This window comes from Ptiloglossa arizonensis, chromosome 6 (assembly GCF_051014685.1).
Source record: "Ptiloglossa arizonensis isolate GNS036 chromosome 6, iyPtiAriz1_principal, whole genome shotgun sequence".
NCBI lineage: Eukaryota > Metazoa > Arthropoda > Insecta > Hymenoptera > Colletidae > Ptiloglossa > Ptiloglossa arizonensis.
Window position 1 is genome coordinate 229,633 of NC_135053.1, and position 144,179 is coordinate 373,811.

The following is a 144,179-nucleotide window of genomic DNA, read 5'->3' on the forward strand; positions in this document are numbered from 1 at the left end:
CTTAGATGTATCGGAAAACGAAGAACGAAGAACGAAGAGGACTGATGTATTGCATCCTCCGCGGGACTGTTAATTCTAAGTATAGACTAAGTTATTTTTAAGGTTACCATGTACGATTATCTGTGATCTGCCGAGCAATTATCCAATCTTTAGCTTCTTTTTGCTCGCTTGCTCGTATCTCAGTCCGGCCACCTCTGCTTGTTGCATAAGCAAGTGACCGGCCGTGGAGGTGGACCGAACGCTCGATCGCCGTCTCTTCTGGTGCGTCCGCTTTGAGAGAGAATATGCTGCGAACACAGGGGCAGGTGTTCGCACCGGTCCCTGCGGAAGCCCTTGTGCCACAAGACCATCTCTTCGTCATCCTCCGTAAGTCAGGTCCCCGCTTTGCGTGGTTGCTGACGCGGAGTTGGGAGAAACGGGGCACTCTATATGAGTGGACGGCGTCGTGCATTTCCTCTTTAATCGGGCCCACTGAGGGGAAACGGGACCGACCTAGTAGGAGCAACTCCACGGTTCGTGTCGCGTATTTCCCAATTTCGCCTAATTTTTCCATAATGTAATTGCTCGGCAGAATTAAACGAGGAGATCAAAGGAACATTGATTGCTTTGGACATCTCTGCAGTTAGAATAAGTTAGTTTTAAGGCTGTGATCTGCCAAGCAATTATCCAATCTTTAGCTTAATTTTGCTCGCTTCCTCATTCCTCGGTCCGGTCACCACTGCTTCTTGTACAAGCAAGTGGCCGGCCGTGTAAGTAGTCCGAACGGTCTATCGCCGTCTCTTCCGGTGTGTCCGCTTCCAGAGGGGGCATGTTGCGAGCACAGGAGCAGGCATTTTTGCCGGTCCCTGCGAAAGTCTCCAAAATAAGACCCTCTCGTCGTAAAGATGGAGAAACGGGGCACTCCTCTAGGTGAGTGGTAGGCGTCGTTCGTTTTCTCTGGAATCGGAACCACGGAGGGGAAACGGGATAGACCTAGTAATACCAACTGCACGGTTCGTGTCGCGTCTTTCCCAATTTTGCCTAATTTTTCCATAATGTAATTGCTTGGCAGAACTAAACGAGGAGATCGAAGGAACATTGATTCCTTCCATCTCTTTGGTTTAGTATCTTCGTTTGTATCGCGTGTCGAGGGAGATCGATGGAACTTTGATTCCATCTATCTCTCTCCGGGTCTCCGCTCGCAGCAACCTCCACGTGGTGAGACCTGGTAATCGGTATTACTCGCGACGAACAATAATTATTCGTCGTGGGTAGTACCGAGCTAATCGGCTGCGAATTTAGAATAGTAATTTTTACGGTACAGTAGAGTACTTTACGGTACAGTACTTTCTACAAGTAGAGTACTTTAAAGAACAACATTTTTGTAATGAGTATGAAAGTGCGAATATGTTAATGGATCGAAGAAAAGCGATTGTATTTCCGATGAATTGATGTATTGAAATAAAATCAATTTCACTGACAACAGAAACTTTATTTTTGTCCATTATTTGTTTCCATTTCTTTAACCCGATCCTATCAAACTGGTAAAACAACTTAAAACTATATGTCCTCGACTATCATGTTCTCCTGATACAAAGAAAATCGGGATCCATGATTCAGAAATTTGTTCGAAAGTCCTACAAATTTCCGATTCGCGGAAATTCTTGGAATTTGACGTCAATTCGAAGAATCCGCGAAATCGTGCCACTTCCTCGCATATCGTATACTGACACCAAGAGTCCCAAAATCAAACATTTTCTAACATTTATGCCTGAATTTCAACCTTTGGTATCAGGAAAATACCAAAAATTTCGATTCTTCATGTATTAATCAAATGTTAAATTGATATATCTCATAGACAATTATTACTTTCCATGTTTTAAAACTTTAACAAACATCTCTTTACTTTGAAGTTCGATCAAAATCAATTGCTAGAGGCAAATCAATCATTTTTAATGCATAAATAAGATGCACATTGTTCGATCAATATAGGGAACATGCGTAAATGTTAATAACAATCACTGAAATGAACAAACATTCACTGAAACCGTTCGCCTTCGCAGACTTCGCAATATCTTGACATTTATTTATCATAATTATTAACAACCGTCGTTGGACCGTAGATTAAACAATTTTTGACAATGTTTCGGTATAAAAAGCCATCAATTTCTTGAAATATTTGGTTAGATCGAACAAATTCGATCGGAGAAGCCGTGGGATAAAATAAATGAATATTTCTCTACATATCGGAATTATAGTTTGTATGTATGCAAATATATTCTGAATCCGCAATTACAAATCCCTGTAACGTGGTAATTACATGGGTTGCCATCTATTGGAGAAAGGGTTAAACTACACTTAAGGGGTGAAAACACCTGGCGGAGAAACGCTCAAGTTTGTCGAGGAATTGTTCTGACTTTCATCAATAGATGGCTCCACAAGCATTATCTACCGACATTACAGATGAGTATCCCCTTTCGAATGCCATTGCCTACCGTGCGATAAAATAAATGAATATTTCTCTACATATCGAAATTATTGTTTGTATGGATGCAAATATTTTCTGAACGCGCAATTCCAAACATTTGTGGCGCGGTAAATATATGGGTTGTTCTCTATTGGAGAACAGGTTTGTTAATTTTCGCGATTTCTGTTAACATTTATGCATGTTCCCAATATTAATCGAACAGTGTGTATCTTATTTATGCATTATAAATAATTATACTTATAGAAATTGATTTTGATCGAGATTCAATGTAAAAACTTGTTTAGTAAAGTTTAAAAGCATGAAAAGTAATAATTGTGCATTAGTCCAATAATTTAACATTTATTTAATTTTCATACTTTACACAGTACGCGTACAAGTTATATTTTATTCTCAAAAGTGCTGAAATTCGATTAATCGCTTTTCTATATAGAAAAATCGTCGTGATAAACACTTGTGAGTTGATAATCGATACGTGAAGCCTTGATTTCGAGGTATTAAAGATTTTTAAATGTATAAAGGAAGGCTAGAATATACCGTGGAAGGTTTAATTTTGCATTTATTCGAAAGATGAAACATACAAAAGTTTGTACAAAAGTATTTATTTATTTTATCGCACGGTAGGGAATATCATGCAAATGAAAATACTTATCTCTAATGTCGGTAAATTGTACTTGTCGCGCCATCTATTTGTGGAAATTAGAACAATTCCTCGACAAACTTGAGCGTTTCTCCGCCAGGTGTTTTCACCCCTTAAGTGTAGTTTAACCCTTTCTCCAATAGATGGCAACCCATGTAATTACCACGATACAGGGATTTGTAATTGCGGGTTCAGAATATATTTGCATACATACAAACTATAATTCCGATATGTAGAGAAATATTCATTTATTTTATCGCACGGTTTCTTCGATTGTATTTGTTCGATCTAACCAAATACTTCAAGAAATTGATGGCTTTATAGCCATTATTTATACCGGAACATTGTGAAAAATTGTTTAATCTACGGTCCAACGACGGTTGTTAATAATTATGATAAATAAACGTCAAGATATTGCGAAATCTGCGAAGGCGAACGGTTTCGGTGAATGTTTGTTCATTTCCGCCATTGTTACTAACATTTATGTATGTTCCCAATATTAATCGAACAATGTGCATCCTATTTATGCATTGAAAATGATTAAGTACCTCATAGAAATTAATTTGGATCGAGATTCAAAGTAAAACGTGTTTCGTAAAGTTTTATAGCAGGGAAAGTAACAATTGTTTATTAAATACATTAATTTAACATTTGCTTAATTCTTATAATTTACACAATACGCGTAGTAGTTGCATTTTTTATTTAAAAGCGCTGAAATTCAATTAATCGCTTTTCTAGATACAACAATCATAGCGATGAACGCTTGTGAATCGATCATCGATACGTGTAGCCTTGAGAATGTCAATTTGATCTCAACGAAAAATTCCATCACTAGCAATGAATATTTCGATGAAATGATATTTTAAGCCTTTATTTATACTAGGGCATTGTTAATAATTATTGAAACTATGGTACTACGACAATTGTTAATAATTATGATAAATAAACGTCAAGATATTGCAAAACCTGCGAAGGCGAATAGTTTCGGTGAATGTTTATTCATTTCCGCGAGTTTTACTAACATTCATGCATGTTCCCAATATTAATCGAACAATGTTCATCTTATTGATGCATTACAAATGATTAAGAACTTATAGAAATTAATTTTGATCGAGCTTCGAAGTAAAGAGATGATTCTTAAAGTTTTAAAATAAAAAGTGAAGTAATTTATTACTATAATTTGATTTAAAAAATCAATTCTTTTGTCAGACATCTAATGATTTGATTTAATTAAATATTATATGAGTAGGTTAAAATTTAATTTTGGTTGTTAATTCAATTAATAAAGTTTGAATAATTAGTTCTTTCCACAACAATTGGCATAAATCTGTGATTAGCTCCGCAGATTTCAGAAAATTGTCCGAAAAATACTCCAGGTCGATTAGTAATTAAATTTATTTGGTTAATTCGCCCTGGTACTGAGTCTATTTTTAAGCCTAAAGACGGAACAGTTCAAGAGTGAATTACGTCGTTTGATGTTGTTAATATTCGAATTAGTGTATTAGATGGAATAATTATTCGATTATCTACGTCTAGGAGACGAAAAATGTAAATATTATTTAAATCTTTATCTATATAGGAGTCAAAATTTAAATTATTAAATTCTGGGTATTCATAGGATCAATATCATTGGTGCCCAATTGATTTGATTGTTAAGTATACGGGTATTCATAGTTCATCAATAAAATATAGGGTTTTTAAAGAAGGAAGTGCAATTACTCCTAAAATTATTATTGGGAGTAAAGTTCATACAATTTCAATATGATGATTTTTAAGTAAAAATCGATTGATAAATTTATTAGTAAAAATATCTAATATAATTATTAGAGTTATTGAAGAGATTATAATTATTATAATTATGGTGAAGTTGTAAAAAAGATTTAAATTATCGGCATATGGCGAATTGGGGTCTTGGAAATTAATTATTTTTCAATGGGACATTTTTAATAAAAATATTAAATTTTATAAATGAATCTTAAATTCATGCACTAATCTGCCATATTAAGATTTGTTTTTAATAATTAGAGGAATAGAGAGGAATGAGTGGTCTTTTGGGGAAAAGTTTTGGGGTCATTCTAGTGATGATTGATTAAATTTAAATATAGCTAGACGTTTAGTTATAAATCTCTCCAATATAATAAACAAGAGTAAAATTATTCTTTTGAATGAAATTATTGAGCCGATAGATGATAATAAATTTTCACAGTAGTAGGAATCCGGGTAATCTGAATAACGTCGAGGTATTCCTATCATTCCTAAAAAATGCTGAAGGAAAAAAGTTATATTTACCCCAATAAATATTATATAAAATTGAGTTTTAAGATAAAATTGATTTAGGGTAAATCCTGTGAATAAAGGGAATCAATGAATTAATGAAGCAATAATAGAAAATACTGCTCCTATTGACAGTACATAGTGGAAATGAGAGACAACATAGTATGTACCATGTAGTATAATATCAATAGATGAGTTTGATAATATAATTCCTGTTAATCCTCCTATAGTAAACAAAAAAATAAAGCCAAATTATCAAATAATAGAAGGATTAATAATAAGTTTTGACCCGTAGTACGTAGCTAGTCATCTAAATACTTTGATTCCTGTGGGAATTGAAATGATTATAGTTGCCGAAGTGTAATAAGCGCGTGTGTCTACATCTAAGCCTACTGTGAATATGTGATGTGCTCACAAAATAAATCCTAGAAATCCAATTCCGAGTATTGCATAAACTATCCCTAGGTTCCCAAAAGTTTCCTTTTTCCCTCTTTCATTGAAAATGATATGGGAGATTAATCCAAACCCGGGTAAAATTAAAATATAGACTTCAGGATGCTCAAAAAATCAAAATAAATGTTGAAATAAAATTGGGTCCCCTCCCCCAGTAGGATCAAAGAAGGAAGATTTATTGCTTTTCAATCTCTTTCTCTTAGGTAGGTACATCAAAGAAAAAAGAACAAAGAACAAGGAACAAAGAATAAAGAATAAAGAATAAAGAAGACTCTCATCCCAGCCACCGAGGGATTTTTAATTTAGTTGTAAGCTTAGACTAAGTTAGTTTTAAGACCACCATGTACGGATATCTGTACTCTGCCAAGCAATTATCCAATCTTTAGCTTATTTTTGCTCGCTTCTTCGTTTCACAATCCGGTCACCTCTGCTTGTTGCATAAGCAAGTGACCGGCCGTGTAAGTGGTCCGAACGGTCAGTCGCCGTCTCTTCCAGTGTGTCCGCTTCCAGAGAGAACATGCTGCGAACACAGGGGCAGGTATTTATGCCTGTCCCTGCGGAAGCCCATGATCCAGAATAAAAACCTCTCTTCGTCAATCTTCGTAAGTCAGGTCACACGCTCTGCGTGTGCTCCTGGCGCGAAGTTGAGAGAAACGGGGCACTCCTCTAGAGGAGTGGAGGGCGTCGCGCATTTCCTCTTCAATCGGGCCCACTGAGGGGAAACGGAACTGACGTCATTTCCAAAAATCACCGGAATAAGAATACCTTCACGAGTATCATGTCCTCCCGTTACCAAAGCCAAAAATTGACGAAAAATTTTAGTAGAAGTTTAGAAATTCGTTCCAAAATCCCGCAAAATCTGAATTCGCGGAAATTCTTGGAATTTTACGACATTTCCAAAAAACCCCGAATAAGAATACCTTCTCGGGTATCATGTTCTCCTGTTAGCAAAGCCCAAAATCAACGACAGATCTAGCAAAATTTCGGAAATTAATTTGAAAATCCCGCAGAATCTCAATTTGCAGATATTCCTAGAATTTGACGTCATTTCTAGGAATCCGTGAAATCGTGGCACTTCCTGGCATATCGTATACTCCTGACAACAAGAGTCCCGACATTGAACATTTTCTACAATTTATGTCTGAATTTCATCCTTTGGTATGAGGAGAACACTGTCGCCAAGGAAGTATGCATTTCGATTTTTCAAGTACTAATCAAATGTTACATCGATATATCTAATAGATAATTATTACTTTCCATATTTTAAAACTTTAAGAAACACCTCTTTACTTCGGAGCTCGATCAAAATTAATTTCTATAAGTTTCTTAATCATTTGTGATGCATAAATAATATGCACATTGTTCAATTAATATTGGGAGCACATATAAATGTTACTAACAATCGCGGAAATGGACAAACATTCACCGAAACCGTTCGCCTTCGCAAATTTAGCAATATCTTGACGTTTATTTATCATAATTATTAACAAGCGTCGTGGGACCGTAGATTAAACAATTATTAACATTGTTTTAGCATAAATAATGGCTTAAAAGTCATCACTTTCTGGAAATATTTGTTAGATCGAACAAAGACAATCGAAGTAACCGTGTGATAAAATAAATGAATATTTCTCTACATATCGAAATTATAGTTTGTATATATGCAAATATATATTCTGAACGCTCAGTGACACACATATGTCACACGGCAATGGGTGGTTCGGTTGGGTATATGTAGTTCCTGGAATTATCATTCTTAATCGAAAAGGTCGCTTCAATGATATTCTACGAAGTTGGTGTTTTTATTTCTCAAGGTAGGTATATGCTAGGTTTCATTTGTACTTCTGATTATTAATACAATAATTTTCGTCATATTTTGGTTTAATTCTTGGATCCAGGAGCGTTTTGATTTTATTCCAGGTCAAATCGATAACGTTGGAAGTGATTCGGAAATGGTAAAGGCCCTTGCGAGTCCCTGATTCGTACCACGTGAAAAGTATTACTTACGATTATCTTATATCTCGTCAGTGATACCAACTCATAATTGTACTTTAATCACTATGATTGTGCTTCCTGCTATTTTCGGATATTATAAATATACATTATTTATTGTTATAGTAATACGTATCTGTAATATTGTAATTATTATGTTTTATGTACTACAGCGTAATTTACGTAATCTTTTATAGAGAATGTTGCGTGTTTTATTACGCAGAGAATCGTGATCCGTGCTGTGGCGCCATCTTAGAAATCATTTGAACTGTTTGTCTCGACAAAACCTTGTGGGTAAGTATTAAGCATATGCTTTCTTTTTAAGTCGATAAAAAAAAAGTGTTACTCACGGAATAAACTCAAACTCGTGAAAATAATTAATATTTTTATCGCGAGAAGAAGCGATTTTGTTTAGATATCGAAAATTGAAAATTTCGATGCTTTAATAAAATAACGTTCGTACGATTATACCGCGATGCGCTTTGTTAATTCTGCGAAGCACGACTCGATGCAATGAAACTCGTCGTTTTCTCAATTTAGATCTATTTGAAATTCGCAAGAACGTTATCTATCTGTTGTTGCAATTTGTACTTGCTACGATTTGTTGTACAAAAAGGAAATACGTGCAGGTTGTTTAGGAGCAAGATGTTATCCTTTAATGAGAATATTTGAACTAGATGTTTAATCGATTTTCATCCGAGTATTCCTTATGCAATTTACAAATTAATTAATAAATTGAAACGTTGAAACGTTCGAAACAAAGTACAAGAAAGATTAATAGTAATTAAGAAATAACAATGTGTACGTACAGATAGGTAATATAAAAAGACCAAGGAAAGAAATATAAATGTAACGGTGTTTGGGCATTTAGAAATTTAGCGCTATTATAAATAGATTCACTAAAATATTTATCCATCGAGGATCTGATATTTCATATTCGCTGTCAGAACAGACTTCTATTATTCAATCAGCGTTCGAAATAAAGTCGGAAAAATAATCAAAATATCCGAATGTGCTAATTCGACGAAATGTATATTTTCTTCTAAGATCAGGATCCACATTTAGATCACGTAGAAATATTTACGACTCGAGCTAGTGGCTCCAGTAATATGATGCACGTGTTCATAGCAATTGAAAATTAACCAACCATTGGTTTATTATTGATTCATTATACGATTTCGGTAACTTATCGATGGAAATTTGACTGGTTTCGAATTAGAATTTTTGGTATTTATAATTAATTCGGAAGATTTCACAAAATCTCGCGAATAGTCGATAACTTTTCGATTATTGATGGTCATGCAGAACGGCGTAATTCCGTTACGGATGGACGGAAGGGCGATGATTTTGTCCCTCGAGTTCCGACTGTGATTATTTTTCTCTTTTTCCTTCCTGTTGGATAACTTGGCACCACTTCCCATTCGTTTCTGCTATCTATTCAATTTTCGCCAAGTTGGCGAACTCGTTGCCAAGAAAACCGACGAAACGTTTTGTCTTTTCTCGAGCTTCGGCGGTGCAAAGTGGAAAACACGGATAGGGACGACAGGGGCCGCGAAAAAATAATTTAGTGGGATCCTCTTTACCCGGTGACGACGGAAGATCGGGAGAAGTAAAAAGCGGTACCAAGAACATTTCCATGACGGAGGTAAAATTTTGAGGAAATATTCACAAAAATCGTTTGTCCTATGCTTCAAAAATTTGAATGCTTTTGTAATATCAACAACGGTAATTTCTACTTACCGAGTTGATCATTCAGATTATCGACTATGCTTAGGAATCGTTGGAAAGAAATTAACAAGAATCGAAGTAAATCTTGATTTCTTGCTACGTGTCAAAATTAAAATTTTCTTTAGGCAAATAATCTGTTTATTTGTTAATCTCCGTTGATTAAATTATAGAGTTCTTCTAGTCATTTGCATTAAAAAATATATAATTTTAGATTTCCCAATGGTTAGAGAAATTCTTCTTTGAGAGTTTCTTCAAGTTGGGACTCTTTGTGTCATTCTTTCAAAATCTGAAGGTATTAGCAGAAGGTAGAAGCAGTGGTTCTTGTAAGCAGAAATTAACGTCATCGATAATTGTCAAAAGAAATCCCACATATTGTGCACTTTTTGGTTTTTCATTTCTGACGAATAATGTGAATATGATCAAATGAAAAGATATTCACAGATACACAGTGACTTGCGATCAATTTTGAAGAAAAAGTATTTTATGAATCGAAAGTGGTAAAATAGTCTGAGTTGTTTGTTATAATTTGAAAATACTTTTTCAATACTAGAGAAATGCGTAAAAATTATATTAAAGAAATAGAAAAAAATACAAAATAGTATATCTTTCAAAAGCTTAATTTGTTTCTGATCTTTTGCCCCAAGAGTCAAATCAATATCTTTTTTCAGGTAAAATTTACAGTTTTTGAAATACGTACATCGCTAAATCCGTACATTGAATCCCTTCCCCCATTCCCTAAAGGTCCGCAAAAAAGGTTTGCGAGGAATCGATGACTTGTGTCTCTAGAAATATGCAAAACTTTCAAAAAATTCATTTCGGGTAATTGTTTATGAAAAATAAATACGCTCCTTTCTACATCTTTCGCATTGATTAACATAAAAATCAAAAGCTCGTCTTATCTACTTTATATGGTATAACTACTGTGCGTCGTTAAGAAACTACCAGATTCTATAATATCGCAAAATAAAGTATAAAAGGACTAGTAAATACGAGTAATGTATCTTTTCCGGTCGTAATGTGTCTGTGAGACCTATGTGGTTTAATTAAAAATTCCAATATACCATAAATAAAGGAACGAGTGTACATCGTGTAAACGAATCGTTTTCAGGATTTGAAAGCCCCCATTGGACCCAAGTGCGTTTATAATTTTTTAGCCGGACCACACCGGGGAATTTGAATCGTGGCGGAACTTCATCTATCGGCGCGATTTATCGAAAATTTTGCACGGTAGCGATGTTAATCGGTAATTCGCGACTCGTCGTGGAAGTCTGAAAGGAGTCAAGGAAGCGTGTGGAGTCATGAATTTCGACTCAGGATGGATAGGAGAAACGCGGACGTGGTAAGACGGCGAACAAGCGGAGCGATATGGCGGGAACGGAGGAACGAAATAGATAGCGTCCCTGGGGAGAGAGAAATCCAGTTCCAAGCAAACTGTCTTGCTAGTAGTCCGAAGATAGTTTCGGATTCAGATTCCCAAGAGTTAGGCCAAACCGCCTTTCCAACCGAAACGTTCTCTGTTTCCGCGGAGTCGGTTCTACGCTGATTCTGGAATGAGATCTTCCAAACGCCTCGCGATGACTTTGGCTTTTCCATGGAAGTAATTAAACGAATGGGATGAATTTCTTGTATTCGGGACACGTGTCGGTATCAATTGTGCAATCGAACAATAAGCTGGGAATTTCTGTCCCAATGATGTACGAGCGACGAACGATTTAAGTGATCGTTCCGTCACCTGTGTTCATCTGTGGAAGATTTTTCGGTTCAAAATTACTTTTTAATGGGATATGTGGTGTTTTTTGTTTTTCAAAGCAAGAATCATATACAAAGTGTCGCCAACGATTTTCAAAGGTGTTGTCTACGTACTTTAATTTACATTTATTCTGTAGCTTACAAACTTCTACTTTTCACTCGCTCCTATTCTTTGTCTACTTTATCTATTTTTTGTATCTACTTCGTCCATTTCTTTGTTTACTTTGTCTACTTCTTTGTCTACTTTGTCTATTTCTTTGTCTACTTTGTCTATTTCTTTGTTTACTTTGTCTATTTCTTTGTTTACTTCGTCTATTTCTTTGTTTACTTCGTCTATTTCTTTGTTTACTTCGTCTATTTCTTTATCTACTTCGTCTATTTCTTTATCTACTTCGTCTATTTCTTTATCTACTTGGTCTATTTCTTTATCTACTTCGTCTATTTCTTTGTCTACTTCGTCTATTTCTTTATCTACTTCGTCTATTTCTTTATCTACTTCGTCTACTTCGTCTATTTCTTTATCTACTTCGTCTACTTCGTCTACTTCGTTTACTTCGTCTACTTCGTCTACTTCGTCTACTTCGTCAACTTCGTCTACTTCGTCTACTTCGTCAACTTTGTCTACTTCGTCTACTTTGTCTACTTTGTCTACTTTGTCTACTTTGTCTACTTCGTCTACTTTGTCTACGTTGTCTACTTTGTGTACTTCTTTGTCTACTTTGTTTACTTGTAAGAGACGGTCGATGTGGATTTATAGCACGTTTGTATCAACCGTAGTTATTTTTTTCTAATTAGAGACGAATAAAATAAGGAAGAATGTTTTCGAAGACCTTTGGCATTCGTATGAACTATCATTGCAATAAAATTACAATTTTTTCCCCTTATGCGTAATTGAATAATAATAAAGTTACAATTCTTCCCGTTATACGTAATTGAATACAATTGTTACAATGCTTGTCAAGGAAAAATATGCTTCAAATGTGCAACGAATAAAATTTCATTTACTCTTTATCGGAGAGAGGGAGAAAATTTATTTAACTTTTTTGGGTAAAATTTAATTTTCTCTCTTAGATTTATTCGATCTACTTTAATGAATTTTTACAAGTAACTAATGTATAGTAAAGAAGTGAAAAATCTACGAGAGGTGACCATCGTTGATCATCGTTTTAGCTCAAAATTGAATCGGGTTTTGAGATAAGAATATAAAACTAAAATTTAAAGTTTCATTGAAATTCGTATAGTCGTTTAGATTAGAGATGATGAATTTTATTGAAAAAATCAATTTTTCGAATCGATTTTTTTATGTGCTTCTACATGTAAAGACAAAATCCATTGAAAAAAGTTTTTCGAACTAAAAAGAGAAAGTCGCGCGTCTGATTGAAATCGATCGAATTTTATGTTGAAAAGATCGGCCAACGAAAGATCGATCTACCGATGCGAAAAAATCAATCTTTTAAAAAATCGATTCAAAATCCCCATCTCCGTTCAAACAAAATGTTTTTTTCAATATTCGAATCTAGATCGGGGAGCTTTGAACACGTCTTACTGCGAAAACATTTTTTTTCAATTACAAAACATTTCTTCTTTACAAGTGGGAGATTGGAAACGATTTCGAAAACTGTCCGAACTGAGCCGAAGAAATTAGTTCCAATTTTCAAACGGAATGGTAATTCTTAATTTTGACAACTTTTAGAGTAGTATGTCGTGGAAAGATCCAGGCTGTTCATTAACGAATACGACTCGCTAGGCTACGAATCGACTTCTCTATTAGAAAAGCGAGAAGAGCAGACTGGTCTTCGTGCATATTGCAAAGAAATGTCTCAAAATTACTTTCAAGCGCGGAGTTAATGCGCTGAGATCAGATTTTAAATATTCTACTTTGGTGGAGAACTTCGTGCATCATTGAAACGCTGGCGAATGCCAAACGCGATCTGTGAACTAGACGACCTTTACGATATGCAAAAACGTCGAACATTTGCGCCGTCGTCGTTTAAGTAACAGCCTTGCTTTGGTAACTTGTTGCAACTGTTTACTTCATTCGAGGAGATCTAGCTACGTGTACGAAACATTTGGATTGTCTATGTAGAATAAACGAACAATACTAGACGGATCGACGAAATCTCTTTCGCAGTTCGTTAAATTGATTATGGTAGAAAGATTATGGTAAAATTATGGTAGAAAGTACATCTACTTGTTTATAATAAAACACTTACGGGCATACGGTATTCGATTACGGAGTACAGAAACAAAAACATCCCATTACCAAAGTGCAAGCCACGCAAACGTGCTTCGAACAACAGTAAACGCATCATGGAGATGAACTACGTCAAGATTTACAAATTCTCACCGCAAAGAGAGAATATTTAACAGAAACACATCAAGAACAACAAACCATCCAGCTAGTTAAGACTCTGTACATCTACAGCAATATTGACAAATTGAAGAAGGAATACCTGCAAAATCTAGCTACGTGAGTTCGAAATGAATATAATAGGTTGCTCGATAAGTTTTGTCGTTCGATAAGAAATGAAACTATTAGGTTCGTTGTTCGATTTTTCTAAAGATGATACTACTGTTCGATGAAAATGTGTGAAGTTTCGTGTAGATCTGTCGACTCGTTCGTATATTTACAGTTGTTCAAACGTTGAAGTGTCATAGTATTTTTTTACAATAGAAGAAACGTTGAAACTTATTAAACAACTTAGTAGTTTTGTAATAGTGTTACTCCAATGAGATTAGCAACCATAGTACGTTACCCTTAACGTTTAAATCAACCCGTTCAAAGTCCTTCGGGACAAATTGTAAGGAACTTCTGAACTTAGAAAAAAAACAAAAACTTATTTATAATTCAAGTTAATCATATTTAACATAGCAACGCGAGGAAAACATACTTTACATTTACCTTCTCGAGTTTGCTTATGCAATGTTTTGTAAGTACAGAATACGGAGTTTATTTTTCTTGGCAGTCTTGTGTCTTTCCACACTTTTCAGATAACAAATCCTATTTTTGTACTATATTCTGCACAAGTCTATGTAATTTTAAGTCCGAATATACTAATTGTATGAAATAATGAAATAACGTCAAGTTCTTATTTAATATTTTTTGAAACGTTGACAGATTTTTATAACAAATAAGTTGAAGAAGTACCACTATTAAATACACTATTGTGAATCATTATTAATTTCGGAAACAGATTTTTTAATGTGGAACGAATGTAATAACCAAGTAACAATTGAACGTGTTGAGTCCTTCATTGTATCAAGTGCTCCAAATCTTGAGCTAAATATCTGTCTAAAGCATTAAACTATAGTTAATAATAACCTACATATATGTATGTGCAATCCATGAGACATTAAGCACATACTTTAAAAGGAAAGAACAGAAGAATGCAACAGGAAATGAAACAAAAGACTTTGGGCTAATAAAAACGGACAAATTTTCACGTAGTATTATGTAAATACGTGTCATGAACCGTTAATATGAATTTGAATATTATTTTCGGAATCTTTGATTTATTTAGAAAATCGCATTTTCTTAAAATTTATTTTCTCGTGATTCACGATTAAAGATTTCCGCCACAATTAATTTTTTTCCAAAAGTTTTAAGTTCAATATAAATTTCACAAAATTGCGCACTATATATCCTCAACGATGAATATTTAATATATTTATATATTCACTAAGCAACGGTATATTTCAACCTTCGCATTGAAAGACTTTAAATAAACAATATAAATACAGTCTTTGCACATTAATCGATTTTTGTTGTAATCTATATATATATATATATATATATATATATATATATATATATAGAGAGAGAGAGAGAGAGAGAGAGAGAGAGAGAGAGAGAGAGAGAGAAAGAAGTTGGTATCAAAGTCAGATAAACATAGGTAATAAATTTTTATAACGTAAAAATCAAGCGAAACTTATTAAAATTTTACCATATTTATCACTTATCAAATCACCCTAGTAAACAGTTATATTTGAGTAATTTGAAACATTACGTTCGTACGTAAATCGTATTTTAAACGTATTTTATCTCCGGAGCTTTGAAGATTAATTAAAATTTTTCATTAACGAGTTCAAATACGGAAGAATGATGTAATCTTTCGCAAGTGAACGGAACATTACTGAAAAGTGATAATCAGTGCGACGGAAGAACGAAGAGAACAGAAAGGAACGATTTCAACAAACAGGAGTTCGATTAAACGAATGACAGAGAAAAGAAATGGGAAAAACCAATCTACAAAGCGTTTCGTTCGAGCTTCCTCGAGCATTTTCAGTTCGAGATCAAAGAGTCCAGTTGCTGTACGCGCGCAAATGTCAATCGGTTCCGGTTGAATGGCTATACTTTTGATCGTTAAATCGATCAGATGATATCCACGACTATTGTATGTAGAGACGTATTATTGAAAACGTGAAACGATATTACGTATTACAAATGATGCTGACTCTTCATTTCTATAGGTTTAGCCTTTGAACGATGGCAGTTTCGAGCAGCTTCTATAACTGTTCAATCTGTGCTTTTTATTCGAAAACATGTATGTATATACCATATATAATCGTACTCTTCCTTTAACTATTTATAGTATTAAAATACTCGAAATGGATAAATCCGTATCGGAACAATATTATTATATTTAAATGAATCTACACTTTTTCTATTGTACACGCAGAACAAATAATTATGTAATATTGGCACAAGTATTACACTATATCTACTTATACAAAAAATAAATAAATCTTTTATATTTTTTCTAGTTTTGCACACACTACTTCTATGCTGAAAATCATGAAAACGTACATCAGTTTATTCTACATATTATGCAATAAGATTTATTTATGTATCTTTCGCAAAGAATAATAGTTTATTTCCACTGCCTGCTCTCTTTTAATCTTTAATCTCTCCAACCTGGATAAAGGACAATGGTATTATTCAACAACACGGTGAAAGAAAAAATGTGAACATATCTTTCGTACAAAATTATTTAACTGACTAAAAGTAGACGTCCATTCCTTTAGCGAAGTAAAAAAAAACCTTTTTTTTGGGTCAAATTGACCCAAAATTCAACTTTTCTTTGCTGGATATATTCTTCAAGTAGTATCGATAAAAATCGGTAAATTTCATATAAGCCGTATATTTGGATAAAAAATTATTTAATGTCAAAATTCGATTTTTGATAATATTTGATAGTATTACTCGAGTAGTGCATGAAGATTAATTTAAAATCGCGACTGTACATTTTCAAAATGCAGCACGATCATTGTACCAGCTATTTACATTGAGTTTTTATTTTTCTTTTTACTTATTTTTCATTTACAAATTTTGTAAATGGTCTGCGGTAAAAATTTAGGAGAAAAGAAGTATTACTAACTTCGAGTATCCATGGTTTCACAATTATATACTACCAATCTTTAAATGTCATTTGATCGTAAAATTTACATATTTTTTTCGTGGGGATATAGATATGGAAAATATTTTGTTCGATTAATAAATGAATGAAAACAACGTATAATGATCTACTTGCGACGTTTATTCAATCGAACAATCACTCGGACAAATGTTTGAAATATAATTTCGGATTATAATTAAAATTTGTGTTTTTATTCAACTAAAAATGGATAAAAATTATTTTAATCTTATTCGTTACTTGAAATTTGCACTTACGTGGATAAGAATTTTGTCCCTCGCTGGTATAGAATAGGATTTCATGAAAGTTATATCAACCTAGTCAAAATGTCTGACTCGATACGACTTGAAATTCCTTTGAGGATCGAACCTTTTTTTACTTGTCTATACCTGCTATTCGTTGGTCTTTTACTATCCTTTAATTTGATTACATCCGGTCGCAAAAGATTTGAATGTGAGTGAAAATAACGGATAATGAACCGACGAAGGTTTTTTCACGAAGTATCACTGTCTTTTACGGGACGCTCTGTACAAAGTAGGCATATTTACACTCTTGTCAATCTTTTGATTATAATTTAGAATGTATCCTAAGATACTTTTAATATCTCGGTTATTTTCGAATCCGTGAAATAGCTCCGCGAAAAATCTGAGCCATGCAGCGTTAAAACACAATTTTCCATATAATTCGTCAAATGGAATCGTTAAACGAATTTATTCGCGTGAAATTTAACGCGCCGGTGTTAGTATAATATATTTCTTACGTCGATCACAATATGGAATTATCTTTCGCTATGTACAGTAAGAGAATTTTACGAACCGTCTATGCCTAAAGGAATCTAAAAATGAGAATTAATAGCAACTGAAAATCTAATATCATCTAATAATATTCAGATTCGATGATCTGATGTTCTCAATTACATACATTATGATAGAGAAAAAGAAATTATCTAATTTTTTTCATACAATTTATATCGTGGTTTTGCAATAACGTATCTAGGTTACGGTAACGTAAGTATTCGAGTTAACGTTCCAATTTGGTTAAATTAGCAAGGTATTGACGTTTCGAGAGAATAATGATCCCCAGCAAGTATTAAGGTCATGTTGAGGGTAAGTACTTACAAGAGAAAAAAGAATCGTGCAGCCACCACACTCACCGTATCTCAATTTCATTAAACTTTTATGGAACGAGTTAGATCGAAAAGCCAGGTATATGCATTTCATAAACCGAAATGAAAGCGAGTGAGAAATACGCGAAACCGAATGAGATTAACACGGTGCGAGCAGTCCGAGAAGGTGGAGAAAACTTTGTGATAACCTGGCAGAGTGTGTTGTGCATTTATTTGTTTTGCAAATAATTGAAATAGTGTGCAACGTAACAAAGTGTAAAAAGTATTTTCACGTTTTGGAAATTCCAAAATATTTTTCCCGACACATTGTGTACGATACAGAAACAACTAACATCTCAATTTTGATTATTAAAAATATAACACGTTTGTACGTAACAGAGAATCTTGTATGCAACAAGATCGATCGTGTGTACAACTTCGAATAATGAAAAAGAATTATTCTTCAATAGAATATTTAAACACATTAGAAGTACAATAATTCCATAACAAATAAAGAAGCAATAAGAAGAGAAAACGACGTAGACGAATTTCTCAAGTTTCTACCACAAATAACATGCACAAAACGATGCAAAGTATATACAGAATGCTTTGTTTTATTTTCTTTATAATAATGGATGAAAATTGAACACGTATGGAGACTAAAGGAGATCGAGAGGTTCATTAGGAAGAATCTGTAGTCAAAGTTTTAATTAAAAGAGGATTATTCGCAGAAAAATAAACCTCGTTAAATAATTGAACTTTTCTTCTGTACTTCTACTCTTCTATCTTCAACCGAACAGAAAATACAACTTGTCCCACTTGCGCAACATCTCGTGGAACAAGTATTTTACCTTACCAGTTGATCTATTATTACACAAGGGGAAAGTAGATAATTGTACTGGTCTCCACATACTAAAGGTAGAATGTTATACGCTATTTGTGGCCATTTAAGGGGGGAATTTTGTAAGGTCCAACTGGTTTCAGCCCAAGGAATAAAGTTCCCCGCTGTTTGCAACGCTTGAAATGATTTAACGAAGTCAAGACCGATTAGAAAGAACTTTCCACGGTGCCAGGAGGCCGGATATCAAAAAACTTTCGGTAGAATATCTTTATCTTAGAGGGTGTTTTTTTTAAAAAAGTTCACAAGTTGTAATTAGCTAGAGCTTTATGGCCAGGCCTGCTTTACCCCACGAGTGCACTCGCACTCGATAGAGAACTGTGAATTTAAGTAACCTGTTTTCACAGTATAATCTTTTCCAAGACTTACCCTAGATTCATTTAAACTAGTTTCGATCTTGAATTCTCGATGAATATTCTATTGATTCTATTACGTGCCTCATCATTTATTTCGCGGATTACTTCCATAACAGTATTATCGAAATTCAACGAACTTTGTAACATTCATTTCGGTTTCCACATTATTAATGTATAATATACGCCGGGGTCTGTTGCAATCGTTTACAAGTTTCGTTGTGGTGCAATGGACGACTTTTATTATTAAAAGATCAATTTAGGAATTTTAATTATATAATTTCTAAAGTCTCAATTTCCTGATATGTATTGTTTGATATTTCTCTTCAATATTAAATTATTTTCTTCATTGCCTTCGTTACAGTAAAATTATACAGTACTCGCAATTATACCTAAAAAGGAATAATTATTTACCATTACTTTCACAACTTCAGTTACTTTTCGAAGATTTTCAATCTCCCGACTTACATTCTCTTTGCTGTGGTTTCACAAACATTGTTTATGTTTCGTCAAAGATTTCTTTCCGATCACTCATAAGTGCGGTCATCACCTATTTTTGTATTCATTGAAATACAAACGGAAATATTAAAGTATTTTAAATATTGACGTCGAGAACGTTCACAATATTATTGTTTTTGTTCGTGCGTCAATACGTAAATATTGAATAGAAAAAGTAGAATAATTGACGTTTATCGTATATATTTGCTTCACTTCATGAAGCTATAATATATAGTAATATTCCTGATGTCGAATTAGCTCGCATGACGACTCTGTCGTTATACGAGTTGAACGTGTTATTTTTTTGCAATTATTCACCCACTAATGACTTTTAAATGACACATGGTCGGTAGTAAATGATATCTTACTGCTAATAGCGATAACGTCGCCACTCTGTGACACCATTCGACCAAACACCATTCAAATTCAATCAACAAAATTATCATGACGAAACATCACATCCTATGTACATGCGAACGTAAATGCGTTTTCGACATTGTTTACATCGCGGTTGTGCGGCAGCGGTCGCCTGATAATGTCTCAATTACTACACAATTCGCGCATAATCGGCGATTATAGGTTTAATATTCCGTTCAATTATAGAGGAATAATCACAGTTCCCTGATGATTAACTATGACGCAAAGCGAACGAAAATGAATAATATTGACAATTTCGATGGCTAATTACGAATGACTTTATTTCAACCAAGTGAAATTTTGAACATATTTTTCACCAGGCCAGTCCTTAATGACAAGAAAACGACTTAAAAGTACAATAATTACAGATAATCATTTTATTGTATTAATAGGAGTATTTAGACACGAATTTAATATATTTCATTTTACAGATACAAATTCAGAGAAGAATATAAAAGAACATTTTTCAGTTTATGAAAAATGCTATCTAAATTAGCAGTGTGTATGCATATCTATTCCAAAGTTCAAGAACTTACTCTGAATCTTTAACAATTTACACTTTGAGTCATTGCATAAATATATAGTTTAGTGATGGAACATTAAGATTGTACAGAGTGCTTTAAAACAATAAGACGAGCTAAAACGTACGAATTACTCGTGTAATAAATAGTCGAAAAGTTTCTTGCCATTTTACAATTTAACCCTTCTTTTTCGTTTTATAAACACTTAAGCTTTTGTGCCATTTTACGTCATTATTTGTATTTCTCGTGTGTATCTATTTGTAATATCACACGGAGGAAAATGAGACTTCAGTTTCAAGTTTATAATAATACAAAAATTGGAATGTTTTTGGAATATTTTTTAGATAAGATTCCCTTATAGCTGAAGCAATTGTATACACATATGTTTTAGTTTTTCAAGAATTTTAGGTCAAGATCTTACAACTGATATTATTTGAATCCTTCCGGTGTAAGCTTTGTCTTTGTGATTGTAAAAGGTGTAAAATACATTAAAACTATTTTATAATAATAAAAACCTATCGTAACCGATATCAATTTAGAACGAAGAAAGAAAATAATAAGATAAAGTTTTATCTGCACATGCAAATTTCATAACTTTGTTTATTGTCACATTTCGCCTATCTAAAATTGTGCAATTTTTCATCGAGGAATGATATTATAGCGAAGAATGATTTTCCTTCCTAATCTTTTAAAAAGGAAAAATTGTTTGAGAAATTTTTAAAAAAATTAAAAATTTAAAGATCAAAAATAATACATAATTTTATTCAATAATATGAATATTTCATTACAAATTAAAATGCAAGTTTATTTTTCTTTCATTTGTATTTGTTAGACATTTCAGAATCGTTCTCTCAATTATTATTTTAATTACGCAACTATTACAAGTACGTCCAATTCAACGATAACAACGTAGTGGAAAATGTAATGCGTGAAAATATAAACACATTTACGTTACGTACACATACCATACTAAATCTCGCTTATTGCAACACATATTGACGTTTGTAGTTCCAGCACGATGTTCCAGCATGTTTACTTTTTGTAAACGAATTAATGAATTATTAACTGAGCGATTATTAATATTATTACTATTGTCAAGCGAAGAACTACCTGCACAAATTTATTGTGCCATCAACAAATGAATAATGCAAATTTATCGTATATACATAAAATTATATTTTACTGTTTACGAAAAATTTTGTAAAGCGTAGATTATCATACCTATGCATTTCATACTATCTTCCAGATGGCTGATCTATTATTAAATCACTTTTAAACGATTATCATTAAATAATTATAACGCTTAATTTAGAATTAGACAATATTCACTTAAAGTGAAATTTATTAATTTTCTCCCTGCCGTAGTGTACTGAAATACATCAATAATGAAGTCAGTTTTATACTTATCGTACAATATTATTGTATAATATTATTAAGCAATGAGATTTAGTACATATTATAGAGTATTAAATATTTCTTATGAGATTATAATAGCAATTGTATAAATGTTCATAATTTGTTTCAATAAAGATATCATTTGTCAGTTTAACGACAATTGTATACATGGTTACAATTTGTTTTAACAAAGATGTCATTTGTCAGTTTAACGACATTTGTATACATGTTTACAATTTGTTTTAACAAGGATGTCATTTGTCAGTTTAACGACAATTGTGTAAATGTTCATAATTTGTTTCAACGAAGATGTCATTTGTCAGTTGAACGCTACAGATTAATATACTTATAATTCCTTAGAAAGTCGAGTCAAAAGAATGATTAACTGTGTATTGTAAATCATACAAAATGTTAATAATAAGAGTTAGAAGGAACGTAAAATTTGCCGTGTGAGAAATGACTGTTACATCGAATCTCCAATTTCTCACCGCACTGTGTGTAAACACACCCAAAAATTGTATTCATCGACGGAATGAACAATTTCCTTTTTAATTAAATTCGTAGATATTTCCACATCATGCCACCCGTTATGAATATCTTCAGGAAATTACATTTTCATGCGGATCAAGCTGTAATTGAAAGCGTGTAAAGCTGTACAGGAAATCAGATGCAATTACTCGAAGATTTGCTCCGAATCCATTACCTTCTGTTTACATTTCACTTAAGTAAAGTATTTCTTGAAGCGCTCTATAGGATGAAACGTTCCCACGAAACTGGGCCACGTCTCGCAACGGGAAAGCTTCATTCGTTCTCTGTCGTTCGTTTCATTTTCCACTTTGTCGTTCTTTCGTTCAGGGGTCCTCTTCTGAAATAAAGAAACAGACAGAGAAAACGAGGATGAGTCAATCCATGTCGGATCATTCCACAATCGATTACTGGAAAAATATTTTGTTACTCACTTTCGTACCAAGCTCCAAAAGTGTCAAACTGAAAGGAATTATTTTACAATATTTATAAATTTTTGTGCTTTTTTTAAATTAAAATGATAATTTTGAATATGGGTTTTTTTTAATTTATTTATCTTTTGGATCAATATTCTACAAATACTTGTGTTTGACGCCTTTTTTTGGTATAATTAGTAATATATGGTACAACTATATATATATATATATATAAAATATAAAATTATATCATATGTGTATTCGATTGGACATCTGTTCTGCACCATAATCGTATACAATGTGTTCAATGAAATGATTTAACTTATTAATATTGCTTTATAATGTTTATTCTATGAATAATGTACATGTCTGGTAAGTTTGAAAAAATGTTTCAATTTGATTACCAAGATTTTTTAAAATTTAGCGGGCATTATTTCCACTTTATGTTAGAAAAATTGAGAAACTTTATGTCAAAAATAAAATCTTCAACTTGGAGTGGCAGCTACTCTGTTATTTGCGAGAATCAACGATTGTACGACAACAACGCTATCGTAGATCATAACTTCGGAATTACTTTTTCCAACAGGCGGAAACTTGACCAACCACAAAACGCAGACAGTCAATTTCGACGACAAATAACTTCAAACAAGAGTAATGTTTTGTAATATTTCTGTGTCGTTCAATATGTATGGAATTCGAGGTAAAGGATATAAAAGCTTTGAGCAATCTTAGAATAAGTATCTTTTTACAGTACGAGTTATATGTCTGGCATTATTGGCGCTAGTGATCTTGTTTTTATTGACGGTGTAGTAGATACACGTGTAAATTTAAATTTTTTAAAGAATAATTTAAATAGAGGTATAACGAATATGAAGTTTGGTGATAATAATCTCAAACGCAAGCTGTTTTTGTACAATTGTTAAAAATTTTGTACATCTTTCGTTTCAATGTTCAGACACGAATCCAACAGAAAACTTGTGTCAAATTAGAAAAACAACAATAACTTCAAGGAAAATATGAAAATAATGATTAAAAGAGGAATAGTGTAATACTAGAATAAAATGTAAACATTCTTCAACGTTTGAAAAAGTTATTCGTCGAAAAGGATACCCGACGAAATATTAAAATACTATTTCTTCGTCTAATTAGAAATTAGTGTATTAATCAGAAGTTTTAGAAAATGTTTGATTATAAAAAGAACGGTAAAATCAGACAATGTTTCGTTTAAAATTTATTTTATAAGAAATAATTAAACAAGTAAACATTAAAGTTTCTTTAACTAGACTCTGTACTTTAATGTTATACGTACCTTGTTTATTTTAATTTCAAATTATTTAAATTATTTTTCGAAGTGTCCAAATATTTTTGTTACTCACTGTACGATGGATTCACCCCATGGTCGGAGTATGTTTTCTAGCTCTCCAATTTGGAAACGGTCCAAGGTCATATAAGCGTCCTTGAATCAGGATCAATTTCCCAGATAAACACGTATATCGTCCTAGAAGAATAAACGGTGTGAAACAAGCAAGCAAAACGTCAAAAGGACGCCAGGAGCCGGTCGCCGCGACGCCGGCTTGACGGCGTCGAATGACGTGCGTTGGTGACGTACTATGTAAACCTTGTGAGCGAGAATATGGAGACAGAGGGTAAGGATAACTATTCGTTTCAACGTATTACTTCCTTTGGTAGTTCTTTCAGAAATTTCATTTTCAATTACTTATTTTTCTCGTGGTACTCCTATTTGTGATATCGAAACTTAATTTTAGAATTTTTCAATTAACCAGATATTCTGGCCTACATAAATATCCTCGATATGATTCTTGCAAGATAAAAATGGAAACCAACGGAAATAGAAACTATCGAGGATTTTTACAGACGTGTCGTGTTTCAACTAATGGCAACAAAAAAATGTCAAATAATTATCTTTAACATTGCACGTGTTAAAATTACCATGCACTTCGCATTTCGAAATTTAGAATATTAATTTCTTTATTCCAATCGATCGATTGGATATACGATGTGGGACACAGTGATACAGAATAAAGTTTAACAGAATGGCGAACCTTTGAAAGTGTTATAGATTTTTCTGGTTACTTGGGTTTCAGTTTTGTGTATATTCAGTTCTTACGTGGAATAATTTTCAAATTTTCAAGGAAAATATGGACTTAATATAAGGCAAGGGTAGGTAAACTTTTGGCATTGTGAGGCCGCATGTTACTTCATGGATTTCTCATAAGGGTGCACATTTTGCGCAGAGTCAATTTTGTCACGATTATAAAAAGATATCTACGTAAATACGAATTATTGTTTTATAGAAAAACCATAAACAAGCGAACGACTTTTTAGTCTACGTTCTTTTCCGCATTTTACTCGCACACCAAACAAAACAAGACAAAACGCCAACCAATGAAAGATGAATAGATCGATAAGAACAATTAACTTTTTGACATTGTGCTTTAAAAATAACAATTTTTTGATGTCGAGGAATTAAAATAAACGCCATACGGGAGCGAATAATTTATAAACGAAGAAGATACAGAATGGACGAAATATGCGAAAAGACCATATGTTTCCTAATTCTGATCTAAGGCATAAAAATTTACACATTTCTTTTTTTCTTAGAGTATATTGGCAAATCTATTTGTGATGGTAACTTGCAGGGTCACCCATTTAGGAAAATCACACGAACTATCTAAATTCGTTACACCTATACATAATACGATACAAGGTGTTCTCGAAATTGTTGTACAGTTATTAAGTGGCAATTGCTCGCATAAAATTGAGTTAAAAGTGGAGAATAAAGTTTTTTCATACGGAGTTCCATTTTCTAGAAAATCGAATTTGAAAATTCGTTAGGTGCGCCTGTATTTCACACAGTTTGCTCCATGTACTTGGTCTGGCTCGCAACCTCTACTGTTGCTTATATTTGCAACCAATATCAATAAAAATATGGTATAATTTTAACGAATAGTGAACCATTATTTTCAATTAACTGATTCATTTTAGTAATTTATAAGTTTTTATAGTTTTATCCTTGATGTGAGCACATGTTTGCTCGACGAATCAATGAAACGTGAATATGTTCGATTTTTTAATTTCTTTGGATGCCTAAAATATATTATCTTTTAACTGATCACGGTATTGATTATTTTAGGCATAAACTATTCCTTTCGCGCGACTTCACAAATGAATCCAACGAATTTTCAAACTCGATTTTCTCGAAAATGTAGCCCTGTATAAATGAAAAGCTTTATTCTACATCTTTGATGAAATTTCAAACGAGGAATCACCCTCCTGCCGGCTGTATTATGTTAATATATAATGTTAATCGCATAATTAACCACGATAGTCGACTTGATACTAATTTCTATGAAAATTTGCAACAAGTTCGTGACAATCTTACAATTTTATGTGTTCGTGACCACGGTCTGTACATTTTTTTTTGTACATACATCCAATAGTACAAAGAAACAGTAGGGAACTTTAATATTTTTCGTTAATGTTAATTTACAGACGGAGATACGAAGAGTAAGTAAATAAGAAAAATCTAGGTAATTGCAGAAAAATGAAACCGGAATTATACAGGAACTTTGTACAGGAACTTTTTACGTACGTCCAATAATATGTGGAGATACTAAATTAACAATGTTTATCGGTAATACTTGACTCGAAATACAATAACAGTTAGCACCGCTATGAATTAATCGAAGAAAATGATCGTTCGAATGTAATCACAGTTCGAATAAGTTGAAGGCCCAGATTGGAAGAATGATAATAATGTCAAAAGGATGCAAAAATAACTAAATTTGACCGGGCGAAAAAATATGTTCCACCTAAGCTAACTTAATTAAATTTCATTCAACTGAAAAAGAATAGGAAGAGAAAAGAATGGAAAGCACTAGGATCTCTTTGATTTGGATTAATTACAAAGAATGGCAATATTAATGGGCATTTTGTGATTTTTCATTATCATTTTTATCCATGCAGGAATTTTTGCACAATAGTGCCAACTATACTCATTGTTTGCCTATTTGTTATACAAGTGCTATTTGACGTAATATATTACACAACTGTCGAAAATGAAATGAAACAATTTTTATATTTGGAAGAAAATCAACTGACTGCTCGAATTTACTTCTCTAACTATAAATAACATTTATTACGCTACTTTTATATTATTCTAGCTGGTTCTGTTTGAAAAAAATGTCAAGTTTGCGAGAAGAGACGAGAGATGGAGCTACAGGATACGATATCGTGGGGATAACTTCTCAGTGGCCTTCGCAGATAACTAATTATGTTCCGACTGCACTGCTTAACGTGTATCTTGAGCTTGTACCGAATTGTATCTCGTAACTTCTGCCTAGTATACCTTACATTGCAACTATTAACCACCTTTCTGTCTATAGGCTGCACGATTGTTTTGCGTGGAAACGTTGCAAGAATCCTAGTGTCGTAACGTAAATTATTAGTTATTATTCGTGACATAGAATTACGCCTTCGTCTTTCGCTTTAATTTTTTCTTTAGTTGAAACAATTACTCCGAATCGCGTGTTTTACAAATTTTCCTCATTCGGAGGACAACCTAGGTAGTCGCAAACTTGGTTCCGGACAAACAGATTATACAAATTAAACGAAAATCTGTGTCCGTGATATTTTTCTGTAACCATTTCATTCTTTCTAATACAGAGCGATAAAGTGGGATACAGAAGAAACGATGTACTGATAGCAATTTCGTAAAGAACGGAATAAGTTTGGTTAGCGGAGGCAACAAGAGAAAGTCGTTAAAGAAAGAAAATAACTGTACCAAAGTGAGATTTAACTGCGGGATGCAGAGAACACGGATACGTAAGTCGGGTACTTTAAAGTCTAGCATTTTCTACGAGGCTGCGAGGGTAGGAGAAAAATTCTAAGAACGAATGTTCGAGTAGAGGATCCTGACGATCGACGATGGAAAGAAAAGAAGCTATTAATGGCGAGAACTGACGACTCGATGTTTCAATCCGCCACCGTGCAGGATAAGGTGTAGCGTTAACTTAAAGAGAAGTAAACAAGGGTGCAAGTAGAGTTGGACGTTAATACAACGTAATAATTCCGAATGAATTATCAAGTACCGTCGCGTATCTAAATTGTCTGGTCACAAATTTTCTGTATTCTAGACCCCATTAATAATCATTAAAAACTTGGCCAGCCTCAACTTTTAAACTACTGGGCGATAGCGCAAGCGTGTACGTCGCTTGAAAATAATGATAATTAACGTTACCTCGCGAGATTAGTGCAACGGTGTATAATTAAATAAAATATTCAGCGTTTAGTGCAACACTCGGCTCGATAATATCGAGCCGTTTTAGTACGTAGAACGCTCGACGTATAACGAAACATTGTGCCATTAAACGTCTGGCTTTTATTATTCCGGCGCCAGTAAAGCAACGATTTACGCGGCATTCGGGGAAATGGAGCAACGAGAAAAGCAGACGTAAGTTCCAACCAAGTCTTTGTGTTCGTTCTTCCCCATTTTTCTCTGGCGCCAATTCCAACGAGACGTGACGCTTCCTAATCGAAGAAGCCTTGATCTTCTGCAACCTCGAGACACCGTTTCCATTATGTTATTGGTATAGGTAACCGAAGATTTTCATCATATTAACGTACACCGTTGGTTAAAAGTTTGATACATTCTTTGGTCTTCGGAGAAACTAACAGAGACACTAGAAATTTTCGGATAATGGAATTTTTATTAAAATTTTTATTCAAGTTGAATCGACGGTTACAATAGCAATCGAAATAAAATGATAATATAGATAAACGATTTTCTGACAAATTCACGACGGTTAGATTCTGTATAATTTGTTCGATATACCTACGAATTTTATGCTTTAAACAACCTGAGCCTTTTTTCTAATACTATTTTTCTAATATTATTTCACAAATGCCAAACAGTGATATTTTCAATAGCTGTAAACGTAGTTTTTCCGATACTGTGCAGCATTCTCGATTGTATCGATCGTCATTGTATCACTTCGGTGTCAAAAGTTCTCGATCTCGTTTACAAAAAAAGTTTCTTGAATAAAAGTTACACAAATTAATAATGTAAGATTAAGATTGCGCAGTTATTACCATCATCTTACAAAATGTCCACTTCGATAAATTAACCTTGAACTGGTGCCGTGACTTTTTATGGATACAAATTGCATTGTACAATCAAAACTTGTATCGGTACGAAAGGTGCTAAAACATTAATGTCTTTTAATTTAAAACAATAAAACACGTGGACATGTTGATGATAGAACAATTTAAAATCTCCGATCGGTATCTGTAGCAAACGCACAAGTGTATATTTCAGTAGGAGAGAGCTCGTAACGTTATTTGATCATTAATTTTAATAATCTTTGGAAAACTGAGACGGGTACGTTGCGTAATGAACGCCAGTGTATCTTGAAATATAACATAAGAGAACAATTTTGACGCTATCAGTAATAATTTCCAAGAATGAAACTCGCACGATGTGTATTAAAAGATAACATTGAATAGAAAGCCGAATTTCGAGCCGAAAATTATAACAAACAAATGAATCGCTACCGGAAAACGTAATAATTTTGTTCGATCGTGACACGTAAAAGAGGAAACGCAGGGCGTTACATAAAATTAGTTTCAAATAACTAATTCGTTCTGTAATCGCCAAATATTTATTTAACGGATGGAATAGTTTCGTTGCCTTGTTTTAATTATTCAATTTGGTTACGCGCATCAATTACAGTTATAACGGTCATAGGGCCCGGATAATAACTTTATTATTTCACTGATTCGTACAGCCCTCTGATTTTATTACGGGAGCACTTGTTAATTACGCTACAGCTACGTTAATTTGTAACGTCTACGTTAGCCAGAGTGTACATTTACATATGCAATCAATTCACCGCAGTAATATCGTGGAGTACCTATTTCGTCATGGTAGGTCTGTAGTTCTTGCCGGGAAGGAAAATAACCAAATTGCAACAAAGCGTAGACTTGTACTGATTGTTAAAAGAACGAATTTCAGGTTAAACGATATTTCAATTAATATTGAATTGTAATAAATTTGCATACGTGTCTGCGTGAGTTATTAACTGAACGTTACCATTTGCATTTCAAATATCTACCCGCAAAGTTTAGGAAATTGATTATGCATCTTGTTTTAAAAAGAAGACTTTTCAATTTCAATCAGAAGAATTTCAATTAAATCGGAGGATCCATTGTATAATTTTTGAAACGAATGATAAATCTTATGGATTACGTTCATATGTTCTTATTGAAATGGATATAGATAAATAAATAAATTTCTTCGTTAAATTCGAATCTTATCGAATTAAATAATACATTTAAACTCTCTTTTATTCGGTAACTACATTAGCATTTTTCTTCCTTCAATTAGAAGAAATTACAATAACAATTGAAGAACTAAAAGTTTTTACAAACTGAACATCAGTTTGCTTATTATATTTGTTATAAATGTTGTATAAATAAATGAATATTTTAATAACAAATAAATAAATAATATCATTCAAAACAATGTTATAAATTCACAAATTGTTTACAAAATTAAAAAGGTTACATCCGAATAAGGGGTCAAATATGTGTACTATACTTCTACTTCGGACATATTAAAGGGCAAGAATTGAAAATCACGTTTCTGTGTAATTTCTCCTATTTTATTGCATGCAAAATTTAAAAAAAGCAGAAGGACCTTAAAATTACGAGAACACGTATTAGGGAACTTTTTGGAAATTTTTAACTGAAAATCCAAGTTATAAAAAATAGAAAGATTCAAAAAATCTACGAACTACGATTGCACTCAATTTTTGTTAATTTTTTCATTTTGAAGTGCTGTAGTTAAAAAATTTAAAATTCTACTTTTTTGTCACTTTTTGCGTATCATAGTAAATGATACGCATTTAGTCGCATTTTCGTACAACATTTATCAAATGGGTGTTTCGTGCAATCTTCAATACATTTACATCCAGAAAAACAGTATATTAATTAAGTAAACTTAATGTTATAAATACATAATCGAAAATTACCTTGTGCGCGTTACACACTAGAGTATTACAGTTTTTTAAATGGCGTTAATGACGCATCCGTAAAGTGTTCAACTATTGAACTGTTACAAAAGTAGATACCACGTGTAGTCGAGGAATTTCATGATATCATAGGACAAAAGTACTAATTTCGTCATAACCAATTAAACAATAATTTGTATGGCAAAATGATGTGCTTTCTAAATAATACATTCGTAGAACGCACAAATTTGGACAGAAGATTTGGGAATAAATAGTTGTTGTCTCGAAAAAGCACTGAGTAATCGTTATTAGTACAAGTTGAAAATTAATATTAGAATAAATGAAAGTTTAATTATATTTATACAACTTTTACATAGGTACAAAACTTTCTGCTTTTCTAGAGAAAGAACTCGAAACTCTGTTTACTGATCCCTATCAATTCACTCAAACGATATCATATTTAATAGAACTAATCTATGAAGATAAGAATATTTCATCTTCGTTGCCTTATCGAGATTAATAATGTTATTAAGTTTCAAATAAAATATCGCTATATCAATAGCAAAATAAATGCAGTATCTGCCAGGTAAAGTCTTATAAGCTGTTTTCTTAATACTATAAAAATATCGACTTTTCTTTTGCTGTAGTTAAATGGAATCAAGGAACTAATCTTTTAGTACACAACCAATTCTTTCAGGATATGCGCTGGATGAAAAAAGGAGGTTTTAAAAATATTTTTTTAAAATGGAAGGTGGTTCTATTTTTTTTTCTATTAAGATGGCTTTGGTAAATTGAATAACATTTACTCGAATCATTTCTTTTTATTGTACACAGTTACAAAGTTATGACAAAGAATCTGAAGGAAAATTTTGGAAAAACAAAAAGAAGGTGAAAATGCAGACACTTTATTGATCTTATAATGAGCCATAAATTCTTTGTAGCATTTCTACAAATATTTGTTGATATTTGTGGAGAATTTTTTGTTTGGGTCCACTTCGTTCAATTTAACGGTTTGGATAATGAAACATTTTTCATTATCTTTGGTTCTTTTATTTCTTCAACTTGGATTTTCAATTTAAAAAAGTTCTCTAATATGTACCTTTACGAAAGCTACCTCTAATTTTGCAAAATTTCATATGTAATAAAATAGAAATTTAACAAAAACATGATTTTCAATTTTTGTCCTTTGTAACACCAAAAGGTATTAGATCGAATTAAAGTTTAAAGGAACTTGATACAAATTAATCTTTCTTTACAAACTGTTGAATAACTTGTCGCAATATACCTTACACGTTTTTCAAATTTGATTTTTCAAACACAACCCACCAATTGTTAAACGATATAAATTATTAACGCTTAACACTGATCGAGTACGTATGGTACCAATCACATTCAAGACAGTGTAGTATGATTAGGACGTATGTTACAACACTCACGTGTTGTCTTTTATTAGAAGTCATTTCATTGTAAAAACTTAACTATCGTTAAGTGTCAGATAAGATGTTTCTTTGGTGAATATATCAAGTGAGGTGATTCCACAGCGAATGAGCAGCGTCAGAATCATACGATGGTTTACGTAAGAGGTGATCAGTAACTATAGTGGGGAGTCAAGCGAAACATGCGTTCATTGGTTCATTCACGTCGTGTCGAAGAAATTCCTATTGTACGACGTGCAGTTGATATTTTTGGAAACGATTTAACAGTGCAAACAGATAATAAATTAATTTTCTTTTACTTTAAGAAACAGCCAAGAAATAACATCGTTTCTTCGGATAAAGACATTTTACAATTAAAAATTGAATTATCATTATGTGCAAAACTGAATTTTGTATCTCTCTGAGAATTAATATGTTATTCTTATAGAATTGAATTCTGTACAAATAATCTCTGTAGAAAAATAATACGGAAAGTGGTAAGTGAAAATCAATCGAAATTGAAAATTAATGTGTATTTATTAAGTACAGTCGAGTAAGGTTTGATTTTCAATTCTTGTTGCAATTCTGATTGCATTCATCTTGTTTTCATACCTGATTAAAATACAATTTTCCTACATGACATGGCGAAATACAAATATAAAATACAGTAGCGAGAAATAATACATCTTTAATTAGATAATCGTGATTTTGTAGCAACAGGTAGTGCGATAGCAATCGTTTTTCCATTCCTCGTTTAATAAAATAAATTTTAAGCATTTAACTATTCGTCACGCGTTTTTCTACCTTGTTAGTCTTAAATTTGTCTATAAATTTTATACAAACATAGTCGTTTAGAGTCTGCATACCAACTATATTAACAAAATATATAAACAGTCAATGAATTTTCAAGAGACATTTTTTCAAAGATGAACTTTTTTATAGATTCGAACACAAACATGAAAATAGCTGACATACTCTTACTTTTTATGTTAAACAAGTCTATTAATTTGTGACGATTAGTGTACGTCTACACGAAACTTTACAAATGTTCATCAAACAGTAGTACCATCTTTAGAAAAATAAAACGACGAACCTAATAGCTCCATTTTTTATTGAACGATAAAATTTATAGAGCAACCTATTATTGATATTTCTATGATAATTATTCTCTTCGATCATACGTTTCGAATTCTAAGCTGTTTCTATACAGAATGTTCTCGTTAAGTTGCCCTATATTCTTTCATATACGTGTATGATTCTTTTCATAATTTATTGACATTTTCAACTTGCGTTTAGAAAACTTTTTAACCCATGTTATAAAGAAAGAGTATTGAACAAAATTTTGGAAAATGTTGAAGGAAATTTTTTAGAAATATTACAGACGTACATTTATTAATGCAGGTGGCAACGTTGAAGGATAAGGAATCACGGGAGAGTGTACAGTTGACCGACACCTTTCAATTGTTATGACGTCAATCATTCTAATTTATGACATATTCCACGAAATAAGATTGAATAGCAGGTTGTTACATTTTCTGAAAATCCGCTAAGAGATTATCAATAAAAAGTTATATAATATCATTTAAAAAAAGTAATTTGGTTTTGAAATCTTCCTCGCTATTTCATCAACGAAAAAAATCATTAATACTACATAATATGCCCCTACTGTATTTTCTAATTCTTTTGTTAGTTTGATATTATTATTTTGCTTTCTATCATTCCTCTCAAATGTTTCTAATTAGAATTTTAATTTCAAATTTACAGATTATATAATTATGTTTATTTCGAAGGTGATTTAAATATGTGGCAAATCGTCAATAGATATAGTTTGTTTAAGAATGATAAATTTCTGGAGACAAGAGATGTCAATTCAATTTCTATGTTTTTAGCGATCGAGAAAGAAGAAGGAATGTCATATGTCCGCTCTCCTTTATTTAATTTCATTTAACGTTGTCTGAATTCCTGCACACTTCGTAAAGGTTTTTCCATTGTAGCTCGTAAAATGCAATGAAATGTCGTGTTTGCAAATCTAACACAGAGATCAATCACGTTGATTTAAATCAATCGATTCGAATTTGGTATGTACGTTTCATTATATTCCCTTTGTTGGCTCCCTCGAATGTTCTATCTTACCATTTAATTGAACGCTTGCAACAGTAAGTATTTATTACCTACTCGATGATGCGTACCCTTGATTAAGTTTACATGATGTGCAAATAAATTTGGTACAATATTTATAGTTCTATAATTTTAAACAAGACTTGAAATGTCATTCTTGGAATAAAATTTATATTTTATATATAAAGTTGAACATTACAAAGATAGTGGAATTTATGATTTACGATTTTATCAATTTATTTTAGAAGTTATCGAGTAGCTTTTAACTATAATCTCTTTTGAAACAATTATCGGAATATTTTGTAAGAGTGAAAGTTACACAAATGTGTATTGATGAGTGTTTCCCAAAAACTCCTTAGAATCATAGTATTACAGCTTTTTATGCATTTGTTAATATTTTATCAACGATGAACATGTTTAACGAGCACATTTTCTGGTCTGCAGAGATTCTACTGAAAATTTAAACTTATAATTAAGGTTAATTGCATAAAATGTTACATTAATTTATTTGTTGTTTTGTTATTTTTATTTCATTGTTTGTGTAGTCTACAAATTTCAATATATACGAATTCCTCTATCAATATTATTTTTAGAGTAATTTTCAAGATAATTATTTTTGCAATAAACACTCTTTATTAGTAAATTGTGGTACATAATGTAGAGTAAAAGTGGTTTTGGATTAAATGTAAAGTAAAATAAGGAGGATTATTTTAAGATCTGTACGACAATACTCATTTATATCAAAACTAAAATATATCGTAACAGTTAAAAATAAAATTGGAATAATAACGCCAAATATTTTGTAAAAGATAAAAAGTTTTCACTCGTATTAAAAAAATTGCTTTATATTAATTTACTATTAATATATACGATCAAAATTATTTCGTTTGTATCTCAGCATTTATTAGTAACAATAACAATATAATTATTAATAATTTTATATACAAGTAATATAAATAATACATCATTTTATTTTCAACGAAATTTGCTAAAAATTCATGTATATTAAAATTAATTAAAAATTCGCAATATCAATATATTATAATTATAATGTTCGGTTACGATTAGAATGCTCGATCAATTTCATTGAATGAATGGCCAAAGAGATGTACTAAAGTGGTGTGGAATTTAAAAGGAGAAAATTCAAAAAGATATTCGCTGACTGATTTCTGCACTGAGTACGCTTGGTGAAGCTTCTAAGCTTCAGACATTTCTACATTTCTATGTGTATTTTACGATTGTATAATCTACAAACGATTGTTTTTGTAATATAGATTCCTAGAATTCGTGTGCGAGTATTAATGATAATGCAGCCAAAAAATTAAATAGTTTCAAGTATTTGAGCTGCTACTTAGGTGTGCTAATACTTAAACATAATTGTTCGTGTATCGTGTAATACAGTTGTTTTATTAAAATTGCTAAATCCGCTGTTTCCTTCAATTTTACAATTTTGAATAATTTAAGGATTCCAGAAGAATTTTCTATTTTCGTAATACATGCATTATAACGTATTAACTTTGCAGAATTTTCGAATCCATCTCTTTTTAAGACAACATTTCGTTTCGAAGTGTATCAAAATTAGGCAATCATAAAAGTGATATAAAAGAACACATATATGAATCTTAGCTAATTTTTAATTATTGTAAATCTTTTAAATATTGAAAAGGAAAAATGAAATTCTGCTCCATCGTTCTAGCAACTATTACTACAAACTTTCGTTATTAGCGATTAATTACTATAATATGATAATAAATGCTGATAACTTCTCGTTACATTTACGTATATCATGTAAATTTTGTTCATTTCCCAGATAATAAATTAGACAATTGAGACGAGTTGTATATAATGTTTGACTTGAACATATTTGTTTAAAGAAAATCAAATTACTCGAAAAAAGATGTCCATTTCTATTTAAAAAAGGAGTACATTTCCAGCTATAAAAAATAAGAGATCGTAGAAATAACACTACTTTCTACCCCAGTGTGTCCCATCTGCTTAATATCAGTACTGTCAACATCATTATCGTCTCGAGTTCTCATTTCGATACATACTTACAATTTGCACCAGCTAATGTTTCTAAAAATTGCAGCAACCCTTTCGAATTTTAGGGTTCAAACATTTCTCGCGAATGAAGAGTTCCTCTTATCACGAACGGAGCAAATTTACATCAGATTACAAAATTTTACAAGTTTAATTTTCGCGTCGATTCACCACACTTTACCGTGGCAGCTTTTTGATGCAAAACCTCGTCGTTCGTGCATTCTTGTTTGTTTTATTTAATTCTTTATTAGCATGGACGGTACACGTGCGTCGCAAATACCAATATTTTGGGGTTCGTTTGAGGTTCGTAAACTTTACGCTTTCTCGACAATATATCGTTCGATGAAAATTATGTCTTTAATCTGGACCACCCTTTCGACAACTTCCCTATCCGCTGGTGTAACATTTTACGACAGTTAGGGAAAAAATGGGTTCGGCGTTCCTTTTTTTTGCTGAGAGAGCGTGGAATAAAACGACGAACGTAATCTTATGAAATTTTTATCGATCTTAAAAATATTTCCAGAATTAGAAGACGTTTGCCAAAGCACATTCTTCTAGTAGGAAAAAGGTGTCGAACGTTTCATTGTTCTAAATGTCTGAAAGTGTTACGACTGCAAAAAGGAGAGTTGTCCAAAGAGTGGTTCTTAAAGTTTGGATTGCAAGAAAGGAGAGAACACGTAAAAGTTGCAGAAATGTATTTTTCAAGGACAATCAAAAGTTGTAGTAAGAAGAAAAGGATTGAAAATCTCCACCTGTGAAGAATTAGAAATGAAATTCTAGTCAACGTATATTTATTTATATTTTCATAGAAATCAATGGGAGTAGTCCTATAATACATATAATACAAGTATAAAATACTTGTTCATATTTCAGAGAGTGAATCTACACACTAAGTTGAGTAAAGGATGATCTATGAACGTATGTCCTGTATACCTTAGTTTTCGAGTTATGGATGACCGAAGAAAGTGTTCAAAGTGTCACTTTCGTTCTTCGATATTTTTATTTTGAATCCGTTTAAAATCTATCGTGTATTCAATGAAAGCCAACAATGTACTGTGCTGAATTGAGAAATTGACCTCTACAGGAAATTGAGAATTGTTTAGTGTCAGAATTTTCCGTTCCTCCTTGAGTTTGTTCAAGGTACTGAGTTGAAAATATAGAATAAAATTTTATCACAAGGTCTATTTTCGACAAAATTGAATTTGAAAATTCGTTACGTACGCGTGCAATTAGTGTTAGTTTAAACAGCTTTACTGCTATTTACATTTGTAAATAATATCGGTTAAGATATAATATAATTTTAAAGAAATTATTTCTTTCAGCGAGCCGTAAGTTTCAATAATCGATTTATTTTAGTTGTTTATAAATGATAAAAATGTCCTTAATGTTGCAAGTACATTCTTGTTCGACGAATTAATAAAATATGAATTGAAAGCAACGTATGTAATTTTTGAACTTCTTCGAATACTTGAAAAGTATCATCTTTTAATTGGTTGCAATTTTGATTGTTCAAGGCATAAATTATTTCTTTCGCATGACTTTACGAATAAAAATCTAAAGGAGTAAGATTTTGTAATATCGGGTGTCACGTAATAATTGTGCTGCTAATTTCATACACTTCTTGCATTCCTGAGTGCTGTGCTCTGTTATATTGAAAAATTAAGTTTAAGACAGAAATAGCTAATCTTCCAAGAAACTAGGTAAATCATCGAGTAACAAATGCAAGTACAATGCTCCTATTAAATTATCCGGGAGAAAATACGGTACGATGATTGCCTATTATCCCAGTTCGTACGTTGAGACTCCATTGTTCTTGAAAGTGAGTTTCCCTAATAACGCTAGAATTATTTAATGACCATGAACGCGAATTGTGTACGTTAAAAACATGTGCCTAATAAATTTTTAAACTCGACTCAATGTCAGTTATATGTGAGAAATCATCACCCTTTGCCGATTGTAGGTATCATGATTTTACGAACATCCTGTATAAGAACAAACGCAAGGGCAAGGCAAAGGCAAGGCAAGGGCAAGGCAAGGGGGCAAGGCAAGGGCAAGGCAAGGGGGCAAGGCAAGGGCAAGGCAAGGGGGCAAGGCAAGGGCAAGGCAAGGGGGCAAGGCAAGGGCAAGGCAAGGGCAAGGCAAGGCAAGGGCAAGGCAAGGGCAGTTAACTAGTTTCGAAAGTAATACATCGATTTTCACAAGATGGTGTTTATAAATCTTGCAAGTGTGATTAATTTGCTACAGACTGTAACACATTTCTCGAATTTAGCGCCGACTCCAGTGAATTATAAAGAAGGTGTTCCAAATTTTATTCTATATTTTCAACAGAGTACCTTAAACAGACTCGAGTGGGAGCGGAAAATTCTGACACTAAACAATTTTCAATTTCCTATAGAGGTAAATTTCTCAATTCAGCACAGTACATTGTATGATATACTAGAAGGAATCATGATAAGAAGCATCGAAGACGAATCATTTTCGGCCGAAGAAGATAACAGTTTAGAATTTCGAGAACCAAGAAAACTAAGAGTAGAAATTTTAGTTATTAGGTTGTTCGATAAGTTTTGTCGTTCGTTCCATTGTAAAAAAATACTATGACATTGCAACTTTGAAAAACTGTAAATATACGAATGAGTCGACAGATCTACTTCACACATGTTTACCAAACAGTAGTACCATTTTTAGAAAAATAAAATAATGAAACTAATAGCTCCATTTCTTATCGAATGACAAAACTTATCGAACAACCTGTTACATTATCTTACGATATTACGCGTACGGAATTTATAGAAGAAAGGAGTTCTGTGTTCCAGAAGAAAAAGGTAAGACCGATTTTGAGTACAAAGGAAAGCAGAATATTGGAAAAATGGACAAAGTAAGCACAAATTTCTTAACCTGGTTCGAAATCATTTTCGAAGCGTTTCGTTTTCAACATACGAAAAATGTATGTACTAGCTGGTGACACGTGAGGAGATAAATTGTTGTATATTGTATTACGTTCTTTCAAAGTTCATCGATGGTATTGACAGAGGATCAAGAATCCATGATATTGGTCTTCGAAGATGGACATTAAAAGCGAAAGAAAATATCGATTGGTCAATATTTAAAGCAGGATGGTGGGAAATATTTAATTTGAAAAATGTATACGGCATTGTTTCGCACGAAATGACAAAATTCATAGCCTGTAAAGACAAAGTGCTTAAACTTAATTACATGTGGCAATCGATAATTTCATTGCAATTGCAAAACCAAATATTAATAATTATCGAGTGGAAAATACGAGTATATTCAACTCCGACGAAAGTGATTTCAATGTAGAGTTATATTTCGATCGAACATTAATTGTAAAAGTATGAGTAGAAATAACGATTGCTGTCATACAAGTTGTATTTTCGACCATTCGAATTTGTACAAATCAACCTACTGTATCTGTAGACGAATAACTATTTCGTTTTAAGAGTACAAGAAAATTTATTCAGGCCATCTAAAGTTTCTGATTCTGCTTCGAAGTCTGTCAAATTTACCGCCGATCGTTATAAAATTTAGTTTACGCAAATATATTTACCACATGTGGAACCTTGAAGCGCATTGTTATTAAATTCTTGACGCAGATATATGCAAATATTTTACAACTTGTTTCTCTAGAAAGAGAAGTGAATTATAAAGTTACGATCTTTGATGCATAATCAGCTTTTTTGCCTAAATTCAAAAATATTTTTAAAATTGAATATTTAAACGAGAGTCCGTTTCATTATGAAAATTTAGAAGAGAGATCATTAGAAAAATTTAGTTTTATAAAAAAGGATATGGAAATTTATCGGTTCTATGTATCTAGAAAATTTGCAAGTCAAGTTTACCAAGTCTTAGTTATAATTTGAAAATTTCGTATCTGCGAGCTACCACAAATACAAGTGTCGTAGCAAATCTATACAAAAGTCTTTAATTTAAAAAATAGCGACAAAGTAACATCTCCATCGTAAATTCAATTAGTTTACAAATTTCTAGTAACATTGTTTAAAATAACTTTATTTTAAATTCTATGTATCGTGTATTCTTTTACAGCCAATGAAAATTCACTGTGAACAAAGTACAGAATAAAATACGAAAAGCAGCAAACGGAAGTGAAACTGCTGCGGAAGTCCAGAGATTGTACGAAGAAGTCTCGACCTCTAATTGTTAACCACAACGACGCGAGTAGGTACGGACAATCAAATAACTACGTAACCATTCTTGAATATCCCCTTTAAAGCTAGCTTCGTGCAGTTTAGGAATTGGAATTTTGCAACCGACTGTAACGAAGGCATCCCATCTGTACTGGAATATTATTTTCGTGTATCGCGTAACGCAATTCGAGAAATCATGGATTCGCGGTCTGAAAGCAGAAATTAATCTGCCAGCTAAGTTACGATTTGCTCGAATTATTTCTCGAAATTATTCCGTTCCCCGTGGACCAAACTCGTGGTTAAGCTCCGCCTCGGTCACCGGCTTGATGTAATCAAATTGGACATTTGCATAATGCAAATTCGACCAACTAGAAAAACACCGAGCGTTGAAATTTCATGGGAACGCGAACGTATGAGCGAAGTAGATTCATCGTCTATCCGCGAACGTGTCTGCGTTCAATGGAAGAAACACGTAGGACGTCCGATCTAACCGTGACGATCAAAGAGGAAAAGATCCTCTTTGGAGAGGTTTGTCGGAATAAAGAATTGACCGTCTCCATTGGATTCGCGTTTTGAGCTCTACGTTGACAATGTAACGGTTTAGGTTGTTGATTCGAGTACTCTTGGCACTGTTTATTTGTCTGTGTGTTCGCGCATATACGTCCATGCGTTTCAGAGAAATTATTTTCAGTAAATCTGAACGGTCAGTGACTTCACGGAAGAGGAAGTAATCCCGCCGGGCGTTTAATAATTTCCGAGGAGCTTTCAGCACGTAAAATGCTGTTATATGTCGGATAGGTGAATGGTATGGGGGCTGATCGATTTAATTCACGATATTTTGAATAATAATTAGTTTCCATATTTTCTATTATTATTTACAAGTATTTTTCCACATTATGTACCGTGGGGAACCGAGCAGTTTACTCCGTGGAATGAAGTGCGAATTGTATTGTGTCAGATGTTTTAATTGATCGTCGAAGACCTATGATTGAACGAAAATTTTTCAATATTAGATTCCCTTTAATCCAAGAGTCTTTTTTCCATTTACCAGCTATACAAGTTTCTTATTATTTGAAACTTCGGCAAGTTTCGTTTGGGTTGCTGGTTAATCATTAGAATTCTAATAAGACGTTTTCTACGTTTGTAGGAATATTTTATAATTATTTAACCATTAAATGGAAATTGCATAATGCTAATGTCTCGTGTACGCATACAACACGCTCGGTCGTGTGATTCTATAAGCCGCGTTCGCCGGAGGGTTAATCTTGTTCCAGTAATTCTGGATTCCTGGTCGCTTTTCCAATTTCTTGTTAGGAATAATGGTACTAATTATGGTTGTTGTTAAACGAGGAATACATAAAATAAGTATTCGGTGCGTGAAAAAATTTGTGGAAACATATTGTATTTTAAGCAGATAGATATTAATAAACTTCATCAAATAAGTAAGTGTTCGGTGTGTGAAAAATTTGTGGAAATGTATTGTATTTCATGCAGATAGATATTAAGAAATTTCATTATTTATTTCGACTTTAATTTACTAATGAGTAAGCATGTTTCAAGTTTTTCAATTTCGTAAGAATATTTCTTCCTGTGTTTCTACGGCTAGAATTTATTTATTTTTCTTTTTTAAAATCAAATCCATTCTTTTGAACACCCTGCACGAGTAACTGTTGTGTACACATATACGTTGTTACGTGTTCTATCTAAGTCAGTGGCAACGCACTCGAGCTTCTGTGATAAATGTAATTTACTTTCAGGGGAAATTCTCTTGTCACATCATCGTTGGAAGTCTCTATTTATCGTATCGGATCAAATTACTTACTGGTCATTTTGATTTGTTTGCTAGCTCTCCAATAAGTGTTTTAAAAATTATGTTGCTATGTTTGGAAATGCGTCCTTGATCATTCTTCGGATTTCTTAGAATTGTCTGGTCCTGGCGACACAAATGTAATGTAATAATAATTGAGAGAAAGAATGAAGATTGGAAAAAAGTGGAATGTATGTAGCAATCTACCTAATGATGATAGTCAAATACTAGAATTTAGCAATATTGAAGCTATTAGCAATATTAAAAGCTCCACTAATAGAGTAGGGCAAAGTAGGGTAAAGTAGAACGAGTGAGTCGAGTGGAACACCAATATCTTAGGTAAGTAAGAACTGGGAATCGAATCTGTATCATATGATAGGAAATTAAACGATCGTCAAACTATTTCGTTACTAATTATAGTCCAGTGTGGACGTTTTCTTGAGAGTATTAAAGTGCGGAATGTTTGTACCTTAAAAGTTTTAATGTAAGGGTGGTGTGATAATTATCTTTTTCAACTTGTTTATTAAGGAATCATTACGGTTCTTATACTGCAATTGTTCGTAATGACGAACTCTGTACCCCGAGTTGCAGTAAAAATATTAAATTGTTTGTAAAAGTATCTCATGTGTGGGTTAAAGTGGAACACCTATATGTAAATAAAAATCAGTGTTTTTGTTAAATACGGCAGGCACCGTCAAATATTAATATAAAAATTTTTGAGAACATGACAATGAGCGGTACTTATTTTGTTAATTGCAAGGATTAGGTCCATGAAGGCTGCACTAGCGCAGAAAAAGAGGATGAGATCTCTAGATTTGATTTAAATTAATACTTCCCTTATTACACTTTTCGTTATACATATTATTCACATTATTATTTTATACAAATTTTCATAATTTCTTTTCTTTTCTATATTATTATTATATACAAATTTGAATTTTCACTGTAAAAAAATAAAGATTTTATATTTTGCAAACTATGAGACCCTGCCGTGAGAGAAAAATTACAAAAAGTTTAATATTCTTGAAGTAGCTCGATAAACTTCTTTCGATTTATGATTCCAAAGAATCAATTTTTTTTCACTTATTCAATTAACAGTAATCTTCGCAGTTCTTCGAAATATCCGAATTAGTTCCATAAAAAAAATTACTTCTTTCGAATTTTGAGTATCTCTACATATACAAAATTAACCAGAAGTGTTCTTCCTGAATGCTCGTGACAAGAGTTAAATATTACATTATAAGAAACACGAAACAACTTGCCTTTGTATATTATGAAGATATTGTCGTGACGTGCGGTGCGCAAATAATAGTTGCTTTGGAGCAACTCGGTGAAAGATGTTTTCCGATATCGCTCCACTTCACATTGTGAAATTAATTGCAACTGAATGTTGAATTAAATCAGTCGAATTTGAATATGAATAACTTTAATACAAATAGATTGGTAATAGGTTGGAATGTTATACAAATTGACAGCGGTATTGGTCGATACGTTGTTGTTGGTCAAATCTTCTAGTTTCAAGTCTCTATGCTCTTTATAGAACACTGTAGTGACCAATGGGCGCACTAATTAGCTATTACCATTTTTCTCGTACGAAAAATGCTTACTTTATGAGTCTCTCCTAGCTCGTGCAAGTTTGACTCCTGTTACTTGAATTACCTCGCCCAATATATTTCGGGTCGGCATTGTTTAAAGATTTTTGGAATCTACTAAAGTGCGTTATTGAAGCTATCAAAGTAATCGCACATTTCGGCTCTGAACACCTCACTGCCTCTAAAGACCTTATTTTCTATTGTTACGTCGTAACAGATATTGAAAATAAGAACCAGGGATATTTTTTCAAGAAATTAACAACTTGTTTAAATATTTACTTCAAATATAAATTATTTATCTGTAAATCACCTCAATAGATTTTACAGTTAATGCGTCCCTTTTGCAAAATTATAATTTTTTTGTTTATTATTGAATATTAATCATTTAAGTTTTTATGTGGTCGATATCCATCGACCAGTGTTAGATGTTATTTGAATAAATGCCTTTTTGTGATAAAAGTTTTCTTTTTTACTTTCAATTAACATTTACTTCAAAACACAGAAGTTAGTTATCTATTCATAATTAGCAACAATAAATAATAATTATTTATTTTTTTGTTGACCACGATATTAAATTACAATGCTTAAAAAAATATGCCACAACATAAAGAAATTATTCTTTTATGTGGCTATAATGAAATATTTATCGAGGTTCCATCTACTTGTTTCGGGTAATTTAATTAAAGAAAACGCAGTCTTTAAAAAGAAATTAAATAATTTAATTTAATAACGTACATATAAATAGCAAGAGAAAGTTTGTTACAGTTTTACTGCTCCACTTTCAATTTTTTCTATATGATATTATTCAGGATTATATAGTACTATTAGTTTCTGATATTATTTGTTTGTATGCATTCAATAAATATACTAAAGATCACATTTTATTTTATTATATTTCACTTTCTTTCGCAGGAAAATATTTATTTTTGAATCATTTATTACTTTAGAAAATAATGAACTAAATTTCTCATTTTCGAACTATTTCCCTCGCCTATTTTCAAAGTGATATAAAACAATTTTAATTGTTCCATCCATCAATTTCTAATATAATGAAATTTTATTTAACGAATACTGTATGCTAAATAATATTTTCATTACAAATAAAAGTGACTTACAAACTATGACTTAGAGATTTATTGTTGAATTCTTATCCACGACTTATTATTTATTTGTTATTCGCAATTTATATTTATAGTTATATATAAATTAAAATATTTATTCGATAATAGAGTGAATCACTCATTGTTCGTAAACATTGAAAGAAACGGATTCAATTTTTTTATCTTATAAGAATTTACTCAATATTGTATCGATGTAATGTTCCATGTAACATATTCTGACAGTGTGATCAAAAGCCAGCATCGCACGACAATCAGACGTGAGACGGTATTCCGTCTAAATCCGCTAATTATCTGTACCTATTGTCCATTGACAATGAAACTCAGTTCTTAATTAAATTCCATTTGCAGAAGTACATAAGGTTTCGTTCGCGTTGTTCGGCGAAGGCTTTCAGTTAATGATCATGCACGTTGCTTCAACGAAAGCCGTAATGATACCGGCGCCTGCGTGGTTCGGTAAAACAACGTAATAGAGAAAACATTGAAGGTGTAGCGAAAGAGAAAGAAGCAGCTCGTGCCCCACCAACAAGTCGGTGGCGTGAGCGACCCGCGCATGCGCACTCGGCGCACGCCTTTAAAGTTTCGTACCGCCAAAACGCATTCCCATGAGTCAGTCGTGCCCAGCCGGTCGCGTAGTACGGATTGTAAAGGACGAGTATATCGATTGGTCGTGAGTTAACCGTTTACTGTGCAGACAAACGTGCGTGTGACGCGTTCATTGCTTTCTACACTCCTTTCGAGGAGACACGGTTACTTTGGATTGACTAACGTTCGTGTTGAAAGAACAGCCGATTACTAGTGCACGAATTCATTTCGCACTGCGATTTGTCTAGTGAAGAGAATCTGTGAAAGATTTCGAGGGACTTTAGAAATGAGAAATCTTATGGAGAAACAGCTGTCCTGGCTTGCTCTGCTTATGACTGCATTCTACTCTTGTGAGTAATTTTACTTTGTTTTAATACCCTTATGTCTTTCATAGTTCGTCGTTTTCCATGTGGATATCGAAGCATCAAATTTACTCGATTCTTGATTCGATAAATTTGAATTTAATAAAACGAAGTACTTTTTATTTGGAATTATAACGATATTGGAAGTGATGGAAATACAAATTCCTCAAAATGAAAGTAATATTTAGAGGTTAGATTGATGCTTTCAAATGCATAGATGGAAATACTAGACGAACGGCAGTAGGAGCATCAGTGTTCTATTTTTAGTTATTTTTGGTTTATTCTTGGCATGTTTCGCAATAATGTTTTTAATATTTAAGTGTTAGATCTCGTGAGATAACCTCGAGAGTTTTCTTGACCGCGTAAATTTGCTTTTCTCTGGCGTCTCAGTGATTAACTGACCTATCATTATTCATTTGACCTTGTTTTCATTCAATCAGTTGTATCTCGTGCCTAACTTTGTAATACGTAAACAATCCGGTTTAGGATTTTCAACATCGTACGATTATCGTATACGTTAACTATTTCAAAATATGTATTACGTTTGCGACTCACGACTTACGACTCCTCCTACGCTGTGTTACTGTTTTAAATGTATCACGACCACTGTGAAATATCAACAAACAAGAATCGTTGCAAATAACGCGACCAGTGTTATTTTTGATCCCGTGTTTTATTGGTCAATTAAACGGAATATGGGTGTAATTCTAATCGGTTCTGTGCCATATGTTGCTATGTGCAGTTATGATGTGCATTCATTTATTAGCGTCATTTGTCCTGTAAAACGTTGAAAAAAATTGATTTCATAACGTAATAGATTGTCGTTATCGCAGATAAATAATTGATTGCGTTGCGAAATTCTAGAATAGTCGTTTGAGAACAAGAGCGTGCGATGGGTAGATTTTCTTGCGATGCGATACTAAAATAGCGCGATGCTTACCACGTGGGTGAGTCTCTCCGTTACATCGTACGAGATGACGTCGCGGCCGCTGATTGGCTAGCCGGATGGGCGTGCGCCTGGCCTTACCTTACCAACGTATAGCGATGGGACTGACCCGAGGCTTGGAATGTTCGAACAATTCGACTGCCAAGCGTTTTTCGCAGAATAAAACGGACAAAACTGTCGCACGTTAGTGACAGTTACTTGAGAAAACGTTATTGAACTTGCAATGTGAAATTTAAAACTTTTTTGCAGAATCGTGAATTTATAATGTAGATTGTAATATAATTTTTCCAACGAAATAACAAAATTTTAGTTCATAATCGCAAACTTTTAGAACTAAATTCTAAAAGTTTTGGAAAAATATGCGTGCTTATCAAATAATTCGTTTTTATTTTTTGTTTTTAAATATACAAATTAATTTTTTTATACGAAATATTAAAATGTAGTTGAAACATACGCATACAAAGTACATCGACAATAACATATGTGTAACTTAGACATATTAAACATGAAGAATGTAATAAATTCAAATACTGTAAATACTATCAATATAATATTTATTTTATGGCTAATCATTCAAGATTATGCACTATGAATATTTGTTCATAGCTAGTTCATATTAATATTTAAATGTACAAATAGTTTAAATGCCATTACAGTACTTCCTATTCGACATCAGTGTCGTTGAACACACATTCTTCTAACATACGAGTAATTTTCGTATAAATTAATTTCATGTTCAGATTGAACTAATGACGTCAGCTTTCGTACGAATAAATTAATTTTCAAAATAACGACGCCAGCTATCGAAGGTACTTTTACATTGTGAGAGAATAAATTAAGTAATATGATCTCCATGTATTAACTCCATCCGGTACTTCGAATTGATACAGATAGCCTACTTGGAAGTAGAAAATATAAATCGGACCACAAAAGATTAACCGCAACGATCTGCTCTAATCGGACTCGGTCCCGTCACTATTGGCTTAGACGAGCTCGCGTACGAAATAGCGCGTCAAGGATATCTTGAATCGGCGACGAAGAGGGTCGCATTCAGGCTTCAAAAACATTCACGGGTTCTTTTTCTCTGTCGGCCGTTCCCTCACGAGGAGAGCCGGTTTCTTGCGGCGCATTCCACCGGGTTTAAGTTCTCCTTTCGTAACCGGCTGCGTCTGTACGCGCGCAGCCAAGATAGACGGACGTCCGGTCATCAGTCTCTTTCTCCTTCCGCAGGGACTCGCTATTTGTGGAATGCGAAATGGCATCACGCGATTTTCAGACTCGTTTCTCCCGTCACACTTGCTTTTCCATGATACGATTACCCCGATGATGACGTTCACTGTGCGTTTTTACCGCATTCTTTAAAAAAGGTATAGTCGAATTACCATAGAAATGTTTGCAATTCCTAATCCGTTGGCTGCTAGACCGAAAAGTTTCCTGCGAGATCAGAATTTTGGTTTACGAACAATCGAAAACCATTTATTTTCTATCGAGATTTATTTTCTCTACAGCGAAAAATCGAGTTACCTGTGTATTTGTGTGTAACGTGGTGCCAATGTGTGTAAGCGGGTGTGCGTGTTCTACCTGTATATGGAAAAATGAGGCGTATTTGCAATTTCGTAATATGAAAACTATTTTAAGGTATTACTTTGAAAAATCAAATTATATACTTTTTTTTTTCACAGTAAAATATCTTATAGTTAGCTATTACAAATACATATCGTTGTTTTGAGTAGATGTAACAGAATTTTGGTGATACATATTATTAATTAATTACATCAAGTTTAGGTAGATTACTCTCTCCTAAATCAGGAAAATATTAATCAGTTAACATTCTATCTAAAATATTAATCACGGACATTTAAAATGATCAGACGTACTGATTTAAAATTTACCCTGGATATTGTACCGATTCAGTAAACTTAAATTAAATGTAAATGCATGGCAAAATTATCCATTACTTGTACAGTCAATTTAATAATAAGACCTTTGCGAGAATCATTGTAGCGGATAATTACTGCGTCGATCAAATTTTCGTTTTCTATTTTTACTCGAATCAATGTTAATTTGAAAAAAAAATGGAAGTATTGATCGTCATAGTCTCGTTTCTGTGTGCATAGGTCAAATGTACACATATACTTGAATCACGTTCTTTATGTAGAATATTTTGCGTAATTCACTGGTTCTACGAGTTCGAGCACGAGTCGTTTAACTTGTAACTGGTAAGACACTCTTTATAAAAAATAGTATCCTGGTGTATACTTCGAAAGATTTCTTTGAAAGCACTGTATAATTCTATTCATTCTACAGTGAACTTTGAAGATCAAAGAAAGCGTTAACCAATTAAAAAAGAACGAACATTCGAGACTCTGTATATTCGTACAACTGCTTCAAACTACTTTTTACAATCTTCTTATTTCGATTGTACTATTTTCAGTTTTCTCGGATTCGTTACACTTTTCACGTTTTCAATGCACCGATTCAATTCGTCTACCTCGAGAAACTATTTCTCTCCCGATACATTACTGAATTATTTTCTGTCTTTCTTGAAAGAGAACTATATAAAAAGTAGTCAAATATCGTTAACAAGAATAACCAGAATTCTTTTGACCATAGCAGGACAAGGATTAAGCGAACTGCGTAGATGTAATCATGTTGAGAGGTTCTCTGGTAAACCGTTCATCACGTAAGACATTGGGATAGGTCAGCGCACCTGGACGAGTCTTCCGTGTTTTATCCGACCACTGATGTCCGACTTTATCTTTACTTTGAATCTCCGAAGCTTTCGAGCTGTTGAAATTTCGGATCTTCTCGATTATATCTATAAATAAAGATGAACGAAGGTCGTTTATTTGTTACTTCAGAAATGATCCTCACGGTCTAGGCGGGCATGCCGTACATTCTTTTCTTTATTTCCAGCGACTTTTCGTTTACGATCGACCGATTCGCAATCAACGCGCATCGAGTATTCCCCTGCGAATATGGAAAACAATAAAGTCGAAACTGCGCGCAGTATTCGATCTCTTGATTTCGATGTGCACCAATTGTGTATCGCTGTTTCTGTATTCCGATTTCCGTTTCCCTCTTTTTTTTTTTCGACTGATCAGAAATTTTGATTCCTATGGCTGGATAAACCCTCCGAGGACTTTGGTCTGGAGTTTCAATGTTATTTATACAGCGAACAATTTTGTTGAATTTTGAATTACGGCAGATGGAAAGGAAAGTAACGTTTTATCTAATTAATTTAACACTCTCGTAAATCTAAATGTCCCATTGGTGAACCCCTGAGAGTGCATGAAATTCAATCGTTTAAAGTCTGACCCGCTAGACGGGCGTTAAAATTACCCACATAATTCTTTCAGAACGTCGTATCTAAATGGTTATAATAGTCGTTTACTTTGAACTTTAGTAGTCTATCTTCCGAGTAATATTGAACTTTGAATCAACCCCAAAAAATGATCAAAAAATTGAGAACTTTTTTATAAGCTGTTCTCTCCGATTATTTTCCACTTTATACCTTCGTTAGAAGTTAATCCAGAATTGACGTCATATTAACGGAGTTAGGTTGCAGAACAACTATATCCGCTAAGTCTCATCTTTTCATCTTGTGTTCGCAGAATGCTACGTTTATATACTTTATTCTGCTTTTGTTGTTCCGTGTCAATAGAGTGGATAAACTCGTTAAAAGGAAGTAAAGTGTACGGTTACGTCTGTTTTCTCTATCTAGGTCAAATTGTTACGTAACTATTGTTTTCGTCCCACCGATTCAGGATTTAAACTATCTAGGTATCCTTTATCTCGATTATATTGGCCGATTGATATCGTCGATAAATAATATTTATTTATTTCTATTCAGATTTTTTAACGCAAAAATTGTTCATTGGTAGACTGTTCTCATACGATGTTTCCACGTTTTACAGCAGGTCGTGACGAATCCTAGCTACATATTTCATCCGAACACAGATTTTGTAATTGACTCGGAATTTCGAATGTAACTCGAGCACTTCGAAGGAAAATTGCGCGACCAGGATAGTATTGGCACGCGAAAAGCAGGGTCGCTCGTTGCCGCAGGGTCATGCTTCTGTTTCGTCGACGATATCGTTGACGAGAGCCAAGAACGACGAGGAGACTTGTTCAGATGTTGGTCATTTTACTTATGAGTGACGGTAACTTATATTTCTTGCGAAGGACATAACAACTAGACAATGATTTTGCAGATCCTCGAAAGTCAGACAACGTGTTTCATTGGAGTAAAAGTTTTGGAATTCTATCTGACCGAAGTGGTTGAGAAAAATTGAACATTTCTCTTTGATTACTTTATTGTTTTATCGTTTAAGATTCTTTTTCTAGATAAGTAATTCGTTTTATTCGATGAGTTATTGTTTGCTGTTGAGGGTGGATTCTAGAAAGTGTTGGAGACAAGTTACTTTCATCTGTATTACTATCGATAGTGAGAAAATTTGTTTATATCGCAGAGACGCTATATATGATAAATAGTACGGCAGTAATAATAGTAACAACAATAGCAATTACGATTTTTGTTACATCTTATAGAAAACGTATAATATACAAAATGAAGGTGCACTCAATTCTAATCTACAATTGTACAGAGAGACAAAAGATGAAAAAAAAAATAGAAATAATTACAATAATAAGAAACGAATAAATATACAAAGAGGAAAAGGAAAAAAGAAAAGTGTGTCAGAAATAAGAACATAAATCTGTGAACTGAAGATTCACGAACAGATGTGTTTACAGAAAGTTAGATTAAAATATAAAGAGGAATAATTCCGGATGAAGGTTTCAGCCGTGTGTTTAAAGGGAAGAATAGTGAGTAGTGAGCAAGGTATGCACAGGTAAGAGATTGAAATATCAAGGTGCAGCATATTGAGAAGGAACCAGAGAATTTGGTAGAATGAAAGTCAGGAATGGACAGAAGGTATTCGACTCGCGTCCTGTAGGAGCTGATGGCATGAAATTCAGAGTTAAGGTGTATTTTGTTGCATAGATACAAAAGTCCGTCAGAGTGTTGGACTTTATAATGTAATAAGATTTCACTAATCTAACGAGGTCTCTCGTTGTCTGACTTACAAGCAAGTTAGGTATACATTGTGCTGGTTTGCTGGTTTTTAAGTACTGCTGCAATTACAGCTACAAACATTTCGAGAGAAAAAGTAATTAAAGTCAAAGTAGAACGTAAAGTTCAAAAAAATTTGTATTCGAATGCACGTGATAAATTTTATACCAATGTACGGTGTTGGAATTTTCTTACGTTCTCCATCAATGAAATTCGCGCATTCGAATAATCGTTGATTACATTTACACGTGGTTAACGATACAAATGATTTTTTTGTAAAATTTGATGTCTCAAGCTTGCCACGTTTAATGAATTTAAGTATGTAAAGCTCAGAGTATTACATTGATATCTAGAGAGAGAAAAAGATAGATCAAATCGCAATTTTTATAATATACACGAGATGAAATAGTGCCAAATATTTTCAATGTTAATTATGTAAAGGCAATTTTGGTACTGTGACGATAGGAATAACATTTCATTTTATTTCATAGAACGTTTTTTTTTTTTTTTGAAATTTCCATTCAAATACTGCTGACATACTCATCTGTGACAACGGTCGTTGACTGTGTCAATTTTTTGAAGATTCGATTCTATAACGAGACATTATTTTTCACGAACGGATTGCAATTTGCTCGATCAAAGGTCAACCGGTGCGCGGTTCCAGTGCACGCACGAGAGCGTTATCATCTTCATTATTGTAGTCGTTAAATACATGCTGGCGCGTTTCGAAGTATTCGGCTGACGCGGAACTGACAACGCACGATGACAGCGTTATTGTCGTCGTTTTGTCTACCGCGGCGAAGATAACAGACGTCGGCTGCACGCCGGACATTATCGCTGACCTGCACGGCGAGACTCGTGACCGACATTACAGCGTTCGATTAATGAGGTCATCGATTTTGATTATATTTGATTATTTAATAAGGTGACGATGTTTCCACAATTTAAAAATATACCGGTACCGATGCATCCGTGTACGTTTAATTTTTAAATTATTTAAATTATATGCAACACGGTGGTAATTTCGAAGAGGTTAATTCTTCTATCAAGTTTTTAATTTACAAGCTTTTGTGCTCTATAGTAATAACCGGATAACTGAAATAATTCGACTCGGAATAATTGAAATGAAAACATCTTTATTGTTTAAACTCCAGCGAGCAACAGCTGCGAAAATAAAAACGAGATAATCGAACTTGACGAAACGATAACGCTTGCATTATAATGTAGTGGTTACTAAATGCATCTTCGAATTATTTTTGAAAAGTTTACATCTACGTATAATTAAAATTAATCCGAATAAGGTCTCGTTTTCATCGAAAAAATACACTAATCCATCTAACACTCTCATAAGGATAACAGTGATAAATAAAAACGTTTTTAGTTTGCGTTAGTGGTTGTTATATTCGTATACGTGCGGTTATCGTTTCGAAATTCGGCCATTGAGGGCATGTAACAAGAGATGACTACTGATGTATTTTATTCACTCTCCTTATTTGATAATTCGTACATGGTTGGATCTCAGCTCGAGATTCAAATGGTCGATTCCTAAAAGCTCAAAATTTACTTACTCTAGATAAATGAAATCCAGTGGATTCAATTTTGCTTCAGTTATTTGGCCAATACTAGGGTATCGTATCTTATTTATGCTCCTTGTTGGGCAGTATAGACGAATCTTTGTCCAAATTAAAAAAACGGTTCCTTTCCTGAATAATTGTATCAATTAAATGTATACGGATTGCTAAATTTTGATTTTCGATTCTACTTATTTTCAGAATCGGTCACTTTGTACATACAAAGGAATGATTTTTAAACAGCTAGTTGCTAAGTTTTTATACGATTCGTTAAACAAACATATTTCCTCTTCTCGTAAAGATTGCAAGACAGTTGCAATTCATTATGAACGGTACTACATAATTTTATCGAGATAGTTTTTTTTTTAATTAATAAACCAATTCTTGTTAGCTTTTTGTTAATCGTAGAGTACAGTTTGAGATTCGTAATAGGCTCATTGAAGCGCGTTGGAGAGTATAATTTTAATCTTTAATTAAACGTAATCGCACATGTAAATATGTTCTCTTACGTCAATGTTGTTACTATTGATCTGCAGTTACTCATTCGATTCCTTAATAGGATGCTTGGTTTTATGATTTCGTGTCAATTTTTGTTAACGAGCACGAACAAAATTGTAAACGGTACAGTTAAATGAAAGTAAAATTATAATTATGAATCATAGACCTGTTATAAATTTTTGTTTGGTGTGTGTTCTCGATAGACGCTTTTCCAGTTTGGTATTTTTATTTCGATAACAAATATCAGGCACATTTTGCGATTATTATACACGACTGTGTTTTAAACTAAATATTTTCATTAATGCGGTTCTCGGTATCAACGATTGCACGTTTTCAATTCGATCGACAGCAATTCCATCTGTTCATTGTTTTATGCTCATTAACATGGCGCTGGCAAGACAATCAAGAGCTCCGTTGTTTACGGGCAGCATTTCCTCGATTGTTATATTTCAAGTTGTTTTCCGCAGCGCGTTTATTGACTTGTGCTTTTCATTCGTTTCGCGAGCGATAAATTAAACACTCGATTTCGTTGACTCTATATCATTTTTCAAACAGCACCGATGCAGAGATTGGACCAATTTATGAAAGATCCATTTGTTTATAATATAAAATTTCATCGGATGGTGTAATTTCTTTGTGTAAATACGATAGTTCTATTTGCCATCGGTAACGATGTTCCACAAATGAATTGCTTACGTACTTCATCCTGGTTGATCTTTCGATGAAACAACCGTTTTAAAGGGAGAATAAACGATTTATGATGGATAACAGTATTATCTTACACGTAACCATATTTCCATTCATTTCGTAATTAGCGTTGTGTTTGTTTTTTCGTTGAAAAAGTTATTACGTTTTATTGTTTAGTTCTTGGCCGATAAAAAAAATCAGATACAACAGACATTGTTTCCTATAAATTGGAGAGTTATATCATGATCGTTAAATATTTTAATAAACGATGTTCAAGTTCGGTTTACTGTTGTTCGCGAGAGATCATGTTCGACTCATAATTTCACCTTTCAAGAATTTAGTTACTTCTCAACTAGCTTCAAACGGTTACATATTTAAATAACATTTCGCAAGGAATTTTACAATTTTAAAATGAAAAAATGTTCATTATGGTATTGAAAGAACGTATGGTTATTAATAAATTTTAGTTCTTTTAACCTTCGAAGAAAGAAATCTCCCGTACATTGTAACAATTAGAATTTATGAGCTGTTGGTGCAATAATGCAATTTATGAATGGTACTATGTAAGTACCTTAACATGCAGTTCATTTTGTCGTTGCTTTTTCTTTTTTAAAATATGTCACGTCACGTAGCTACAGGAAGTATTAAGGATTGTCGTCGTTATAGATAGTAATGAAACTACTCATTCTTTTAAAATTGCTGTAATAAATTATGTTGAGCGTTTATCGTAGTAATTTTATGATAAATAATATTAATAAATATTATAATTTTTTTCTCATTCTATTTAGATTTTTGTAATTTTTAATTCGCGAGTGAGTTTGTACCTGTGAATACTACAAAGTGACGTCCAGAGGGCCGTTGTACGACATGTTACGATCCCAGACGGACCATTACGAGGTCATTAACAGATTTCATTAACCTAATGCACTTTCGTGTCCTCATCGGCGGTGTTGTTTGACTTGTAATTGAGCATGCAACGTTCGCTTGTAACCACGTGTATTATTATTGCGCTATCGGCACACATCGTTCCGGTCGCTTTAAAATAAAGGGACGTATCACTTTATAATTAAAAAGAAATTTATCCTATTTCTTGAATCATCCACAAAAAGTGTATTTTAATTTAGCGATGGAATATCAAGAACCTTCGAAAAATACAAAACATTTTTATCGTGATTTCATAAAATATATATAATTTTTCTATTATTAAATTATAAGCGATGGAATATCAAGAACCTTCGAAAAATACAAAACATTTTTATCGTGATTTCATAAAATATATATAACTTTTCTATTATTAAATTATAATAGATACGATTGGATGCTCTTGCATTTCTTCACGAAGTTATAAACACGAGTTCCGTACATTAGGGACACTTTTTAACCAAAGAACTTCGAGTATATAAATAGTTAAACGGAAGGGCACTTTAACGGTAATTGAGCATACATTTTGTTGAGGAAGATCTTTTAGAAGTGAAGATTATATTTCTGATTACAGAGTGATGTATCGTTTTAATTTGTAGCGTGTGCCAGGGTTTCTGATACTAAAAGAGATGAATTGCTCCATAATTTGCATTTTAAGTAATTTCCAGTTTTCCCCCTGTTTGTTGGTCTTATTGTATATCTCGTAAGTTCTCTGTAAGTTTGTCTCTTTTTCATAGATAAACGAGTTCAGAGTGGTTCGAATTATTGTCTTCCTGATAAAATAGATAACAGTTCATACGTAACACGAATGACGTATCTCGAGTAATCGTCTGTATTAAGATTGCTTCACTCGGACGATAACGGTCATTCATTGCCGCGCGTAGGATTTCATTGCACTGAAACATTTTCATACTGTTCTCATAGTTAACACCTCGCGAATAAGCTAATCAACCACCTAATTTTTTGCTCTCGTTAACTAAATAAGTCATTACAATTGTCACATGTTAAGTTTGAAACGAGCAACTTAGTATTCGAAGATACTGTTGCTTAAGTCAACCGTTAATAAGATGCATACTAGTTGAGTAATCAGCGTGTTCAACGCACTTGATAAAAGAAATCGTTCAAATACAAATGTCATAAAGTTATCGTAAAAAATGATTAATAAAATTGTATTAAAATCTCTTCACTGTTTTATCTTATAATTTGAATTACATAAGAGATAAAAGAATACTTCCGATGATACATAATTCGTTACGTGTGCTCTGTAATAGCAGTAAGTTCCATTATAGTCGGAACTATCAGTTTATTTGACATTGTTTTTTATGCCCAACTGATACATACATCGAGAAAATAGCCTAGGCAGGGTAATAAAAGATGACAAAGTAAAGATTTGAGACTATCGTTTTTTTAAAGATTTACAGAATTTTTTTCGTCAAAAGAAATTTGGTACACGGTCCGTTTTAATTAAAATATAAAAGTAAATTTTTCTACACATCGTGTAATTACAGTGAAAGGTACATAATATTGTTTACGAAATTCTACTACCTTCCATTGATTTTAAATTGAAAAGTCTATGAGTTTGACAAATTTAGTAAAAAATTGTAAAATTCTATTAAAATTTTTTTATTTGTTTCGTTAAATCTTTGTATATGTTTCGGTTAATTGAAATCATTTGTAGCGATTTCAATTCAAAATAATAATACTATCAACGTTTCACGTAATTGAGTAAATTAACAGAATGGACAGCAAATTCGATGATAATAAGGTTTCATTAATCTAATTAAATGACACGTTGCTTGTTTTACACAGTAACATGCGATTAACATGTTTGCGATACTACTGCAATTATTATATCTCATGTTTTGGGAAAATTCATAACAAAAAGTAAAAGATGTTCTGTATGTTATGTAGGCTAATCTTATATTTTAGGAACATAGATTGGTGTTACAGTTCTTTGTTAATGTAATTATGAGGAAGCTTGATAAATATTAGTTAAATGTACGTGGGGCTACTTTTATAAATAGTCTGTTGTAAAACTGAATCTCAACATTGCTTTCAGATTTTGTATCAATGTCTACAGTCTTTGTTAATGATTTCTTTGGTGATATTATAATTTGTAATAATTTTAAAACTGTCTAATTTTAAGAAATGGTAATGTTAAATTACATTTGCAAGATTTTTTATTTTACAGGCATATACGTTGAACATGTTTTTATTCGTGCAGTATTGGTTTCAATTGTAATAATTCCTTTCGATTCAAACGCTTTTTTAAATCAGTTAAAATTAAGTAATCAGGAAGCATCTTTGATAATAATAAAATAATCTATTTAAATATAAAACGTGAATGTTTCGGCTGAACATTCGCTCTTGTATGTTCTGTTTACTTACGTGTTCATAACCCACTTACATCTGTTACGATCAGTATTAATTCAGTAACATCTTGATATTTATTGCACAAGTGATTCTGACGAAGTCAATGTTTGAATAAATTCTTACGTCTACTGATTACAGGACTGAACATGATTCGTCGAAGAAAACGCATGATTCGCACATTGCACGGTGGCGTGTCTAGTTATCGGTCTAGCGGTATCATTAACAAGCTATCGCGATTCCCTTCTCGTATGCCTTATCGTCCACGATCGGAAACTATGCAAGATCAAACGAACCAGTAACGAAGACGACGAGGAGGACAGCGTCGGCTAGAAAGTTTCATTAACCCGATACACTTTCACGGTGTTATCGTCTGGGCCACAGTGTGGCCACCATCGTAGGTGGCGAACGCACAGTGCGCTAACACGTTTCCTCTCGTCTCGTTCTCCTTTCGTCTCCCTCCAGCCAATGCGTGCGCCGCGAAGTTGCGTGCGACTGTATCCAGTTAACGTATAGTTGGTGGGAACAAATATAGTGAGGTAGACGAGGTATCTTGAGAGGTTTGTTAAGCGATACCCTTTTGCTGCGCGCAAGCCGCCAAATACGTTTTTCCCTACTGAAAACTTGCCTGTTGGTTCTATGTAATGGATCTGGGTTAGACTCGCGTTTAGGTTTCATCGCGGGAACTTTGTTCTTCCTATTTTTAAAAAAAAGTTTTGTATTACAAAAACGATACTGTTTTACCGGAGGTTTAAAATAAAGACACAGAAAGGGACAGAAATAGGATCGGGGAACAGGCACGTAATATCAGAATATACGTACTTTCCATTGTTTGTTAGACTTTAGAAAAACTATTTCCAAAAGATGCGTTGATTTACGGTGTAATATTCGCAAGAACAATATTAACTCGCGTCGTGGACATTGTATCGTAACATCTGTAGACTCGATGCCAACATCTTGACACTGTCTTTGAGCGACCAGGTCCTCTTGATTCTAGGACACCTGGAGTTTTTATCGATATCGCGTATTTTGCTACTCTAATTTATGGCTTAGTTTGCGTTCTTTAATTATCAAATTTTGCTCAATTCGTGCAATGAATTTGCGCAACTATTTTATCGGAATTATTATTTCTAGGTAACAATCGATTTTAGTAAATACTACTACGTGATGACGGGATGCATAAATTTCAAATTAATCTTGAAAAACTTTTTCTTTTTACGTAGCATTAGTCAGGTGGACCAGATATTTTATCGTGCGTTCATCTGTGTTCTATTTTATCCATACTTTTAATTATCATGGATGAATACATGGGAATATTTTTTACAAGCGGTATTATTTTTCTTCCATAGATAGTAAAAGAGTTCGAGGTTTCGACTAATCCTAGAAACGAAACTCCGTGTAAGTTGCCCTAGGTTTAAGGTGTCGGCGGCCAACAGGGGTGAGTCCCGAACAGTTGACACCTTCTCGCTCAAGGACATCATCGTTTTCGCTTTCTATAATTTTTTTTGTGTCCTCGCTATATATTTTTTTCACCAAGTATACGCACCGACGCAGCGATACGTGTACATAGAGGGGAGGGAGAGAGTGAAGGGTGGTGGGGGAGGGGTGATTGTCGCGGGGAAAGGGAACAGATCTTATTTATAACGAGACGGGACCATCGTACGATGCCGGCACGACCAATCGCAAGGCATCTCGTGGTCTGGCCTTGCGAACCGCTTGCCGCCGTGCACGTACACACTCGTGCAACGGCGATTCAACGACGCCACGAAAGTGTCCTGGCTCTTCTATAGCCTGTTAACGCGAGCGCGTGTGCTCGCGCATGTTTGGCAGACCTTGTCGGGATTGCTCAGTTTTTTTTTCGCGGGAGTTTAGAGACCGGGAGTGGGAGGATGTTTCAGGATTCCGTGGGAACGTTTGATCGCACCGACCTGAAAAACACAAATCTCGGTGTACGTACCAAAGTTGCCACGAGCGTTTATCAATGGTATATTGGTAAATAATTCTACGATTTAAATGGAAATAAGAGCATCGATTCTCGTTTCGGCTCAATATAGGAAGTATCTTCATTTCAGTGGTTACCGATTTTTTCGATTAAAAGTTGATGCATTCCAATTGAGATTTACGATTAAACTTTGATAGGCGTTAACGATCATTCAGGGAGAAATTCTCATTTCACGATATACACGTGATAGAAACACCATGTTGGAGAAGTATCCCTATTACTGTACTTTACTAAATCAAGGATATGGTTCTTCTTTTTTTCTCGCTTTGTATTGTACGTAGTATTATTTTTGTAGCGATCGAAAGCGATTACAAAGCAAGATAATACTAAGCTTAATATCATAAAGTTTGCTTTTTAGTACTTTCTGTAAGTAATTGTGAATCTTTTTCCTTTCTTATCCATTTCCTTTACTTATACAGTGTTCGAATATTAAGGTACTCAGTTACGGGATATTTTGTTCTAAATACATACTGTATGCATATTGTTCATAGTCGAATCTTCCAGGATGAAGTTACGTGAAAGTGGTTAAATTCGTGGAATAATTTTACACGGTTCTTTTTTAAGAAGCTTTAAAATACAGCGTGGAAGTTAAGTTCTAAATTAAAAGTTGCCGAAGAACTCGTATGGAAACAGCTGTGCACTCTAAAATGTGGTTCGAAAGATGTAAATTTAGTCGCATGATTCTCTTATAGATGTACGTATAAATTGCTTTCAGAACATAATTGTGTAGCGCGTTATATAATATAAGTATATACTCCGTATATTCTATAGTTCTATAACTTGATGCTTTTTTATATAGTAATTATAAAAAAGCTCTTTCGTGAGTTAAAAGTCAAGGAAAAACAGAATTTGCAGCGTAATGTACAGTGATTCGGTGATTTACAATTTTGGCATTGAAACGAACTATATCACAGAGATTATAGGATAGATAAAATCGAAGATCTGAGTTATGACATAGTTTAGGAAGTTATATTTCAGGGTATGGTTCGGAATCATTTTAGTGTACAGCAAGGTTCAATTGGAATAGAACGACCTATTTAGAAATACTGTTATATTATTATAGTAAATGAAACGTTCGATGAAAGACACAATTAATTTGAAATTAAACTTCGACCAAAATTGGACACTTGCTTTCTTTAGTCATGCGTAGCCTATTAGTTGTGTACTAGTAGTTTTAGAATGACAGATGCAAAGTTAAGTGGTTCATAAGGCTCATAAATGGAAATAATAAATTTTAATAAACACACGTCGTATAAATACTATTCTTTAATTGATAAATTTATGTAGTTGCTAACTAATGTATTACACAATTACTAACGGATACTATGCTATGAGTTAATTCTATTTTCTTTCTCAATAACAATGCGGGAAAAATGGAAAAATATTTTATCAAGCCCGTGTAGAAATAAACAAATTGGTAGCTCGAATGTCGTTTCTAAATAAAAAGAGCCGAGATATCGTTTCCTTATGAGAAAAACTGTTTTTATGTGTGAAACGATCTATTTTTCAACATATATATGCATTTGAACATATATACTTTATAATTCCTTGTCGCCTCTACTTAAAATAATAGTTATATTTTCATCCTTCCATGTGCCCCCTTCAAAATTGTCAACTTATCTAGGAAACAAATGTTTAGAAACGTAGTCTAAACAAGAATCTTTATCTTAATCGTTTCGACCTCAATTTAGATTTTTTTCAGTACAAACATAGTTAACATAAACCTAAAATACATTGAAAGTGGTCTGAATAAGATTAAACAGGAACAAGAAGAACGATAAGTAGGATCAAATATGAAAATATTAACTTTGATTAAATTATTAAAATTTAACAAGTTCGATAGGATAAAATATTGAAATGTTAATTGTAGAAAAAATTAAAGAATTAGAATTAAATAGAAAATGCTACTTTTAAATATTTATTTCAGTTTTACAAGTAATATAAATATCATATATCGTGTATCAAATATTTGTTGAAATGATAAAAATAGGCGAAATATCCCGCGACGATAAAGTTGGATAAATACCTCCTATAGAACGTTAACAGTCACGTTTCAATTGCTAACTACGTCATTATGTATTTTCGTCTTTTTCCAGACTAATAACTCTGAATTACCGAATTATTTCATCAAAATTTCACGAAATATAGAAAACACAGCCACTAACGCATTTGCCCGCTCTTGATTGCTAGGGACATTTTGCATTAATTATGCTTTTCTCAGCATAAAATCACATTTCCAAATATGCTTGAAATTACAGTTCCGGAAGATTTGTGTCACGAAATGCATACACGCAGAAAACGAAGCGAAACTGTGCCACTTCTGTGCTACAGATTCCCAGCTAAAATGAATTCTCGGCATGGTAATTGAAACAGATGAAATTTAATTAAGGTCGTGATCCCTGATCATTCTAATTCAACATCTTGATAATTACGTGCTGGATAAATTGGAAAATATTCGAGTTCGGTTCTCATTAAGAATACGATCGTCTACTTGGGTACTTATTAGGACAATGTCAATAATTATCCAGCAATGGTCGAATAATTTCATCGGGGTTTAGTTTTTGTGAAATGAAATTTTCAGTGTGATGCGTTTGAGGAAATAATTAGTGTTTCAACTACGATAACTCGTTACTATTTACTGACACCGTTTGCGGATATGACATTTACGTATGGATTGTTTTTGTTTCTATCCAGAGATTCATTGAAGAAATACTAATTTAGTACATCTTACTTTATTTTCCACTGTATGCAATAATAAACTAATATTAACAATATTCGAGGTATATTCAAAGAATAAAATTTCCTTTTTACTGATCGTTAGATTCTTCAAAAATTTGAAAATTTTACATTCATTTTTTTTTGTTTAGATATTATTACTTTTACCGATAGGGTAAAATATGAAGGAAATTCTTATAATTTGGAAAATAATTGTTTAAATCTTTTGCACGAAGTTAACAAAGAAGTATTCAAAACGACGAATTAAACATTAAATACGCCATGTAGATAAATACTGTTCTTTTAAAATTGGTTACTTTTATGTGGAATTCACCTAGTTTACAATCCGAGTATTATATACTAAATTCTATTCTCAACTTTGATTATTTTTTATAATATTTTCATTAATCCTTTTTTTTCAAAGTCATTCCGATTTCTCCTTTTCGTTGTGATATCTATTAATTTTTTTCAACATATCTGCCAGTTTTAACTGATAAACTTTCATTAATTAGTGATACGCTGGCCTTCATGATAATTGAGTCGTATTCGGTTTCTATATTTGTCGATCACTGTCACTCAATCGGTAGAGTAAAATAAAAACTACCCACATCGTGTTCTTCGAATTGTGTAATACGATTGTCTTGTAACAATCGCCTACCTAGAATTTTAGGTTCTCAACTTTCGGTCTGTCGTTAAATTTAATTATTAACACTCCACTGATAATTTTGGCATTCTTCTCGCAGTTTACAAGTTTTCAGTCACATATTTAGCTTTATAGTATCTATATTTCAGCACTTTAACAATTTTACAGCATATGACGCATTTTGTTGGTGACATCCGAGACATTGAAGTTATACTGATCAATAATAGTATATCTTTCAAAAATTAAAATAATGTTAAACAATTATTTGTTTGCTCATTTTTTCTTCTAACGCTCAATTCGTGCATAAACTTCACGTTACGAACCTTATTTTTTGCAGTTGTACCGAAGCGTGGAAAATTCATTTTCTCGATAAATCTGTTTCACAGTATTCATTATTCTTTCCTCTTTTTTTTCTTCTGCAAATGTGTCGTGTTACAAGTTAACCGAGTCGAGCGAGAATAAACGAACAAGAAACAGTGTGGCGCGACAGTAACTCGAAACTCAAATTCGTCTCCACGTCTGGAGGTTCGAAATCGGTCAAACGGCACTCAGCGTCAGCTCTCTGAGCATTAAATCAACTGACGAAACCTCAACCAATGTGTTCTCTAAAATCCCCTTCGCGCAGCGGAATAATTAGTCGGTACTTTCACGGGATGCGGAGTCGTGTCAATGGAGAACGGGACGGATAATTCTCGGCCAGTGTTCTATCCTGCGCCCACACAAATCCGGGAAGACGGTCGAACAAACTTAACGAGCGCAACTTTCCTTCGTTGGCATATTTCCCTACCCGGGGTAGCAGAATCCGGGCACAGCGGACCCTTTATCGCGGGAATTGCCGGAATTGCAGGAATTTCGCTAATTGGTCGAATTCTACGCGTCCGGACAAATTTCCCTGCATTTTGCTGCGCTCACATTGCTACCGAGTGAAATTTTTCCCCCAGACGAAAAATACGAGAGGATGTGGTTCCCGGCCAATTACGAGTACTCGTCTAACGTTCGTCAAACCGAATAAATTACTAAATGGTAACGTGTTCGCGACGTGTTTGCGGTGTTATGTAACTCGTCGTACAATTCCCGACGCGATGAGACGAGGAACATATTGTTGTTACAGAGGCGTTTCAAGTCGCGTAAATTGCGATGTTACTACCCGGTACTCGGAATCGATGACTTAACCGATTTATCGAGGAGTTATGTTATTCCATGCTGAATAGTACATCTTTTGTAGTAAGATGTTTGGGTAGGTTGCAGCTTTAGCGATATTTAAACGTATCTCGAAGGATTCGTCAATAGTTTTGAAGTTGCTGACTGTACAGCTATTTGAACGATAGTGCTCTTTAATAAAAAATTGTAACCATTGAACTAGCAATCGGATGAGAATGAGCATTCGAGCGGTTTCAAGAAGAACGTGTGACGAATTTATTTATTTTTCATTTGTTGAACATTTTCAAGGATATTTGAAGTGTAACATTGTTCTTTTTTTAACAGAAACTTATAAATATTCTTTTATTTATAGATTCTTATCGTACGTGAAAAAAAGTATGGAACATTTTTATCGGATCTATTGTTTCGAATATTTATGTTTTAGGTAAGTGACATTTTGCAATCTCTTGTATAGTAAGAAAGTTATGTAAAAATGTGTAACTTTTATTGATTTGTTATCATTTAGTCATAAAAAGTTGTAAAGAAGTTTCGTTTGTATGATTTAATTTTTCATCTTTTACTTTCCAAGTAGTAAAACAAAATTCATTATCTTATTAAATATCCTTTGAAGACAGAATCTCGTAAAAAAATGTTCCATGCAAAAGTTTTTTCTTTATTTTTGCCGAGTGTAATAATCTATATTTAAAATATAGATTTCTATGTAAAAAAAGTTACCTTTTAAATAATCTTGAAAGCATTCGACGAATAAAATAATAAATAAAATAGTTATATTTTCCTCGTGAAACTAAAACATTTCTGTATTTAACATTTTTTCCGAAAATGTGTCGTTTTTGGGATACTCAAACTTTTCAAATGGACCAAATTGAGAACTAAGTTTTCAAACAAACATCCTTTATAATAAACGAAAATGTTAAACGCAATCCATAATCACCCAATCACAGAACGAGTCACTGTGCATTTTGAATCGGTCGCTAATAATTTGGCATGCAATGACCCAATTAGCAACGCTATGCAGAGAGTGCGTAGAGCAGTTTGCTAATTTTAGCAGCACGCGGTAAAATAAACGTCAAACTTACCGGAGATGCTTTCTAAAATTATTCGTTTCTAAATTATTTATTATCCAACATTTTCTGCGATTTATTTAAAGTATGTCGTACTTGTTGAAAAGTTTCATATCTTTTTCTTGTTTTTCAAACACAACGATGTACTCGCTGCTTCAGTTATTTGAATGTATCAACTGGCGCATCGTATACCATACTCGTTAAGTGGTCTCGTAAACAAGAGTTCAATGACTCATAGTTCGGAAATTAATGATTTTTGAGTTCATCTTTCTTTAGATCTTATTCGTATGACATAGAAACGTATTTCTGCCATGAAAACTATTAATAAATTGAATTAACATTTTGCAAAAATAAAAGATCCGATATAACTAACTTCTATTCTTGATTGTGAACTAAAGAAAATCGTTAAAGTTTTATGTAATATTATGTATTATACGAATAATTACCGTTTGCGTAAAAATGCAATCGTTCGTGTAGTTCGAGGGGTGTTATCAGACTGCACAGTACTTTATCAAATTTCGAAGATTGTTGTTACTTTTGTGAGAAAGTTTATAGAAATATATTTAAATAGAATAAGCTTGGAATACGTTTAGATTACTGTACTTCTGATAAAATATATTAGAATCGATCGTGATTTACACGTCAATTTTACAGGCCTAAGTAATCGATAAATTGTACTCTTCGATAAATTATACTTCAAGTAAGATATCGATGGTTTTGTAGTTAATTTAAGTACTATGTTCCTATACTCGTTACATTGTTCAGCTGTTGTCATGCACCGTGGGCCAAAATTCGCGGTACAAATAGAGCTAGAGAGATTCTTTGGCTCAAAATAAGATGAAAATATAGACTAACAAAATTACACGGGAAGCCATTACTTTTCGAGGAAAATGCATTTGAAATACGCGTACATCTAACCAGTGACTGGTGTTACGTATTCCACTGCAGACGTTCAAAGTGTCTTCCGCACACGTTAAGAATTCATTAATAGGTAAGTATCGATAGTAAACTATCGTTAATTTCTACCAATCACAGTAATCGTCTGCTGTGAAATTCGTAATGTCAATCATCGGTTAGGTGCACGTGTACCAGATCGATTTTCAAATTTATTTATTTCGAAAACGAAGCCTTTGATATAATTTTCATTATTCGCAATTTTCGTCTTATTTTCAGTCATAGAACCTTCTTGGTCTTATTTGTATCACAAATGTTGGCCCATAGGGTATATTGATGGGGTGAAGAAGTTTAATTTGGTCGAAAAAAGTACAGTTTATAATTCTCTCCTATATTTTTGGTTTATTGCATCGATGCAAATAATTATCGTTTTGAGAACCTTTTTCGGGGAAGGAAAGAAAGCGATTTATTTTACCATTTACCGGAGCAGGAAATGATTCGGTGTTTTGCACTTTTATGTTTTCCGAATCGTAAAGTTTAGCTTTTACTACCTTCCAGTCTGGATTAAATACAGCTTTAGCGTTAATTTAATTCCGAGTCGCATCTACATGGCCGAATGGGGTCGCATATATTTGTGTTAATGTATATGTGTATACAGTGAGAGGTACTAACCGTAAATATTTCCTTGGACATTATTATAACAACATTATTCGTAATTATATCGTGTTTGTACGTTCGATTTGCAAATTCCTTTGGAAATTATAATCACGTATTTTTCATATTTACCACTATTTTCAACGTATTTTTCTTATCTTTACTTTATACCGTTAGTAATTATTTTAATTGTTTCGTGTACGTTTTTGTACCTTTTTTTTTTTTAATTAAACTCTAGAAATAATGTGCCTTTGGTGTTAGCACGTTACGTGCCTGTGCACGTGCAATCTATATCTACATATTTTTTGGAGCGCGATGTTAAATTCAGCCGCGTGCAAACAAAATACTTCGTTGTTTCAAAGGGCTGCGATTCTGTTCCTATCTTTGAAAGAGATATTCAGAGAAGTGCGTTTCAGGCTCGAAAAAAATACACGGAAATGCTCGTAATCGATAAACAACAGGCAGGAAGAGCACTTTGTTATAATAATGTGGACATTATTAATAATTTATAACGGTATCGCTGAGAGTATACGGGATGTAAATTTGTAAATAGAAAGAGGGTGGGGATTTGTAGAAAAATGCTACTGTAAAATTTACTTGTGATAGAAGACGCATGTATATATACATTACCACGAACCCTTTTTTTTTTTGAGAAAGAAAGTAACGAAACTGAAATTAAAGGTCGAACAATATTCATGGCATAGTAAATGTTTGCAGAAATGAAGTTATCACGTGTCAGTTACTCGTTAATTTCTATAATAATGTTTAATCAACTTATGGAGAATATATTAATAATCATTTGCTGCAGTGACTGTTGGTTTGCAATGATCAGTTCAACATCGAGTTACTTGCATTCGAAGAAAACTTGAAAATTAAAAGTACAGGTGAAAAGGGACGCAGAAAAATATAGACAGAATTCAATGCTATCGTAATCCCTGCTATAAATGGCGCGTAAAGAATTTGAAACGTATTACGAATTGTGCGATGTGAAGTTACTAAAAGGAGTAAAATTTTTCGAATAAAACGAGCAAATGCAACTCTCACGTGTTCAGGTTTAATTGTGATCACAGTAGCTCCGTTTACGGTTGCCTTTAAAGGATGACTACTCCATTGTTGCGAGCAATTCGTGCCAATTCGAAGTTCTGTGTGCGCTGGAGTAGTGTGTGTCGCGCGAAATTACAGTCGTTGGTTTATCCGGTTTGTCTTTGACGCGTAATACATACTAATTGTAAGCTGAACCCGAGATAGCTAGATCGTTCATGCTCCGTCGACCACGATCGATACAAGAGTATATGAAACATCGAAAATTGTCTTTTCGGCGAGATCGAAGATTGCGTTGTTTTTCACGCGTAGTGCTTACTCCGCTTGAAAATGATCCGAAACATTTGTTATCAGGTAGCGTTCAACAAACGTGTATTCTCCTTTTTGGAAATTGATTTTCTACTGTTATAATTCTCTCGAACCTTTCGAACGATCCTCTTTGTTTCGTCATAGTAAAGTCATTAATCAATATGCACTCCCTACCTGTTGTTTATCGGTTCCGAGCATTTCCGTGCATTTTTTCGAGCTTGAAACGCACTTCTTTGAACATCTCTTTTAAAAATAGAAATAGAATCATGGCTCTTTGAAACAACGAAGTGTTTTGTTTCTTGAAAATATATTTAAAAGTGTTTTCTCTAGACTTTACTATCCTGCTTTTATTTTACTATTTATTATTTTAGTCGTTAAGTTTACCTCGCAATTACGCTATCCGAATTAACTTCAGCGCGGACGAGTAAATGATCAAACATACGTATAATGTTTGTATTGTTATTCAATTGGGAACAATATTTGTAGTAACATACAATTCAATTATTTCTCGTGTTTGAAGTCATGTAAGTGACGTTAGACACATTTCTCTCACTCTGACTCTCTTCAAGATCGTATACAAAACACCTATACCACATACCACGCTACACTACACATACTACATCATCATAAAATAAACTTAAAACTAAAGTTAACGATAATTCCATACGTACTCGCCACACTCGTCATTTTATACCAAAAATTATTCACTTTTACATCTAAATATAATATATCACGTTCTGTGTTAACCACTACTGCAATCAGTCCTCGTTAATGACACGTCCCGTGCAAGAGATCGAGAGGATTCGTTTTCGGACTTTCCAGCACATTTCCTCTTTTATCCGCATCACGGGTCGTCATAGAAACTTTCCTCGTCGAAGACGTACCTTTTGCGACACTCGAAACCATTCTGGCGCAGAGAGTAGGGGGGTTCTGAAACGCCAAGTTAACCAGAGGGTGCGAACCGTGCCAGTCGCGGATTAACTAATGCTCGGTCGCATAATGCGCTCGTAATTTCGGCCCCTTTGCGAGCGCCATAACGCCGTGGCTCGGTGTTTCGCTTTAAAACGCTGGTGGACTTTATGGGGGTTGCCGAGGAAATGTACCACGCGGTGCACCCACACTGACGTGCAGCTTGCACAAGGAACGGGTGGGTAGGACGCAGTAGCTCGATACCGATATGGAAGCTCGCGAGTAGGATATCGGTCGCTCTCGGTAGCGCGATTAACGCGTGAACGACAACACGAGCCACGCTGCGATTGTTCCCGTTTTTTACGCTCGTTCTTTCGTTTTTCTCTCTATCCAGGAGTACATTCTCATTCGGCGTCCCGTGATGAAATTTGACGTCGGAAATGGACTATTTTTGACCAGGAAGTTGAGCGAATGGCTTCCGGTTCGTTTAGTCCCGGCCGAAATTCGGCTCCCCGGGAATACAATAGATGGCATCGTTCGTCGAATATTATTAAAATGGTAGGCATAGGAAATGCATAGAATCGCGAACGAAAATCGCACGATAAAATATTTGCGCAGAAGGGAGTAACAACGGAGCGTTGAATTCGAACGGAGTACACTCGATTTAGCGATTAAATCGTATCTCTCAGCGATGTTCCTGCGTTCGATGATTCGGTGACTTATCGACAGTGTTATTAACGTTGAACGTTAAACGTTGAATAATCGCAGTTTGTTGTTCAGAATCGGTTCTGATTCAGTTTTTGCAATCGATCTTCCTTTCGAACTTCACCGTGATTTTTTCGGGGGTTTTTTAACGTAGGAACGTTCTTATCAAAATTCAATATCGCCGTTAATAATGTTCACTTTCGTCGCGTAATAGATTGCTCAATAATTTTTGTCGTTCAATGAGGAATCCAGGTATTAGTTTTGTCGTTTTATTTTTCTAAAGATGGTGACTCATTCGTATGTTTACAATTGTTCAAAGTTATCGAACAACCTAGTAATTAGGAATTTCCTAAACTGCAGTACGAATAATGTGTAGAAATAGGGAAGTCAAATATAACTAACGATTAACGTTCAATTTTGTTTAACCGTTCGTATATTGTTCATCTTATTTTGCAACGAACGGTCGTTTTTATTACGAAATAAAAACGAGAAATTTACCTGAACAATAATGCTAATAAAGATAAAAAATCGAACAACTTTTATTGTCGCGATGTATTCGCGAAAAGCTCCGAAATATGTTTTCTCATCGAAATGAATCGCAAATGCAGAAAAATGAAAAGATAATCATTGAAATAAATAGTTACGAGATCTCGATGTTTTTTCAGCAGAGAATCGCGTTTCGCGTTCAGCTGCGAATTAAATAATATGTAAAAATAAAATGTAAACATGCAGGTTAGGGGAGCGAAGGTCTTCCAGTTTGCTAAAAAATTATTTTGCAACGAAAACGACTATACCTTCCCCCCTGACTGTAGAAACGGAGGTAACTTTATATTATTGGAACTTGATTCGAGCATTAAGGTGAGTTTAGTCCACGTTTCAATTTTCCAAATCTGACATTTCCGAGCAAAATCAGTTTTGAAACTTGATGCAGTGTATGTGTTCGATGCTGCGCGCTTACTCTTGGGTTATGTTCTCTTCTTGGGAATACATGTTCGTTTTCCTCAATTATAAGTTTGGATATCCGTTTCCCATGTGCGCATCGATCAAAATCAGCCCGGCATAATGGAGAACTTGAATTAAGAACTGTCACGATTTTATCCGTCGTCGCTTTATAATTTTCGTCCAACCAGGAATCGTCGAAGCTACAGTAATCAGTGTCGCTGTTGGAAAAGTTTTCAGCGTGGCTCAATTTGCGTTGAGTTGTTATCGACGTGTTATCTCATTGGGAAAATTAGTTTCGAATATTTATTCATAATTTTATACGATTATCTCCACGATGCGATATCTAAAATAATGTAAAAAGTTAACAAAAGTGATTCGATTCGTATGAGAAAATTGCACGGTTTCGTTAAAAATTGTAATTTCTGTTTTCTGGCGTGGAAAAAATATCCAGTCGCCGAAATTGTGTAATAATTTCCCCTGCTAGTACTCAACATCTTCACCGAGGAAAGGATTATAATTTCTTTGTATTCGTTGAAACGCTCCGTTGCATTTGGAAGATATTTTTTCACTTATTTATTTTTATTTAACCTCTTTCTTCCACGTTAATGATACAAGAAAAGAAATCAACGCACCGTATGTGAAGAAGAAAAGAAATCAACGTATCGTACGTAAGAATCTGAGTTTGTAATTACCAACGAGCGGGGTTCGGTGAAAGCTGGTTTTCGACTTAACTTTGTACTTTTAAACCAAACTCGAATCGACTTATAATACATCGATCAATGTATCTCGAGCAAAGTATTTTCCTGCTAGAGAAATTTTAAAAGACTCGGCAATCGCTCGATTCATCTGTCGCAAGTAGTTCCCCAGATTTTCCTCAAAGTGTTCGTATTCGATGTTACGGAGAAAATTTGATAAATTTTCCGCCTGGTGGCGTTCTACGAGCTCCTGCTTCGCAAACAGAAATTTTAATGCCGATGGGTCAACTCGCGCGTTACGAATAGTTGGGGCGTCGTCGAAGCTAATTATTCCCTTGTATCGACTCGAGGATTCCCCCTCGTGCGAGTTTCCCTGGAGGTTTGGTCCTCCTCGAACGATGATCGGGAATCGATTTTCTCCCTCGGCGTCGTGCGTTGCCGAGACGAAGACATGCCTCCAAAAATGGGGTGGATTAATGACGTCGAGAGACGGAAATTATCGAGAACCGAGGAAAGAGTGGATTCGACGTTTGCGACTCGCGCTTCGGCAAATACCTCTACGGGCCTTTCCGATCCTCCTGTTCGATTTTATTCCCGATTCTTCCCTGTTCCTTGCGTTTCCGTTCTCGTTTCCCCCCACCTGGTTCGTTTTATCGAGAACAGTGGACCCTGGCAAACATTAATTCCGTACGCAGCGAGAGAGACGGAGTACCGCTTCTGCTCGGGCACGATCATTAAAATAACGAGTGCAAGGATCCTCGAGAGGGCCACCCTCGAAGACGGCCGCCTTCTCGGTCGAGTGGAGGTTAAGCTCGGCCTCAAAGAGAAGTTGCGGAAACTAGAAATTTGTATCGTCGAGATGGATAGTTTCTGGCCGGAAAGCTAGAGGAGTCATAAAGGGAAGATAGTTAGTACGAGGGAGCTGCAATAAAGGGTGGTTCGGGTAATCTGGCTAGGGAATCGATGCGGAACTGGAATGAAAAGTCGGACACGAATCTCTTTTTTTCTTTTCTTTTCTTTCTTTCTGTTACACAGGATACGCGGTTCGCCAGATTTATTATCCGCATTCTGTGTCTTACCGGATAGAATATTTCTGTAATTATTATATTCAAGTTGCCCGAGACACTTCTTACGCTCCAAGTAATTTGTTTCTGGATTCGTTTGAGGTCATATTTCTCGTTACGGTTCCATTTATACACGACGCTGATTTTTTTAAATTCGGTAACGTGGTTTTGTAATTGATCGAAACGGTCTTATTTAATCCTCGTTGGATCATTGGGTGTAGCTTGGATTAGGAACGTACTAAGTATAGTTTGCCGAACATCTAGTTTTTATTTTCCGAAATTGCGAGAAAATAGTATTTTTTCATCTACTTAATAGTTGAATCAGAGAAAATTTATATATATATTATGATCGATTATAAATTATGAACTTAAAATTTATTTCTAAAATAATCGACAATTGTAAGGTTGTATATTGTCGAACTTGTATTATCTTTACAACACTTTCAGTTATTAAGGGGGTCTTATATTGTAATCCACCAAAAAATTCGTTTTCGTTTTTGTATTTTTTTTTTAAGAATAGAGTTTCAGAAATATATGCGCTATGCGCAAAGGCATATCGCCAAACTCGTAAAATTAACGAAATTATACGAATTGCTCGGTCGAGCTATTCGGTTCGTTGTTCCGTGTCACCGATCGGAAAGTACAGTAAAAAAAGTGAATTTAGCGCGGGCCAAGTAATAGATTGCTCGATAAGTTTTGTCGTTCGATAAGAAATGTGGTACCATTGTTTGCGATACTACTGTTCGATGAACATGTGTGAAGTTTCATGTAGATCTGCCGACTCATTTGTATATTCACAGTTGCTCAAAGTGGAAGTGTCACAATATTTTTGTACAATGGAATAAACGACAAAACTTATCGAACAACCTAGTATGCAGCATGTGGAAAAGAAGAACAACCGTATACTGTCAAAGACACTATACATATATTGGAAAACAGGTATAGTAAAGAATACAAAGGGATTTTGGATATTGATCCATATAATGAAGAAATTACAAAAGAAATGAATACGTAGGTCATGTGGAGAAACGAATGGGCACCAGATTATGGAACGTAGAGAAAACAAACGAAGGTATCGGCTACATTTAGTCACTGCAAAGAAATATAAACTAGAGGCATTAACTGTAGATCGGTAACATCCTTGTCTTCGTTATCTACGTATCGTGTTTGAAAGTATGAGGGTGTGTGCAAAGATGAGCACTGCGTGAACCTGTGGCGTGAGTCATTAGTCTTTTAGTCTGTAATAATGTTGGGAATAACAAACACGTGTACGTACCAAGTACATTGCAATCACTAACAGTTTAATCATTCTCATTTATTCTAAACCTTCGCTAAAACTTATACACGATCCATCTCTGAGTGACAAGGTCATAGAAGTTACAAAAACAATTGATCACAAAGATGTCTGAGAGCGGAGATCCAATGATTTGGAGGTTTGCTCCAAAGCACGTTACTTGTGGACTCTCGGTAATTGAAATAGCAACATTTTTGGGCAGCAGGCTGAATTATAAAAAAATGTCCGTGACGAACATCGAATCGATCGATCGGGTAACAGTGTAACAGATGCTTCAAAGAAAGTCCCAATTGCACAAAGAGCTGAAAAATCATCAGAGCGGAGTTCTTTTGAACGGTCCTGGGCTGGCAGATTAGCTGTAATTATGATTTTAATTTAGATAATACAAAGAAAAACTTTGAATGTGTTTTCTTTTCAAAAGTATCTTTCCTGAATTGGTCGTTACGATATATCAAGATCTACCTGACCGATTACGGTCAAATTTATCATGTACTTTCGAAAAATATGTCGTTATAGTTTGGTTTACCAATCAAGTCAAAATCATTATTTTTTGTAATAATGTACTTCTATACATTATTTTGTTTTAGTCTGTAAATGTTAAAACTAATCAAGAGAAACTATTTCAACTTCAAAATACGCCATTTTTTTAATTATGGATGTTTTTTCTGTCTTTTTGGTACCTGCTATAGACAGATGTATCCTGATTAAGAATTTGTTTCCGTTCTCTGCTTTAAACAAACAGAACGGCTGAAATCGTAGCAACCATAACACTTTTTCGGTACGCGATTGCGCACGAGATACTGTACTACTACCAATTTTGACTATTTTTTGTTGTGAAATTTTTTAAATATTATTGAAAGAGTAACATATATATATATATATATATATATATATATATATATATATATATATATATAAAACACAGATGTAAAAAGTTGCATAGTCTCTTTATAAAAGGTAGCAAAGAAAGCATAAAAAAAACACGCTTTACAGTAGAAAACCTTCTTAAGGACTTCTTAAGGATTTCTTATTATACGAAGTACATTCCTAATTTTACATTTTGAATTACGTATTTCTAAAGTGAGCTGAAAAAATGTTGAGAGCGTTAAGATATCGAATTGGCTTGTTAAAGGCTATTAAAGTATATTTACTGCTGGATTCATCTAATACTCAGCTATTCTTCTAGGAATTAATTAGCAAGTGTGCTTCTAGGAATTAATTAGTAAATGCGCTTCTAGAAATTACTTAGTGAATAAAAAAAAAAGAGAAGAAAAAAAATTAATAATAATTCGCAGAAAATTTTTCTCTCGAATCGTTTAAAATTAATTCGTTTACGCGATTGTTTGCTGCATCTGTTCGCGACTGTGACGCAAGATGTGTCAAGCTCGGAAACTCGATATCCGCGTCATGCAAATACCTTGATAGTGCAAAATTGTGACTATTTCGCGGGTAGTGCTCGCACGAAAGTTGGAGAATCGAATTAAGCAGCGCGAAATTGAAGAGAAAAATAATCCCGTTGGACGGACCGATCTGTCTTTCGAGTTTACATTGACGCGGGGTAGTTGTGCAGTTCGCGAGTGCATTTCCTGTGCACGGGTTGTCACTATCGTGCTTGCGATGCGCACGGAGCTGCTGCATTCGGCGTTGAAAACGCGAAGCCACCTCGATACGCCCGCGAGCAGGAAAAAGAGATCGGAATCGTTTATTTCGGTTCGTATTCATGGCCCGTGAAAGCGATAAAGTGTGAACGCCAAGCGCGAGGGAAACTCTTGACAATGTATAAATGGTTCGTTAAAAAGCGAAAATGTGCGGAGAGCACGGTGTGTCTGACGGTCCTGTCGCACGAAATGTTTTAAATATAAATTTAAAATGAATTCTTCGATACTCTATATCGATTTTTTGTTAATCGCAAAAAGAGCGGGATACGAGTCACGTTAAATATAGAGAGGGTGAGAAACGCCCCTTGAGCGTGTCTACATTATTCTACCAGTATTTTTACGAGTGGTTGTGGTTCACAACGTTGCAAGAGAAATATTATAAAAGAAGAGCAATTTAATTACGATATGAAACTATCGGTCAATTGCAAGTATGCGATTAAATTTCATAAATCGACGAGATTTTTGAATATTCGTTAATGCGAACGGTTAATTTTCAATTGATAAAATGTCCTATAAAGAATCTCTAATAAATTTTTCACAGAGGGAAGCTCTCTGTGAAAACAATCTTCGAAAATATCTTAAAAATAATTATTTAAATTTGAAATGATTTGAAAATTCGAAATAAGTAATTCTGAAGTCGTACATTGCCAACGACTTGCAAGCCTTAAAGCAGTCATCAATTTTATCGATGTTATGAGTAATCGAATTATCATTAAAATGTCTTTATTCGAATGTTCGTCGAATGTCTCGTTCATTGTTCGGTGTCTTCTCATTTAAACAATTTCAATCGAACGAACGAAGCTGTGCATCGATCACTTTCTCGAACAAATTTTGCGACGAAATTCAAAATCTGTTTCAAATTTATCGCGTATGGTGTCCAATCGATAGCTGTTCCGTAAGTGCTTGCGCGTGTAATCTCGTTTGGGGCGCAGTGGGAGGAACCAATGTCACATGGTTAACCGTTCAACCATTCAAATCGGTTGATCGATTGACGATTAATCATTGTTGTTTTCGATGTTTGCGGTAAATTATCGCTTTTTTCTCTTTCTGCGGGACATTTCACTAGATACATTCTTTGGAATTCCTAATTTACTCGGTAGGCGAGTATCTCGGAAAAGTGTAGTTATCATCATTAATTTTTTGCTCCGTAATGGTCTAGTCTGGTCTAGTTTTCTTTTTAAATTAATAAAGCAAAAGATAGCGATCTCAGTTGGGTCTGGGATAGTTTACGAGACAATAAAAGGTTCCAGAATGAAAAATACTAATCTAGGTTGGTTTACAAGACAATAACAATGAATAAATGGTTTTAAGTTCAAAATGAATTGTAATTACTTTCTATTTTCCTCTTTATACTTGGCTACTAATTGAAGTGCCCCTAGCAACAGGTAATCCGATGCTCACGTGAGTCAGAATCTCATATTCGTTAAGGTGTACTGTAACACAATGTTTTTAATATCTGTATGTAAATGCGAGGGACAATTATATTTTACATGCAAGAAATTAAAGAATATACTCCATCAAGAATATTTCAAGACGGTCGTATTCGGCAAGGTCGTTTCCTTTGTGACAATTATCGAATTATTTACTAATTAAAAGCATAATTTTAGTAAGTAGTGTATCGGGTCATTGTCGATATTACAATATTGGAAAGTGGGTCTAAGGCCAAATAATAATTTTTTGATTTGTATTAAGTTCTCCTTAATCGAGAACTATTAAAGGAGAAATGTATTTGGCTAGATGGGATAAATATGATTGGCAAAATTTTTTTCTTAGTAAACTAAGAAATCACGATTTTAAGTTATTGTCAGTTCTAGTAATATGAGAAACATTTGACTCAGAGTGATGAAATTTAGGCTCTTTTACGACAGCCAGACACTTTCATTGCTTTATTGTATCGCTTCATTGTATGGTCATTCTTTTGTAAATTTTGACGTATTAACTTTGGAGCAGTGCTTAAAAATCTAACAATGTCGCGACAAAATCGGATAACGCTATTTTTAATTACGTAGAATATTAGAAAGAAACATATCCATACTAAAATTTCTTAATGTATTTTTTTTACTCAATTACATAGTATAACCCTTTCTTGAGCTGTGCATTTCCTAATCGAACAATTCGTGCAATTCAGCGTCTAATTAACGTTTAAACTAGAGATATTTAAGCGAACGACGGTAAAATTTAAGTTGATGGTAATCCAGGTATTTGTGTTTAATTTGTGAAAAACGTAGACTTGAAGTACTTGTTAAAAATTGAAATTACCAATTCCTCAAGGACAATGAAACTTTAACGTTGCGCAAATCGTGGAAAATGTACTCGTGTTCTGTAATGATGGTAAATGCATCGATGGGACATCAATGGACGACACTCGGTTGGAATAATTAATCGCGCAATTAACTAATTTGCTTGTTCGAGGAGGAGGCCCTCGAGTGAAATGCACTTTCATTCGGCGCTTCATAAAGAATGGTTGAAAGTGCTTAAATGGAGGGAATTGAGGAATCCATTAGGGCCAATTAAGCGTATTCTGGACGATACGAATAAATGAGTTTCGAATGACCGCTTTTCTGCAAACTTTTTTCAGTCGAATCTTTGCGTAATTTACGTGACCAGCGCACGCTACCGAAACTTACGTCAGTTGTGGACGATGAAATAACGCGTCCAGAGTCTTCAAATATAAGAAACAGTACTCTCAGTGTAAATGGAAACTAATATTTACACGTGACAAGTTTCAAAATTCCATTCGTTATCGATTTATGAATTTTACTATTTATTATATATGATTTTCGGGCACCAAATACTATTCAAAGATTCATTCGTTAACCTTTAATAATTCTTAAAAATATCGATGCAAGTACATCATTTTCGAACTCCAAGTTTATATTTACAACACTGACATTAGATGTGCAAAACTCATATTTCAGGTTTTTAATGTCCTTTTTTTTTAATTTGAAATCCAGTTAATTATCGATGTTATTTTTTACAATTTACACCGTACGGCCTATAATCTAAATCTATACGGATATTTAATCAAAAATTTTGTACCGAATCGAAACAACGTACGTTATCGCTCTGATCGATCAGCAAAAGCGTCTATAATTATTACTCACCATGTATTGGCAAACTTATGAAAATGAAATTTGATGTATATTCTTTGCTTGTCCATAGCAAATTTTTTTGATTCTCTTTAAATTGAAAGTCCATTTATGTTACTGCTATTATTAACATTTTTGATTCCAGTTTACTTTTTCAATTTATTTATCGTAAACGTTGACTTTTTATTGAAGCTTGTTTTCTATTTCTACCCAATTATTTACAAAGTATATCTTAAAGTGTCCTGTTAAAAGCAAATTTTGAATTTGAATATCATGCGAGTTAAGGGGTGGTTTATCATGAAAATATAAACGCATTTTTACGTTTCGCGGAAATGACGTAATGTTGTTGTTTTAAATTGTTTCAAAACAAACAACAGTTGCAAGGATAGCAATATTTGTCGAGAGGTCGACGCAAAATCACGGGTGCGGTGTCGCGAGCAAAGAAACCGCGCACAAATTCGTTGCGACGTCGTAAGCACGTGATATATGTATTTTTAGTAGCTAGAAATGTATGTGTATTCAACGACGCGTTTACTTTTTCATGATAATATAGTGCGTTATTTGATAATAGTCAATCTCGCGGAAAATAGGGACTTCGACTGAAATTTACATTTAAATTCGACGGCTTCTCTTTTTCCAGGGAGATCGAAAATTATACCAGGTTTGCGTGTATGTACACGTAGATACACAGTGGAAGAAGATTGGTCAAATTGGATCACTTTCGACATTTTCCAAGCTTAGAATATTTCTAACGAACAAATTGAAAATATTTGTATGGATCAATGTGTAGGAAATTTTTCTCGAATAAATTTTAACATTATTTTATTTAAAAAAGGGAAACGAAAGACGGGTTACTTAATTCGAGCTACTGGTGTACTAATTTGAACCGTAACGTTGTTGTAAAATATAAGTCTATTTGGTAAATTAAATAACAAAGATAATACAATTTTGTGCAAATATTCTTAATATTACAATTGCTTAAAAAGGGGTAATGTTTTTATTAGATACCTATACAATGTAATAAATTATGATCAATTGGATTAAAAGAAATATTAGATATACTAATTATTTGACGAAGATGAGAAAAAAATAATTATATATCAAAATGTTGATGTTTCTACATAGTAAAAGAATAAGAATTTAGGAATTTTGCAAATGCCACTCCTCTAGCACGTTTACTTAAGGATTAAATAATAGATTGTTCAATAAATTTTGTCGTTCGATAAAACGAATTATTGAGCTACCTAGTACTATACTGTTCAATAAGTTTTATCGAACGACAAACCTAGTAATAGCTAAAGTATGAATGTATGATACTAAAACATTTATATTACATTCAAAAATTGAAAAGAATATTCAATTAGATCGTATGTATATTCAAGAAGTATCAATAGAGATATTAAATTAACCTAAAGCGACTGACTCGACCTGTTTGTATAGTTTTCGTATACCTATAAAACTTCCAGTGACATATGAAACGGTAGTTCGATCGTAGATGTAAAAGAGGTTGAAAAATGATGTGTGTTACGTATCGATTAAATAAAAAAATATATTATCTTTTGATTACAAAACATTACAAAAGGGAAGGAATTGCGGAGTGTCGATTGTGTCGCATTAAATTTGGTTTCGGATCGGTGTCTCGAATCTTTGATCGTTGATTGTTCCGATAAACTTGTCTCTAAATTGCTTGTAACTGTAAGGTGTCGGCGAAAAATTCGGTGATTCTAGATACAGAACACAGGAAACGCATTTCCGGGATGTTTAATGATGACAAACGAGCGTCGTTATTATCATGGCGTTGCGACGACGGGCAAAAAACCATTCGTTCAAATTAAGAAGTTGATTCGGATTTAATGGTGTTTTGTTTGGCTGGTGGGAACACACGGATGCGTTTCACCCTCTTGGTTTTTCGCGATATTCCGCTCCCTCTTCTATGACATTTCTCTCCCCATGTGTCGTGTACCACAACATTGAGTTTAAACGAAATCAAGTCGTATTTTACACACTGATTTTCACTTTTCGTTCGGTTTACTTTGATATTGTTCCTCGTTCTCGTTGGATTCGCGAATAAAATAAAATTTCTTTTTTCTCTCTTCGTTTTTTTTTTTGCAGTTAGTTCTAGTAACAATTTTTAATTAAACTCTCGGTCGATCGTTCTCTTGTTACCAAAAGAAAACTTTTATTTCATTTCTCCGGGCACGAGTGCTCTCGTGCAGTACAACTGAAATGCACTTTGAAAACGCATTGAACAAGTTTCTAAACATATTTTCAAATTTTACCGCACAAGGATCGAAATTAATAAAACAAATACAGAAATTAAATCTGTTTTTTCTCCTCTCATTTAGCAGCAACTATTTACATATAATAGGTTGCTCAATAAGTTTTGATGAATATGTGTGAAGCTTCATGTAGATTTGTCGACTCATTCGTATATTTACAGTTGTTCAAAGTGGAAGTGTCATAATATTTTTTTACGATGTAAAAAATGACAAAACTTATCGAACAACCTAGTATAATATGTGCATAAGCCACGGATAACGCTTGGAAATTAAAAATTATCATTAGATGACCGCTTCGGTAACTAAATTAAAACTAAACATGTAATACAGCTTTAATCATTGTGATTCAAAACCTCTACAAAAGAGACTTCGATTATTTGAAGAAAAATTTTAAATACGCCGTACATTCGGATTGACATGGCTTTTTCAAAATATGAACATTAATTTCGAAATGATGCGATTACATAATTTAGTATGCGAATGAATCGAATCGACCGAATAAAATAAATATGTATACAATGTGCGGTACAACCGAATACGAAGTGATTTTACATAAAACGACGAATCGAAAGTGTGAAATATAATTTTTTTTTCTGTACAAAACTTTATTTTTGAAATGAAAAATTTTATAAAAATATGGAGTACGAGTTAGTGAGAAAGTGAGAAGTAAACTGTTTGATGAGCATGTCGACTCATTCGTATATTTACAGTTGTTCAAAGTTGAAGTGTCATAGTATCTTTTTACAATGGAAAAAAACGACAGAACTTATCGAACAACGTAGTATGCAACCTCATGTATATATTTCTGAAGAACTGTATATATAATGATATAAATAACTATATTATGCCATTTTATTACATTATTGTACATTGTATACCAACATAATCTCTTAATAAAGATTTTGAGTGTAATAATAATAAGAAAAAAAAAAAAAAAAGAAACAGATACATCTGTACAAGTTCGTAATTAAACGAGCAGTAAGTAATCCAAAATCAATGAAAAACAAGGAAAAACCAACTCGATAGAAGTCAGTTAAAAAAAGGAAATTCATAAAAATTTGGATATTCTTTGGATGTAATTGTTGTGAAAAAGTTGAAATACTTCTCATCGGACTGATTATGAGAACTCATCAGTGTGTTACGCGCATATAAGCACTTGGACAGGTGTGGAGGAGCGGTCTGTGTAACGTTAACTAAATTCTGGTTACACTGACGGCCGTGTTGGCCATGCGTAATCCGGTTTAATCCTCGCAAAAAGACTAGCCAAGGCTCAAGTGGATCAAGCCAGCATTAGTCGGCCGTGCAGTAGTGCATCCATACCGATGCCGTTACTCGATGTCCAGCCTGAAATGGATTCATTCTACTTTCAGAAATAATTGTTCTCGGTCTGACGATGAATTCCACGTTTCATGATATCCATCGATTCGTCACTGGGCAAATTGACGATGATTACTAGAGCAATGAATGAACAGAATTTCGATTTTTTTTGTTAGTTCAGTGGCTACGGATTCTATTTTGCGAAAATTGTTGTTTGGAGTACGAGTGCATACATATACATACACGTGCAGTGGTACAATGTTTGTCGAGTGTCATACCTACACGAAAAAAATACAGATTTTATTTGAGATTTTCTTTTCTTTTAGTACGAACTTTTACGCATGTATACAAATCATTTATTTTTTAATGTTTGGCTCGTGAAACTCTCGACGTAACAAATTTTACGTGCTTTTGACACTTTTATTCGAGGCAATTTTTTTACAGAACGATATACGAGTAATTCGAAATGATATTCTCATGCACCACCGATATACGCGGAGGCCAAGTGTAAGAACGTAGATATTTCTTGAGAGTAAGATGTTAAAGAATCTTCTGTTATTATTGACGATTTTTCATTTTGATAAGACTTTTGCTCCAATGTCAACGAATCTTTCGACCAGATGACATTCACACTTGCACTTACATTGTAGATATTTGTTAAAATTAAACGTAAAACAAAATATTTTCAAAATTATAATTAAATCTGTTTTGTTATTCGAAAATGTTAAGAAATGAAACAGAAATAATTACATTTGATATATATTTTTATAATTATTTTATTTTAATTTTTGTTACTTACTTAAAAATATTTGAATATTCTCATTGCGTAAAATATCAATTATTTAACGTTCAATTGAAATTAGCTTATACTAATTAACTGTCGTTGCATATATTAAATAACTAAAAAAAATTAATTATTTGTAGTTAATTAATTTTATCCTCGACATCTCAACGAGGTGGGAAGTTGAGAGAAAAAATTAATTTCTCACTTGTTAACAAACCCGGCACGTAACTGGTTCGATTGAAGACAATGCGATTGACTCGTGATGAGAGTTTCAGTGAGGTCAAGATCGACTTTTCTGTTGCAGCCTCGCTTCTTGAGGAATAATGATAGCTTTTCAAGGAAACGGTGACCAAAGAGATTAGCCGGAAATACCACTTTTCAGATCAAATTGAAAGCGTTTGAAGATTGTTTGCACAGTACCTTTTACGACTTTCCTTTTTTTGTTCCTCTCGCGAGAAATTTAAGCTATTGTAGTATCCGTTTATTGTTTATTATCGAGAATTATTGTTTATGTATTACTGCAATTGATCAGAAATTTACTTCTTTGATCAATATTATTTTAATTAATTTATAAATGAAAGAACAATGAAATGCAGAAAAAGTATTTGAAAGTATGTTAATTAACTTGCAAAATTAATAATAAGAACGTTTTTAAACGAGTTGTAATGCGAGCAACAAACTGCGTACATTTGCAAAATTAAAAACTCTTTTCAAGTAACGAATCGTGTACAACTGCTATGGCGTAATTACAGAAATTTTAAACACAATTCATTGAAAGCATTTATATATCGCAGAATAAAATCTGCTGTGTTGCAAGGAGATTTGTTTTTAAATTTTTTAGATATTATTTTAATTAAAAGTTACTCGAAGAAACGAGTTTTCGACGAGAAAAAAAATGTTTTCAATCAAAATTGAAAATAACTTGACGTTAAGTGAATTAGATTGAGTAAACACAAAATACTATAGGCCGAAAGTAGAATTTCAAAACATTAACCTTGCATTGTGACGTTAAATTTTACTTTGTATTTAGAATTTTTATTATAAATTTTCAAAACAAAAGATTATGCATTCGAAAACTTAATAAAATATTTTAATTATAGCTCCTACGGTATATATAATAATTACAAATTTGATGAAAAAACCAATTATTTTGGTTTATTCCAATTATATTAATTTCTTTCGCTATTAATAAGATTGTATTCATTCCTTTAAATTGTTCGAAAATGTGATTCTTTAATTGTTTTGTGTAATGTATAATAATATGACAAATACTTGGATTATTAATAGAAATGCATCAGAAATTTACTGTACATGAAATATCGAATCTTAACCAAAAGAAGAAAAAAGAATTCTTTTTGTATTATTACAATATATTCAAAGAAGCACATATTATGTTCGAAACGTTTATTTATTAAACAAAAACCGCCGGTTAAAAAACTTGTCTAATTTCAACTATAAATAAAACACTGACCATTTAATAATGGTTGCCTTCGATAGAATAAAATAAATTACATAATACATCCACTGAAACAATGTCCTTAAGCAACTATAATCGTTCTAAGTGCAGTTAGCGTTCTGCAGCTGGCAATTATATAGTCGTCTTCAGCTACAAGGGGGTTAAGTAAAGGTTAATGTGACAAATAAATGTGCCACGATATTTTATTCGTGTTGACCCCATAAATGGTAAACAAGACGGTATCTAAATCAGAGATTCGTTTAAGGATATTATAAAACTAGAAAAAAGTGGTACTGGATGTTTCATAATGTACAATTTTGAACGAGACTACTGTTTCCGCTAGTGCAATGATGCACTTTACAAAATGCAACTGTACTCTTTATTGAAATGGAATCATGTTTCCTTTTCTGCATACAAACTTCGTTCAAAAAATAAAATAACTTACTTGTAATACAGTGTTATATTCTTTAACTATGTATTTCATTCTTCAACCTTCTATTGCAAGTTCATATTGATTTATCCATCTGTGACATATTAATCATTTCTTTTTGTTCGTCTCTTACTACATATATACAATTTGTTTTTTCTTATTATAGTGGTAAGACTTTAAACTCGGGGTCGAAACGTATATACGTTATTATTATTATATAAATATATTACGCTTGTACTGACTATTTTAATTATTATTTTATTTTTCGTTATCAGAAACAAGTAAGTCTTTCGTTTTACTTTCTACTATTATCAACTATGGAAAAGATACACGCCGATTATATTGCAGGACTCAACCTCTATACAAGTTATATATACTTTGTTGAATGGATTTGTGGCTATTCTACTGACACGTAAATATTGTTTTTATTTTTCAGTGCTTGGCAGTTGTCGGAGCCAGGAGTGTGGACACGAAAGAGTGGTGGAGTGTGGAAGACCCCTTGAGAAAGTCTATAATAGCGAGTTGAGTTTAACGACGAAAAAGGAAGTACTGCTGCAACAGATATGCCCGTAAGTTTCTCCGAGTTCGTATATTAACCAGATCGTTTAACTTCATCGCGGTGCCTCCGGATGAATTCATTTCGCTCGTTATTCCAGGGGACACAGCTCCATTTTCGATCCGCATTGAGAAAACTTCTAGGAAAGAAAGTAGAAAACATTTCTAGTGAAGCGATCCTTTTCTTGAATTTCAATACTTTGAAAGGAATACTAAGAGGGAAAGAATCATCAGGATGATTAAAAAGTTTCATGCTGAATCCTTTTAACTTAGATGGAAGGAAAATATTTGACTCATTATTTGTTCTACCGAAGTTGCTTCAATGTTGGGTAGTTTATTTCGGGGATAAAGTATGCTGCTTAGAACAATTAATGGATCACCTACTCGAACGATGTATAATAACAGTAGTTGTGTACAATACAATATTTTTAAAACTACTACATGGTACACAGCGTCTCGTTAGTAATGGATGTAAGTTACACTATGTAGCTTAGGAGGTAAATTCAGGGCATCGAAGTCGTGGTTAAATTTCGTATAAACGAGAGTTCTATACCAACTTGTCTCCAAGTTACAAGCTTTTTCGTATTTTGGCTACGCAGAAGTCTGTTATCGAAGAAATTGTGAAAATAATCATTTTAGAATTATTTATCACATTTATTGTACATAAACGTATAATTCCTATTACAAATTTATGTACATAAACGTATCATTCCTAGATGAACGTATAATTCCTATTACAAATTTATGTACATAAATGTATAATTCCTAGATAATTATATATTGTTCTAACCGTTTTTTTCTTATCTTACAATTTTTCTCAAAATTTCAATGTCTCTTACAATTTTTCAATGCCCAACATTTTGTACCAACATTCGTAAGAATTTTAATAAGAAAAAAGTATATTTTCGCGTACACTTCGTTAATTATTAAATTCAAAACAAATGTAATATTCTTCTTACCACGAATTAGTATTCTTTCGAATTCTGATATGAAAATTTGGTCATTCGATGTAAAGAATTGATATGAATTCATTTTCCTCCGCTCTTACTGGATTCTGTTTTTTTTTTTTGTCCGCATTGCGGAAACTTACGGAGAAGTTAGGGGGAGTTTTTGATCGAGCCATTGTTGAACTTCAACACGGAACTCGAACGTTCTTGCTTACTCAGTGTCGTTAGAGTTTCGATGGTTTCGGAACCACCCAGTTTTTCGAGTCGATTGTACTGATAATTAGATCAATCGACGAAACTTTAATGGGAGGTAAATTTTTTTTTAAACGCGTTCCACTTTGGTTTTATTGACTATTCGTTCGTTTTCTTGATCGAGAAATTCAGGGAGCAAGTTGGTAGGGCTGAGAGAGAATTCAAATAAGTTCATTTGCTAATTTACAGAAAGTTTAAGGAGTGGAGTGGGCCAGAGATTTCTTTGGAGCTTTAAGTGGTCTTTTATATAGATGGATTTCGTATAGTCGATTTTTAAAAACTACGACGATTAGCTATTCTGCAAAATATTTCATTTTTATTTCGTTTAACTTTTCTTAAAACTCTTATTCAACTTTTCGCACTAATTTAATTTTCTAGGGAACAAATAATTTTTACTCATTTTTATTTTATACTGGTGAGACACTAACATCGATTTGACGTAAACATTGATCATAGATTCTTTTATTGTTCGTGGAATTGTTATTAATGTAGCGAAGCAAATTGTTTTAAATATCATTCAATAGGAATTTATTATCTATAAAACAATCTACAAACCCAGTTGCTTTAAATAGTGAAAAATGCGAAATGGACGTTATTCCGATGTTAATAATTATTTACTTTTCCATCGATAGTTTACTCGATAGATATTTACTTGCGGTAGATATTTACTTTTTTTTTTTTTTTTATGTTTATACGAAATCTTCGATTTGTATTCAAATATTTATTTTTCGTTCTTGCAGAATTATTAGAAATACCGTACGAAGCTGTTTTTTTATTTTGCAACGAAGCAGTGAAATGCGGGCAATTTGTTAAGTGAAATAAAAATTGTAAATCAGAGGAAGTTTGTAACGGTGCAAGACGTGGCAAATTATACGAAAGTATGTTTAATTAGTCGGTTGTTCGCGTGCAGATTTACGGTTCAGATTCATCTTCATTCTTCATCCGGGCTATCAAACTTTTGTGCGGGAATAATGACTCGCAGGTGGTTTTCCCTTCATTGAAGTAATTTTATCGCAAAGAACGTACTTCAAACACGGTGTTACTTTTATGTAAATTTCTCGCGAGGTCAACGAACCGCGTTCAATTATCGATATATTCGAATCTTTTCGTATAAAATTTGTAATCGTTTCGAATATTAGTTGATTTTACACTTTAACGTATTTTCTAATTCTCACAAAGCTTCTTTTGTATGTTTAAAGCACTGATTTATAGTGTTGGAAGAAAGGTCCCCTTCAAAAAGGAAAAAGAAAATGTTGCATTCGAGACAAGGTGTAGGTTTAAAATGATACAAAAAAATGATACTTCTGCGATTGTTACATTCCAACATTTTTCTACATCGAAACATTTTTTTTACGTTCCCTCTACATTGTCAGGTGTTGGCTCATCGTGGTGATCATGCCTGCCATTTTGAAAGTTGCCGATCCTTAGTGTTTGAAGGGTTTAAGGGTATATTGTTCGAACTTTAAACACAATCGATTCGATCGAAACGATTAATAATTAAAATTCGAACACAGAAAGCAAGATTATAAGTAGACGATCGTGTTGAATTAATTGTTTCGTAGCTATTACGAATCACGTTCGTTTTCAATCGTAATACTAGGCTGTTCAATAAGTTTTGTTGTTTTTTCAATTGTAAAAAGGTACTATGACACTTCAACTTTGAACTGTAAATATACGAATGAGTTGACAGATCTACACGAAACTTCACACATGTTCATCGAACAGTAGTATCGCAAACAATAGTACCACATTTCTTATCGAACGACAAAACTTATCGAGCAACCTATCAATTGAGCTCGCTATCGAGCAGAATCTTTAATGTTACGAATAACGAGAACGTTGATTCTATAGGATGTTTGAAAAGACATCGTTCGAAAACGAGCAGTTGAACTCGAATAAATAACAGTCACGCTCGTGTCGTAAGGAGATCGATACGAGAATTATTCGACTGACATTTCGCGAATTTTGGAGACTCGGTGAAATCAAGCGGCGGAGCGATAACGTGTTCGCGTGTACATAAAATGTGCGATTGTACGAATGCGCGTGATTTTCAGAGTCACGGCCCTGTACCATGTCGGAAAACCATAAATTTTCGCGACTGGGAAATTTTGTCGTAATTTCCACATTCTTTTTCTCGCGAAAGGGCCTCGAGAATGGTATTCCCGAAACGGAGGGAAATAAACGGTACCAGAAAAAGCTTAGGACTGTGCAGGTACTCGAAAGTTGGATAAACTTTTTACCGAGATCGTATCTGCCCACGTGCAATCTCTGACGGAGGAAACTTCTTGACTCGATATGTAGTAAATACTAAACGTAATTGCGCATTGGAAGTACAAAGTGTATTTTGCACATCTGGAGGAAATTAAAAGGAAAGGGATTAACTCTATTCAAATTAAACGATCCTACTGCAATGAAGTGGGTTTTCCCCATATAAGGAAAAAAAAAAAAAAAAAAGAATAGAACGAACGAAAGAAAGTTTTGTCTGGCGATATATTTTCACTATTTGCTTGTACGAAAGTATGAATCTGGTACAACGTGATGGAATGGAAATATAATCGTAGTAACTGAACGAATTTAGTCGAGTGTTTAAGAGATTCACAAATTTTAGAATTTTTTGACTCGGTATGTAGTAAATACTAAACGTAATTGCGCATTGGAAGTACAAAGTGTATTTTGCGCATCTGGAAGAAATTAAAAGGGAAGATTAATTCTGTTTAAATGAAACGATCCTACTGCGACAAAGTGGGGTTTCCGCATATAGGAAAGAAAAGAATAGAACGAATAAAAGAAATGTTTGTCTAGCGTGATGGAATGGAAGTATAATTGTAGTAACTGAAGAAATTTACTTGAAAATTTAAAAGATGCATAAAGTTCAGAATTTCCCGGAGTTCGGACGATTTAGAGTATTGTTAAAGAAGTTCAACCGTTAGAACTTTTGCTACTTCTAGAGTTCAAAGATTGGGTCTCGGATACATTGTTTCGAAAGATTTGAGACAGATGTACTCTAATTAGAATTCGCAGTTTTTCCGGCCATTAACGATTCAATTGAATCGAAGACTGTCAAAGTAAAAAGAAACGTGCAAATGTTGAATTGAAAAAATAGCGAAGAAATTATAATTCGGTTCATATTACGGTCAATGTGTCATTAGAGACGTAGCACACTGAACATCTTCTGTTTCGAGTAAAATAGCTCGACGTTGGATATTTGTGCTCCTAATGGGTACATGGTCCAACAATGCATTTATCGTTGATTCCTGGTCCGGTTCTTCAATTTCTTTCTCTCTTATTCTACATCTCGTAATCTTGTCGAGCCAAGGCTTTAAAGTTACTTTGCACGATGTAGGTGCGCGTTGAATATTTGTTACCGGTGGACTTCTTGATGAGGGTGAGAGAACTGCTAATTGCTCATTTGCGGGAAAATTCTTGTTGACAAGCCAGTTAATTTGCAGAGGACGAGGAGCAAGGCTTTGAAGATCTGGTGACCTGGCGCGTCAGAAGTGCCTCGTGCATCGCGTTAATAAGGATGTTCACCAACGATGCATGTTGACATCGATTTTGGTTTCGTTGATGGCTTCTAGCTGTGATTAATTAGATCCAATACAGGGAATAATTGCATTCTTTGCGTTCTTCGAGGATGCCCGAAACAATAGATCGTTTACTAGAAATCATCTTGCAAATCTTCATTAAATATTCATTTTCGTTGCTACTTTCGACATAACTTTCACCGAAGATGGTACGTAATCTTCAAACCTGTTCTCCTAAAGTGTCTTCTGTATCGTGTTTTGAAAATTTTAATACACTTTTACAATGGAGATTAGCTTCGCGTTAACTTGTAAATCCTTGCTATAAATAATGTTCGAAGTTTTAACCACAATCATGGTCAAATGCTCACAGTTTCCTGCGAGCGATATTCGTTTGACGCAATATGTACCATAATATTCGTAACAGATGTTATCGTACTTCGATGAAATAATGCGTCATTCGTCGATAATGTTAACTGTCGTTACGTAGAAGCTGGCGATAAACTAGAAAATAAAGAACGGAGATGGGACAGCTTTCACGAACTATTCTAAATTCCGTCGTACAGTGTTTGTAATCATCGTATCCGGAATCTGACAAGGGATAAACTAAAAACAGGGAATGGAGATGGAACAGCTTTCACGAACTATTCTAAATTCTGTCGTACAGTGCTTGTAATCATCGTATCCGGAATCTGATGGGAATTTTTGAGCGCTTCGTATGTAAAATATTTGGGAATGCGAGCGATAAGAATGGGCGCAGAAGAAACGCTCTCGGTCGATTTACGTTTCGCTTGAACCGAGTTGGAAGAAGTTCGTGCCAGTTTCTAAATTTCATGGATGCGTGCCGGTAAGTCCGTGGTAGCGCGAATACGACGAATTCGGCCGATTTCCCACTGCGCGAAATGCAATTGAAATTTGAAATTTTAATGCGAAAGCCGACGGGGGCACACTTGAACCGCCTTTCCTTATTCGTGCGGCTGCTCTTAAACTGGTTAGGTAGATTCAACACGCGAAATAATGCATCGCTATGATTCAATAGCGGAGAATTGAGGGGCTGCTGCAACACTTGACTTTCGCGTATGATCCACCTCTGTATCACTGACGATTGTAAGAGAATTTCTAACTTCTACAATTCGTCGTTATTTCCTGTGTAAAATGTACCCTTATGTACCATAGGTTTCGGATTTTTTGAACGGTTAACAATGAGCAGGATACGGATATAATAGGTTGTTCGGTGAAGCTTATCGAGCAACGTAGTACTGTATTGTTTAATAAGTTTTATCGAACGACAACTTATCGAACAACCTAGTATTGTACAATGGTATCCGAGTCATGGAAATTAGTTCTTTTCTAGCATAAAAATTCAGAAGCATTAAGAAAATCTGATGGTCGTTGTTGTTTGGGGCTGAGAGTACTACAGGAAGAAGAAAAAACAAAGAGAGAAGGAAATTTTCATTGTCTATCGTTAATTGACACTTCTCAGTAAAGAGGGTTAAAAGTTTCGATATGTACGAGTTGTTTTCAATCGAGTAGCGTAATCTAGTGGGAGATGGTTTCACGTGCAAGGAATTATCCAAGATGTAGAATAACATTTTTTTGAACGAGACTTCGTTTTCAAGAAAATATATACGTTCACTAAAGCCTATTATGTTTGTATAATGTGTAAAAGTAATAACTTACAATCAGAAATTATTACCCGTTTACCGCATTTTTTGCCTAAGAAAATTGTGATCAAAATAGCGAAGTAATGAAATTTTTACAATTTACTTTCTCACTGACTCGTACTCCACATTTTTATAAAATTTTTCATTTCAAAAATAAAGTTTTGTACAAAAAAAAATTATATTTCACACTTTCGATTCGTTGTTTTATGTAAAATCACCTCGTATTCGGTTGTACCGCACATTGTATACATATTTATTTTACTCGGTCGATTCGATTCATTCGCATACTAAATTGTATAATCGCATCATTTCGAAATTAATGTTCATATTTTGAAAAAGCCATGTCAATCCGAATGTATGGTATATTTAAAATTTTTCTTCAAATAATCGAAGTCTCTTTTGTAGAGGTTTTGAAAATATCGTGCGGTCGTCACAATGATTAAAGCTGTATTACATGTTTAGTTTTAATCTAGTTACCGAAGTGGTCATCTAATGATAATTTTTAATTTCCAAGCGTTACCCGTGGCTTGTGCACATATTATACTAGATTGTTCGATAAGTTTTGTCGTTTTTCTATCGTAAAAAAAGACTATGACACTTCAACTTTGAACAACTATAAATATACGAATGAGTCGACAAATCTACATGAAACTTCACACATGTTCATCGAACAGTAGTATCATTTTTAGAAAAATATAACGACGAATCTAATAGCTCCATTTTTTATCGAACGACGAAACTTATCGAGCAACCTATTACTTCTACGGTGTCTTCGAGTTTTCCACTCAGCGAAATTGTAATTAAAATCCGCAATTGATATGTGTCGTTACTTGACAACCATCGAGAAAGCTTGAAGGAAATAAAAGAAAAGTCGTGCTGTGATCGTCCCAGTAAGCAACAGCAAGATAATTATTTCGCTGACGAGGACAGATGTAAATACCTTATTGGATTTCTTTTTTTATTTTTCACGGTACTGACGTTAATGGAATTATCATTTCACGTGGATGCTACATTCTTGGATAGGATGGATCAAATTGTTTCTTCATAGTTCCATAGATATATTTAAAAGTATAGATTCCTTTTTACAATAATTATTCTACTTTCTCTGTAAAGAAATATAATTTAGTGACTATTAAAGACGACGTATAATTTAAAGTTTGGAGAAAGTACGAGGAGTCGATGTACAGTACTTTATTTTGATAAAAAGCAAGATCGAACATTTTGATCATTACTAGAAACTTTCTTTGTTCTTTTCTCAGGATTTCCTCTTCATTAAGGATAAGAAAAAGTACTTTCCATATTAAGAAACTTCTTTTATAATTCCCAGTCTCTTTTCAAGTTTTTACTCTATCTCATTAAATTTATACTTAAATAGATTTGATTTGTGCAACCTTATTAAAACTTTTTATTCATTGAAAAATATTTTAGAGGGGAAAAAACCTTTTGTTATAACGAAGGTAAATGAGACTGTAATAAAGATACTTGAATCTGTAAAGACAATTTTATTGGATCAACGTATTGTGCAACAGAAAATTATTCTGTAATATCCAATAAAAAGTAATAATTTGATGTGGTCGTATTTATCAAGTATTTACTCTAAATATTTTTATCAGCGAATATTAGAGGAGTATTATATATATAAAAAATAGGGGTTTATTTTTCTAAAATATTTCATCCGAGTATAATGTATTTTCTAATGTGAACTAGCAATTTTCTCTTAAAAAATTTATATTGCGTAATATTTGTTCAATTATCGAACATAATACCTTCATTTTTCTATCGTTATTAAGGTGCGAGACTTAAATACTGTAAGATCATTAATAATAAAAGCCCTTATTAATAAAAGAAATAGGATCTCTGTAGATTTTAAACAATTAAGGCTCAGACCAGTGTATTTTAACCACTATGCTGCAAATTGATCTAAAGAATTTTTCTCGAATGGAACACTTGGAAATATTTAAGAAAAAACGGAGAAAGACGACATAATATCTGCAACGTAAATATGAAAATGTTATAAAATGGTAAAACGTTATTCTCAACTGCAGCAAATACTTTCAATCCCGGAATAAATATCAATTGGAGCTAACCCTAATAGAAAATTTCAACGATAATCACAAAAGTGTTCAAATAATATTGTTTCTTTAAAGATATAATATTTTTCAATAGTATTTGATTCGTGATATTTCTCTCCACCTAAGGCATTTAACTATTACGTTGTAATTGCATTCTCTTTTCGTTATTACTTCTTTTAGTTATTCGTGTTCTGATTTTCGGAATTGAATAGTTTTGTTTCAAATCGTCGTTTCTTGCTTTCGAGATTCCAGTTTGCTCAGTTCGCGAAATCGAGAAGTTCTTACTTGCATGCTTCGTTGCTGAAATTAGCTACCGTCGAAACTGGAGAGAAGTCGGTTTGCTCGTTCACGAGATATATTTTTCCGACAGAAATGACGAAACTGTTCTCAACGAGTCGGAACGTTCCCTCGCCGCGTTGAACAATTTGTATCCACGTTCTGACTCGGCCCCCTTAGAAAGCGAATTCACCGTAATATGGGCCCCGTTACTTTAAATTTCCGAAGTTCCATCGTGGCAGGGCACTCGGTGCGCTTCCAGATCCTAATTACCATTATACTTTCATGCCCGCATCAACGAGTCTTTCTTCTTCTCGTAGACACATGGAGGCTGGCATAAAGTGCATCCAGACGTACACGGTCGAATGCTTGCAGGAGAAACAGAGGGGGCAGTTTTACTCTCTCTACGCGAGTACCAACGAGGTGATTATGGAGCTCTGTCACGACGGCCCTTATCAAGATGGTAAGTCGAACTAGCAATGTGTTTCTTACTTTCGCCGCTCGATATAATTACACGGATCGCATTTAATGCAATGACGGCACATTTAATGCAAATCCTTCGAAAGTTTTAACCCTTTGGGTTAAAAGTTTTAACACTTTCGACTTGGGTCGAATTTAACATCCAGGATCGTTTCAGTCGCCTTTCGAATTTTAATTTTACGGGATTCGAATTGAACAAATTCGTAGTATACGTACTCGTAGAATAATAATAATGCTGCTATTGGTATAATTTCGTTTACGATAAATAGAAATATAGAAAGAATACAAAATTTACGAATGATCCTGTAGTAAAGGTAGCCAATTATTTGATCAAATGCTAGATAAGGATAAAGATGTGTAAAAGAAAAATAAGATTAGACATTTAAAAAGTAAAATAAGTTGTATATATTCTATTGTATTAGATCGTCCCAAAGTTCTTGCCTTCTTTATTTTTTTACCGTATAAAGTAATATTTTCATCTTATCTATGAAGCTTATCTCTTTGCACAACCTTTTCCCATTTTTTAGACAACAATATAATCCTATCAGTATAAAATTTCTTTGCTTTATCGACAAAATATTTTTCTAAAACATTTTCTATCGCGTTCGCATTATCAAATTTCTTGCCAGCTAAACAATGTTGTAACGATCGAAACGAGTAGAAGTCCGATGGTGCAATTTTCAGAGAATAAGGTGGATGGGATAAAATTTCCCAACGAAATTCATATAAATTTTCTACATATCTCGTTCAGCATTCGGTCTGAGGTTGTAATGAAAAATCACATTACCACGATTTATGTATTGTAAGTTTTGTAGATTTTTCTGCAATTTTTTTTCTTCATTTTTCAAGTCGAACACGATACAGATCTGCGTTAATTGTCCGATTTTGAGAAACAAAATTCCTCGATAGTCCTATCGTAGAGAAAACAGAACTTCACGAGGGTGTAAACCAGCTTTCGCGAGTCGTTCTGCTGGATTTTCTCTTTCGGTTCAAATTCGTTTCCTTTGGGAATTTTCGTACACGATCCGTTTTTCATTTTCAGTTGCTACACTACAATATTTCACAAACGCATATGCGCAAGCAAGGATACGTGATTTGCTACACGATCGAGGCAATTACTTCGCGAGCTGAACCCACACGTCCAGCTTTGGCAGCATTTCCGTTTGCTTCAAACGTCTATGTACACATGCATTGAGATGTTTAGCATTTGCGACATTTCTCGCACCGACAAACTCCTCGTTTCGTTCACCAGATTACGAATTCCATCTTTGTCCGGCTCGTGGCTCATCTTCTAGATTGAAATTTCTCTTCCGAAATCGATCGAACCACTTCCTGCATGTTCCACCCGATGAAACACCTACCCCATAAACGACACACGTGTTATTTGTTGCACTCGTTGCCGTATTCCATTTTCCGGAACTCGTATAACACGAGATGACGAAAATCGACACTCGCTCATTACTTTAACGCGTGTTAAATATAAAATTCTTGTAACTTAACGATCTGTGGTTTTCTAACGGCTTCTATAGATCGAAACGAAGCATGAAAGTTTAATCATCCAAGTTCTTCTATCTCTGTGTGTTTGTAAAACATAACACGAGAACTATGAACTAGAAGTGCACGGGGTCAATAGTCATTCCAGAAGTCCTCTTGGAGATACAGGTCAAGATTGAAGAAGTTCACTGTGATCTTTTTTTCTAAAAATTCGGCCGTGAATCTGAAATTACTTTGGTAATGAAGTACCCTGTACAAAGCGAAAGGAAGTCTCTAATAATAATTAAATATTACCGAAGAGGATTTCTAATTGAAATGTAAATCAAATGTGCAGAGAACAAATAGTTTTGGTGTGCTTGAAACGTTGAAATCCGAAATTGTAATAGCGAACGTTCGACAACAATTTATGCTTAAGGAAACTTCAGGGCGAGTTTCTCAAGGGTTCCAAGTGGCTAACGATACGACCATTTATATACGAAACAAACTGGATAGGGTGTTCCAAGTACTTGTATTTCTCAGATTTTGAGTGCTGGTACGTGCCGTTTTCCGTGTCTCTGAGTCCAAGAGTGCCATAACGTTTTCGATTGCTTAGAAACTGTTAACTGACCATTCTCAGTTGTGGCGCTAGAGATGTACTTTGTGTTCTCCGTTTATAAGATTCGAAATAAACAATCCTTTCGTTTCAGGGGTCAATTTGACGTGTTTCAAACTTCTTTTTAAAATTACTTAATTATTAACCGTGTCTTTCCTTATAATATTCGTGGTTAATTATTAAAATAGACAACTAATGGTACTTGTAAATTAATTTGCCCTTTCTTCGTCTAATTTTGAAGACACTTATGTGATCCGAGACAAATTAGGAATATGTTCACCGTTGGTAGTTTTAGTGTTAAAAAAAGAACAGACTACATTGTTTTGAAAACTCTTGCAGTTTTATTCATATAGAATTAGAAGCGATAGTCGAAGGAGGAACACCTTTGAAACTGAGAAAATGTTAACTGTTGGATATTTTTTAATGACGCTAAGGAATGTTTAATATAAAACTGTAGCCAATTTTCGTAAAAACATGTTAATATATGTAGAAAATACATACATATAAACGTCCTCGTAGTTCTTAGTCGCCATTGTAGCGTAGACTTTTCAGGTTCTAATCATTAGAATTAAATCAAATTAGAACTTTCAGAAACTGAAATGTCGCTATCGTTGTATTTGCAGAATTTTAAAAATTTTCATTTGTTCAGGAACGGCGTACGTTTTAAGAAAGGAAATGTAAATTTCGCACAACAAAATTCGACAGTTTTCAAAGGTTTTTTTTTTTCAGAAAGTATTAGAGAAAAGGAGTGTCTATATGTGTACTACGAGTATAAAAAGGTGAGGAGAAAACGTTCGAGAAAAACGCGTTCAAAATTTATGGTTTAGTGCGCTCAGCGCCAAGTAGCAACCAGAGCACTGAAACACGTTTCGCGGAGAACGTTGTATCTTCGTTAATATTTCGAATTTTGCCTTAGTATCTTGGGGCAAATATGCTTAAAATGTTAGATTTTAAGAAAAAGAAAGAAAAAAGATATTGAATTTGGGAAATCGGAAATGTGACGTGTCCCCTTACAAGGAAAAGAGCGATGCAGGAGTTAACGAATGGATCATTTTGTTAACTTCGTTCCGATTATGTGACACGCGTTGAAAACGTGATAATAGTTTCTTTTATTAGAATACAAGCTTAATTATTGAATAATGTATTACGATAACGAAGACGCCCAGAACTGCATTCTCAAGTGCACGGTTAATTCATTCAACATTTCTCCCCGTGAAATTCGCGCGATCTGCAACCTTACGAAACGAACGGGAATTTTATAAATTTGAGTGATCGTTGAAGACAAATATTTTATGCTTAAATAACCTACGATATTAACGACCAGTTGAAGTCGAGTATCGGAGCGGTACCGTGAGCCTTTTATTAGATTTATTCTCGTTGCAGTTTCGTTTGTTCGATACGCCCGAAGTGTTTCTCGACTTGATTGCGATTCAACGAAATGCAGACAGTCGTGTCGTCGTATCAAGACCTTTTTGTAGCAACGAAACCTTCAACTCTAAATACCGGAATTTTGTATTAAGGTATAAAGACACGTCAGTTACGATCAATTTAATTCGAATGTTTGAACGTTTGTGGTTCCATCTTGGAGATGAAGCTTCTCGAATTGATCTCGATTTAGCTGCGAGAGTTAGCTGCGATATTCCTGTAATTTTGAGAGTGTAGAATGCATTGTTAGACGGATTTCCTCTTGATTGATGCCATTACACTGAAATTTGTTCACTTGCCAATGGAGATTGTAGAATGTTTTTTATGTCACGCAGAAAGGTTCACGGGACTTATAATATTTGAGTATTTTGTATTTTTTGATTGCACATGTTTTTACATTCTTTTAATATTAATTTACATTAATTTATGAAATAGAACGATATTATAAAATAAAGTACCAACACGGGATTAATCTGAGCTTGATTCTTTTGATGTTAAATTAGCAGAGTACAATATTTATCGAATGTTTTCTATATACGTTATTTTTTTTATTTCTGACACGTCTGTTATGGTTTCGATAAATTATTGCACTTCGTCCGTTTATTTTTTGCTTCCATTACACACTGATATAGCATCTTACTTTTTTTTGTCGATTCTGCATCTTTTGCTGTATTTGTTTTTAATGCTTTTCCAGTTAAAGTTTCTAAAGCGTGTATAACACTTTTGCAATCTTGTAATATCTGAATATCTATAATTTGGTTATTGATTAATTCGTTGCTTAGCCCTTGCAGAAAGAAGAAGTGAATGTCATAAATATTTAAACGACACAAGTAAAAAATGTTTAAAAATTACCTATAAAGCCACACCGTCAATATGCGCGTGATGTCTAACCTTTAATTTTTCGAGACTTAATTTCCAAGTATTTTTATCAATAGTGTTGGCATTTTGACATTGTCAAAACGAAGTAAATGACAAAAAAAACTTGAACTGGCTTCCAGGAAAATTTGCATAAAATTAGCGATAGTTTTCTTTTTTTTTCATTAATTAAATTTGCATTTCTTAAAAGCCTTACGTCCAGCAGATTTCCAGTTCAAACAACTAGTGCATTTGTCATCGTAAGAGAAATTATCGAGCGGTCTTGTGTTCTACGAGTGGACTGCATTATCGATATATCTATAATTTAGCGAGTGCCGAATACATTATTGACCCTAATGGCCAATGGATTTAGCCCACGTAGATTAAGTATGGACTGTAGACGTATCAATGAAATTCATGGTGAATATATCTTCCGTGGAATTTCAATCTGACAGTGAAATTGTCATATTCTATCGTGAACCAGTTTACCCGTGGACAATTTTACTCGAATTTGTTACACTTTATGAAATTTCATATTTTCGTTCCAGTTCGTTTCCCGATTGTCTCGTTTCGACTTCATTGTGAGTGCTTTTGCATCATGGAAAACTGAATAATGCACTCTTGCGCATGACGTTCATTTATTTGCTCAATTACACCTAGATTCGGTCGAATCCCGCAATATTTACGAGACTATTCGTTTACGTATTCAAGATTAAGTAATTTTTCCACGATTATCCATTTTCGTATGTTAATCTAAACTAATACGTTCTAGCGTTAATGTAGCGTTAACCCGGCGTAAGTTGTCTTTGCATAATATTGAACGATGAAACGATGAATCGCGTATTCTGTATACAATGAAATTTGGCAGGATGCTTTTGGAAATAATTCTGAAAAGAGATTACGTTTGTGCTTGAACGAGGTTGATCGTTGTTGTTTGATTTTTGTTCGAATAAAACAAAAATAGATTTGAAAGGTTTCTTTCTACCAGATTGACAAAAGTTAAATTCCGGGATATTTTAGTTTTATACGGACTTTGAAGTATAATAAACTATTACGGATATTAAAATAAAATAAATAACTACATTAATTTTTGAATTTAAAGTAAATTGTTTCACTTTTACGGTATAATTAAAAAGGAATAGTATAGAGTTGTCTTAAAAATTTTCAATGTTGTAATTTATCTTTTTCTCTATGTTTTATTTTTTTTAGTATTCCTGTGAACGTTACGATTTTGCATTATACGCCTGTATGTCGAAAACGAAAGGTCGGCTGTTATTTCGTTTAAACTGTAGCAACATTGGTTAAATTCTGGCTATATATAAATGTTTAACAAAAATGCTTCTACATTTCCAAAGTATTTTAAACGATTCTTTATTTGCCACGGATCTATTTTATCTCTTCCTGTAAATACTTTGTTAAATTAATTTTTCAAACGAATTAATGTGACTTAATGAAAAGTAGAATACACTATTATTGCTATTTAATAAAAGAAGTGTAATAGCAGAGTTAACTTTTTTTCGGACTAGTAGGAGAATAATAAACATCTTTATGTATTTAGTAAAATAGTGTTTCGAAAAATGAATTTGATCGTTCTCGTATTGTGAAATGAAAATTTTGATTTCAATTATCAAATGTTTCGTATGAAAAATTAATTTTAAAATTATTGCAATGCATACGTTCTCCGATTGTTTTGAAATCCTTTAAATATTGAAATTTCTCCTGATAATGAATTTTCTATTCTGTAAATGAATGGAGACACTGATTTACGTATTAATACTTTATCCAAATATATTAAATTTCTTTTACATATATTTCTGCACATTTAATAAATGCTGAATAAAACCGGATTGACATTACGAAATGATGTGTAAATTATATAATGATGTTTATTGTATCTTTGCATTAGCGAGGAAGTCTAAATTATATTGTATGTTACGAATTTTATCAAACAGTTAGTAAATAATTTTAATGTTTCATTAGTTCCTATTCGTCTCGTTTCAAAATGTTCGTTCGTACTATTTATTATAATATTCTTTCGATTAATTGCTTTATAGGGTAATTCCACGTTAAATAGATTATTTTCTATACTCGAGATCGAATATTAGGATCGAATAAATTTCATTTACATATACATACAATATAATATAATTACACATTACAATATAATATAATTACACATTACAATATAATATAATTACACATTACAATATAATATAATTACACATTACAATATAATATAATTACACATTACAATATAGTATAATTACACATTACAATATAATATAATTACACAATACAATATAATATAATTACACATTACAATATAATATGATTACACATTACAATATAATATAATTACACATTACAATATAATATAATTACACATTACAATATAATATAATTACACATTACAATGTAATATAATTACACATTACAATATAATATGATCACATTACAATATAATATAATTACACATTACAATATAATATGATCACATTACAATATAATATGATCACATTACAATATAATATAATTACACATTACAATACAATATAATTACACATTACAATATAATATAATTACACATTACAATATAATATAATTTTCCAAGTTTCGAATTTATAAAAAAAAATACAGAACGCGAAAGTGCACAATTTCTCTCTGTTACTTTCGTGCAAATAAAACCGATCTGTTTGTTCGATCGATTACTTTTTGCCAGAGTTTGCACGGGATCCTCCTCGAAGGAACAAAGTTTACTCCATGTGCTTGCAGTACGATGCAAAATTAGTAGGTACATGTTCGATCAGTTTCAACGACAGAGCCACATCAATCGATTACGCGGAAATAAACGAAGAAAATGAGTTCGTACATCGACGCACGAATCGAACCGCGCTAAACACTGTTTCACCTCCCAGGGGGCCGTAGAATGCGTTATTCAGTCGAGTGGTCATCGAGCCGCATTGGCTCCTGTGGCCGGTCGCTGATCGATCTGCACAGCTATCTCGAAATCGATTACGCGATTAGCGCCTCGTTAAGAGCAATACTGGTAACGTTAGTCTTAATGAGCTCGATATCGATGACCCGAATGGCCGAGTTTGTTCGTTGCCGTTGCACGGCCATCTTCGTAAATAGCTCGTGCGAGTCGATCCTTCCATTTTTAAATTTCACCATCGAATCGGACCTACGCAGATATCAATAGTCGATACGCGAATTGGAAGGACCTCGAACTGATACCTACGTACACGGATGCGGTTTTTCGCTTTCCCGCGAGTCAATATTGGTAATTGACTCGAGGAACGGTAGGTTATCGATGTTATTATGTTTACTTAAGTTTTCCTTCGTTGAACGTGCCATGGTTGAAATACCGTGGAACACGGGGCTAATTAATAGTACGTCGACCGATGAAATGGCTTCTCGATCGAAGTGATCGTTCGAAATAGAGGAACTAGTTTCCGTTGGAGGTTCGATCTTTCGGATATTTTTGAGTTTAATCGTTTCTGTGTACCCGCCGTGCTTTGAATTCGTTCGATTCAAGAACGAGTCAATAATTTTGAGCGAAGGTCATTTTTGAGACTAATAATTTCCGTGTATATGTAAATGATCTGTACATTGTTCGTCGATAGTATCGAACGACGAATATCGTCGTTCTTCGAAGAAATATAATATATATTTATTCGAAGAAATATTCGAATTGTTTTATTTTTCACTCTATATTTCAGAGTGTATATATTTATTGTGCATCTATCGTATAGAGTGCGAATATTTATTCGAATAAATCTAACAAAGCATGCGTCGTGATAGAATGCAAACTGAAGGAAGAATGTGTAGATTAAATGGAAATATAGCGATATTAAATTTGAGGAAAAGAAATAAGAAAGCAGATATTCTTCGAAAATAAGTAGACCTTTTATGCGAGTGTGACCAGTTAGACGTTATCGTCAACCTTCGTAAGGCATATTCTACTTACGCGCGATATGCGCAGTACCACGTACACCTTAATCCGAGACTGTTCTTTCTTTTTCCTTGCGATGGATAGAGGATCGATAAGATGCATACATCGTGTAGATATTACAGTTGCTCTTCGAAGTACGCGGAGGTTTGGAAAGCCGTGTAATTCCTCCTTACTTTTACCTCAAATAATTTTATATATGTTACAAATATTATTACAAATTAATTTTGACAAATCAATACATACTTGAACATCGTTAATTAATACTATATATATTAATTGTATTGAATCGCAAGATACTAATATTTTAAGAATAAAATAACATTACAAATTGAAAATATTAACGAAGAAAATAAAATACAACTCGTTTGTGTGGTGTATGGAACTCATATCGGATCGAATTGTGGAATGAAGAGATATTTTGTTTGATAATTCGTAAAATTGTTCATTTTCGATTCTCGTGTTCCCGCTATGTGAACTTCATTGTTGTTTATTTTCTGTTTACAGAATTTCTGAAATATGCACCATGCATGCAGAAGGTGCAGCCCATGTACGAGCTCTGTTCCAAAAGATATCAGAGAATCACCGAAGAGATCCAGAAACCAGATTCCACGACGTATCTGGGCGGATCTTTCAAATCCCTCTGCTGGTGAGTGAACATTACTATCTCACAAGAGGTTCTCTTTAACCCGTTAAGCGAGTAATTTCTTGATAAAAAAAAAAATCTCTTGTGTGGACCTGAAAATGGATTAACGGTGCCGAGTACATTCTTTCACATTAATTTAGTTTAACTGGAAGGAAATGAAATAACGATATTATTGAAGATGAATGAGAGGTCAAGTACATTCTGTAACAGTAGTATGCCTTCGAAAGATTTTGTAACGTTATATTTAAATATTTTATACAAGTGTGAAATATTATTTGGATGTCTGTTTAAACGATAATTTGTTTAGGTAAATGCTAGTTCAGATTCTTATTTATTATACGAAGATTTTATTCGTCTCTCTACTTCACCATGATTCACGTAAAAGATAACTCGTTGTTTCAATTTCATAACGAAAGGTTTTTGAGTAGAAGAAGGTCGTTTCTTCTGTTCAACAGATTATACATTTATCAAAGATTTGGAAGAAAAATTGATAAATTTTAATTGTCGAAAGTTTCTCTCGCGACGCGCACTTTGTTTTCTTTCTCATTGTTCTCTACTTCGAAGGTGAAGGATCGTGATGAGACTCCCATATTGGATACCAAAGTTTCAAGACACCATCATCCATCTACGTCTTTGTGAGAATTTTTTGAAGCGCGGAACGAAAGTTGGGATCCTATTCTTTATTTCTCATCCTTATGTTATCAGTATATGGCTGAAAATATTCAATAGGTTCCGCGATGTTGCTAAGAATGATGGTTTTACTTGTTTTCTTTCTTTGTTATCGAAAGTTGTGTAACATTTTTTCAAGGATAATCTTATTTATTTACACATCGTTATGTATCTTTCATGTGCAATAATTTGTGGAAGTTGAAAGATTTTTTAATCTTTGAAATATTTATTGAAAAATTTACAAATTTAAAAATTGTTGATAGATGGCAAGTGGAAATTAGAGTTTGTAAAAAATTCAAGTTCGAAGAACTGAATTTAAACTATTACATCGAACATACGATTATACTATCGTTAAATAATAGATCATATTATCGTTAAATATATTTTCTTAGTGAAACTGTGTTCGAAAACTTTAACTGAATTTATAATTCTTCTATCGATAATCTATAAAAGAAAATTGATTTCATAAGAGAGTATTTTGTTACAGATTCAATATAATTTGCTACATTAACATGATGGCTATCACGTTTCACATATGACGCGTGCAATGTTTTTATATCTTATGCACGCGAAAATAAATGATACACAAAGTCACATATAACGTATGATTGTGCAATTGGTCTGTACAATGCATTTTATTTGCATAAAATTACCACAAGTGAAACATGGTCTGTGGCGGACAACTTTTCAACGTAAATGGTGATGATAAACGCATTAAAAAATTTAATTTAATTAGCCTCAAGTACAATGAAATTTCGATACTTTTGTGCAAACTTTATTCGTTGCATTATGTTGACAAATAAAAGAAGTAATCACTTAGCAATAAATGCCAAATCTTTCGTGTAAGACAAAAGCAAATTGTTGATAAGACTTTATGGACCATTGGTAGCGAATATTCTTTTATTCAATTGGTTTATTCTTATGAGATTGGTTAGTTCAATAATCGTACGAGTCTCGATACTTGCAAGCATTTTCAGCATCATTTATCCGTAGTTATCGGAGTTCTGTATTTTCTGCAACCTGATAATACCGGGTGTTTTTTCATTCTGCGCTAATTAGATAATACCTATTATCGATTGCATAAATTAATATTATAATAATAGTACGGTGAACGTCGTATAGTGGTATGTAATTGTAGGCTCACCTTGACTTTTATTAATGTCTCACCTGCATCCGCCATTAATTTCCATACATTGTCATTCGACTTTTGCGTATGCACAATGCATTCGCTTTTCGTATAGGTTTCATTGTAAATTCTGCAGAATAGTGTCATAGCATCATTGAAGTCGTTCGTTTGTAAAGGAAAAAAAGGAAAAGAGAAGAAAAAGGTTTCTTATAATTGCATCGAACAGTCGTTTCGTCGGGTAATTTGTTCCAGTAGTGTCGTCTTGATAATTAATTTAACGGATCGAGGATTCTTGTATCGAAGATTGATGCTTTTAATTACAACCGGAAACTTTAGTGTCCTTCTTGGTTAACGAGAGAAACGTTACGCAGGTAATGTTTGTTGGAAATGCTTATTGATATGACGTCTTTTATGTGTCACATAAAAAGTTGCATCTACGGTACACTTTTCTGTGTCGTTTGGTAACGTTAGTCGATAATTACTCGCGTTCGGTCAAGCCGATAAAAAGTTTCGTTGATCAGAGTGGCGGAGTTACAATACTATTCAACGAGAATGATCAGCAAAGGAATTCGCGATTTTACGCACGATAAATGTTTACGTTACTTTTTCACATTTTTCTCGCGGATAAAAAAGAAAATCGATCGATATTCTTTAACGAACGGTTAAAATTAGCGGAACTATGTCTTCACAAATGAAAGAAAAGTTATTTAATTTTTTGTCTCTGCTACGTTACTTTTTTATGGAGAATTGGTAGTTTGACTATTCTAGTGTAATACTGTGGGATACTTATTTTACAATTTCAAAATACAAGATATAATAGTTTGAAGTGCAGAAAATATCGCTCAGAAATTTTTACTATTGGTTAATATATATTGTGAAATTTAATACTCATTGGCGCTTCCGTCACCCTTTTGTATTTCTACAGCAATGAAACCATTATTGATAAATCCTCGTTAGAACAACTTTTGAACATAACTGTTGTTTTATACATGTCACCAGTGTACTGCAAAGTAAACGAATCGAGATTCTGATCAAACTGTATACGATTTTCTGTTTAAACAGTTGAGTGTATAGTTATGGAGAATTTTCTGTTTAAACAGTTGAGTGTATAGTTATGGAGAATTTTCTGTTTAAACAGTTGAGTGTATAGTTATGGAGAATTTTCTGTTTAAACAGTTGAGTGTATAGTTATGGAGAATTTTCTGTTTAAACAGTTGAGTGACACCTAGTGACTCACTCTATTATTATAGAGTGAACTAGCGACACCTGTGTACATCTTAGTTGCACGTTTGCTAGAGAAGACAATGCATCAATCCCTAGACACTTTTCGTGTTGAAAGTACCGACGAACAGTACTCGCATTCTTTCCAGAATCAACACTAGGCTACCAAAGGGGTCAATTTGATCGGTTTCAAATTTCTTTTTAAAATTACTTACTCATTAACGGTGTGTTTGCCCGCAACATTTGTGGACGATTATTGTAGTATAATTTACTAATTAATACTTTGACAATAGTTGGATAACAGTAAATAGCGTGACTATGACACATATGACACTTTCTGCAACGTTCATCATGACTCTTCGCTCAACCCTGCTCGTTTCGACACTGCTTCGATCAACATTGCTCGATTCAACATTGCTCGATTCAACATTGCTCGATTCAACACTTTTCGGTTCAACATTGCCTTTCTTTCCAAAAAAGGAAAAGCCTTTATTCGCTTTTTCGTTGAATCTGCTCCGATGCTTATTTTCTCTTTTACTCCAAATGCTCTTTTAAAGCAAATTTTCCTTAACTATTTACCATACAATATGCTAAAATTACAATACTGCATTATTGTAGCGTGTCTCGGACCGAAGAACAGCGACTATGACACAACTCTCTACAACGCTTCACGACTGTTCGCTCGACACTTCTCGGCTCAATCCTGCTCGGTTTAACACTGCTTCGTTCAACACTGCTCGATTCAACGCTGCCTTTCCTTCCGAAAAAGGAAAAAAGGCCCTTACCTGTTATTTCATTGAATCTTCTTTGACCCTTACTTTCTCTTTTATTACCCTCGCTCGTTACTGTCAAATGCTGTCTCAGAGCTACGTTTTCTTAAACCTACGTTATCCTAAAATTACGATACCATATTATTGAAATAGACAATCAACGGTACTCGTAAATTAATTTCCCCTTTCCCCATCTAACTTCGAAGACACTTACGCGATCTAAGACAAATAGAAGTACGTTCATCGTCGATAGTCCTAGTGTTAAACATCCCAACCCAATATTGTACACATTTACACGAGTATGAGCAAATTCTAGTCCACGAGTGCCCCAAATTCTAGTAGGAATCGAGGATTAGAACGAATCTGTGAGTCGGTGTGAGTAAACAGCGTGACACGTGTTGGGCATCAAAAATACAGTCAGAGTAGTGTTAAATTGTTGGTCTTTTTTAACGCATTATGAATTAAAGATCGAAAATGTACCCGGCGGTACCTTGAAAGCATTTTCTTTGAACGTGTTATTCCATTAAGCACATTAAACGCAATAGGATGTGCGCAAAGATTTAATGTAAAAAGAGCATGCACAGCAAGGAGGGTGCAATTGAATTTACGCGATAAGAGTGTTAAGGGCACCGCTGTGTTCATACACGGTGGATGCGTTGAAACGTTTTTTCGCTCTCGTGTACTCAGCCGTTACCACTCACGCTCTACTCACTTTCTCTTTTCTTCCTTTCATTTTTTCTTTCTTTTTTTTTCGCTGGCTCTTTCCCTCCTGTTTTATTTTTTCATCCCTTTTACCCCTTTTTTCTTCGCCTCTCTATCCTCCCTTTACATCACATCTGACGATCCCCTTCCACGTTTTGTTTCGTTTCTCCTTTACTTTTCCATTTCTTTGCTCGATTCTTCGCTCGCTCATTTTTGCAACTTTTACCGTTTCCTTTCTTTCTTTACTTTTTTTTTTCAATTTATCCATTTTACGTCGCACCAACCTAAACGCAATTAGCGAATAGTGAGTTGTATTTTCAATCTTACAAATGGAAAGTTTTTCTCGAGCTTCGTTGTTTCACGTATTACAAAATTTTCAATTTTGTTTTTAGTCTTTGTTTTCTTAGTTCTTCCGTAAAAGAATTGCGATAAAGACCAGTGAATAGAAAATAATTCGTACATAAGTGTACTTTCGAGTTGATAGAAATTCTTGAAAAACTAATACTCGTGTATACATTATATAATATAAAAAATGATTGATTTGTAGATTTTCTTGTTTGGGTATATTTTTGTGTACCGGATGATATTCTTCTATTACGCGACTTATTAATAGTTCATTATACGGAGGTTTATTGTTGCTTACTATGCATAGGTGAATCATTGTGGAGTACCATTTTCTTACTCGGATGATTTGGATTCAATCTCTTTTGAACGAAGTAACTTGAATTGTGCGAAAAGCCAGTTTCCTTTAGATACTTGATTTCATTTTTCTAAAACTCTTTTACTCGCGAACTTACGTGCGTCTGTTGAAACTGTTACATTATTAAAGTTTTAATTTTTGGTTTTTCAATCCGAACCATATCGATTTGCCTAATTTTATAATTCATCGTTTCTCTTCCGTCCATTTTTTATTTTACATTTCCCTGTTACCTCTTCTTTTTTTTTATTTCGCTTTGTATTTTTTCCCCCCCAGTGTGTTTGTTCCTTTGCTTCTTTTTTCTATTCATTGGTTCCCTTTGCGGTTATCTTTGTCTTCCTTTTTGTTCCGTATCCGTTCTTTCCCTGCCCCTCTCTCTTTCTTCTCGTCCGATCCCCGGTTCTTTTTCTAGTGGGTGATGCACAATTTCAAAAGCAGCAACAGACCGTGGCGGAGATAAGCTAATGACATTACGCCCTCTATACAACCATCAGCGTGAAAAGTCTCTTCTACCATTTTGTGTTTGCGCGAGTTCGTCAAAAAACAAACTCCGTGAAAAGACTGCAACAAAACGCGTCTATGCAGTACGAGTAAACACATATCCAATATTATTTTCCTATTGTTTTTTCGTTTCTTTTCATATCGATTCTGAAAACCATTTATTTTCGATCGTTTATTTTCCCACAGAATTTTTAAGTTGTCAGCTGTAGGTGGCTTTATTTTTTAAACACACTTTTTTATTTTCATTAGGTTGGCCTGTTATTACTGAGGCGAGAGGGCAGAATAGTACGGTTTACCCTTGAAATAAAGGTGTTCGGAGTTGCTTGTGTTATCGTTAAGTGCGGTGAAGCGATCTTCAATATTTTCAATTTTTCAAGCACCGCAGACAACCTCGGATATTAAACCTTTTATATCCGCGAAGTGAAACGCGCAAGTGCGTGACATTTCTTTTCCCTTGAGTAAGAATCGATTAGATGCATTTTCACTCTCTAAATGTACAAACCGATTGATACTTTATCAACGTTCATCGATCAGTTACTGGAAAAATATTGTATCAAGATTACGTTTAACATTAAAAGTGTATATTTCTGTACCAAAGATAATTTTATTCAAGTTACTTTAGGTTTGTTGTGAAAGTGAATAAATTTTTCTTGTTTTCAGAACACGTTTCAAGTCACTGTTTACGGTTTAGTATTAGCGATTTATATACTGCTTCATACTTGTAGCATTCGATCTATATACACGCATATGGTCCATTGTGAATTAGGTTTAAGTTATCACGAATCAAATTAATCGTCCTACCTCGAGATACACGCATTTTCGTTACTGCCCCAGGTAGTCGCAAATAAGTACTGGTCTATCGCGTGACGAATGTCGCGAAGGAGAGATAACGAAACGTATTGGCGCAGACATACACCCAGAATATTAACTATCAGTGGAACAAAAAGATTTCTATACCTTCCGTAATATAATCCCGACAAATTTTATGCATCAACAAGTATTATCAATGCACCGTATTGTCGATGCACGTATTGTCGATGCACGTATTATCGATGCAACTATTGTCAATGCAAGTATTGTCGATGTACCTATTGTTGATGCAAGTATTGTCGATGCAAGTATTGTCGATGCAAGTATTGTCGATGCAAGTATTGTCGATGCAAGTATTGTCGATGCGAGTATTGTTGATGCAAGTATTGTCGATGCAAGTATTGGCGATGCAAGTATTGTCGATGCAAGTATTGTCGATGCAAACATTGGCAATGCAAATATTACATTTAAGTAAAATTTTCTTGATCAGCTGTTCTCGTGAATTTATCATTTTGTTTGTTTTTTAAATAACTTTGCCATCGTATTTTCGGTAAATAATTATTGGTTTAAAATTCTTCAAAACACATGGAACTATGTGTTAATATTTTAGCTGCTGAATCTATCCAAATTTTGATCACATTTTAACATTTTTCTTTAGAATATGTTATATATTTGTTCAGATCTGTACTAAAGGTACTCTTAATTTTATAAATATTTTATTCTTATGCAATTTGACCATTCAGCATCTAAATGTGGGGATCTCTATATGTCTCCCTATTATGTTAATAATAGGGAATATGTTATCCCTATAATGGGCGGAGCAAGTCATTTAGATTCCCTCTTTGTCATTTAATCTGTAAGGATTTGCCAACTTACAATTTCTCCATAGTAAGTGCCACTTGATTTTGAATCGTGATTTTCTATCTCTACTCATTTCGATGATGCAGTGTGCTCCAGTTTAGCGAACTCTATATACTGCACTTTTGGATGAACTATTGGTTTCGAAAAGAAAATGCATTGCCAACTGAAATTGCCGAAGCACAGTTTAGTTGTAGCAATGAAAATTGTAACAGACACGAAATAAGTATTTAGCCAACGGTGTGATAATTGTTGAGTAATTATTGCGATCGCAAAATCTGTTCACTGCAGATAGAACGAATCTTTTAACTTTTTGTTGCGTTGTTAAACAACGGAACGTACTCTGTTCAATCTGTTACAGTTTGATAAATGGCAAATGTCTCGCGTTCGAGAACTCTGATGGGAAGTTTTATTCCAAGGGAAGGTGGAATTACGTGTGTCTCATTGTGACGTCGATTTATGGCACCGCGGACACCTGATATATTATACTGACAGCGTGTAAATCCATCTTCGAATCAGTCTACTTTCTGTCCTTCACCGAGAAGTTTACTTCGCTTTCAGAATTTAATAGAGGAAATTGACCTATTCGTAGCATTTGAATCGGGAGAGATTATATTTTCAGCTTTCGCATAAGCTGCGGTTGCGAAAATTAAAAATTCCAGATGGCGTACAAAAAATTAATTACCTCTCGGTGATTAATATTTTTTAGGTTAGAAGAAATTTTACGAAGGTTTTCTCATTGAAGTATTTTAACGAACTCGAGAAAGTACGTTTAATTAAAATCTAGATACGTTCTCGTTGGAGTTGCAATTTTTCCCCACGAATAATACCCTCCGTGAAATATTTGTTCGCACGACGTGAACGGTGCGCTGCGTCTTTCGTGCTTTTAAAAATCTCAAAATTCATTTTATTCGGATTTTCTTTATAAGCGAACACTGCGCTCAAGATACAACCCTTTGAAAACTGTTGTTTTTGAGAAATAGTTCCGAAAGGAGTGTAGAGAATCGAATGAGTTAATTGATTAGAATGCATTTTGCATTTGCACGATTTTATACATTCATGAGGCACGCGAATTTTATATATTTATGGAGCATGCGAATGCTCAGAACGTGTACAAGATATTTGCAGAATATATGTTCTTATGAAAAAGAAAATATTAATATTGTTATACTACTTAATGTTTCACTTTAATTAATATTATTATTCTACTTAATGAAATATTTACTTGCACACGCAATAGATGTATAAAAGTCGCAGTCTAGTAATAATATATTTATATCCTGAACGAAGATGTAAGATATCCAAGTTTTATTTTTGGTGCGAAGCTTTCGAAAGCTTTCTATATCGATTCTGCTTTCGTTTCACGTAACGAATTCTCCTCGTAAAATGCGTTGCTACAGGAATTCTTGTATAGAATGTTTCTTCGATACTTGAATTTTTTATAAACGAGTATCTAGATTCTCGACACACAAAAACTTTTAGTACTGAGTGTACTCTGTGAAACGAATTATCTAATAGCACTTCTGTCCAATTGGGAACAATATACATCGATGATGGTTGCAATCATCGGATTTGTTATAAATTATCATCTATTTAGAAAGCTGGACCACTTTCTTAAAGAAATTTCGTCAGTAATGTGGTAATGCGTGAGAATGAAAGGAATTGCGCGTGGCCCGGAGAAAATCTGAACAGTTATAACGTCAATTTTTTCCACTTTTTCTTTTTTCAGATTAATCAGTTCGACTCCCGAGAGACTCGGTGATCATTTCCTAAAAAAATGCCTCTTTAACTAAATATTTTCAAATAAATTTAATCGTGAATAAATTTTGAAAAAAATATTCTGCTATTTATGCGAAGTGTACATATAATATATTGAACTGTTTAAAATAAAGACAAAGAAAAATGTCAACGATGGTTTATTCGAGAAAAGATTTTCAAGTATTACAAAAATCGAATCCGTCTGGTAAAAGTGTTACAAAGTGCGCCGATTAATATTGCGGTAATGCGTGAAAATGAGAGGAATTGCGTATGATCCGGAGAAAAACTGAAGCGTTTGAGATTGACGAGCGAGTGAAGTGTTTTCGAGGCGTGAAAGACGAGCAATTGAGATGGCGCCAGACTGGGAAATTTTTGGCAAACGTGACCAGATGCACGGACTGAGAAAGATTAAGGATTAGAACGTAAGGGAATAAATGCGTGTGAGAATATAAAGTGCGAGAGAAGAGTGTTTGAGAACATTGTTGGAAAAGAATCAAAGTGTGTCGTGTCGTGTCGTGTCGTGTGAGATAAGAATAGCGTAGTCAGGGTAGTTATAATTTGTGTGCTTTGTTAATGTTTTCTTCCTACCACTACCTCATTCAGTACACGTATATCCTAAAACTATATTCACCATTATTTCATAATAACCAGTGGATAATTCATACAGTAATAACGCGCGTTATGGCTAACAACAATCGATAGGGACTTTTGCTAACAGCACATACACGCTCGAGGAAATAGTGAAAGTCTCCAGTGGACCAGCAAAGGTTTACTTTACTGGAGATTTATCCGCAGGTTTGATCAAGCATCTTTCCGACGATGAATACTAGCGAGTAAGATGGTCGATTAAACTCATGGGTTAATATCTCATGAAACTCCAACGTGTATTGGACTCTTGCACGGAAAAAGGAAGAACAATTTTGAATTACATTATAACGTCTCACTCAACACGTTCGCGCATGTCTTCTTTTTGCGAAGTCTCCGGTTATATTTTCAATCGAGTAGCGTAATCTAGTGGGAGATGGTTTTACGTGCAAAGAATTATCCAAGATGTAGAATAACATTTTTTTGAACGAGACTTCGTTTTCAAGAAAATATATACGTGCACTAAAGCCTATTATGTTTGTATAATGTGTAAAAGTAACAACTTACAATCAGAAATGATTACCCGTCTACCGTATTTTTTGCCTAAGAAAATTGTGATAAAAGTAGCGAAGTAATGAAATTTTTACAATTTACTTTCTCACTAACTCGTACTCCACATTTTTATAAAATTTTTCATTTCAAAAATAAAGTTTTGTACAAAAAAAAAAAAAATTATATTTCACACTTTCGATTCGTTGTTTTATGTAAAATCACTTCGTATTCGGTTGTACCGCACATTGTATACATATTTATTTTATTCGGTCGATTCGATTCATTCGCATACTAAATTATATAATCGCATCATTTCGAAATTAATGTTCATGTTTTGAAAAAGCCATGTCAATCCGAATGTATGGCGTATTTAAAATTTTTCTTCAAATAATCGAAGTCTCTTTTGTAGAGGTTTTGAAAATATCAATTTTTCTTCAAATAATCGAAGTCTCTTTTGTAGAGGTTTTGAAAATATGGTGCGGTCGTCACAATGATTAAAGCTGTATTACATGTTTAGTTTTAATCTAGTTACCGAAGTGGTCATCTAATTATAATTTTTAATTTCCAAGCGTTATCCGTGGCTTGTGCACATATTATACTAGATTGTTCGATAAGTTTTGTCATTTTTTACATCGTAAAAAAATACTATGACACTTCCACTTTGAACAACTGTAAATATACGAATGAGTCGACAGATCTACACGAAACTTCACATATGTGCATCGAACAGTAGTATCATCTTTGGAAAAATAAAACGACGAACGTAATAGTTCCATTTTTTATCGAACGACAAAACTTATCGAGCAACCTATTATGATTCTTTCTTCGGCCGAATAAAATGAAATCATCCCCACCGTATTTATTTCTATTTCTTCAGTGCTATCAACTTTTCTTTTCCAATGTAAATAAAATTGTATAACAATTATTATTATATCTTCGTAAGAATATTGGCATTGGGTTGGTGAAGTTCTTCGAATGAAAATCAATCTAAATTCGACATCGTTTGGATTGGTTTTAATTATAGGTATAATTAAAAATAGTCCGAATGACTAATTCCGCGCGGATGCTGATCTCACTTCTTGTTACTGTATGTGGGCAAGCCAGGTCGATTTGTGGAATGAAATTGCTTCTTCCGTTGTATTGTATAAAATAGTGCGGACTCAATTGCGTTTTTTTTTTTTTTGTAACCCTGTAACTACTAAATAAGCCAGAGAAAAATTATGCAACCGTTACAGAATTTAGAAAGGTTCTCATTTTATGTTTCATGTTAGTGGCTTGAAAATTTGTGGAAAATGTTCCTCGTAAAACAAAAAAGAAATTTCTCCATCCAAAATTAAGTTGCTTTTATTAACTTTGATCGATAGTAATATAATGCAAAAGATTATTTAAACACATCCTTTGGTCAAATTAAACGCGAAATTGTTGCACTGATAAGTAAACAATACTTGGTACATACATATGTCACCGCGACACAATTAGAATTAACCAGTGTTAGCAGTGTTAAAAATATATTTTATTGCATTTGAAAACAAATTGTCGTTATGTTACCGATTAATAAATTCTGTTCGATTTTTATTAATTTATAGCACAAATGTTCTATACAGAGGTTATTCGGCAAAATTTTATTTACTGTCAGTCAAATTTAATTGAATACGGGTTCGATTTGTACGAGTAATAAATATCAGTTCTGAACGAAAAATTTGTCTCTTAACGGCTAAATAAGGAATTTAATTAATCCACAACAATTCTTATTTAGGCTCAAAATTTATAAACGATAAGGGTATCGATATGTAGAAATTATGTGACGGAGAAGTCGAGAGAAGAATTCTTGATAATCGAACGTAATCAAGATGGTTTAATATGTCTGTTTCAGTGGTTTCAAGGAGTATTTGGAGTGCTCGCATCATGCGGTTCGCCGACAATGTGGCGATGGCGCAGCTCAATTTACAAAGAAGTTTCTTGACAGAATGTCGCAGTCGCTTTCGAAGGTAAATATTTGCCACCCTTAGTTTGGGGAGAGACTGTTACCGCTTTGAGATACGTCCGGTCATGTAGCTCTAGAGCAACCGTGAAGTTGTTTAAAATATGTATTTGGAAGCTCGAAGTATATTGTAAAATACATAAGCACATAGATTATCTGCCACGTATACGGAGACGATGATAAATTTTTAATTTCGGATGCTGTCCTCGCAAGTCTGATGTTTCTCATTAAAGGTCTAAAATATATACAGTATCAATTTCAACGAAGTAATTATTTTAAAAAACGTCAATGTTCAGAAAGTGCATTTTTTGTTCACTAAGTTACCTTGATTTTAATTACACTGTTTCTAAAATAAAATTGAACGAGAGGTCACGTACAGGTAGTCGTGTTTTAAGTAAATTTCAAATTTCGATATTTGGACATTTTCAGATGCATAAAATAAATGTTTAAACAAGATTATCAACGAACAGTGTACATTAACACTTTGCAACATTACGTACGAAGTTAAAAACAATATATAAACTTCTATGAATCGAGTATTATTCAATTTACATTGTATATAACTTTGGTGCGATAAAGATGTATTATTATTATTACTATTATTATAAGAATAGAAACCTTAGATCTCAGGGAGTTTTTCTACGAGCAGAGAATGCTATTTTTGAGTAAAAATTCAAATGAATCTTTTGTGGAGAACATCATATGAATATCAAGAAAAAAAATGTTGAGTAGGTTTATTATAACTTATAGTAATATACTGTTATAATAAAATTAATACAATAAATACAAAATTAGCGTGAATAACACTATTCCACTATAACGTACAGGAAATTCTAAATATAGAGTTGTCTCTGTATATCGTAGCAAAATTATATTCTTGATAATTAAATTTCGGTTTCGTTGATGCAACTAATCAAATTTCAAAAGTAAATTTACCATTCGAGTGGGCAGTAATGTTTCCTCTGAATAACTATGGAATTGATTCGTCCCCTTATGTCGAAGTCGTGAAATAATACATAAACGTTCGAGCCAATAAACGACAAAAAATATTTCTGCGTCGCGTATACTCTGAATGTTTAGATGCAATGCTCAAGGATCGCGAGAATATTAAAATAAAAATGTTTATCTCCTTTTCATTTATCTTTGCGCGAAAATAACGAAAGAAGAGTATTGTGCCTTTCGTATTTTTTTTTCCGCGCATCGTAAAAAATCACAGTAATCTCTGAGAGGATCTGCTCAAGAATCTCAATTTGATACAATAATGTTCTTAACCTCGGTTTCGAGTAGTAACGATTATAAACTGTTGTAAAAACGCAAAGGACTAAATTCGCAAAAAGTGTAGCGTTTAATTTGTCCGATGAGAGTTACTCGCATTTTATTTCTAATTTAATCGATAGTCGTACAGACGGCGCGCGAACGGATAAAAAAAAAAAAAAAAAAAAAAACAAAATGTAAATAATCGTAAAAATTGGCCCGATCGTGTTTTCGTCAGTCGTCCATCGTCGTCACGAGGAGTGATTAACCGGAATACGATACGATTTGATTTTAGGTACACTGCGAGTACTACACCGAAGAGGTGTGCGCAATCGGCAGCGACGCCAGTATCTTCAGGGTGCAAACAATAGTACCGGTGTTGCTGGTGCTTCTTGCAAGGTACTCCACGTAAGTGGTTAAGCACCACTCGTAGCCGGAAAAAGGGGACGATTTCCGTGTACAACGAGCACCGTGCTGCTGAAACCGGGGCCCTTCGTTCGTTCTCCGCTTCCGATTCGCCAAAGTATATATATATATATATATATATATTTTTTTTTTGTTTTTCACTTTATTTTCGAAGAGAAACCAAGAAGAAAAAAGGGGGCACGCGTTCGCGGGCGGAGTGTCGAGTATCAAGAGCGACGAAGGAGAAAAGATTGGGGGGGTGGGGGAAGGGACGGAGAAAAGTTTGAGGAAGAGCAAGGTAAACCAAGGGAGGACGCGATCAAAGCAACGACACTGCGAAGAGAGAAGAAAGTTTGCCACGTTCCTCCGCACGAAGTTCCTCTCTGCACTCGTGCGCGAAGTGTTTCTCTTTGACACGAAACTCGAGTTGCGCGAGGAAAACAAAGGGGAGAACGTGCTTTCAGACACCGCGACGAGCTTAATCAAGCAATCAGAAGCCACGAGCCACAACGTGTACGTTTTGAAAGCTGTTCGTTGGTCAGTCGTGGTTCGATGCCTGGATTCGATCGCTGATCGGAGAAGAATCGCGTCAAGGAAACGGATACAGCGTCCACAGATCACATAGACGAAGATACAACCGAGACGTTTTAGATCTGCTTCGGTTACGAGCTTTCATTTACCAAGTAGTTACTTCGATCAAGTATTCGTCATTCGTAGAGATACCAGGAAGCGTGGAAGACCGACTCGCGCGCATCGTCCAAGTGAACACGGTGCAATCTCAGAAAAGAGAGCCTCCCTGTGCAAAAGGTCGTGTTTAAAACAATCTTAGATCGTTTTTAGGATATCTGTTTCGATCATCGTTACCAAAGTGAAGCGAGAAAATGAAATACTCCCGACATCTCGAACGAATCCTTTTCTCGCGGAGAATTTCTTTTTCTTTCTCGACTCAAAATTTGTTCAACACGCTGAATTCCAAGGAACACACGGGTCAACGTGATGAATTATTTTCACGCTCGATGGAACAACACCGTGGATGAAATTCTTTTGTCGGTGACCTCGCGTGAAAGAAAAGTCGAGCCCGAACACGAAGGGAAGCGAGAGAAAATTGAGCGCAGAATGCAACCGTGGCCAGGGGAATCACTCCGATCGTTTTGCGATTCTCGTTTTTGGTTTTCGATCGGTGGAACTCGAGCCCCCGTGGAAAGCCGAGTCTTCCGTTTCTATGGAAGATACGGAATTGCATTATCGATTCACGTGTCAAAACCTAAAAATTCAAGGGACGGAAGAATGGTTTCAGCCGCGGGAACAAGTCGAGCGAATAACAGGGCGGATGTAACGGGTGCTTTCTCTTTGGGAGATCGATCACGGACTGGAGATATTCGATTGGGAAGTGTCATCGATCGGAGATTTAGGTCACCGGCGAAGTAATTCTAACCTTTCGACTCCGAGTTCGATCTACGTGAGTGGTCGAGTTAGCGATTCTTTTGAATTTCAACTCTCGAACGGATCCGTACGCGTTTAAAACTCGGGCGTTTAATCGAGTGAAGAGGTACCGGAAGAAAACTTGGACCGATCGAAGAGGCATGTTTTCTATAGCTAGAGTTTCACTGGATCTTCGATTGTCTAGGACGTTTGCGGGAAGAAAGTACAAGCGAGATACATCTCGTCGAAATGGCTTCATTTCCTGCCGATAGAATCGAAAGTGTCCTATGACGGATGTTTCGATGGCGCTGTTAAGGCACTCGTGAACATTTGGCGCCGAAGAGAAGAAAGCAGAAACGATATTTCGAACGTTGGATCTCCAGTACCGCGAATCGCTCCGGTTTTAGACCATGTATACACGAGTCGACAATCACGGAACTCTTACGTGCCAAACAAAATCGACGAACGAACTTTTGTTACAATGAGCACTCTATCTCGTCCCGCGACGAAAGTGGAGCCCTTTTTGCAACGAGTGTCCCATGCGGCGCTGAGCAAACGTTCGAAGAACGAAGCAAAAATGTTGGGCATTGAAAAGAGGGCCCGAGGAAGGAAGTTGGAGCGGTGAGAATCTCTTAAAGCGATTCAGAAAGGATGAAAAGAGGCAGCGAGCCGATAGAAACGCGAAAAGAATTCATTCTGCCTCTCTTTCGTCTCGGAACACCTTTCGACTAGTTGGCGACAGCTTCGCGAAATAAAGATGACGATGATGATAATGTTGTCTGGAGGCGAAGACGCTAACATCGAAACGAATCTTCCAGCTTCCTTGGAGCGGCTAGGATCGATAATTTTCCTATCGAGAAGATGAAACACGTGAAATACGAGAAGTCGAAACTAGGTCGTATCGGACGCGGAACGTCTCGTTCCTCGATTGCTTATGCAGTCGTCGAGGACGTTCGACTCTGAATGTGGGATAATCGAAATGTGGAAAGTGACGGTGACAAAAAGCCGATAGTCGACAATTGCATGAAAAACTATTTCCACATACGCCAGGAACCATTTCTACGAAGATAGCTTCGAACCTTGCTCATACGTCACTTTGTCTCCAAAGGAACGACCGTTTCAATGGTTCCAGATTTCCAAAAATCGTTACGAGTTTATCTTTCGTTTCTTAATTCTAAACGTTCTTGAACACTCTGACTACGACGTACATCGAGACTGCCAACGCACGGATCTCCACGTTGCAGTTTTGAAACTCCATAACGACCAGTCAGGCAACGGGAGATAAGCACGATCTACAGCCAACGATTGCCACAAAATAGTCCAATTTAGAAGCAGAGGAGAGGAGCAGCGTTTTTTTTCTTTTCGATTCGAAGGAACGATATCCACTTCTCGAAGGGAAGCACGCAGACCCGAGTCCAGGGTTAAGCGCATCGCTTTGTCTCGTATCAAGACCGCCGACAGGAAAACAGATAGCTATAGCCGTTTGTTCGCGTCCTCGACTTTATCGTTTGTCCAGAAAGTGCCGAGAGGAACGCCAGCGTCGAAAAGAACTGTCACCGTTCTCTATGCACTCCATCGGGGAGTGCATCGTGCATCGCAAGCGAACTGAAAACGAGGAGAAAGAAACTGGGGGACCTTACCGCGACAAAGGGGAGGATGGTGTACTTCCGGGGTACGTGCCTCGGCGATCGCTGTGAGCAGGGAAAGATAACAGGTCGAGTTTTCCAAGAGTCGATTCTCGCGTTGAAAAGGAATTACTTCCAGCATGGTGGCTCGGTAAAAGTTGCATCGAGATATCCGAGATCTCGCGAAGCGGGGATGGACTTGCGGCTGCCTATCGACTTTCTGCCAAATTTTTGATGGAAATATACAAACTTGGTAACTCTCTGGTCGAGTTGTACTTGTACAAACGGCCATTAATACCCACCACTCGAACTTTCGATTATTTTCGAATAGAGATGGACGTAGTTACTTCCCGGAAGTTTGTGAAATAACTACCCCATTGTTATTTACACGGTATCCCGAAAATTGACGAAGCGTCGTCGAACATTAACGAGAAACGAGGAAGCGTAGAATTCCTTGCTGCTGAAACGAACTATTGTTCCTCCTTGTAGTTCGTTCTTCTCGGTGGACAACGGTGGAACGAACGAATAAGAGAAAGATCTTTTTTCGTAATCGAGGGAGTGGATCGTTGGCCAATTGTTTTCGAAATAGTTACACACCTTTCGGAGAACGATAATACCGAATGAAAGATGAACCGAAAAAGATACATCTATGGAATGGAGCATAGGGGTCATTGGGTTCGATCTCGCGATCAAACACGGTATTATATTCCTCGAATGGAAAGTAGAAGATCGAAGACTTCAATTTGACGTAGACCCTTTCCATAGAATGTGTAATCATCGAAAAGTAAACGATTGGTAACTACAAAAGACGCCTCGGAGGATGGCTCAACTTGATTTGTAAACGCTGAGAAAACGTTGCAAGGAAAAAATCACCAAGCGGGAAGTGGAAAATATCTGAAAAGTATCGAGTCGTTCGGACCTATAGAAAGGAAGAACGTTGCAGGATCTGAACGAATGACGCGTTGAAGTGACGAACGAACGAAATGTTTAATTTGAAGAGCAGGATGGAATATTTTTTTTTTTATCGAGGAAGACTATCGTTTCTTGAACTCGTCTCGTAGGCGATGAAAAACCGATAAAAGTCTAAGCGACGGAAGGGGCGGAAACGGACACTGGAGTAGGAAAAGAGAGGAAATGGATCGAGTGTCAGCTGCTTCGACGAGGGTCTGATTTTCGCGCACGTATCGCTTCCACGTCGGTCCGAAACGCGCTCTAAATAGCAAGTAGCTCGCGAGTAAAGGAAAATCACTTTCGTCGCGCGATCGCGCGACATGTGCTACACTCGTGGAAAAATCACTGCCGGAAGAGGATTTCGCTCTTTTTGATACGTGCCTTTTCTATTTCAAACGAGAAACGCGGTCTCCTTGTAACGTGGGAAATATTCTACCAGATCTGGCGACAACCGCGTATCTGCGAAATCATTTTCGCGTTTTCCCTGCTTGAACGCAACGATCTTCGTATCGATCGAAACAATCTGTTGGAGTAACTTCAAACAACCGAACCTAAGCTTTAATTCCCTTTGAACTTAGTTACTAGTGCTACCAAACGGTATATTGTTCTTTAATTTACGCGCTGAACCACAGAAAGTATTAGAACTCTTTTCTCGGGAATGGATATGGGTAAAACTCTTTGGTACTTTACACAGTTATTAGAACTCATTGATGGACGGAGGTGGTTTCTTTTATTTATGAGTTTTCAATTTTTCGTGTGTCGGTTAGTTGCTTTTTAAACAAATGACTTGAATTTTAATACATTTAACTATGCTTCGAAATGGGTAAGGGGATCTAACAAAATATTCTTTGCTATGAGAACACTTGTGGGGGTTAATATATTTATCAATTCTTTTATCGATATTATTTGGAACATATGGTAACAATCTTTGCATCGATATAATTTCATTTGATAATAATGTACATGTACATTATTATAAAAATACAGAGTTAAAATTATAGGTTTGAAATGTTTCGTAATAAATAAATTAATGTATAAAAGACTCATCGTGGAGCTCTTTCAACAGTTTCTGAAATATTACCAGTATAATTAATAAGGAATAAAAGATACCTAACTCCTGTTCAAATTCTAATAATTTAAAGAAATCTTAACTTTGTCCCTAAGGTGACCATAGTACATGACAGCGGGTATTTAACAAACGATAGTTAAAACCATTCGAATTATTCACGAAATATTTCTTCCTCTCGTTGCATCTGAAAGAGATAATTACGTAGTCCTTTTCTAATGGAACACTTTGCATAAATGCCTCTACTAAATAATTTCGGTAAGTCGTGGAAAATTTGGAGAAAGTAAAAAGCATATAGAATTGTATCGTTATTCGCGTAATTGGGAAGTTGGGGAAAGAGGGATGTACCTTCATCCGAGAGATGAGTTATAAATAAATCTCGAGTTGTTTGTTAATTTAAATGCATTTCCATCGTGAAACGAGCAATGTGCCAATATATACAAGATGTCGTTTCGAGCAGCAGCTTCTCTGTCAGTGGCAGATTTGCACTTTGTCGGTAGAAGCAACATGTCCGTGCAGTATACTGCACAAATCGGTGGATGTTTCCCGGTAAGTTTCGATAACTTATACATTCGCTCCGAGAGGCATGAAAATGTCCAGAAACGACGAATACTGTGCACTGGTAGGCCAGTTGTAATCGACACCAGGTATTTTCTCATTTCACCGATTTAGTAAATTCGATAATATTGTGGGAATTATTTACTGGTTATTATGAAATAAAGATGAATCAAGTTTTAGGATATACGTGTATTGAATGAGGTAGTAGTAGGAAGAAATCATTAACAAAGCACACAAATTATAACTACCCTGACTACGCTATTCTTATCTCACACGACACGACGCGACACACTTTGATTCTTTTCCAACAATGTTCTCAAACACTCTTCTCTCGCACCTTATATTCGCACACGCATTTATTCCCTTTCGTTCTAATCCTTAATCTTTCTCAGTCCGTGCATCTGGTCACGTTTGCCAAAAATTTCCCAGTCTGACGTCATCTCAATTGCTCGTCTTTCACGCCTCGAGAACACTTCACTCGCTCGTCAATCCCAAACGCTTCAGTTTTTCTCCGGATCACGCGCAATTCCTCTCATTTTCACGCATTACCGCAATATTAATCGGCGCACTTTGTAACACTTTTACCAGACGGATTCGATTTTTGTAATACTTGAAAATCTTTTCTCGAATAAACCATCGTTGACATTTTTCTTTGTCTTTATTTTAAACAGTTCAATATATTATATGTACACTTCGCATAAATAGCAGAATATTTTTCTCAAAATTTATTCACGACTAAATTTATTTGAAAATATTTAATTAAAGTGGCATTTTTGTAGGAAATGATCACCGAGTCTCTCAGGAGTCGAACTGATCAATCTGAAAAAAGAAAAAGTAGAGAAAATTAACGTTATAAATATTATTTCTTAAATAATAGATGAAATGTTAAAATACAGGATTTGATGTTTATTTCGTACCGAAGAGAAACTGTTTAGATCGTTTCTTAAAATTGAACCAAAATCGAGACACGTTCAATCAAAGAACGTTTCGATGATGCTCTGCTTCTCGTTGATTATCTCACGTATCCTTTCACCGTACGCAAACCAAAGGGCCAGACATAGTCAATTTTCAGATCAAAGTGTCTTCACTTGGAGGTATCGATACGTATGAAAATTATTATTACTTTCATTGAAATTAGCCTACGCTCAAACTATCGTTAAAAGTTGTTCGTTTCGTACACGTGTTTTCGAAATTCCGGATATACGAGTGAATTCGACAGAATACGGTTTCAAGTTCTGATGCACATCTCGGGGGCGTACAGGTATACATGATGCGCGTAATTTATGCACGTTTCCATCACGAGATAAGCCTCGGGACGTATCTCGTATCGCGTGACAAATAGATCGTTGCCTTTGACGCTACCATTGTTGATTCGATGACTCAATGGGAACTCGCGTCTGAAGTCGTTGAGCCGAATCGAGAAACGGTATCCCGTTCATCTTTGAAATTGTTTGTGATGTGTCGGATTAAACCTCGATCGTGAAACTCGAGTTGCAGTTAGCCTATTGTGAAAGGATGTTTGTCCCGTGTACTCCACACTTTCATCTTGGAATAGTATTTGGTCGAAACGTTGTTGCTTTAATTGTTCGTTAAATTTGTCCTAGTTCAATCTTTGCGAATCTGGATCGAGGACCTACGGAAATCATTTCGTTTCTTAGTTTCAATAATTTACGATTAATTGGTCAAATACGGTAACCGATCCCGTTATAATTTACTTTTGGTTATTCGGTGGCGGTCGCATCAGAATCTCGTGGAAAAAAAAAAGACAAAAATTTGGTGAAGGTACAGTCGGCTGGATTTTCAATGACTCGTCAGAGTTGTAATTTAGTACCTGCATTTGCGAACAAAGCGAAGTAATTACTGCGGTGGTTAATTGGCGTGAACAATGCGCGGTCTGTGCGTTGCGCGGGCAGTGTCATAACATTGAAAACCAGAGGCATCGTCGAGACTCATTTTTGCGGACATTGCTTTATCCGGGTTAAACCCCTTTAAACGTTTTTGACCATTTGTCTATCGGAAATCAATGAAAATTTGATACAAGAGGATTTAAAATTACTCGATTGTGGTTCGTGGCACTTGAATGTATCACGATGGTAAATATCAAACAAACAACGAGACATTTATATGGGAAAGTTACCGAATTTGGACATTTTGTAATCGTTCATGAAAAATTAAATATTGTTAATGAATGGTAAATAGAGAAATAAATAAGTCCTTATTGTACGACTTTCTGTAAAATAATTCGAATGTAACTACTTTTCTGTATTGAACTGGTAGTATTCTAATTTGTAAAAAAACATATCAAATTATTTAGAGAAACATTTTAAATATGAAACAAATCGAACCATTTTTGATATAACAACCTGCTGGCCCTCATAGGAGAAAAAGTAATATTTCAGTTGATGTCTAAATATTTTTTTATTTATCGAAGCATAACAACAAAATACACAAAGCATTTGTTTTTCTTTTTATTTGCACTACTATTGTCTACAATGAATTAATCCAATTAAAACAACTCTCCTATATTTTGGGTTGATAACGAACAATGTATTAGATTTCAACAGTTTTTCATTATACGTTAAAAATTGTCAAATATTTGAAGGGCTAATCGAATCGAGAAATTTAACAGATGTTGAATAAAATAATGCCCGAATAAAAATTGCCCGTTTGTCTGGTCGTGTTACCGAATTAATTAATTTCCGGTGAACGCAGTGGAATTCTTTTCGCTAACAAAAAACACTTTGTATCTGCAGCACTAGTAATTAAGGATTAATGATTACTCTACAAAACATACTGCCCATTTTAAATTTGATAAAAGCTTAAAATTTGAATACATCAGTTTGTTTCAGATTTTTCATAAAACGTGAAAAATTGTTTATTATGGCTTAAAAAAGGGAAGGTTTACTCGCTCTTCGTTTGGTAGAACGATCATACCCGTCGATGACATCGATTACTTCTGTAATTGATTTTTAATCCCGTTGTCCCCAAGTATGTTTATTTAATTTCTTAAATTAGTATTCTAAAATTACTAGTCAGTCGTCTCCTAGATATTTTCTCGTCAATTGTTTTTTTAGAGCACATCTCGGTCCATGAAAATTCAATCGAGCAACAATAATGAAGTTAATATTAGCACACGAAATTGTTACTAAATAAACTTAGTCTTCTTCACTCTTTGAAGTACGTTTAAGATTCCGTACGTATTGAAAGAACAGAGCCACTGTCTCAAACCCTTTTGATTCAGTGCTTCGCAATCGGTTTTTAAATAGCCAGAAGTATACAATATTGCGTTTATGATTAGAAAAGGAAAAAGAAAAGAAAGAAAAAGCGTATACAGTGGATTAAATGTTGGTAAACATCCCACCGATTTGCGTTTTCTCATGTTCGTGAAGCGACGCGAGTTGTTACCGATGATAGTTTACACAGTAAAAAAACCCTGTGTTCAGGATGGAAAATATTGACCGCTCAAGCTCATTAAGTTACTGTAAATGGCCTCTATTTTCCATATTTGCATCTCCATTTAACAGACCACGTGCCTGTATTTTCTGTTTTCTAACCCCTTCGTTACTGATTATTACGAGTAATTTCTAAATACAAATAGGCGAAATATTTATCTAGATAGAAATTTCAAATAAAATTTCAATAATTTTTAACGCATTATTCGCCCAATAAAAGTTACAATTTAAATCTTACAATCTTGTTATACAACATCATGATGAAACAAATAGAAGCTTATCCAAATAACTATGGATCGATCGAACGTTGCGAATAAATATTTATCGGAATATCTTTTATTGGAATAAAATTCTGTCTAGCTGTTTCTAGGTAACGACTATAGTTATTCGTAAAGGTTAAAGACAGCGAAAAGGCAAGAGAAAATATGATGTATATGAGAGAAAGTTGCAAAATTGTCGAACAAAGTGAAGAAAATAGCGGCTCGATGACCTTGAACAGTCAATATTTTCTACGGCATGTACATCACACTGTTGATCAGATATTACTTCTAGATAACGACAAATCATTTCTGTGTAAGGGTAGCTCGTATATGTGAATATACACTGACTGACGGAAGTTAAAAAAGTGATTAATTTTTAAATAGGTTAAAACTAAATTTAATACTAAGACTCGATATTTCAAACAATAATAAACTGTTCTTTGAAATGTTGACTTTTAGTACTTAATTTAGTTTAAATTTATGTAATTTAGAAGATAAAAATTGTATAAAAATTCACAAGAAATTAATTTCTTTTCTAATATTTGTCAGTAAGTGTATTTAGAGCGACCGATCATGGATTATAAACGATAATGACGATACGTCGAAACACAATGCGACAATTTTACACATGATGAGTCATGCGATCAAGACTCGTCGCGCATTCTTTATTCAATCGATGATTAAGAAAAAGTCGAGTCATACAATAAGGTTGATAATTTTTCTTTCGCCCCACTCTTTCTTCGTAAGTTCAATTATCAATCTAAAGAAGCAAAACTCTTGTACTTCTTTTTTAACGGAACTGTATGTTTTGTTTTCGAGTAACTAAAAACACGGAACAGTGTTCGTATAAAAGTAGTATTATAATATAAATTCTTCTAAAAATGAATACTTCGGAAGATGTTTCATTTTCCGATACTTTCAGTAATTTCCTTGATGAAAGAAAATATGCAATTACGATTCCTTTAAAAGAAGTAACATTACGCGGAGATTAACTTTGTTGTATCGTGCAACATCGAACGGGAGGCACGAGTTGTCTTAGCTACGTGTCCTATCCTCTACAAAGAGTATAAATTATCCTGTATATGTGCACACGGGGCCACGATTAAAAGTATTTTGGTACATATACCTACGTATTTACTTTACGCTTGATGCACAACGTGCATATACACGGGTGTGTCGTATCGTGTCGTAAATAAATTCTTGTAGAAAAGAGATCCGATACAGGTAAAAATAATTTTCGAGAATTTCACGGTAAAATGTTGAAGCGGTTGATTTAATTTAAAAAAAATTTACGGGCACCCTTTTTGCCCTCTGTCTTGTCACGGGTTCTGTGTGCACGTGTATCCGTTGCAACAAATCGCGAAAACGGAGGATAAAAGCATGCATTTCGCGAAACATTCTATGATTAACCATTAATCAAGTTGCCGATCACGTGTCCGATTCCTCGTGGATGCGCACGAAAAATCGCGAAACAAGTGATTTATTTTGCGGAATGATCGCCGTACGAGAATTCGCGCGAACAAATATCCACGCAGTGGAGTCCAAAGCTTTAACGATTAGTTTAGATGATGCGATTACTGTTTCTCGGCTGGGATAAAGGCAACCCTGAATCGCTGTCGATCTGTTATCGCGTTGATCGATTAAAATTACGTTTAATTTATTCTCGCGTCTATTTATTCTTAACTTTAATGCTTCGTTACCCGTCCCGAGATGGAAAAAAATTAGGTAATTTGTTCTTGAATATTTTTCGCGGATATTGAACGAACGTTGCAACAGTAACCACGTTGTCGGAGAAGTATTTCTGAGGGAGAAAGAATGGAAGTTGTAACGAAAATTAAACGGAAAATAATTGCCACTGAAATGTTAGCTGGGTCTATGGAAGTAGTGGGCAAAAAACGGCACGTTCACAGAAATCACTATAATTTAAGGAAAATAACGATAGAGCGTGGACCTTTGTGCAATTACGTATGCTTGTCGCGAGCACTACGCGAAATTCGTAATTTTCGCGTATACGGGAATTTACGAGCGGAGAATAAAATATGCGATTCGTGGTGTCGAAGAACTTGCAGATTTCTGGGAAATACGAGAGTTTCGAGCGAAGTAGCAATTACAAAATGAAAAGGAATTAAATCCCATTTTATCGACCGAAACAGTGAAAACGAACCTCCTTCGATAAACGTGTCGGTTATTGTTGCACCGATCGCTCTATTGTTGGAACGAACGGGCGATTTTAATTATGGAATAAATATAAAGAGAAATTAAACGATTCTATCAACGAAAGAAGTTTCCGGTCCGAAATTATTTTCTGTGGCGGGATAGTAACGAACGATTAAAGGGGCAAAACAACAAAAGGGTGGTCCTGGACCCTGGCATTGAGAATGATCGTAGTTATTCTAATTATTTTTGTACCGTGTACATATTGTAGACGAAGAGTATTAATTATCCGTAGTTAGGTTGAAGCTTCGTAGCTTCTCAACGTGGCTCTTAAATAGTTCTTACTCTTCGTCGTGTTTTTTAACTCAACGTTCCTTTTTATGGTTACTGGTCACCATGGGGGATGTTAGGTCGCTTTGTTGGAAACGGGACACTGATTCCGATGACGTAGACAACATTCATCGCAGTGAAACGAGTTGTCGATGCCGTCATCCCCTGCGCCATTATGTAGTCTGAATGATCATACTCGACTGGTAATTATTAATGGATTTGTACATACATAGTGGATGTGTTGATTTATCGATAAATCGGGGCTAACGCTGTCTCGATTGAAAGTTGAGTGAAATCGTTCGATGTTTTTCGCTATTTAATAATGTTTGTAACGGTGGACAAATTGGTGAATCGAATTTTGTTTGAATTTTGTGTGAATTTTAGGGAAACAGGTTACCGTTTGTAGATGGTTTTCAAAAGTATTACGGATAGTTAAACATTGATTAGAAATTACGTCGAGTATCGATTGCAGCGCGAAGTGCAGGATCAAAGGTGAGCACGTATTAATTTATTCGTTAAAAATTAAGTATTCGTTCGCAAAGAACGTTTAGAGTATTGTTCATATTTATTCGAACGATTCTAAGTACCAGGAAAACAGGAAGGATTATATTTTTAGCACAAAATGCGTTTTTATTGAAGTCTTTCGGTTCAACGTTACGAATTTTACACACTCTGAATTAGGAATTATAAAATAATTATTTGAAAGAATTTTGTTTCAATATTGTTAAAAATCAATATTACGATAAAAGCTGTCAGATAAATATGTTCGATCCATGTAAATCGTAATTAAAATTTGTATCGTACAATAAATACGTTCCTTTACAACGACACGACTCATTGTATTTATGTCTCAATTAACACATTGACTAAGATATCATTCATTCTATTAATAACGTGCAAAATTTAATGTACAGTGTATTACTACATTATACGAACAACATTTTAATAAAAAATAAAAATTAAATTAAATTTCACAATACAAGAGCACTGATTTAAAAGTTCATGAATGGATTAACAATATTCCAATAAACTTTAATTAGACTTTGCTATATTTAATATCTGATACGGAAGTACTAAACGATACATTCGTTTTTTAAGAGTAAAGACCTAAATTTAAATAAACCATTGAAGTTGAGCTAAAATTCCTGACGTTTGAATAATTATGGATTTTGCTTGTGCACGTTTTTGGAAAATCGATATTTGTGTTTAAAACTTAGTTTGCGAAAATGGATGTGCACCACTGCTCACATGTATTTATTTTTTTCTTTTGGTATACGATACATTTCTCGAAACTGGCGGTTCCTTTGTAAAACATTGTAAGATATTTATTTCGCTATATTTATGAAGTATCTATTAAATTTAAAATATATATAATTCGTTGCATCGTTTTTGATTTGATCAACTTACAGAGAGCCAAATGAATTAGGAACCATTGTTACAAATTAGTTAAGAATTGGAACGTTCCGATTATGTTTCGCTGTAGTTTTAAATAAACCTACCATACATGCAGAGAATAGTAAAATTGAACTGTTAAACGCTGTTTTCGTGAACGGCAAATATTTGTTTGTATTATATACACTTAGAAACTATAAATTTTGACCATGGAATTATAGGTTGTTGAAATAACCGACATTACTTCCGTGGTAAATGCTTATTAGTGATTCTATATCAGTATCGTATATTCATCGATTTATTGAAAGATGGAAGGACGCATATACATGTTGTAAAATGTAATAAATGTTTATATACGATGATTAAGACACTGCCGTTCAAAATTTGAGAGAATCCTTATGTCGAACATTTTACCAAAATTATTATCCGTACGTATGATTGGACATTACTTAGGTACAATTTGAAATGAAAATCCTAATCATATTTGGCTTTAAATATTCTATCGCTGTGAATTCTTGACAATCCCCATGAATCTCTTCGAAGAAGCGAATATTCGTCGATACAAATTATTTTTCGAAAACAAAAAACTGCCATTACTTGTCTACGAAAATGTACATCGTACCTAAATAATGTTTTCTCATTACGAAAGAATGAAATTTTTCACAAAACAAATATACTCGTCCTAAGAAAGGTTTATTTCTCTACAAATTGAAGTGGTGCTTTTAAACTTTTCAACGGCAGGGTACATTCGAAGAAAATAGAATATATAAAGCTGAGAGGTAATTGCAGCTATTTGCTTGGTAGATTTCAAACTATAACACCGAGGAAGATTGTCTGAAATTTATGGCCTGTAGTGCGCACACACTGGCGGGAAACGAAAGTACGGGTAATATAAAGCGAGCTATAGGATAATGCGAATATATTCGCTGAACGCCTACGTGCCGTCGAAAGTCTGAAATTCTTGAAAAGTTAGGACGACCAAGTGCATACGTATATCCTCGAAACATGAGTTACAGTCTTCGGGTAAAGTTGAAAGTGGTTCCGACGAGGAGTTCGCTCAGCTTACCAACTTATTCGCGTCTTGTCACAGACGCGTATTTAATCATTCGTAGCTGTGTATATAGTAGCGAGTTAACGATGGAATATCGAGAGAGAATCCATGTGTCGATGTTTAAAGGTCCATCCACCGTAAACTTTTATCGAACGATCGTTGTTCGTTCGGTAGAAGTCGAATGTGTTGGATCGTATTGTAAACACCAAGCATTATTTGTATCGTTAAATTTGCAACATCGTAAGTTCATCGGCGAAAGAATTTTGTTACAGACGTTTGTCGATTGGTACGAGTTCAATGACGATAGCGTTGATGGACAGCGAACAAGATTTTCGATCCGAGAATGAGACGGGGTTGCGTGGCTGTAAAATTTTTCTGCAGAAAAATATTAGTCGTTGTCGACGATGAAATTCGATTACTGTTCACCGTTGAAATTAAGAGAAAATTACGGGGAGGGGGCAGTCTGATACTTGAGGATGCGAAAATTGAGGGTTTTTTCTAATCTTTTATTGTCAGAGTGGAAATTAGCGATCGTGTACCTTGTATAATATAGTTCAATGAAAGATATATATTTTTCAGAACAACTTTTTGTCATTATTCTTCTATATGCAATAAATGTCAAGGAAAAACATTTATCCAGACAACGTGCATGATTTCAGATAAATCGTTTATTTCATAGATAAACATCAAGGGGTTTGTTAATCCAAATTAGTTTATCGATCGAGGCAAACGCAATAAAGTCAAATTTCCAACAATTCAGAAAATGATACTCAGAAATGTTCAGTTTTTCAACATTTTTTCTTCCTTTCAAGTTGGTCAAAATGTTTAACATTTTGGGTCGATGGTGATTTATTTTTTGGAGAAATATTTAAACGTCTTTAAAGTTTTAGGGTGCACTGTTAGAGCGTCTAGAAAATGTTTTTAAGACTTGAATAATTAAAAAAATTCACACAGAAAGAATTGACTTTTAAATTCGAATTTACCAGACTGCCTCCCGAGCGTTTCGAACGAACAAAAGATGGACGAAATTTGATTCGACTAAACCCATCCTATGACGATATTTATTCGATCGGACAGTTCAATTTTTATACGCCCGTTATAAAATATTTCGTTCTATAATTCAAATTTTAATCTATATTGGACGAGTAACGGATGAAAAGTTTATAATTTTGCTCGTCCATGGAACGAAGCCATAACACACACGCCTCGTTTCGTAATACGGTCGCTCATATTTCATAGTTAAACATATATATTGAAATCACGGATGCAGAGAGTTTAATTCCTCAACTAATAGGAGCCATTTATCGTATACGTTGACTGTACATGAATTATATTAACGAATCGTTGTTACGAAATTCTTTTCACGACCGAGCATGTTTGTGCGTTATGTATGTCAATGTATGTATATTATTTGTGTTTGTAGCCAAGAGAGAGAGAGAAAGAGAGAGAATGAACACATCGTACTTGTGCATTGTAGAATCGTTCATATTTTTCAGCACCGAGAGGTATTATCGTTCGCGAACCCGTCTGTACATTTTACTCGCGTTTTAGTGGTAAAGAAAAAAGTGTATAGGAGGAGGCGAGAAATGCCCGCCGCTCCGTTTCCCGAGATGCGACAGAGAAAGTGCATTTTTTTCAAAGGGAAGCGAAATTAGACAAGCTGGAGCTCGTTGAAATCCTTTTAACGCGTCGGAGAAACGGCGCGACGAGTGTAGAAGAGAATATTTATTTGTAATATAGTCCGGAGAAGACGTGTAAAGCATCGTTCGCGGGCTCAACAGCTCGGAACGAGAATGTAAGATAACTTAATACATTCGCAATAAAAGTCAATTATTTTTCTGTAAATTGATGCGTTTTGTTCTTTAACCTTGCCGTAATACCGATACGATTAGCTGTTCGACCACTTCCCAGTCCAATCGAATCTCCAAATAAACACCGATCGCGACGAAAGAAAATTTCAACGATGATCGCAAGCATTCATCGGATAATATTGTTTTTAAAAGATATAACGCTTCATTTAATTCGCATTACACCCTTGTACCTAGAATACGAGATCAATGTTGTTAACCCCTTTGCTTATAATATCCTGGTAAGAAAATCGGGCCAAACGTAAGAACTACGGGTCAAATATATTATCTTAAAAATATTAGAAAAGAACCGTTATATAATGTTCTCAAAGAGAAACTTCAGTATTTGCGAGGATAGAGCTGTGCCCAAACTTGCTGTTGATTATGACATGCTTTATAGAAATTTAAATCGTAGGGGTTAATAATCTCTTAACCGCAGTTGCTGCACCACTGAACGTATAAATAAAAAAAAAATTTACATCTATTAGCGTTTGAGAAAATAAAGTCGCTGGTAGAGTCAATAAGTCATCTTAAAACAGGATTAACGGGAACATTGTACGATTGACTGTTTATATTAACGAGAGAAAAGCAATAATTGAGAGTAAATAATCCTTCGTTGAATAAAAGTTAAAGACCTGGTCCCTCGTTGCAACGTGTAAAGTATTAAGGGTAAACACTCGGATTATACTGATTATACCACATATACAATAATAACAAAAATAGTTATTCCATTTTCAAGTTTTTGCACGTACGACGGTTACGTTTATACAAAATTATTTCAGAAATAGCTTTGTTAAATCGATTTCAAACAGTATTTACCAGAAACAGCAATTAAATTTTGCAAATATTATTCAAAAATTTGCCATTTCAAAGAACACAGAAAAGCGTAATTGTATTCTTTACATTCAACTTTATCCTAGTTTCCTTATCATAGGAGTAAAAAGACTGAAATGAAATTTGGTAAAATTCGTCTTACACTTACTCACCCGAATCGTAAGATTTTGAAACGTCAGGTAAGGCTTCTAAACTTTACGTCTTCGAATACATAATTCATCATCTACGCGGCATAATGTGAATATCGGTTTGCATCCACAGCTTGGAAACTACCGTCGCAAATAAACCTGGATCGAAACAAGAAACACTAAAATGCTGACGTACAAAGAGAGAAGACAGGGGAAATCCTGGATGACACACGATCCGCTGTCGTAATAATTTCCCAAGCGATTTCACCGGTCGATTTAAATCTTTCCGAAGACGACCCCACGCGCGGGTATTAGAAAACAATATCGGGCGAGAAAGAATGACGTTCGAAGGGATGGAAAACAAAGCAGGAAACGGTTCGTGCGCGCCGATAAAATACGTTTCAGACGAGGCTCGAATCCATCGTCGAAATCGGCTTTTCCCGCGTTACCCTCCTTTTTTTTTCCTCCCCTGTTTCGTCGAAGCGTTTGGGTTTATCCGGCGTTGTAGTGCCGCGCGTGACACCGTCCGAAAGTCGAGGCAGGTGTTAATTTACGAGTTTCCCGGAGGTATTACAACAAATCCGACAGCGTGCGATCGAGGGACAGAGGTGTCCTCGTGCTCGTTGATTTTCGTGCCTGAAAATCGCGTGAATATCGATTCGGAGTCGAGTTAATCGTCGGAATTGATATTCTTGCGGGACGCTACGAGTTCGCCTCGGATTGCGTTAGGTTGCACCAAATGCAACAAGAATTGCGCTGTATTCGGAAACGGTTATTCATTTTTCCCAATACGATAAGGCGAAGTTAGAAGATAAGCTGTAATGTACGACTAGCTCGATCTTAACTCATTTGCATCCAGAAGCGGAATAAACCGAATTGCCAAGTGCGGGATAATTCGCAACCGACGACCGTTTTAAGACTCATTTTCGATTGGTAATTTAAATATACCTTCAACTGTTTATACCCCTATTGAATTTGTCACTTTTTAATTGATAAGATTATATTAGATCACAACTAGATTATAATATTGTATACACTAGATTATAACTAGAAGCCGCGTGCGGAATTTTTCGCTTCTCGGTGGAAATGAGCCAGTGTCCTTACGTTTGATTATACATTCAAACTCTTTGGGTCAAAAGTATCCTCTACTTATAGAATTCATATTTTATATATTGGAAAATAATAGAGAAAACCCGACGAACACACTAGGGTTAAATTTTGGACGAAACACACGTCCACGTATATTAATTTTATTTTTAGTGGATCAATGAAATTTTCTTCAATACGGATAATATGATTTAGAAGGTTCTCGAAGGTGACGACGTTGTTTTTTTTCTTTTTTTAGCGAGATGAAAGATATAAAGCTTTTTAATATCCTTCGATTTAATAAAAAGGAGCTGAATGCTCACAATTTGTGCAATAAATCTACTGTCATATTTTCTTCGAAGTACAGACGAGGTATAGAATAGACATTTTATTTTATTGGTGTCGCACGAATCGAAGAATCGGCCTTGTGATAAATCGGTAGTTTTGTGTAACGCATTCTGGGAACCATATTTAACCTAATCACCGAAATCGCTAAAGTTAAAAACGTGAAAAGTCTCCCAACATCGAAAAAGATTCTTAAACAATATCATCCAACACCGAATAACAACGCAACTGCAGCCATCGTTCTTGCACACGAGGGTGCACGATGTATGCCAAGAGTCTATTCAACCTTTGATTCAGCCATAAACCTTTAGAAAGCAAAATAACGTCCGACTACTTGCCTTATAAGCTCTAAGCTACTTGTCATTGACATATGCAAAATATACATGTAAAACAAAACAAATTCACAGTATTTCCAGTATCTTTTAATTTAAACTTTTCTTTTTTCCATCGTTCACGTTTTTAAGTTGTACAATTCCTATTTAAAGTAAGTACGAAGTTAAAATTACATTCGACACTTTTTCAAATATTCGAAAGATTGTGATTCAATGAATTTTCCAGAAATGAGACTGTATTCCAAGAATTCACGAAATAGTGCCACCTTCTCGATCACTATGTCCTCTCGACACAAAGCTTCAAATTGAACAAAATGTCGTGGCGTAATTCTGAAAACTTTAATTGTTATATTTTCTTCGAAAATGACATCTCGAAAGGAGTCGAGGAAGAGACAAGTATGGAAAAATAAATAAGACCGATTCTGTCCATTTCTAAGTAACACAATTTTAATTAAAAGGTGCTAGCCTTACAAACAAGTATCTTAACTCGAAATGGATAACATTGGATCATATAATAATAATATTAATAATAATAATAAGTAGTGGTAATAACTATTTTAGCAATCATAGTAACAGCAGTAGCAGCTGTACGAGTAGTATAATAATAGTAGCAACAATGATATAAGAAATAATAGCAGTAATTGCAACAGTGGAAATATATTATACAGAATATTCAGCCCAACTTTAGTATCTTGAACAATTTTATTTATGGATGACTTTGAATTTTTGTTTAATACTTCAGAGTTCTGTCCTTTTTTTCTCTAGATGAAATTAAAATTCCACCAATCTCTCTCGATACGCAAAACAAACGAAATTACTAAACCAGGAAAATGAAAGGAATGAGAGTTCCTTCGATCTTCCTGTTTAGTTCTGTCAAGCAATTGCAATATGGAAAAAATGAGGCAAAATTGAGAAATTCGCGACGCGTACCGTGGAGTTGGGTCTACTAGGTCGGTCCCATTTTCCCTTAGTGGGGCAAATTCGAGAGGAAGTGGCTGATATCGTCGAAAGGAGTGCCGTGAACCACGCAAGCGTGAGGATCACCAAGCACTCCGATAAGACACATAACCCAAACACTAGGATCACCGATAATCAAAAACCATGTATATAAGCCACCGTCCGCCAAATAAAGATTCATTCATTGTGCCACTTGAGTCTAAATCGCTGTTCGTCACCCATCGCGTACTCTTACCTGTAATTACCCAGTATATTCTCTACGGAGATATTCGGGAAACGGTAACTCTCTACGGAGACTTTCGTTAAACGGTAACTCTTTACAGAGACGTTCCCTAAATAGTAACTTTTGGTGATTACCGCCTATTTCTACGGAGTAGGAAATAAATCAAATTACTAGTATCTTAATATTTGCATTCGCGAATCGTGAGTTAAAGTGCACGGACGAAACGACTTTAAGACTGTAATATTTTTGTTTCGTGATCCGATACGGTACCGTGACACAAACCTGGTCACGATTTACGAAGGATTACGGAAGAGAAGGTCCTTTCCTTCGATCGGCGACTTCCACAGACACAGAGATAAGGATATCTCTCTCTGTGTTCGCAACATCTTCCTCTGGAAGCGGACGCACCAGAAGAGACGGCGATCGACCGTCCGGACCAGCTACACGGCCGGTCACTTGCTTATGCAACAAGCAGAGGTGACCGAGTTGAGAAACGAGGAAACGAGCAAAAATAAGTTAAAGATTAAATAATTGACGAGGTCCCCGGAGAATGAAATCTTCGGCAACCGGCGGGCCTATTTATACACCCCAGAAGGTGACTTACCGTTACTTCGTTTGCCTTTGTTCGATCTAATTGAATATTTCAACAAATTGATGGCTTTTAAGCCATTACTTATATTAGGGTATTGCTAGCGATTAATTAAACTATGGTCTTACGACGGTTCTTAAGAATTATGATAAACATACGTCAAGATATTGCAAAATCTGTGAAGGCGAACGGTATTAACGAATGTTTGTTCGTCTATGCGATTGTTATTGAACATTTACGCATATTCTGAATATTGATATTGCATTGTGGATCTTATTTATGAAAGAAATATCATTAATTAATCAATTTTGATCGAAAATTAAAGTAAGAACTTGATATCGATATGTTTCTCGATATCTGAATGTTTATTCATGATAATTATAACAATTGTTGTAGGACCATAGTTTAAACAATTATTAACATTGTCCTAGTATAGAGTATGGCTTAAAATATCAATTTGTGGAAATATTCGTTTAAATCGAAGAAAGGCAGTCGAAGTAACGGTAAGGCACTTTTTATGGGGGGGGGGGGGGGGGGGCGTTATATATATTAGAGCCTTCGGTTGTCGAAAATTTTATGCTCGAAAATTGCCTTATATGTTCTTGTTAGACATACTGTATGTTTCATGGAAATCCAGGATTCCGCGGTGCATACTTTGAAAAGCGCTAATCTAACGGAAATTTTTACATTTACTTATTTTGTTTCGAATCGTCAATATGTGTACAATATCGATGCAAAATAAATGTACTTGCGGCCAATTATGAAACTTGATAAAAATAATTTTGTCATATTCAAAATGGAACAAATGACACAGTATTCTCTGTTAGAATATAATAGTGTCAAACTTGATGTTCGTTAATGTTTGATAATTAATATATACAAAATTACGAAATTTGATAACATTACTCGATCCCTGGAACAACAGTACAATGAAATTTATCGTGTATCATATCGATGTGATTCTATCAAATTTTCGTAACAATGCGAGTCGAACTGCCCGTCCGAATAAATATGCAGCATGATCGATGTTAGTACAATGCTGTCGCGGAAACATTCGATATACAATCATCTTCCTTCGTTTTACGTGTTTTATGTATCACGTGACTGAGCATTACATTAATATTGATTTATAACCTCGATTGCTACACAGACGCGAGAAATACTCCCTCATTTTATGTATTTAATTTTAATCAGTAGTAGTATATTTATTCCTCAATTCTCGTAAACTCAAAGCTTACGTTAATTCATGGGGTGCAAAGTCAGAAATGTTGTACGCAAATGTGTTTGAATAATTTGTCAGAGCTTGAATTGGACCGTGGAATAAATATAAATTTTCAGGATAGTAACTGGTAATATAGAGCGGAGAATAACGCATCCGGACCTTTTTTTTTGGTCCATAATCAATCCAAGTTCTTTTCTTGACAAAAATCGAACGCTTATGATTACGCGTGATGCATCGCTGTCCTTCAGGTTGTCACGTAGTTCTTTTATCAATTCTTGGAAGTGTGCAAAGGCAAGCGAATCGAAGATAAGTGGTACCGCTCCATTGTTGGTACATCTACGTGTCCTTCAAGTTGTCTAAACCCCGAGTTTACGACAAATCCCACAAACACGTTACCGATAAAAAACCGGGTAACTGTTCTCCATTATAGGGTTCAAACGCAAAGACAATCGAAGACTATGGTGAAAAAATCAAAAGTTAAATTTTTATTTCTTATTTATAAATGGCTACACTCACAAGTTTTATAAACAAATGCGTTAGTTTTTGTTTTTTTTTATAAATGAATAGTTTTTAAAAATTAATTACCGTCTTATGGAGATAATTAATATTTGTTAATTCGCATCCGATCCACTTATCTCTGCTTCCTCTTCATTATTATAGTCATTTCATTAAGCACGGATTTTGCTGCGTTTGATTTCTTTGCACAAAAAGAGGAAACAACGTAAAAAACTAAAATCGTTTTTTTTTACTATATTCGTTACGTTATCTCAAACAATAGGTGACGATTATTTTTTTATTTCAGAATAAAGTATTTTAAATTTTTTTGCAAGTATAATAATGGTTTTAACTGTTTGTGCCTTAAACGATAAAGGCCTCTTTTTATTGGTACGTTTTAACCTACGTTTTAACCTCAAAATGGTTAAAAATGGTTAAAAATGGTTTAAAATGGTTAGAAATTGTTAAAAATGGTTAAAAATGGTTAAAAATGGTTAAAAATGATTAAATATGGTTAAAAATGGTTAAAAATAGCGATAATCACTTTTCGCGCCAAAATCTATATTGCCTCGAACAGTGAAAATGTTATTCGCTGCGATCGTTATCTAATTTAAATACGATTAATATTTCAAATTTCGCAATTAGCCTTGAAATTTCCACGATTTAATTATCGTACACAATCGCAATGAAATCTACGTGGTTCGATGGACTGATTCCTCGTCCTGTCGTTGGTTCGTCGTTTCCCATCGGGATTCATCGGACGGTTTTCGCATATTCGATCGCGTTATGCCAACAATGATAAACACTGTTTTCGCGGAGCAAATAAATTCGCGGTGAAGGTGGCTGCTCGCAAGTTTAGACTTACAGATTAAGGTTTTTGAAATTCAAAGCCGTGATGCCTTGGATTACGTTTTCGCGGGCGAAAAAAAAATTCATTGCTTTGTTTGCTCTCAATCTGTGCCGTATGCCGAGCAGCTTTCGCGTTAAAATACCCGACCGTCAACTTCATTTTTTTTTTCCCGTTACAACCACGCTTGAATAAATTTACACGCGCGCAACGTCACGCGAAAAATTCCCGAAGGAAGCGAGTATAGAATACGAGGGGATCGTAAGTTTTTTCATTTTACGCGTTCGTTCGTTTCAATTCTTCTAAGAAAATATCCGATTTTGGTGAAACTTTTCTCGAAGATCTTTCTTAAACGAAGTATTGGACTTGTATTTTTTAACACTAAAACTACCGACAGTGAACGTAATAGGTTGTTCAATAAGTTTCGTTGTTCGATAAAATTTATTAAACAACCTAGTATTACTATTTGTAACAGATCACATACGTATCTTCGATTTTGGACGGGGAAGGGGCAAATTAATTTACAAGTATCATTAGTTCTCTATTTTGATAATTGTTCACGAATATTGTAGGCAAATGTACCGTTAATAATCGAATAATTTTAAAAAGAGGTTCGAAACAAGTCGAATTGACCGTTTTGGTAGTTTTAGCGTTAACTCGCCCTAATTTCGAAAATAAGCTATATTACTGTAATGTTATCCACGATAATAATATAATTGCAAAACTTCACGAAAGGAATAAAGGCGAATACAAATTTGTATATAATACGTATTAAAAACGAAATAATTCTTTCTGCAATGAAATTGTTCAAAGAAATGATCGAACGATGAATGTTTTCGTCCCGGTTCAAGTAAGTGAATTCTTCTTGGAATTAGCTACAAAAATATGCGAAAATATACAATGTTTCGTTTAAAACAGTGACGTTATCTTTGAAATTTATCATCAAAACTCTAAAACAATTTCTTTTCAATTCATACGAAATCCTCGTTGAAAATAATAATTATTAACGATTTTGTACGCACGACGATGGTATGTTGTGCCCTTTTTGATTCGCGACTTGGAACTGAAGAACCTAAAGGGAAATAGACAAACCTTTGACCTTGTAACAGACCCACCTTTTGGCACCGATACAATGGCAGTTCTGAAAACTAACGTCAACCATTGGCCAGCAATGTCCGACACGCCGGAACCGTTGCATTCGTTCCAACATTTTCCGGACAATCGGATAAATAAAATCCCGTTCCGAGTCCTAGAGAACCAACGTCACACATCGACGAAAAATCGGGGTTGTAAATACTCTTCCCGGTTCAACGTCCTGGACAACGTTCCTTTTCGATCTCGTAAATCGTCCAGACGTTCCCAGCCGGCCAAAAATCCATTCGGTAGCACCGATTCTAAAGAGGCGCCAAAATCCCGAATCACTCTAACGCGCCTTGTTTTAAACGTAGCGTTCGGTTCTTTCATTGGCGCGAGTATATTACACGTATTAACCGAAATCGTGCATCACAAAAGCGCCACGATATAACGTACGGTTGAATACAGGCGGTGTATTAGAGAAGCGTAGAGTTTCCTGCTTTCGAGTTACTTTCAAAAGGGATATTGTGCACGATTTCACTACTTGGAACGTTCCGGGTTGAGTGTGATTTCGTGCTCAGTCGCGGTTGGGTTACATTACACGCACATCGTGCGTCTTTTATTCGCGCGAGCGATCGATGGGTCGACGGTATTGTCCTAGAGTCCAGGATAAATGAACAGCGACGACAGCATCAATCAGGTAACGAGGAAAAGTCGATCGGGCCAAGCCACGGTTTTCACCGCTTTGATTAACCGTAATCTCGCGATGGGATCGTAAAAAGTAAGATTGAATGCGGCAGAGACTCTGAGAAATTAACCCTCCGGCCTTCCGTTGCGCCGTTGATATCTTTTTTTTCTGAGGGCCGATCGATCGATTCACTCCTGTTATTAAAATTTCTTAGGCTAATGCGAATAGTTTATTTTACCTTTTTTGTTTTTCATTTTTCACGCGTAGGATAATTCAACGAAAGACAATGGTATAGATTTCTTTCAATTGTTTTTATTATTTTTTCAAAACAGATATTAGACACCTTTTAACGTTGAAATTTTTATTCTCATAGATAATTCACGTATAGAATAATTCAAGGAAAGCCAATAGTACGTGTTTCTTTCAATTGTTTTTATTATTTTTTCAAAGCAAATATTAGACACCTTTTAACGTTGAAATTTTTATTCTCATAGATAATTCACGTATAGAATAATTCAAGGAAAGCCAATAGTACGTGTTTCTTTCAATTGTTTTTATTATTTTTTCAAAGCAGATATTAGACACCTTTTAACGTTGAAATTTTTATTCGCATAGATAATTCACGTATAGAATAATTCAAGGAAAGCCAATAGTACGTGTTTCTTTCAACTGTTTCTATTATTTTTTCGGAGATACTAAATACCTTTTACGTCGAAACTTCTGTTCGTGCTTCGGTAATTTTCGCAAATTTTGTTAAAGAAGATAGATCGAAAATAACGTCGAAGCGATCTCTCAAACGTATGTTGCTTACGAAAATATTTTTAAACAACTTCCACAATTTCGACCGTTTGCTTATCCAAAATAAAAAAGCCAAAAAGAATGACGGTTCTTTGAAGTTTAATTATCGATATTTTTAGTTTCTTGGAATCTTTTGCCAATTAAAAGAAAAAAGTGATAAAAAAGATTTGTATTTAATTCTACAAGTTACGAGAACGACACACACGCTGACGATGCACATACAATTTGGAGTCAATCGGTCAAGTAGATCTTACGATATCGTGGAAGCTATTTCGTAACACAGCAGAATTCCGATAATCTGGCACGCATAGCCCCTGACCATACCTCACGAACGTCGTTCAGTAGCAACATCGATATCGAATAGTCGACGAACAGTCGATGAACAATGCACGTATACGTATATGCACGTATCGACATCGTAACTATTCTAGTAGAAAACAGAAGAATTCTTGTAGCCTTTTCGTCAACTGTTCGAATTCATTGTGACTGCAGCTCTATTTTTCTGTCAGTCAGTAGTGGTGGAATACTATCGATAATTGCCATCGATAATTTTGATCAGTCTCGAACAGACTATTGATAATTTATCAATAATTTA

The 144,179-nt window shown here is 34.3% G+C and overlaps 1 protein-coding gene and 1 long non-coding RNA gene across 2 annotated transcripts; both read left to right on the top strand.

Annotated features, from left to right (window-relative positions):
- The first annotated feature begins 15,309 nt into the window (after positions 1-15,309).
- Positions 15,310-16,185, top strand: LOC143148269 (uncharacterized). Its single transcript, XR_012992445.1, has 3 exons — positions 15,310-15,694; positions 15,771-15,844; positions 16,065-16,185. It is a non-coding gene; the product is annotated as an uncharacterized LOC143148269 (long non-coding RNA).
- Positions 16,186-45,756: 29,571 nt separating this feature from the next.
- LOC143148111 (uncharacterized) lies at positions 45,757-117,966 on the top strand. Its single transcript, XM_076314039.1, has 6 exons — positions 45,757-46,060; positions 85,678-85,810; positions 94,849-94,991; positions 103,831-103,972; positions 116,092-116,206; positions 117,749-117,966. Exons 1-6 carry the CDS (start codon positions 45,997-45,999, stop codon positions 117,863-117,865), a joined length of 714 nt encoding a protein of 237 aa, XP_076170154.1. The 5' UTR covers positions 45,757-45,996; the 3' UTR covers positions 117,866-117,966.
- Positions 117,967-144,179: the final 26,213 nt, after the last annotated feature.

Excerpts from the sequence above, each read along its gene's own strand:
- LOC143148111 (XM_076314039.1), top strand. The coding sequence starts at position 45,997 with ATGAGAAATCTTATGGAGAAACAGCTGTCCTGGCTTGCTCTGCTTATG. Across the intron at positions 46,061-85,677 it reads TATGACTGCATTCTACTCTT|TGCTTGGCAGTTGTCGGAGC; the intron begins GTGAGTAATTTT and ends TTTATTTTTCAG. Across the intron at positions 94,992-103,830 it reads CGACGGCCCTTATCAAGATG|AATTTCTGAAATATGCACCA; the intron begins GTAAGTCGAACT and ends TTCTGTTTACAG.